We start from the raw sequence: 140,615 nt of genomic DNA on the forward strand, positions 1-140,615 counted from the left end.
GACTCTGTGCTTTCTTCTGCCGCATACCCTCGCCCCACCCCCTATCCGCCCACCCTCTGCCCCCATCCCCCATCCCACCCCACTCCACCCCCACCCCTTCCTCTTCCCCCCTCCCCTACCTCCCACCCCCAACCCTTTCTCCCCTCCCCAACACCCCCCACCCCCGCTCTGGAGTAGGAGCTGGAACATTTGCTGGGCAACTGATTTCTTAAGTTCTCGGAAAGGAGAAGGAAGGGAGGGCCCGGCTCCCGGGAAGCCTGCCCTGGGGACAGTAATCAGATCCTAGGAACGCTGTTGTTTGTTTCTGGCTCTGGAGGGGGTGTTTACAGATGTTTTTGTCTGGGAGTTGGGGAAGAAGGTGAGGACCCATCCCTTTATTGGGGGGCAGCGAGTAACCCAGCAGGGGCCTGAAGCAAGTTTGCTGTTGATTATTTAATGAACCTTCCCGATTGGCCAAGACCAGGCAAGCGAGGAAGTAGATTTTCCAGCGGCGCTGGGGTAGGGGAATAATTCCCCCTTGCTGCTGTATCAATATTCAACTTCTTGTTTAAATATTAAATTGGAATGTCCTCCATGTGAGAACAAAGATGAGGAGTAGCTTAGGACTACGTTCCTGGAAGTCTGGCTTCATGGTTCACTTGTTCCTAAATCTGTTTGTCCTAAAGTGGGCCAGCCAGTGTAAGGCATGCTGGGAAATCTGCCATGAGGTTGGGGGTCAGGACAGGACACTGCTTTGGACTCAGGTGAGATCTAGGCTACCGTGGTTGGGGGTGGGGGGTGGGGAGAGCATCCACTTCCTTGGGGCTGGGGACAGCAGCAGGAGGGAACCAAGGTGGTAGATGAGACTAAACTCAGTGGGGCCGGGGGAGGGGAGGGAACTCCCAAACAGGAGGACATCCCTCGCAGCCATGATCCATCACCAACAAAAATCAGAAACCCAGCCCCAGTCCCCACCAACTTCCAAGGAAAGAAAGATCAGAGAAGAGGCCCTGGCTGCTAGAAACAACTCAAGTGAGTGAAATCAGGAGGACTTTGATTATCCCACATGATATATTGGCTAAGGTACTCAGGAAGCTGCTATCACAAAAAGACCCCAAAAGAGAGTCACTTAATTAAGGTGGAAGACTGTTTCTCTCACACATCACAGCCCCAAGATGAGTGCTCCAAAGCCGATGGGGCCACTCAGCCATCCTCAGGATGGGGCTTCCTAAAGGCTCCAGCTGTTGCTACTTTCCAGCTAGTGGGAAGGAGGATAGAGAATGCCCAGGGCATTAAGGAAATAATCCAGAAGTTGAAGACATCACTTCTGCTCACATCCCATTACCCTGGACTTAGTCATATGGCCACACCCAGCTGCCAAGGATGCTGGCAAGTGTAGTCTACAGCTGGGGGAGCCAAATGTCCAGTCAAAACTCAGTAGGTTCTATTACTAAAAGGATGGCAGGAAGACTCGACACTAGAGGACAGCTCAGAGTTCCTGCCACAAGCAACAAAGAATCTGGTGATAGGATGCCTCCAGGGTCGCTTAATTCAGTAGCTCGCCAAAGTCTTCACATCTTCAAGGATCCAGCATGTTGACTTTTAGTCTCAAGCTTGTCCCCTCATAATCTCAAGGTGGCTGCCACTACTCCAAGCATCACACCCTTAGGCACTAATGCAAAAAAAGCAGAAAAGAGAATGTTCCTCCCCTGTGTCTATGAAAACTTTCCCAGAAGCCCCCTTCTCCAGCTGACTTTCCCTAACTCTCATTGGCCAGAATAGCATCACGTGACCATTCCAGCTCCAATCACTAGCAAAGGGAGTGGAATGACCAGGACTGGCTTAAACCAATTGAGAATCACCCCCAGGACTAGGAAGGGTCCAACTTCATCTACAGCAAAAGCCATCTGAGCACTGAAGAAAATCAGAGTTCCTTTAAGAAGGGAGGTAGGAATGGCTGTGGGTAAGAAGCCTCTATGGGAACTGGCACTTCCTGCCCTCCTGCTCTGCCCCAAGCCCAGCAGTAGACACTTTTCTACCCACGATTTCATTCACCTCACCCCTGTGAGGAGGACACTGTCCGCACTTTACATAAGAGGAAACTGAGGCTCAGATAAGTTAGGAGACTTGCCTAAGGCCACACAGCCAGTACCTGGCAATTCCAGCCCAGGTATGTCTAATTCTAAAGCCAGACCCCTTCACCAGCAGAAGTCCTGTGGTTTCTTAGTTCTCAGACCAACAAAATTAGACCTTAGGAAATATTTCACGATGGTATGAATGGTAGTGTATTTTCGTAGAAACACAAGTTTTATTCTGCATTCAAACTGCATGCACATTTCACAGTACCCTAAGGCTTTTTGCAAAATTGTCCTTTTATAACCTTTTTACTAGATTCAGTGCAGTTTTTACTGTTTTGGCCTCTTGCTCATCCCATGACTGGTTGGTGTTGACACCATTTGTTGTGGGGACACCAGCTGGGATTCATTTCAGTTGCAAATACCAACAACAAAATAAGAGTGGCTTAAACAAGACAGAAGTTAATTTATCACTTGTGAAGAAGCCCTCAAGGTAGGCAGCCCAGGGCTGGTGTGGCAGTTCCACAGCACTGGGGACTCAGTTTCCCATTAGCTTATGGCTCCACCACCCTCAGCACGTGGCTTATGGTCCAAGATGGCTGCTGAAGCACCAGCATCACGTTTGCATTCCAGCCAGAAGGAAGACAGGGTTGAAGTGGGGCAGTCTCTACACATTAGAGGGAGTTTCCAAAAGTGGTACGTGCTATTTCTACTTCGTATCATTTATAAGAAATTAGAGGATAACTTAGCTGTAGAGGAGGAGCTGAGCTGTGATGCAGTCCCTTTACAGGCCTCAGGCAACCCCAAGGTAGCTCTGGAGCTGAGATGGCCCTGCAGAGTTGTCCTGAGCTGAGGCAAGGAGCCGGGTCCTTATGGTCCGCATTGATCAGTCACTGGATACAGACTGTCCCTGGAAAAAGACATGACCTTGGACGAGGCAGTTTCTTCAGCCCAGGCAAATCTGCTCTCTTGGTGTTGCTGCCCCATGAGCTTGGAGAGAGGACCTGGCTGACCAGCCCAAGGCCTCGGAGGAAGGGTGCCAGTCAGCCAGTCCCAGGGACTCTGAGAAGGTGGGAGGCAGAGTGTGGAGAAAAATCTGAAACTGGAACTAAGTACCACTGCTGCCTGAAGGCCCAGAAATAAACCCTTATACTCACGGTCAATTTTTTTACAAGGGTGCCAAGACAATTCAGTGGGGGAAAAACAGTTTTTTCAACATATGGTTCTGGAAAACTAGATATCCACATGCAAAAGAATGAAGTTGAACCCCCTTCTCACACCATATATGAAAACCCATTCAAAATGTATCAAAGATTTTTTTTAAATGGAGGTACTAAGGATTGAACACAGGACTTCATGCGTGCTAATCATGTGCTCTACCATTGAGCTCTACCCCTCTCCTTAAACAATGGTTTCTTAAATATGATGCCAAAAGCATAAATGACAAAAAAAAAGCTTAAGTTGGACTACTTTAAAATTAATTTTTTTGTGTTTCAAACCATCAAGAAAGTGAAAAGAGAACCTACAGAATGAAATCAATTATTTGTCAATCATATAACTAACTGGTAAGGGACTTGTATCTGGACTATATAAAGAATTCTAACAACTAAAAAACAACAAAAAGTACAATCCAGTTAAAAAATGGGCAATGAATTTGGGCATTTCTCCAAGGAAGATATACAATGGCCAAAAAGCACATAAAAAAGATGCTCAACATCATTAATCATTAGGGAAATGTGAACCAAAGCCACAAGGAGATATCACTTCACTTCTACTAAGATATCTATAATCAAAAAGACAGACAATTACAAGCATCAGAGAGATGTCATATATTTCTGGGGGAGTGTCAAATGGTGCAGGCACTTTGGAAAACCATTTGGCAATTCCTCAAAAAGCTAAACATAGAGTTAATACATGACTCAGAAATTCCCTTCCCAGGTATATACCTAAGAGAATTGAAAACCTGTATCCCCACAAACACATGTACATGAATGTTCATAGCAGTATTTAATAATATAGCCAAAGTTGTTAACAGCCCAAATATCCATCAGCTGATGATGCATGGATATACCCTTGCAATGGAATATTACTTGGCAATAAAAAAGAATGAAGGACTGACACATGAGACAACCTGGGTGAACCTTAAAAAATGCTCAGTGAAAGAAGCCAGACATAAAAGGCCATGTATTGTATGATTCTATTTATATGGAATGTCCAGAATAGGCAAATCCATAGAGACAGAAAATAATTCATGATTCCCAGGGGTTAGAGGGTAGAGGGAAATAGGAGTGATTGCTAATAGGAACAGCATTTCTTTCGGGAATGATGAAATTGTTCTAAAGTTAGTGATGATGGTTGCCTAATTCTGTGACTATACTAAAAAAAACACTAGGCAAATGTTATGGTAATAATAATCATGTAATTATGTTTAAATAAATAAATATATTTAATATTTTATTTATTTATTTAATTTTGGTTCCATGGATAAGGAGCCTAATGTGGCCAGGTGGCAGTCCCAGCTTTGAATTCTTGACAGTTCTTCTGTCCCCTGTTGGAAACACTTCCCCCTGCAAGTTTCAGCAACAAGAAACAAAAATTCCGTGAGTGGTTATTGGGTATCGTCGTGGATCCTATGAGTTCTGTTATGGGATATGTTGGTCTCTGATTCAGCACACACACTGTATCCTCTAAGTCAGAACTCCATCTTTTCAGGTGTTGCCTCCCAAACGGAGACCTACTCTGAGTCTTCAGTAGGTCATGCCCCATTCTCTTGGACCAGCTATTTCTGGGTGGCGGGGCATCTTAGAGACAATAACTTAATAAAGGTCCACTCTGCTCTGGAAAAATCCCTGCCAGGTTGCAGATGAAGTGTGCTCAGCTGTGCTTTCCAACGTTGCCCAGCAGGGCCCGTGACGGGGGCACGGTGGTGGGGTGGCAGTTCCGACCCCAGCTTGGTCTAAAGTCACAAAATGTTACCACCTTCTTCCAAGCTGAAATATTCAGCAAGGGTTCATTCTACTGGGAACTGGGAGGAAACAACAAGGACTGATGATAGGGAAGGCTTCGAGAGTAAAAATAATTTACTTCTAAGATCCTATAAGATAATATTCAGAATAAAAATGATAATGAGCCAAAACATTGTGAATGGATCTATCTTTATGCTTAAAAATGGTTGCAAGCATACAGTTTATGTTATGTGTATTTTACCACAGTTATTTTTTTAAAATAATAGTACCAAGGAGATAAGTGTGAGGTGAGGTCAGAAAGCACTATGGCAAAGTTAGAGCTGAACTCGAAAGCAATCCAGTGGATACATGTCAATGTTGAGTGTGCTTGAAAGACAGAGATCCCAAACCTAAAGTTCCTCACATTTCAGGGAAATTGAAGCACCTCATTTGCCTTTAGCAACCCACTGTTTTAACAGCAGCATAAAACTTTCTTATGACATGAAGGACCACAGCCAACTCCAGTGAGCTAATTGTCTATTTAAATGGGGGGAAATGATGATCATGATGATGATTGACGATGACAGTGGCTGTGCCAACTATTATTTTCGCCCTCAGCCTCAGCCTCAGCCAGGTGCTCTCATAAGCCCTTTATACATGTTAATTCATGCAATCCTCACACTGACCCTTTGAGGAAGGGTATATATTGTGACTCAACTATCAAGATCTGGAAGCACCTTCCAAGTCAGGATCATTCATTTGTGGTCAGTGTCATTTTGACAACAGTCTTGAGCCAATTTCCACTTCTTCCATGTTTGGCCAATCTGACTCCTAACAAGGCATAACAGGCAAGCCCCCAGACAGGAGTGTCCCATCAGAAAGAGGCCAGTATGGGGACTGTGCCCCTGGAACCAGTTATCTGGCTTCCCTGCCCTCAGACCTCTGTCCTTAGCCAATGCTGCCCTGTCACCCTCTCCTCCATCTCTGCCTCTGCCTGAGCCTTGCGATGGCTGGGGCTCCAGGCTCCATCCCCGGGCAACCCCTCCTCCCCTCGCTTCTGCTTTTCTCTCCCCCAGCCTCTGAGCCTCCGGTCCCAGGAAAGTCCCTACATGTCCAGAGAAGCCAAATAAACCTGAATATTTCCTTACCAGGAAACTCCATATCCTAGCCATGCTGGAAAAACAAGTGTTATGGGGTTTTTCTTTTAATCAGAGTTCATAAACCCCCAATAACTCTGTGATATTTAGTAGAAGAAAAAACAAGCAAAAAGCAGCACGTCACAAAATGGATTCTGGCCATTGTAAAATGATCATAAATTGTCCCAACTTCCCAGAGAGACTGCAAGGAAAATTTATCTGCAAACAGCTTCTTCCTTTCCATTTGGGTATTTAATGCAGTCTAACCCCTAGTTTGATTACAGAAGGTCGGAACTGAGGTTGAGGGAAAATAGTTCACATGAAGAAAAAGAACACAAGATCAGCATCCAGAGCCTAGAAATTGCCGGAAGCCCTCAGCCCAGCCCCAACCCTTTCCCATCACAAAGCCACAGAATTTCAGGACTGGGAGGGACCATAGACATACTGGCCCAGCTGTTACATCCCTGGACAAGCACTTCCCCTTCCATTTGGATTCTCTGCAAGTTACTATACAATTTCAGATGCAGAAACAAACACTGAAATTAACAATGGCTTAAAGAAGGTAGAATTTTATTTCTCTCTCAGGTAAGAGGCCAGAGGTGGGCAGTGAGGGCTCAAGGATTTAGCTGCTCCCCAAAGTCACTCAAACACCCCAGGCTTCTGCTACCCTGTCTGTCCCTCCACACTCAGGTTTTATCTCATGGTCCAAAGCAGTTGCTCCAGCTCCTGCCATTGCACCCACACTCAGCCAGCAGACCTGACCCAGAGATCATTCTCATCACTTTGGTTCTTATCCTGCTGGCCAGACCTTACTCCTCTTAGTTGCAAGGGGAGCTAGGAAAAATAGTTAGGTGGGAAGCCAGGTGCCTAGCTAAAATGTCTACTGCTATATAAGACAGAGAAATGAGTATTAGGGAGAAACTGGCCATGTCTGCCACAGAGGGCTCCTGAGGGAAAATGCAAGTCATTCTATGGCACAAATTTCCAGACTGCATTATGCTGAAGCATGAAGAACGTCACATTTTGTTTTATTTGGAACTCGCTAGCCTCACGGACACAGTTCTACTTTATTGTTAATGCCAAATTACATCTCAAGAAAATATGTAATGGGTTTTGGACTTTGCTGCTGTTTCAGAGGGTGGACTCTGGAGCCAGACTGCTCAGGCTTGACTCTGGGCCCTCTTCCTACAAGCCAAATGGTTTTGGGCAAGTTACCTACCTCAGTTTCCTCATCAGTAAAATGGGGATACTACTTGTTCCTGTCTTATTTGATTGTCGTAAGATTGGACACATAGAAAAAGCTTGATAAATGCTATTTCTATAGCTACTCTACCCCTGGACCTCCAGTTCCATCTCTGAGTGTCAGTTCCCTCCTATGTAAAATCAGAGGTGGGGGAGCTAGTCTCCAGTAATGGCTCCAGACAATCCCTCTCCTCTCTGTACACACATGCCACTCCTCCTATCAAGGTGTGTAGCTTACATCTCACCCCTTGAGTCTGGGCTGGGACTAGGACTTGGCAGAAGTGATGGCATGCCACTTAGGGCCTGACCTTTAAGAGAAGGGGCAGCTTCCACTCCCTCCCTCTTTGGGTTCCTCTTGGCACCCAAACGCCACGCTGTGAGGAAGCCCAAGCGGCTGCATGGATAGGCCCACAGGGAGGATAAATAAGCTCCCAGCCATGTGAGTGGGCCATCTGGGAAGTCGGTCTTCCAGGCAGTCAGTTATCCCAGCTGATGCCATTTGGAGCTGAGAGATGATCCTGCCCAGCCTATGAAACTGCAAACTGTGAGCAAAGAAATGATTGGTGTTTTAAGCCACTAAATTTGGGGGTGGTGTGTTATGCAGTGATAGACGACCAGAAGGCAATTTGAGATGTAGAAGTAAGATGCTGTAGCAATCAAAACTTTAAACATGTGGTATTGGTTCAGGAACCAGATGGTAGGGAGGGCCTCGAGGAAACTCAGCAAAAACTTAAGAAATAGTAAGGAGATTGCTATTAGATGCTGAAGAAATTAGGACCCCAGTTATGTATCTGAAGTGGATCCAAGGAAACACTTGTTTTCATCTCCCCCATCCCCCTCTTTGGTAAGGGAGGGATCCCCCACCTGAGGGTTATGAGAAGGGCTGAAAACAAAACACCCAACGCTGGGCAGATGAGATGGCAGCAGTTTCTGAGTCACATAGACTCACAGCCCAGGGGAAGAGGACCCTGCACACCACGCTGACCCACAGCTGACCTGCACTCGGGAACAGTGTGAACAACCAGGGGTGGTGGGAGTCAGGCTTTGTCCTCTCAAGAGGGTGAGCCGCCTCTGGTTCCCATGGGCGGATGTGAGGGGCTCGTTTGTACAATTCCACATGCTGCCAGGGGACTGAAACCGGCTTCTCAGGGATAAGTGGGAACTGCACCTGGTGTATGTGATCAGGAGGGTTCTTTAGCTAGGGGACCTTATCCACAGGAGCAGAGTTGAGGTTCAGGGGGCTTGCTGTCAGGCTGTCTGAGGTCCTCCCAACTTCGCCGGAAGTCAAGGTACCTAATACTGGGCCTGCATTAGTCTTTGTAGCACCATACCCAGCAAAACTCAGGCTGTGGTGATGTGGAAGATAGGAAATGTGTCCAATGACCGTGTAGGTCTGGTTAAAGTGACTTTCAGGCAGAATGTTGAAAACACCAAGTATCTTCTGTGAGCTGCCTGTGATAAAATACGAGAGGAATGAGAAGCCTAAAAGGAACTGTGCGGATTTTAAGTAGAATTAAGAGGAAATACAAAGGAGCCAGGACATGCTGACTTTCAAACATAAACTACTATGTATTTCGCTTCTTTAAGAACGAGGTTAATTTCTTTTATAATAAATGAATCTCAGGATGAGTGTTTTTTAAAAAATCTTGGCTGTCTTTGTGCTGAGGACAGAGCCTGGCATGGTGCTTATTTGCGCTAATATTTGAACAAACACAGTCTGATGTCTCTGTGCTGCCACAGTCCTGCATCTGTTTGTTCTTTACCTGCAAACAGTCTGTTTCTGTGAACAGCTTAATTAAGCAGAGCAAGGGACCCAAGCAACAAACAGGGCACCTGGGGAGCTGAGATGACTAAAAGGTACCAAGATGGTAGTGTTTTCCAGGCAAAGTTAATTTTTTTCTGGTACTGCTTCAACCACCACAATATTGTTTCCCAGAGAAAATGGTCAGTGATGTCAAACGGGAATCCTGAGGGCTCAGGGGCTGGTTTCTCTGAGGTTCCTCTGGGTGTCAGTAGGCATGTAGGAAACTGACAGATCAATTCAGGCCACCACAGGCCCAGTCCACATTGCAGATTTTCTCACCCACGTTTTCTTGTGTAATTCACACAGCAACCTTACTAAATTGTCATTAAGATTCCCATTTTAGAGACGAGGCTCTTGAGGCTCAGAGAGGTCACCAAGATTTGAACTCTTGTCTCTCTGGGGATAAAACTCATGCTCTTTTAACCACATCAGGGAGTCCCAAGCTGTCCCCCAAAGACCCTACCCTGTGACTACCCAGAGGACCCATAAGATTCCCAGATCTCAGAGAGGGATGAAAATACACTACATGCTATCCCATCCTTCGCATATTACAATGCAAAAACCTGCAAAGTTCATCTGTGTCAATGAGCAAGGTTGCATGTGGACATCCCCAGGCCCCAGCCTGACTTGGGTATCAGAACAAGCTGGGCCAGACCTTCTCTCCACAGGGCACTTTTGCAGGGTCAATCACTACAAATCATGAACTACCATGCACCAGGCTCTGATGCAGTGGAATGTGTCCAGCCTGGGGCCAGGCAGCCTGGGTCTGAATCACACGCAGCTTTATGATACTGAGTGAGTTAGTGGCCTCAGTTTCTTCATCTGCGGGATGATGGTAATACAGACGTCTACCTCCCGGAGTGGTCAGAAGGAACAGATGAGTTAAGGCATGTGCATGGTGCCAGGCACATAGCAAGCACTTTCCTTCTATTACTGTTTGATGAATGGATGGATGGAATTTATTGCAAAACTGTGAGGTAGACTGGAAAGGCTATAATTAACCTCATTTACACATGAGAAAATTGAAACTCAGAGGCATTAAAAAGGTTGCCAGAGACAGAATGGGTATAATTAGTCTCATTTTACAGACAAGGAAACTGAGACTCAGGGAGTTAAGTAACAAGCTCAAGGTCAAAGGCAGTGTCAAAGCCAGGCCCAGGCCCAGACAGCTCTGGCCCAGGTTCCCCTTCTGCCCTCAGTAATATCCCCCTCTTTATAACTTTACACTAACACAGCAGGATTTCGCAGAGGGCACAGGTAGCCCTCTTCACCACTGGCCAGGAGGACCAGTGGCCTGAGATGGTGTAGGTCCTGCAGTAGCTTGTATCCTCCAGTCAAATCTGCCTGGCCTCACCTGTTCAGGTCTCACCTGTCCAGGCCTCACCTGCTCAGGTGCTGCAGGAAGTCCCCTGGGAACTGTTGGCTCAGGCACACTCTGCCGCCACTGGGCTCAGCACCTGTGCCTGCCTAGGTGGACGGAGTTGGGGGCTGGATCTGTAGACCCTCAGGGCCCCGCCCTCAGCTGGCTGGATTAGAGAGGCCTGGCTGTGCCTGAAATACCACCATTATTGCTCCCTTTGGGTTTAAGATGCTATGTAGCCAGAACTTTCTCATAAAACAGAAATTACCCTAAGGGGAGACTTAAATTAAGAGTTCTTAATGGGTAGGAGACAGAAAGGGAGGGGCTGGGTGTCTTTTTTGATTTTAGGAAAAGAAAGCAGTCTGTTTTGAAGGGAGGAAAGTAGCATTGGGTGGAAGAAAGTTCCAGAGTGTGGAAGTGGGAGGGGGAGTTGACTGGCACGTATGGGAGGTCTGGGGGAGACTTGGGCTAAGAAGCACCCACATTTGTTAAGCACATTCTTTGTGCCCAGCTCTGTCCTCAGCACCGGCCTGCATGACCTCACTGAACCCGACCTCACTGAACCCGTGAATGGGGACGCCTAGGGGATGTGCCCTCCACATGCCTCGGCCTGCGGATGCCAACTCGGCATCCATCCAGGAGCTCATCCCGCAGCCTCCGGAGCCTGTGGGCCGCCTGAGAACTATGGGCCACAGGGCTAGAGGTGCTGCGTGCAGCGGGGGAATAAACCAGAGGAAAAGCTGGAGAGGGCGAGAGGGAGGATTTTTATTTTGAGCGCTGGAGGCTCGGTGCTGCTGCCTTGAGGCTGTGCTGGGGACCCAGACCTAGGGCCGGGAGGCTCCAGGGGACATCCGCTGACTCCCGGGCAGTCTGCGGGCGCCCACGAGGGCAGCCGCGGGGGTCAGGGAGCAAGTCTCCGTAGTCGGACCCCTGGCACCTGACGAGGGCCCCAGAGGGCCTCTCTCACCCTGGGCTTTCAGGGCTCCCAGCACCGCCAGCGCCGCCCCAGGGCCCTTGCTTAAGATGCGCCCTCGGCCTAGCACACTTCCTCCACCCATTAAACTCCTCATCCTCCCAGGCCTTCCCAGGAAGCCTCCCCTGGTCGTGCACCCCGCCCCTGGGCAGAGTTTCAGCTCGGTCCTCCGATTTCCCTGAGTCCCACAGCCCGTGGGTACAGCATCATCCCCGCAGGATCCCCCCTGGGGTGGCGCAGGGGTCCGATGAACAGACGCCGAGCGAACTGGAACGTCTAGAGCCCCGGAGATGGGGGGCGTGGTGGATAAGCCTCTCACGGACTCACACGCCCGCCTCCCAGGGCGGCTTTGTGAGGCAAGAGCCAGTAGGACCTTTTTGGCTCGAGGGCGCCCCCTGGAGGCTAGAGCCTCCCAGCAGGCACGTTCCCCAAGGTGCCGCGAGCCCCACAGATCTGATCTCCGACCAGGGGCGTCTCCGAGACTCCCAGGCCGAGGTCCGCAGCTCCGCCTCCCCGCCCTCCCTAGCGTTGTGGTGGTCTGGGAGGGTCTGTGAGTCAGACTGTGAGCCTCCCTGATGAATACCCGGGGCTCAGAGGAGTCCACAGGAGGTCAGATCCGAATCCTCCACGGACCCGGCCTCTCGTCCCAGACTCCCCTTCCCCTCTCCACTCTGGGTGGCATGCGCACACTGTGGGCACACACGCACGTGCCAGGTGCACACACTTGACGCAAGGCCCCCCACACACATGCAAACAGGCACTCACTTGTGCACACAAACTGACACGCACGCGCGCGCTCACACTCCTACACGTGCATGTGCGCACGTATGCAGACACACCGCCCTTTCTGCAAGTGTGGTCAACCCTTCTGCCCACCTCACCTCACCTGGTTCATCACTGCTGCTCCCCAGGCCTTGGCCCCCAATCCCTCTTGCTGCTCATGTTAGTTGCAGGACAGGGATAGTGGTCCCCAGCTCCCCAGAATCCCCAGGTGGTGCCTGCTTTTCAGATCAGACCCTTCAACTTCCCACTTGTACATCACCCACTCATGTGCCAAGCCCTGGGGGAGCAGGAGACGGGATAAACTAGCACCGCTACGAGAGGGGGGTTGATACTAGCTAGCGTGACCATATCTTAACCCAGAATGAGAAGCTGTGCTGGTGGAATTTTAGATCATGTGACAGGCTGGGGGCGGGCTCTCAAGAACCCATTTATTGAGTAATTCATCTTCCCACCTCCCCAGTTTGAAATGCCACGTTTATACTTAGGTCTGTTTCTGGACTCTAAAACGTTCCATTGGAGTCTATTAGAGTAAGACTTTCTGTGGGGTTCCCCTTCTCATCCCCTGTTCCCCCTTTGTCTCCCTGTGTAGGGAAGGAAAACTTCCTGCTACCCTTGGGTTCTGTGGCTGAGAATTAACTGACATAAAACAGATTAACAGGAGAAACGCATATACATTTATTTAATATTTTTAGGTATACAACATGGGGTCTTCCGAAGAAAAATGAAGACTCAAAGAAACCACTGGGCCCAGAAGCTTATATACCATTTTTTTCTCTTTTTTAAAAATTGAAGTACAGTTGATTTACAATGTTGTGTTAGTTTCAGGTGTACAGAAAAGTGATTCATATATATATATATATATATATATATATATATCCTTTTTCATACTCTTTCCATTATAAATTATAACAAGATATTGAGTATAGTTCCCTGTGCTCTACAGTAGGACCTTGTTTTTTATCTTTTTTATATATAGTAGTGTGTATCTGTTAATCTTAAATGACTAATGTGTTTCTCCCCTCTCTTCCCCCTTTAGTAACCATAAATTTGTTTTCTATCTGTGAGTCTATTTCTCTTTTGTAAATAAGTTCATTTGTATTATTTTTTAGATTCCACATATAAGTGATATCATATATTTGTCTTTGACTTATTTCATGTAATATGATAACCTCTAGGTCCATCCATGTTACTGCAAATGGCATTATTTCATTCTTTTTATGGCTGAGTAGTGTTCCATTGTGTGTGAGTGTGTGTGCACGCGTGCACACACACACACACACATATATAAATATATACCACACCTTCTTTATCTTTGTACTTTTTTACATAAAGAATAACACATTGTGGGGATTTGACAGGATGAAGGGGCTGGGGCCGGGTTAGTAAGTTGTGGAACAGTAATCAGGAAATACGTAGGGGAAAATAATAGAAAAATAAGGGTTATTTGAGTAGGTTTGTTTGTACAGATCCATTTCAGCATCGAACCCCAGTCTCTGGTGATAAGAATGTTCTCTTCCTGGTGCAGGGAGGGCACCTTTCTCTTGGGAAATTTATGACCTTCTTTTAGGTAGAAGCGGGAGGGCAGAGAGCCCTCCCTGCAGCTCCTGTTTCTCAAGTACCTTCACCTCAGAGTAATCAGTATTCCAAAGCAGCATATTTTGAGGTGGAATGTTCTGAACCTCTTCACCTGGAAGGGATTTTTCCCAACACTTAGATCTCTGGCCCCTTATATTACCATTAGAGAGTTATATTTTTTTAATTTGATGAACTAATATTGATGTACTATTATTAACAAAGTCCATAATTTACATTAGAGTCACTCTTTGTGTTGTACATTCTGTGGGTTTGGACAAATGTAAAACCACTGTACAGTACCGCACAGAATAATTTCACTGCTCTGAAAATCTACTGTGCTCCACCTATTCCTCCTTCTCCCTACTCCCCGAGAACCCCAGGTGTTGATCTTTTTACTGTCTCTATAGTTTGCCTTTTCCAGAATGTCATAGAGTTGGAATCATACAGTATATAGCCTTTCCAGACCTGCCTCTTTGAGTAAACAATAGCATTTAAAGTTATTCCGTATCTTTTTGTGGCTTGATGGCTCATTTCTTTTTAGCACTGAATGACATTCTGTTGTATGAATGTATATTCCACTATCCACTCACCTATTGAAGGACATCTTGGTTGCTTCCAGGTTTAAACAATTATGAATAAAACTGCTATAAACATCAAGGTGCAGGTTCTTGTGCGGACATAAGTTTTCAAGTCAGTTGGGAAAATACCTAGGAGTGTGATTTCTAGATCATATGGTAAGGCTACGTTTTGCTTTGTGAGAAACCGTCAAACTGTCTTCCAAGGTGGCTGTTTTGCATTTCCACCAGCAATGAATGAGAGTTCCACCTCCATGTCAGCATTTGGGGTTTTGTTTGGGGTTTTTTTTCCCCTCAGTTTTTTATTTGGATTTTAGTAGGGATGTAGTGGCATCTCACTGTTGTTTTAATTTTGCAATTGCCTAATTACCTATGATACTGGCCATCTTTCCCCACACTTATTTGCCATCTGTGTATCTTTTTTGGTGAGGTGTCTGCTTAGATCTTTTGCCCATTTTAAATTGGGTCATTCATTCATTTTCTTACTGCTGAGTTAGAATAGCTTTTTGTATATTTTGGATACAGGTTCTTTATCAGATCTGTGCTTTTCCAATATTTTCTCCCAGTCTGTGACTTGTCTTTTCATTCTCTTGATGGAGTCTACTTTAAGAAGCCCGTTGTTGCCACCAACCACACTTTGACCTCTAACCCAGCTTCTGTCTGTAAAGAGGATATGTTGATCTCTGCATCCCTGGCCTTCCCGTCCTCCTCTCAATGGCTCTGAACTTGAGCAGGGGAAAGGGTCCATGTATTGAGCCTCTAAAACCTTAATGCCTGCTAGTGCAAGTGTTGGAATGAAGATCAAATGGTTTAGTCTTTATAAAGCCTTTGGAACAGGTCCTGGAAAATATTAAGTGCTCAATTACCTTAGATAATTATAATAACAGGTATTACATCTTTTACTAGCTAACAGAGTCAGTCCTTCCCCGTTACTCTTTCTTTCCAGAAGTTTCCTAGCTGTTTTCACACAGTTACTCTTTTAGATGAATCATTTGATTCATTTGTAAATATGCTGTTTGAATTTTTTTGGGGTGGGGGAAGTAATTAGGTTTATTTATTTAGTTTAATGGAGGTACTGGGGAATTGAACCCAGGACCTCGTGCATGCTAGGCATATGCTCTACCACTAGAGCTATACCCTCCCCCCTATCCTGTTTGGATTTTATTAAACAAGTAATTCATAAAAAATAGACATTTTGATTTCTCATCCAACATCATCACGCCCTTTTTCTTCACTCAGTCCTTGCTAAAGGATTTTTCTTAAATGCCATTATGAGTGAGGTCTTCAGAGATGTTCTAATCAATTACTATACATCAATATCTATAAATACACCATTGACTTTTTATAGACTATTTTTTGGGGAAGTTTTAGGTTCACAGAAAAAATTGAGTGGAAGGTACGGAGATTTCCCATGTACCCTTGCCCCTCACAAGCACAGCCTCCCCCACATCAACGTGCCCCACCGGAGAGGTGCACTTATCACCACTGATGAACCGGCACTGATACATCATTGTCACCCAAAGTCCATTAGAGTTCATTCTTGGTGCTGTATGTTCCACGGGTTTGGACAAGTGTCTAATGACATGTGTCCATCATTATCATATCATATAGACTGGTTTCACTTGATTTTTAAATACGAGTTTTTTCCTAATCCCCTTAAAGTTTCTAATAGTTCCTCTAATTTATTCTCTTAGCTTTTCCAGGTAATAATCTAAAAACAGTGGAATTTTGCTTCTGCATTCTCAAAACTTATTCCTCTTAATATGTGCCCTGCCTAATTTTATGGGCGAGTTCCCCCAAAGGAGCATCAAATAGTGGTGGTGACAGGAAGCCCCTGCCTTGTTCCATAAGTTAATGGAAATGCATCTACTGTTTCACCAGTGAGTATAATGCTGGCTTCTGGTGTCACATATTTATATATTTTTTATCACGCTAAAGCATAAAATCTGTTAATAAAGATATTAATAAAGTCTTTTTCTAAAATTAGGAATAGATGTTGGATTTTATCAAATTCCTCCTTAGCATCTACTGAGATACTCATTTGGTGTTTCTCCCACAATCAAAAAAATGTTTTTGTTGTTGTTGTTGTATTGGTTTTAGCCTCTTGATCTCCTAAAATGTTTGTCTCACGGAAATTAAAAGAATCAAAAAGTCTGATGTTTGATTTCACCTAATACATTTGGTGAAAGATAGGATTCTCTACAATTCAGCAGATGGGGCTCACAGGGTCAGGTCACCTGCCCAGGGTCACACAGTGGCGGGAGGCAGAGCTAGAGTCTTGTTTTTTGAGCCCATGCTCTTCACCCCTGCCAGCAATGCTGCCTGCTCTGAATGCCTGTGACCTTGCACCTCCTAGGACATCCCGCACCCCTGGTCCCCCGCCAGGCTTTCTGCAGCCCTTGCCACAGTCCACATGGCCCCTGTAGCCCCCACACCTCTGCTCTCCTGCAGGAGAAGCTGGCCCAGCTCAGCAGCCTTCCACGTCTCCCCTGTGAACACAGCTTAAAGCCACAGCAGACTGGCCTTGTGTGAATGGGGGATACTGAGCAGGCCCAGGGTCACAAAACATAGGAGGGTAGAAGAAAAAGATGTTTTCCTTCCTTCCACCAGGGGTGATAAAAGAGGGAGAAGCACATGGCTGCCTCCAGACAGAGGCATGACTTCACAGGGTAGATCTGAAGTGGGCAGAGAGAGCAGGTTCCGGGGGATGTCTGGGCTCAGACCAAGAGGTTCAGGCTTTGGTTCAGGTCCACCCTGATCATCCCAGTTCTCTGTCCCCACCTTACTGTGTGATCTGGACAGCGCCCCAGCCTCCGTGTGCTGACTGAGGCACAGAGACCCACAAGGAGGCTCCTCTGGGGTCTGGGCTAGGACACAAGGCAGGCGGCAGGGGAGAAGATGGCCCACTTTGCTTTCTGCTCTGGATGCCACCACCGGGCGCCGCCTGCCCGCCCCCACCTGGCACAGCTGAGCTTGGAGGTGTCTCAGAGCCCCAGCAGGTCCAGCATTTATTACAGACATTCTGCCCTAGGCCGTACATTTTTCAGGCATTGTCTCATGTGATTTAAATTAACTGATTATAATTAAATCCTCAGAATAATCCCACCAGGAAGAAGACAAGACCTTCTCAGTGTTGAGTGCTTTACATACCATCTCATTCACTTCATTTTACAGATAAGGAGACTGAGGCTCAGGGAGGGAAATTAACTTACCTGGGCTGTTCAGGGGGGTGGGGGCAGGGAGGTCAGTCAGAGCCAGGGCCCCTGCCCTTGACGGCAGTGTTAGTATTCCAGCCTTCTGTAAATTTTCTTGGCCATGAGGCTCTGTCACCCTGTCACCACTTGGCCACACCAGTGAAAACAGTGTAGGGGGTAGGGAGGGACTGCCAATTAGCTGAGGGCTTCCTGGGGTCAAACTCCACTTTACCAAAGACACAACTGGGAATTCCGGTGTTCCGCCTGAGGCCCCAGAGCAGGTAAGTGGTGGAGGCCGGGTTCACATGGGGTTGCCTGCTGCTTTTCCCCCTAGCAACTTGTCTCCACCTGGGAAGTGAGGGCGATGTCGGTTTCCTTTCTCCTTTTCCAGGGTTTTCTGCCATTCTCATATTGTCCACCTGGGGGCGCTGCATAACAAGGCTGCAACCAGAGCTTTGCAGAGACACCTGTGCCCCAGCTGGTCTAGGATGTCTCCTCTCTGGGCCCCACTGTTCCCTCCTGCTGCTGGCTCCCCTGTTCCTCCTCCAGGACCACCCAGGAGCCAGGAGAGACCCCCAGGTGCCCTCACTGGCTAGCCCGCCCCAGTCCTGAGTATGAGAGGCTAGGCCTATGCTGAGCAAAGTCCCACATCTGGCCCAGACCAGGATGTGGGCAGACTGGCCCCACCTCGCCGGCCTCTCACCTGGCCAGCCAGGCCCTGGGCCATGCCCCCTTGCCTCTCCCATTGCCAGAACTCCTTTCCCTTCTCTGTCTTTGCCCTCAAGCCAAGGGCCCAGACATGTCAGGGGTGACGGTGACCTCAGGGGTGACAGTGACCTCACAGGGCTGCTCACAGGCTCACTAGAGAAGCTTGGACTTCCCTCCTCCCCAGTGCCCACCCCTCATCTCCCTCTCTGTAAGCACCTATTTCTGGGCCTGTGTCCCATTCCTTCAGCTCTTCTAAGGCAGGCCCACAAAGGCCTCCATGCTGTGTGCTGAGTGCGCCAACAGCACTCAGAGAAGTGTATCCAGGCAGGACAGGGGCCTGGGGTCTGGCGTGGGTCCTCTGGCCCTGGAACTCCCAGCAGGAGGGGACTTGGCTTTCCGCTAACCAGACTCCAAGCAATTGACCAAAACCCCAGAGCAGCCAGGTCCTAGTTTACACGAGGGGCACACCTGTGGGTGACCCGCCCAGCTCACCTGAGGGCTGTGGGGGGCCTTAAGCCACAAGCCCAGCACCATTCTCTGAGACACTTCCAGGCCCTTTCTTGCTCCGCTTGCTGTGGGCACGTCCCACTGAGGTCAGGGGGTCCTCAGGTCATTTAGTGCAACGTGGATTTGGTGTTAACTAACTTGGACTCCCGTGGAGAGAAGGTTCCTACCTTTTCAAGTGTCTTCCCAGCCTTCTGACTAAGGAGGAGGAAACCTCAGTTCGGTGCTAGGATGCCTGGCCGCCTCCGAATCTCAGGCTGAGCGCTCTTTTTATCCAGAGGAGAGCAGGCCCCGCCCAGGCCCTGATATGGGCCTCAGTCATGGCCTCTGGGAAATGGGGTGTCAACCCTGCTTGTATCCCACCCTGGGCTGCTGTGTGGGTCCAAGGAGGTGGCCGGCAAGCTGAGATTGAAACCGGACGTTCACCGCTCTTCCCTCCTCTCCCCGACTCTGGGTGTCCCTCGTCTGTCTCTCCACACAGCCCCTGGAGCACAAGTTGTAGCCAAGCTCTCTCATCCTCCACAGTTGGTATATGGATGGTCAGTTATTGAAGAAGCTCATAGACTTAGAGGCACATGCGTGCCTTAAATAATTTGCTTTAACTGAAGTAAGTGGACGTCCCCTTGGAATCTGCTGATGAGGACCCCAGGCCTTACTGGAGACTGGGGCTGCTGCCTGGAGACAGAACCATGCTTTGGCCTACCCCACCCACCTCAGGCAGCATCTGGATTTCCAGGCTAGGCTTCCAAGTGGAGCTGGAACCTGCAGAGGCTTGAGAAGCCATCTGAGTGCAGAGCCCATCTGCACTTTTCAATGTTTAGCTATCATCTCATTTACATTCTTTGCAGAAAATTCGTAAGCAACTTGCCTAAATCTAACCTTTCCAGGGGATTCAAGTTTCTTTTCACAGAAACCCCCACAATTTTTCTGTTTGCCCTCAAGTTTCATCAGCTTACATAATAATTATGTTAGGGGTTACAATAGCCAGGATTCGACAGGCACAAACCAGTTTGGGGACAAACATCCTGGACCTCGTTCAGGTAGGGGTGGCCTGGGAAGGAGCCCAGGAGGACTCGGAGCACCCCGTGGGCAGGGAGGGACGGGGTACCAGGAAGGGAGCAGGCTCTGCCTCTGTCCTATGTCAGCTGTGCAGGGACAGGTGTTCGGACGGTCCTCACTCCGACTGGTCTCGGATGAAGCGTGTCCTCTGGCCCCTCCCCTCCTCACCTCAAAGCCCTTCCACCCAGAGTTAGGACTCCTCATCCTTGCGGCTGCCACAGTCTCACCCCACAGCTGGTCACCAGAAGCTCTGGGAACTGATGAGGCCCCCCCCTTACTGAGGCTCACAGCGCCCCATTCATTTCTTTCAAGTCAAGGTTGGGACTGGGTGAAGCCAGAGAGGTCTCCCCGGGCCCCAAATTGAGGGGGCGTCAAAAAGCAGTAATCAAGACAACCCAATCAACAGTGGGCATGGGGTCTGAGTGGACATTCTCTAAAGGAGACACACAGATGGCCAGCAAGTGAATTAAAAGCTGCTCTTGACATCACGAGCTTTAGGGAAATACAGACCAATGCCCCTTTACGCTCACTAGCACGGCTATAATCAAAAAGACAGACAACTAGTGTGGGCAAGGATGCAGAGAAGTGGGAGCCCTCATATCCTGCTGTTTCATCGAATGGTGCAGCCACTTTGGAAAACTCCTGGGTGGATCCTCAGTAACGTAAACATAGAGCTGTCATACGACCTAGTGGCTCCACTTTGATGAGTATCACTGGGAAAAATGAAAACCTACACCCCCCCCCAAAATTTGTACACAAATGTGTGCAATATTTGTACGAAAATTTATACACAAATGCTATTGATAGCAGCATTATTCATAGTAACTCAAAATTGGAAGCAACCTAACTATCCTTAAATAGATGAATGGATAAAGTTTATATCCGTACAATGTAATGTTATGCAGCTGATCCTGGTTTCTTTCCTTTTTTAAAAAAAGTATTTCTTTTGTTTTATTTTGTTTTTTGAGGGAGGATAATTAGGTTTGTTAGTTAGTAGTTTGTTTGTTTGTTTATTTAAGTGGAGGTACTGGGGATTGAACCCAGGACCTGTGCATGCTAAGCACGTGCTCTACCACTGAGCTACAACCATCCCCTCCATCTTGGTTTCTAATGTCATTCTCCAATAAAGGGAACCAAGGCTCCTCGGAGAAATGTCTGATTCTAGAACTAGGGCAGGAATTATACAAAACGAGCCTAGAGCATCTTGTAGTTGCAGAAACTAAGGAAGGGCTTAAACACACATACGCACATGCACACAAAGTTAAAGGGACATAGGCTAAATAAAAGAGCTTCCCTAGGCAAAGATGGAACAATCTGAGAGGAAGGACGGAAGGAAGGAAGGATGGGGGAAGAAGGGGAAGAATTGTATGATAATGCAAAGTAGAAGAAATAAAAAATATATATACCCATGAGTCCATACTAATAAATGACTGAATAAATAAATGAATAGAGGAGAAGAGACACAGCTCCCATGCAGAAGAATTAAAACTAACCAATGTAGGTGTGCCCCCCTCAAGGGGGTGGAGTACAGCTCCCCACACAACTGTGTGCATAGAAACTTCCTTCCAAAGAGTGGAGATTATCTGACCGGATCCTTTCCAGAACTCCACTAGGTGCACCATTATCATCTCCATGTTACAGATGAGGAAACTAAGCCTCAAGGAGGCCAAGCTCTAGGTCAATTGCTCTAGGTCACAAATAGGGAATTTTCAGCAGTGCTAGGGGTCCTAGGCTGTTCCCTGTCTGGCCTGTTCCCCACGGTATGCCCGAGGACCGCACAGGGTCTGAGGGGTATCATTGGCACTCAGTAAATTGTCAGATGAGTGAAAGAAGGAAAGAGTAGGGAAGAGAGGACAGAAGTGGGGAGAGAGAGAGATCGAATAAGAGATTGGGTGCTACCCGATGCCACTGCTGTGGGGCTGTGTGACTCTGGGCGGCTCCTTGACCTCTCTGAGTCTGTCTCACTTTCTTCATCTATATGTTGGGAATAGGATTTCCTGCCTCATAAGGTTGATGTGAGAATAAAACGAAGTCACTGGCTTGTACCAGATATGAATCCCACTCTATACACACAGTTGTGCAATAAACATTGTTTTCTGTTTTCTAAAAGGCAGTTTCAGTCTCTAAGCACCCCCTCTGCTGGGCGGGCAGGGTCTAGAGTCTTTGGAGTTTCACATGAGGGACTGGGTGGGGCTGGTCCTTGGTCACCGGTCCTCCCAGTTTCCACTGGGCGCCCATCTTCACAAGTCAGCATAGAGTGGCTGGAATTGAGCAGCTCCCTGCTGCCTCCTCACCCCTGTGGCGCCCGGGAGGCTTCCATGGGGAGACTGCCTGGGTCCCGGTGGCCCATATACACTAGGCAGGCTCCCACTCTCTGACAGTGCAGCCCACCTGGGAAGCAGGTGCAGTGAGAACCACCTTGTCCTGTTGTGCAAGAACCCAGCAGAGGTGGGAGTGACACCCAGCTTGACACCCAGCATGGCCCTTCACCAAACCCTGGATCCCAGCGTTGGGCAGAGGTGGGGGCACCTCCCAAAGGGGCCAGCAGTAGTGCTGGGGACAGGCCCCTTGGCTCCAGGATCGACACCGTCCTTCAGCCTCTCCCCATGTGCTCCAGCCCTGGGTCCACCTCTCCGGTCAGGGCTGGGAGGCTTTCCTCCTCCATGTGTCCTTAAGGAGCTCTGTCCATACTGGAAGCCTCACCCTGCTCCAGACAGGTTGCTGGCTTTCTGCTCCAACTTGCCCTCCCCCAGGGCAGTGAGCACAGGGAAAGGGAAAGAGGACAATATAGGAGAAAACAGAAAGAAAGCAGAGCCCAGATCCGTCTCTCTGATCCTGTCTCTTTACACAGGCATAGTGCCCAGCTCCGGCCGGAAGCACACTGCAGCTCATGGGCGTAGGGGCTCCCTTCCTCTGGTTTGCACAAAATCACACAGTGTTGAGATCCTCTGAGTGCCTTCCAATCCTCCCCTTACCCAAGCAAGTCAGAGAAGAAGGCCTTTCTAGCTCTAGTATCTAGTGGTGACTCCCACTGAGTGGCAGCCAGCTCTCTCCAACTCCCCCATGGTCACTGGCCCGCTGGCCCCTTATCCAAGGACCCTCCTGTGCCCACCATGCACGAGCCCTGTGAGCTCAATGGGAGTTACCAACTTCCCACCTGACGCCACCTCCCTCACCAGAGTGACTGGCTAGGGGGCAGGCACCTGACCCAAGCTGGGCCAGCTGAAGAGTGCCAGCCCTTTGGACTGGTCTACAGATAAGCACAGTGTATCCGCACAAAACAGACAGATCAGGCCCTTCCCTAGGATTTCTCTCCTCGGACCTAGCCGAGTGGCAGGAGGAACACCCGTTCAGAAGACGCCCATCGCTGGCAGAGAGAGGCAAAGAGGGGCGGAGGGGAGCCCTGGCAGGGACCCTCGGCAAGTTCCTTGCTGCGCAGCTGGTTTGAATCAGGTTTCTGTCTCAGGCAGTAGCACAACACATTAAGAACACGGACCCGAGGCAGCCAGCCTTGGCTTTGAGTCCCTTCCGGCACTCACCCGTGAGTCACCTTTGGTGAGTTACTGAATAGCGCGGTGGCTTGCCTTCCCCAGCTAACTGCGGGGATCGAATGAGTTATAGCAGCACCTGCAACACAGGAAGCCCTCAATGACGCCAGCTCTTCCACCAGGGGCACTCTGGGTCCTGTGCCTTCTGGGACCCTCGGCACCTCCCTCACGGTTGGCCAGCCTGTCCATCAGAGTGCCTGGGTGTGGTTCGCTTCCTCCTTGCTGAAGGCCGCCTCTGACTCTCCTCAGCGATCAGGCTGCCGCGGGCAGCGCTTCTCTCCCTGTCCTTCTCGGGCTCTTGTTTCCATGTGGGTAACGGCAAGATGGCAGGTAGCCCGGGCCCTAGGGATGGTCCAGGGACCAATGCCGGTGACCGACACTGAGATAGACTCACGATTGCCCCTCCCTCGGGGACTAACTTTGTTTTGGGGTCCAGCTCACTACATATGGCACCCAGGGCAGTGCCTGAACAGTGACGGAAAGTGCTCAGGAAATGTAGAGACGGTCATGTCCAGGTGCCCAGCTCCTGCTCCCAAGGATGGCTCCCCCCGCCCAGGAGGCTTGCTCAGCCCCTCACACAAACAGCCGTCAGCCAGGCTTGCACCATCGCCATCAGGGACTCCGGCCCAGATCCAGCCGGGTCTGCTCAGATCTGCCAAGCCCCAGCCTGGACCAGAGCTGGGAGTATCATCTCTACCCCAACAGCCAGGCCTTGGCAAGGAGCAGAGAAGGAGCAGCTCTGAACTGGGTGGTGGTGGGCTCCACCCAGAACCTCAGACCGTGACCTTATCTGGAAAAAGGTCTTTGCAGATGTAATTACTTAAAGATTTCGAGATTAAATCATCCTGGATTTAAGGTGGGCCTTAAATCTGATAGCTGGTAGTTCTTATAAGAAGACGCAGAGGAGAAGACACAGACACAGAGAGAAGGCCTATGAAACAGAGGCAGAGGCTGGAGTTATGCAGCCACAAGCCAAGGAACGCCAAGACTGCTGGCAACCCCCAGAAGCCAGGGGTGAGGCACAGGAAGATTTCTCCCTCAGGGCCTCCAGAGTGAACCAACCTTGATTTCAGACTTCTGGCCTCCTGAACCGTGAGAGAATAACTTTCTGTGTTTTGAAGCCAGCCAGTTTGTCGTCATCTGTCACAAGCAGCCTTAGAAAACTCAGACCCACTTAAATAATGTCCCCGTTGACAGTGTGGCTGTATTACTAGGAAACTTTAAAACTTGGCTCTCTCTTTGCCCCTGTAATTCCACATCTAAGCTTTTATTTTTAGGAAATAAGTGCAACAAGGCAGAGAAGTATGGGCAAGGTGTTCCCCACAGTGGTGTTCAAAATGGTGAAAATTTAGGAAAATCTGCATACCCATCAGTGGGGCTGGGTCAAATAAATGATAGTATTCCATGTAACGGCCCATCGGGCAGCTGTTAAACACTATTATGGGTTCAACATCAAAAGAGATTACATAGTCATAGGTGAAAAAAGAATTCCAAAACAGTATATCTGCATAAAACATATTAATCATGAAAAAGTGACACACTGGATTTCTAAATTAAGAACTTCTGTTAGCCAAAATATTAGGAGACTGATTTCAAATTGGCTGTGAAAACTGGGGTGAACTCTTCAACTCTCTGTACCTCAGTTTCTCATCTATAAAATGGGGAGAATTTCTTCACGAGTTTTGCACCAGTTAACAATTATCGTATAACCAACTGCTCTAAAACTTAATGGTATAAAACAATAACAGTCTTTTAATTTGTTTATAGATGTGAAATTTGAGCAGGGTTTGTGGGGGATGTGTCATCTGCTCCACAGGGTGTCCGTTGGGGTGACTCAGTCAGGGGCTGGAAGACCTACTTCCAAGATGTCAAGCTGGTGTCAACTGTTGGCTGGGGAGCTCAGCTAAGCTGAGGGTCAGAGACCTCAGTTCCTCTCCACGTGGGCCTCTCTATGGGCTGCTTGGGCTCCCTCACAGCATGTTGGCTGGATTTTAAGAGCAAGCATCCCGAGAGACAGGAAGTAGAAGCCACCAGTTTCTCAGGGCCTGGGGCCCACTGAAATTGCCGCGCACCTTGGTCAACAGGCTTTCTGTTGGTCAAGAAGTCACAGAACTCATATTCAAGGGGAGGGAACACAGACTCCCAAATCCCAGTAGGTGGAATGTCAAAGAATTTATTGACATGTGTTAAAACTGCCACAGTGTTGCTGTGAGGATTAAGGCAAACCATGTAATTACCATCTTAAAGGATGAGCCTGTGGATGACCTATTAAATACAAAGAAGGAAAACTCCTTTATAGGGAGAAGCCTGGCAGACTAGCCTCACAGTAATGGAACAAACTGACATCATTGCTGCTTCTTAAAGAAGCCAAGCATATTCATGCCTCAGGGCCTTTGCACTTGCTGTTCTCACTGCCTGGAATGCTCTTTCCCCAGATATCCTCAGGGCTTGCTCCTTGACTTCCTTCAAGTCTCTGCTTCAATAGCTTCACCGCAGGAAGGCCTCCCTGGCCCCTATAAAAAACAGCCACTCCCTTGACTACATGTTTCCCTCTGGCCCTGCTCTTTCTTTTTCCTCCTGAAGTTACAGGTCTATTTTTAAAAACTCTTTCTTATTTATTCCACCTCCCCTCACTAGAATATCAGCTCTTCAAAGACATTTTTGTCTGTCTTGCTCATTGCTATACTCCCAGCACCTAGAACAGTGCCTGGAACGGAGTAGGGGCTCGGAAAGGATATGACGAATAACTGAATGAATCTGGTGGTGGCAGCTCAGATGTCACTTCCTTGATGAGGTCTCCCTTGATTTCACTCACAAGTGAGGGGCCTGGATCTGAGTTCCTCCCTACTGTTTCCAGCTCTATGTTTCTGTGTTTCTCGGGTCTGAGCTATGTTCATCTCTGATTCCCCAGCCTAGGCCTCAGCATAACATAGACACTCAGGTAATGGTGCTTCTATTTCCACCTGTCCGGCTTTGTAAAGCAGGTTTACATCTGGCATCTCAGCTCATCCTCACCACAGCTTTCTGAAGTGGGTGTGGTCACCCTTGTTTACAGATGTGGCCAGGAGAGGGAAGATGACTACCTCATGGTCCAACAGCCAAATGGGGGCAGAGCCAAGTCTAGAACCCATCTCCTGTTTCTCAGGGAGCAAAGTGCATGAAAATTACACCCTGTGGGGGCACCTCAAGAGGATCTTAGCATCAGCTCCCGCAGACATTGCAAATCCAGCCCCTGCAGGGCCCCCTGCTGGGAGCCAGTACAGCAGCAGCCTCAGATTTGAACACTCTTCCACAGGCTGGATGCTGACCTCTGCCCAGCAGTTTGCAAATTTTGCTTTATTGGATTCTATCTAGATTCTAGATGATCCTCCATTTTAGAGCGAAGGAAACTGAGGCCCAGAAAGGGGAGTAATTTATCCAAGCAAAAGCCAAGATTTGAAAATCTCTGGTCTGGAGAAGGCAGGATTTTCGCGGAGCGGCACAGACCCCTCCACCTCCGAGTCAGTCCCGGTGTTCTCTGCAAGGTGGCTTAGGTCAACAAGGAAGAGGAAAACAGACACCTAATTCCAGGGGCAGGTGGCCATAAGGAGAGCTGAGTTTCAGAAGCAAAGAGACCTGAGTTCAAACTCCAGCTCTGACCTTCACTAGCTGTGTGACCTTGGACCAGGATCTTCCCTCTCTGAGCCACAGTCCCTCCTCTGTAAGATGGAGACAGAATGCCCTGGGTAAGCGATGACTCGCTCTCAGGATTGGCTGGTCCAGGGCTCCTTCACCCACCCCAGGGGTCCTGGCCAGACTCCACTGGCTCCCTGGGTTTTGGATCCTCCAGGCTGGGACTGTACTTTGAATACCTCTGGAGAACTCCTGATGCGGTTGCCACATAGAGTACACACGGCGCCAATTCCTGTTTCAGCAACCTCCCAGCTCTGCTCGCACAGAAATTGCACCAGAGCAGACTATGTGGCTTCTGAAAAGGCCTCTGCAGAACAGGTCTGGTGACACTGGAGCTGACCCCCCGTCCCAGTGCCCCTCAGCCTGAGCAGGTGCCTGATTCTACCATTATAACCCAGCCTCTGGCTAAGAAGCCTCCCCAGTCCCTGTTGCTTCTTTTTTCTTCCTTCCTCTTCCTTCTTTTCTTTCTTCTTCTTCTTTTTTTTTTTTTTTTTTTTTTAAAAAAAAAAAAAAACCTCCTGCTTCAAATTGCAAATGCCTGAGGGGATTGATACATTAGCTCCCTACAGATCATTTCACTAGCCTCTCTAGACACTCTGCTATGAGTAGGGGTGGGCAGGTGGGCTGGCTGGTTCTGGCTTCCCTGCTCCAGGAGTGGGGAGACCCAGCCCTCCTCTCCCGGGGCCCTGAGATACAGCCAGCTCCTCCTACAGCAAAAATGTGGTGAGGGAGTTGTTTCAGCAGAAAGACCTTTTAGGAGGTCACTGCACAGCCCATCACCCTGCCCTCATCCCTCCTTCCCCATCCCAGGGCCCCTTCTGAACCCCAGACGCTAGCCTCCACTACCTCTCAGGCTTTCCCTGCCCCCTCCCACAGAACTCCCCAGACTCGGCTCCTCCCATGCAGGGCTCCCTAGCTGGTGGGCCTCAGGCCCCATCAGTCCTGCCTCCTGAATGCTCTTTTCATGACCTGACCATTGGCCTGAGCCTCATGGCTTGCTCCCCTCTGCCCATGCTCCCCACCACCCCATACCCAGAGGGAGCTTTCTAGAACTGCCTGGTAGTGGCCCTCCAAGCTTCAGTCCCTTCTTTCAGAGATGTCAGCTACTTTCAGAAGGGCAGCTCATCCCAGCATTCAAGCCCCACCGACTTTATCTGCCTCATTACCTACATCTGATAACACGTGCCACACATTTTTAAATTCCCTACAAATGGGCAACAAGATTACCCATTATTTCCCTGGAATTAAAATTGAACTAGGTGCTCTGCATTTTACCTGGTAACCCTAATGTCAGTCCAAATAGTCCAGATGTTGCAAGGTTTTAGTATAATTTTTCAGGATGGATATGTTTAAGTGCAGTATTTAGGACATGCTTATACTAAAAAAAAAAAATTCATTGTTTATCTGAAATTCAAATTGAATTGGGCATCCTGTATTTTTATTTTCTAAATCTGGCAACCTAGGTCCTACATAGGTAATGGGGGCTAAGGGGACTGCCTACGAGGGGTCGGACAGCCCCAACCTGGACCCTGAAACTCTGTCCTGCAGTCGGCCCGAAAGCCTCCTTTCTAAACTCCTGTCCTGGTCCATGGAGAAGGCTGGAGCCCAGAGACTGACACCTTGGGAGGAGTTCATCCACAGCAGCCCACTTCTCTCCGCTCTCTGGGCCTCGTTTCCTCCTCTCTAAAATGAAACACATGGTTTCTGTCCCCTGTCCCCTAGCCTCTCACAAGGATCAAACACCTGAGTAGAGTGGGGGACTCTCAGCTGACAAGACAAACCGAGAAGGCAAACAAGCTTGTGGAAGTTTCTGTTCTTTGGTTCACCAAAGGACCTTGAAGAACCATTAGGACAAAGTTCTTCTCTTTTTTTTCCCAAAGTACCTTATAAACCAGTTAAACCACCTCAGTAATAATTGATTCAGACAAGGATCATCAACAGATGCTAAAACCACTGGATGAAACTTTGTTGAGAACTAGGACATTCATAGGGTACCAAAGTAAAAGTTATCTTTACAAGAGGGAGGCCTGGCAGGCACCAACAGGGCTTCGATCCATCACCTGCCCTCTGATCCAACCCATCTCTAGAATAAAGGAGACTAAAGATGCAGCCAAGTAAACACCATGCCTGACCTGGGTTAAGCCTGGATCAGAACAAATAATGGCTAGAAAGGACGTTATGGGGCAACTGGGACAAGTGGAGTGTGGACTGGGGATTAGATAGCTGTGTTGTTTCAATGTTAAATTTCCTGAATTGGATACTTGCACAGTGGTATGTAGGAGAATGGCCTTGTTCTTGGGAGATCTGTGGTGAAGTGTTTAGAGGTGAAGGGCCACATATCTGCAACTAACTCTCCAGGTTCAGCAAAAGCAAACAGATAGATAGAAAGAGAGAAACAGGTCAAATAATAACAGCTGGTGAATCTGACAGTATTCAGAATACTACCTAATACTATTTTTGCAACTTCTCTGTACATTGGACATTTTCCCCAATAAAAAGTCTAAGGGAACACCCACCCAGAATAAAATATCAGAAGTTGAAGGGGTCTGAGAGACCTTGTTCCCCCACCCTTTCCCGGAGAGGAGAAGGCCTTGGCCTATGGTCACAGAGTGAATGGCATTTGGACCTGCCTCACTTGGTCTGAGTCCCAAGAGCAGGAAAGGCCACCTAACCAATGTCATCCCCGATTCTTCTCCCTGCTTCCCCTCACCCAGCAATACTGTGGTGATACAGGACGGCCCCTGGGGTCGTCCTACACTCATGCAGATACCCATGGTGTCTGGGGAGAAATCTACCCTGTCCCTCTCCAAAGAAAATGGGCCACAAATCCCTCATGCAAGGCCAAGCCTGGCAGGCTGGTCACTTTCTAGGGAAGTTTCCAGATGTAATCACAAGTGAAATCTCCCTTTGTGCTTTACACACTGAAGTGTGTCAGTGGGGTGAGGTGTAAACACAAGATCTATTGTAGTGAGAGCAAAATGCTTTAATGATTTATGTTGATTGTTATGTTAATTTTATGTCCTGAAACAATTATGAAAAGGTTCAAACAGACAAATAAGAAATGAACAGTTAATATGAACTTAAGAGAAGCAACAATAACATGATAACTTGAGGAGGAAAGCTATTTGCTTTTTGAGTCTACAAATGCATATAATAATTTAAATGGCAATACAAGACAGAAAAATAGATCCAATCCTAATTCTGATTTTGTAGAATTGTTTGTTGGACTAGCATTTATAGCTTTAATCAAAACAGTATTTAAGTTTTATTTATTAAATGCCATTTTTTAGGTGATGAGACTTTTGAGGAAAAGCCCTGTGTGGGAATTCTTCATGGCTTGTGAGGATGATTAAAAGGAGAAAGCCAACTTAGTGCCTCCAAATCTCACAAGGAGAAGAAAATCCATCACACATCCATATTCGAGATAGCCATTATCAATCCAGGTGTAACAAAGAACACAAAGAAAATCAGAAGTGATTAGGGAAATGCAGAGGTTTGGGGTGATCTGCTCCCTGGGCCTCCCAGGAGGGTGTCTCTGAAGAGGACTTCTGTGCCGTGGGTGGCCTGGAAGCACCTAGCAATGGGAAGTTACTGGCTGCACCTGCTGAAGTCAAGCTTTCTGATTTACCTCCTTTGTAGTTTTAAAATTGTGATCACAAAAAACTGAAATAACACCAAACTGATCTGCTGTGACATTTACCCTTATATTCTACGATAATAGATCCCTCTCCCTGCCCAAAGCTGTTCCCAGTTTTCCCTTTTAAAACCAGCTGGTCACCTGCTTAACCAGCTTTAAAAACAGCTGGTCACCCTCCCTCCACCTGCCTAAATCCTCCAGGGCTCCTCACATTTCCCCACATCCCAGTTCCATCCACCCCGGGCCCCACACTGCCTCACTCTGACCTCACAGCACACTGCTGTGCCTCCAGGTTCAAATGTATCAGCCCCTCTGGCCTTGCTGACCCTGCACCTGTCCACCTTGTTCCCACTTCCAGGCTCTGCCCAGTTCCTTCTGTCTGGAAGACCCTGTTGTTCTCTGCCTGGCCAGCACCACACTACAGGAACATACCGCCCGCCACAGGCCACTAGTCAGACTACCAGGGGCTCACAACTGGGTCCAAGACCATTCCAGAAGAGCGAGGCCAGAGAGCCCCCTGGGGCCAGCATAGGCCTACAGAGAGCAGGTGCCTAATGTCTGTTGAATTTACTCATTCAACAAGTATTTATTGAGCACCTACTATATACTAGGCTCAGTTCTAGGCTCCAGGCATGCAGGGGACTTCAAAGCAGAGTCCTCAGGGAGCCCAAGGTCCACTGGGATGGGGTGGGTTAGGGGCAGACCATCCCTGAGGGAACACACAGGATGACTTCAGCTCAATATCAAGTGTTAGGAAGACCACAGGAGCTGCCTGGAGAGGGGGTCAGGGCAGGCCTTGCTGAGGACAGAATATTTGACCTGATACCCAAGCAAAAGGGCTGACCCTGAGGCAGTAGGGATAGTGTTCCAAGGAGAGGGGAAGTCCTGGAGGCGGGACCTAGCTGGGCAGTTTGAGGAACCAGAAGGCCTGCGAGGCCCAGCCACGTGTTCGGGCGCGATGTGAGGTCAGGCCACGCAGGGCCTGCTCCTCCAGGCCTCAGAGGCCGTGAAGGAGTTTCCGGATTTTATTTTAGATCCCATCGATGGGGCGGGGGGGTCGCCATCTTCTTCCCTTCGGGATGGCAAACGATGCCCAGAGACCGCCAGCGTCCCACCCGAGGCCACACAGAAGGCCAAGAGTCCCGCCGCCGCTTCCTGGGGAGACTACACCCGCCAGCCCGCAGTTCAACGCGATGGGGGCAGATGCGGCGGGGACCCCTCTCCCCTCCCCCCGCGGACGGAAGTGGGCGGGGCGGGGCTTCGAGCTCAGCCTCCAGCCCCCGCTCCCGGACTGGGCTCCGCTCGGCCCCGCCCCCTCTCCGAGCGTGACGCTACCGGGGGGCGGGCCCGGGGCGCGGCGGCTTGGGTGTCTAGGCGGCGGCGGCGGAGCGAGCGCAGAGCGGCGCCACCATGGGGGCCCAGCTGAGCACGGTAGGCGGGGACGGGGCGCCGGCCTCTGTGGGGCGGGGGCGCGGGCCCGGGGCACCGCTGCGGACCGGCGGGCTCCGGGGCCTCCGCCTCGGGCAGCGCCGACTGCGACCGGCCGCGAGGGGCGGCGTGGTGGGGCCGGGGCGCCGGACCTCACCCAACCCCGCCCCGCCCCTCCGCCCGGATGGCCGCGCCCCCGCGGTCCCCGTACGGCCGTGACTCACACTCGGGCCTCTGCCCCGGGACCCCAGCTCTCCTGGCCGAGGGGCGCACCCGAGGCCGGTGGCCGCGCATTCCAAGCGGCCCCGCCCGCCGCCGCCCTCGCCCCGGCCTGGCTCCGAGCGCGGAGCGGAGGCGGAGTGCGGCCGTGTGCGAGAGCGAGTGTGGGACTGGGTATGACTTGTGACCCAGAGTGTGAGTTAGTGTAAGTGACTGAGCAGGTGTGATGAGTGAATGCGCGAGCGCCTATATATGTGAGTCTGAGTTTGTGAGAGCGGGAGTGTGTGTGGCCAGGTGTGTGGGTATGAAGTGTGCGTGTGCATGAGTGTGCATGTGGGTTAGTGAGGCTGTGAGAGATTGGGTGAGCAAGTGTGTGTTGAGCTTGTGAGAGTACATGGGAGTGTGTGTGCATGTAGAGTGAAAGTGTGTGTGTGTCTGTGCGATGTTGCCGGGTCGCAGGGCTTTGACCAGGGACAACCACTGGGCTCTCTCTGTGGGCAGCAAGCTAAGCTGTGGCCCTCCCTTAACCCAACGAACTTGCTAGGCTAGCGATGTTGGCCCCATTTTACAGATGAACACATGCCACTCAGACTTGGCCACTGGCCTGCCTGGCAGAGCCTGAACTTGTGGGGCTGCAAAGTCCACTGTTGTGCTGTCACTTTGGGTCCGCCCAGGGCTGCCCTCCCTCCCCGAGGGCCACCTCCTTTCGGATTTCTCAAAAACCATAAGACTGCTGGGGGGCTTGTGTTCCATGTGAAGGCTTCCGCTAGAGGGCAGCCCCCAGCCCCCCCACTCTGGTCCCTGGGCGCTGGCTGGGCGCCTGGGGCAGGCTGCCTCTGGGAGGATTAGGCCTACAGCCTCTCGAGTGGCCTCCGCCTCCACCCCAGGCGCCTGCCTTCTCGCTCTGGCTCTGTGAGGCTTCCCCTTGGGAACTAGGCAGAAGGCCTCTTAGCCTGGGTGTTTGCTCCTGAATGTGTGGCCCAGCTCAGGACTCTGGGGGACATTCAGACCAAAGGACAGCCTTGTTCAGGGCAGACCTGTGGATATCATCCCAGCTCAGTATAATGTCCTGTGTTCCCAGAAATCGCCTTCGTCCTTCACTGCTCAGCCTCCTGACCCCAAACCAGACCCTCATCCCTGCTGTTTTCCCACAATTCTTCTCACCTCCTAGCCATGTTGTTGGAGTTGCCTCTGTGTCCCCAGCGTGTGGCTGCTCCAGATATTTTTGCCGAGTAGTCAAGGACCCCTCGATCCCCTCTGTGAGGGGCAGAGCCCTGTCTGGGCATCAGGAGACTTCTACCAGCTCCCCAGCCTCCTCTGTCCGAGGGGTGGGTGGGCTCACCCCTTCCTTCTGGGCCTTGCTGGAGTCCCTGCTTGGCCCAGAATACTCACAGCAGACAGACCCCAGCCATGCCTCCTGGCACAGAGGCTCCACACAGTCTGAGGGAGGCTGACTTGGGCTCTGGGCACCAGGCATCTTATCTGAGACAAGCAGGCTCTAAGAGAGGCCTCCTCCCACTCCCGGGAAGCGGGGTGGCTGAGGGCTTGGCACTTCAGTCTGCCAGCCACCTAGGGATACGTTGGAGGCTTGGCCTGCCATCCCCAACTCTGGAACCCCTGCCCCCAGCACATCTGTGAGTGCTCAGTGGACTGTGACAGCCCGCCACCACAGGTAGAGTCCAAGGTTTTCCCACTGCCCCTGACAGCTCTATGCCTAGTCCGTGGCCCAGGCCCCCAGCCCCTGGGAAGTTGGCTGTGTCTCCCTTACAGAGGGTGGTTCCCTTCCCCCACAGTTCTGAGGCAGGAGCCAGGAGCCCCTTGCTGCAAAACTTCCTCCACTCCCTGCCACTTCCGCCCACTTCCTGAGAAGGGGGCCATGAGGGAGGGAGACACTCAGATCCCAGCAGGACAGCTGGCGGGCAGGCAGAGTGCAGGTAAGCTTCAGCACACGGGGCTGGCACTTGAGGAATGGGCCTACCAGGTTAGGGGTCCTGGCAAGTCCATTTGCCCACCCAGACCTGTCCTGGGTAGAGTGGTTGCCAGGATCTCAGTGGGGAGCTCCAGGGGGTGAGCAGCTGGGCAGGGTGCCTTCTGTGGGTAGCAGGGCTAGCCAACCACTCAGCTATGGTAGGTGAGCTGGGGGCTCCCTGGAGACATCCTGGAGACATCCTGGGACTCTGGCACCCCATTTCTCTCTCCCCTTCCTGTGTTATTAGAGGCGGGGAAGGCAGGTGGTGGGTTCCCTGGTGGGGAAGAGCGTGGCCTGCAGAGCAGCAGGTCAAGACCTGGGAGGCAGCTGTCCCCTAGACACCACCCCCCCGGGTGGCTGGGGTGAGGTGGGGTGCGTGTGTGTGCATGTGTTAGCAGCACAGCTGAGGAGCTGGTGTGGGGCCTTGGCCTCGGCCATTTGCCTCCTGTTCACTCTGCCCACTACATGCAGGGGTGGGAGTGGCACCTTGGGCCAGACCAGATTATTCCAACCCCTTGTGAGTCTGGTAAAGCCTCCAGTTTTCCACAGGTGGAGCCTCACCTTTCCACTGCACCCTTTTCTCTGCCCATGTCTATCTCCCCCACTGGCTTGAGCTCCTCAGAGACGTGGGGTCCCCTGACCTGTGTCCCTGCATCCTGGATGGACCCTGGCAGCTGTGCCTACTGGGGTTTGTGGCCTGAAGGACTGACTGACAATGAGGGTGTGAGGGGGTGCCCACAGCTGCCTCCCCAGATAGGGATCTGTACATATACGAAGTCCCCCTCTGCTCTCTCAGTGGCCAGGCTGTCCTTGGGTGTGGTGCTCTGGCTCTGTGCTTGGACTCAAGCTGGACACCTGATCCATATCCAGGCCTTTGGGCCACTTCTCATACAAGCCTCAGTTTTCTCACCTGATCACGGCAGTTGTACCCAGGCTCTACTTGGCCCCATGGCCAGGGTGGGGACTGGAAGGAAGGCCACAAACATTTATTAACTGCTCAGGGAGCAACTCCTTTCAGCAGCGGCTCCAATCCCACCGCACCTCTGGGAGGTGGGTGGGCCCAACAGGTGAGGAGACACCAGGAAGGCAGGATCACAGCCTACCGGGCCTGTGCTCTGTGGAGGGCCAAGCCCCACCCTTGCCTGGGAGGGATCTGGCCTCTTGTCCTGGTTCCTGAAACTTCCAGACAAAGTAAGAAAAGTCAGAGAGAGACTGAGGGCCTTGTTGTCCCTTCATGAGTTTGTCCGCAAATATTTACTGAGTGTCCCTGCCCTGAGTGCTGGAATGCAGTGTTAATGAGATACACAGATCCCTCTGCCTTCCCGGAGCTTCTCTGGGGTCTGCCATGTCGTATTGTCTGTGACCTCACATGGGGAGCTGGCCCAGTCGTTCAAGCCCAGTGCCTGGGTTCTGAAAGTTCTGTGCAAGGGCGGAGGACTCACCTTCAGAGCTGTTGACATACGAGTCTTTTTCCCAGCCCAGCACTTACCACAGGCTGGCATTTGTGAGCTTGGGGATAGGTGAGAGGTTTGAAGTGAGCAACAGAAAATTGGGAACCAAAGCCCAGACTCCACCCTAGTCCTCCCTGAGTCTCAGTTTTCTTGTTTGCCAAATGAAGAATGCAGTAGGCCTGTCTCCCTCTGCTGTGGGTCAATGAGGAAATAAATTCAGGGAAGGTGCTTTGCAGACCATGAAGCAAGCTGCAGGCTTGGGGTGGGGGGCTTAGTTACTGAACTTGACCATGAACTTAAACAGCTGTACTGGGGGGAAGTAAAACTCCAGGGAGCACCAAACACAACTCTGCTTGGCTCTTAATGTCATTTCAGTTTATTTCCAGGGCTCCCAACAATGGTGATTTCCTGCAAATGTAACTTCACTCAACTTTTCCTAAACAATGTTCGCCATGGCTAGGGCTTCCCTGATTGACATGGGAGAGGCCTGTAGCAGAGGAATCATCAGAGTAGCCCTCACCCCAAGGAGTTTGCAAAGCAGGGCAGGAGCTCTAGAAGTCTGCTGAGGGCTTGAGGGACCAGTCAGGTAAGATTTGACATTTGAGCTGGGCTCTGTAAGATGAATAGGAGTTTGCTGGTTGGATGGGGAAAGAGATAGGGCATTCAGGGCAGAAGGGAGAGTGTGCAAAGGCCTAAGGCAAGAAAGGCTTGTGACTGTATAGTAGGGACCTTGAGTGGAGGCAGTGGGGAGCCATGGTGGGTGTTTGAGGGTGTGGGTGGGGAGGGAGCAGCCTGTTGATTTTGGCAGTTGGGGCCTCACTGTGGGAGGCAGGATATTGGACTGTGGTGGACAAGGTGGATGTGGGCTGTGGGCTCCATGACTGGGGCACAGACAGGATATCTGTCCTGGGAGGTGATTTGGGAAGAGCCTCGCTTTGGGCTAGACAGGCCTGGGTTGCATGGCATGGGCAAGTCATGTTAACCTCTGAGAAATGGGGACAACAGCATCTCTTGTTGTGAGTGTGGTCCTCTGAGGATTGACTTTGGTGTGACTTGGGGCAAGTGACTGACTCTCTCTGGGCCTCAGTCTCCTTATCTGTAACTTGGTGATAATCGCAGGACCCACAGCCCGGGGTTGCAGTGAGGATTATCCCAGAGGATTCCTAGCCTGCTCTTGGAGCAGGGCCAGCTTGGGGACATTGGCCACATTTGCTCTGTGCATGGCCTTTTCCAGCCTCAGCTTCTCCTCAGCCCTAGATGGGACCATACTCATGAACTTGAGGAAGGTGGAGGCTAGAGAGGTGAAGATTCTCTCCTGAACCTGAGCTGGGACTCAAACCTGGGTCTCCGACCCCAGAGTCCAGGGCTGCCAGTGGGCCTTAAATGAGACCCATGGTGGGTGAAATACCTTTGGTGGCTGGGACGTGGTAGGTGCTGGTTAAATGTACAGGTGGCCAGGGGCCCCTTGTGTGGCCTGTGGGGGTTGGGATGCTGGGACCAGCTCCCTCAGGCCTCCCTTTAGATCCATTGGTCACAGGCCAGGAGCCCCATGAGGCAAGGCCTTGGCTGTACCCAGCCTGGAGGCCCTGCCTGTGAGAGAGGCACAGTGTTCTGAGCCCAACAAAAGGCCTGTAACCAGATCTGCAGCTGGGCACCTTGAATCTGCCGGGCCAGTTTGGGGGGCGGGGCCAGGCCTTGTGTGGGATCTTGGTGCCTCTGTCCTTCATTCACTCGGGTAGTCGATCTCCTGGGGTGTAGAGGCCCCACAAGAGTGGTAAGGAAAACTCCTGTGTGTGTGCCCACATTCCCCAGGCTATAGACCCCTCCATGACCTAGGCCCCATCTCCTTTCCCCTGGGTGGTAGGCCAGACAGTGGCCCTCCTTCCTTCTTTAGATGAAAATATTGAGGCTCAGAGAGGCCTCAGATATAGAACCAGAGTGTCCTCCCCAGTTGATAGAGTGGAGGATCCTGGCAGGGCTTCCAGGAAGGGAGGGAGCAGTGGGGCTGGGCCTTGAGAGGTGAGGATCCTCTCACCTAACACTTAGTAGGGCAGGGGCCACTTTTGGTCTGTGCTCTGCAGAATATGCTCCCTCAGGAGGCCCGCAGAGGAAGCAGAGAGGCCTCCGTGCAAGCAAGGAGCTTGGCTCTGAGCTTCCTGGCAGCCGAGGCAAAAAAGGGAACTTGTCATGAAGAATGCACATGGTCATTTGCTGTGAGGACTTAAGTCAGGGAGGTCTACTAGGGTGGGTGAGTGAAACAGTGTTTTGTGAGAACTTTTGGTTCTCAGCCTCGCTATTCAAACTGCCAGTGTGGACTCCCCTCTCCTCTTTTTATTTTGAAGTAATTTCAAACTTACAGTAAGATTGCAAGAATGTATAAAGAGCCCTTATATACGCTTCACCCAGGTATGCCAGATATTAACATTTGTTATATTTACTTTATTATATGTGTGTGTATGTATATATATTTTTTAGATTATTTGAGAGTAAATGACAGATATAATGGTTCTTTGCCTCTAAATACTTCAGTGTCTGTCTCCTAAGAATAAAGACACGTTTTTGTGTAATCTCAGGGCAATGATCAAATCAGGAACACAACGTTGATACAATGCTGTTCTCTAATCCATGGGCTTTAATTCATATTCCACCAGTTGTCTCAGGATTGTCCTTCATAACTGCTTGTTTTTTTTTCCCTGGCCCAGAGTCAAATTCAAAACCACATACTGCATTCAGTTGCTCCGCCTCTTTGGCCTTTGTATTAATTTCCTAGGGCTCCATAAAAATTACCGCAGACTAGGTGGCATAAAACAACAGAAATTCATTCTCTCACAGTCTGGAGGCCAGAAGTCTGCAGTCAGGGTGTTGGCAGGGCCACTCTCTGGAGGTTGAGGGGAGGGTCCTCCCTGTCTCATCCTGCTTCTGGAGGCTTTGGCAATCTTTGGCTCCTTGGCTTGTCGCCTCATTGCTTCAGTCCCTGTCTTCACACGACCTTCTGCTCTGACTCTGTGCTCTCTTAGAAGGACACTTGTCATGGGACTTAGGGCCCACCTAGGTAATCCAAGATGATCTCATTTCTAGATCCTTAGTTTAATTATACCTGCAAAGACCCTTTTTCCATCCCCAGGCTCTGAGTGAACATATTTTGGGGGTGCCACCCTTCAGCCCACCAGAGCCTCCTTTAATCCAGACCCATTCCTCGGCCTGTCTATGTTTCTCGTGGCTTTGACATGTTTGAAGAGTCATGCTAGTTATCCTGGAGAGTGGTCCTCAGTGATTCCTCGTGGTTAGAGGCAGGTCGTGTGCTCCTGAAGGAAGACACAGGGCAGTGCTGGGCCCTTCTTGCGTCAGAGCGGAAGGTGCACAGTGTTGGCTGGCCCCTTTCCTGCACTGCTCACTGGTTGGGGTGGGGTCTGCCAAGTTCTCCACTGTAGGGTTGGTCTGAGGCCATTCTTGCTTTCTTCCTGCATCTGACTTGCGGTCCAGATCTCAAAGGCTGCCCAGGACTAGACTTCTGGATGGCCAAGGGTAGCTGCTGCACAGGAGATGCCCAGTAAGGTCAAGTGCCTGCTGGGGGGTGGCCTGGGTTTGCCGTTTTCCATGGCTTCAACAACGGGGGAGTATGGTTCTATGATCCCCATTTCACAAATGGGGAAACTGAGCTCAGGGAGGCTAAGTGATTTTCCCAGGGACAAAAACAGCCAGAATGAACAGTAGGCTAGTTGTCTTTCTTTGCAAAGGTATCCTCACCAGGTAAGCCTAAGCAGTTTTATCTGGCCATGGGATTTGGGTTTTGTCTGTTTTAAAAAAAAATCCAAACCACTTCTTGGAGTCTTTGTGAGGCTGAGATGTAGGGGGTTAGGGGCTGGCAAGGAAGAGCCTCTCAGAGCCTCACAGGAGTGTGAGCATGGGCCTGATATTTAAGAGTGTAATTGGGAGGCGGGTGACTCAGGTTTGAGTTGCAGCTTTCCACCTGTCAGCTGTGTGACTGTGGGTAAGTCACCTCACCTCTCTGAGCTGGTTCCTCATCTGTACAGTGGTGGTGATGGCAGTACCTACCTCCTAGGGTTGTCGTGAGGTTGATCAGTGCCTGTGTGAGGTTGATCTATGCTGAGCAGTAGACTCAGAGCTTTGGAGGACCTTGCAGGTCACCTGGTCAAGCTCAGTTCTGAGAGGGGAAGGGACTTGCCCAGGGTCACACAGCCAGCAAGGAGCAGAGCTTCCCAGTGTCCAGCTCAGTGCCTTGGCTGTTCCTAATACCTGAAGGCAGACCGCAGGGCTCAGGGGTTTGTTTGTTTAAATAGAAATAGCCCTTGACATCATTTAGTAACTAAATTAACCAAAGGAATAAAGGCAGGGAGGGAGCACAGATACACAGTGCTCAAGATTAAGCACAGATACTTGTGAACTTTATGCTGAGCTTCCTGGCAGCCAAAGTGAAAAGGGCTATATGATCAGTTAGATAGCTTTCTTTCTCCCTTTCCTCAGGGGAATTGGAGCTTTCCCAACAACTCAGGAATGCAGTGATGGGTTTCACAAGTCTGGTTTTTGTAACTTCTCCCAGCTGGCACCAGAATGGAACTGGGGTTCCCTGGATGAAGATGGTGGGGAGAGGATGTTCCTGGCAGAGGACTACATGACCAGAGGCCAAGAACCAACTGATATGTTTGGGGGATGTGCAGGTGGCAGGCCCCACTCCATTCCCGAGCTGACCTCAAGGGTCTGTCCTGTCATTTCAGTTGGGCCACGTGGTCCTCTCCCCAGTCTGGTTCCTGTACAGCCTGCTCATGAAGCTGTTCCAGCGTTCCACCCCGGCCATCACTCTCGAGAACCCGGATGTCAAGTACCCACTGCGGCTTATTGACAAGGAGGTCAGTGCAGGGTCCGAGGGGATCATGGGGCATGGCACCTCTCTCTCCTTGTCAGCATCACGGCATTTCTCGGGCACCTGCTGTGTGCTCAGGGAATGGCCCTCCCAAAGTAGGTCCCATTACCTGCCCACTTTACAGATGGGGAAAGCGAGGTGAGGTCCCTCTCTAAGGCTCCCAGTAAGTGACAGAGGGATCTGAACCCAGGTCTCTGACCACAGAGCACATTCTCTGATCCCCACTCACCATCCCACAGAATGTCAGAGTGGGAGGGACCATGTAAGGACCTTTGGGTCCAGGTGCCCCTGTAACAGGTGGGAAAACAGAGGGCGAGAGAGGTCACACTGTGAGTTAGAAGTAGGACCAGGACCCAGGCCTGGGCCTCGTGGCCGTCCCTGTCCCGTTCCTTAAGGACAAGCACTTCTCCCTCCCACCTCCACGGTCACCTGCTCAGGGCCCCTAGAGTCTTTTGTCTGTGCAGAGTCCCTGTGTGATCTTCTGATCTTGTGTGTGGCTCCATCTGCCCGGCGATGGGCTTGCTCCTGCCCTCTCTGTTTTATGCTTTTCCTTTTCGAACCTCTGATCAAGATTTAAAATGGTCCCCTCCCTCCTTTGCCCAGCCGCCCACCCTGTAAGGCTGCTTTCTGCCTTGCTCTCCCTCTCAAAGCCCCTCCCATGTGCTATTTCTGGCCCCCGCAGCTGCCTCAGGAGGGGTGGGACAGGGAAAACTGAGTCATGGGGCAGACAAAGTTAGCACCTGCTGGAGGCCCTGGGTCCCGGGCTCTTATCTGCGCCTGGGCTCCGTGCAAGAGCTGGGGCTCCTCTGACTGCTGAGATGTGTGTCCACAATTGTACTGGGAGTTCGGAGACAAAAACCGGAGAGAGACCAAAACAAGAAGAAAAATCACCACTTCCTAGATGAGACCACACTTAATCTTTTCACTGTGTTTTATACACAACTTTTTCTTACTGAAATGAAATCATAATGTTTTGAAACCTTTTCCTCTTATAAATTTCTTTTTCCTTGTCTTTTAATCCAAAAGTAATGTAGGATTTGTGTGTGCTGACTATAAACACTGTTCGTGAAGTGTGAATGTGCCCCCCCCGCCCGGTGCAGCGGGTCCCGTTCGCGGGTCAGCGTGAGTCTCTCCTGGCGTCGCCTGCCTGCGTGCCCTGCGTGTGGAGGCTCCGCTGTGTGTGTGCTTAGTTTCTCTTTTTTAACAACGTGATGTTATTACCCAGCTGTAAGGGACACGGACACCTTTTCATTCACGTCTAACCCAAAGCATTATTTTTGATGACTGGTATTTTGTCATCTGCTTGTCGTCCAATGGACCCTCCAGGACCCTTTGGTTGGGCAGGTGGCAAATGTCCTAGCAGTTACCCTCCCCCGTCGCAGCCTCATGGTGGCTTTGCAGGGTCAGCGGGTGGGCCTGTTCTTGATACTTTCGCTGCGGCACAGGGAGGGGCTCTGGCCCTGCCCTCCCTCGCTCTCAGCTGGACTGGACCAGGAGATCCACAAGGTCACCTGAAGCTCTGAGTCTGTTGTCAGGTCATTACAGCCAGCAGCCTCCAGAATGCCAGCCCCGTGCTGGGCCCTCAGACATCAGCCTTGTGACTTTTCTGTGCGGGGCTAGAGGTTGTCCAGCATAGTAAGCATCAGTATCTTTCCCTGATTTCTTTTCTTCCTCCAGAAATGCATGGCATGTTGGTTTCTGACCTTGAGCCCCAGGACCAGTTGATAATCTTGGAATCTACTCACAAGGGGCCTTGGGGCTCTGTTTCCAGCTTTAGGCCTGGGCTGTGGGGCAGAAAGGCCCACATGCTCCCATCAAGCCCTATGCCCCGAGTAGTGGCTGGGCACTGTCTTTCCTGAGATCCAGGCTACCTGCCTCTGCTCGTACACTTCAGTGACGCTCAGAGTGACACTCTGTCCCTTTGGAGAGATCTGTCATGCCCCCTCTGGGTGGTAATACTCTTGACCTTGCCTTGTGTGGGTGTGAGCATCTGTTGGACAGCTAGCTGCCCTCCTTCCAAATGCCCCCTCCACACCCACCCTCCTGCTGCCCCTGGTGCAGGGGAGACTGTACACGAGCCTTCTGGAGCCTAAGTTAGAGTCATGGCACCGGGTTCGGTCCCCAGCTCTGACCACAGCTTACTGTGGGACGCTCGCCTCCCCTGGCCCGTTAAGACCAGGCTCCTTCTGTGGCCCAGTCTGGCTCTTAAGTACCCTGGAGGGGAATGGCTGCCACCCATTCACTATGCCCTGGGTGCACACCTTGCACAGGGTGGAGGCCTGGCTTTGGGCTCTTGGCCACGGCCAGCCCCAGTGGCCTCCTGCCCTATGCAGCCCAGCCCCAGTCATTCTGTCTTGTTTCCCGGGGGCCTTTTAGTGTAGTGGCTTCTAGAGCCCCTCTCTTGAGTCCTAGGCCTGGGCAGATGGGGCCCTGTCTCAGCTCTGCCCCACTCTGCCAGCCCAGTCCCCGAGTTCTTCCTGCCACCCTAGGACACTTCTCCTGCTGTGGCAGAGGTGGAGCCTTCCCTCCTGCCCCTGGAATTTTCTGGGCCATCTGGCAGCCTCCCTTTAGGATGCTGAGCTTGCTCCCTGCTCTGACCACCTTGCTCTGTGGCCCTAGGCATGTCACTGCCCTCCTCTGAACCAGTGAGAGCAGAGGCACAGCCGGGGTAAGCCTGGCCTTCGTGCCGTCAAACACACGTGTGTAGGTTGTCCACATTTCGCGTCAGCATCACTTCTCTCAGTGACACTTGGGCTCTGGGGAGGGGTGGGGGCTCTGGTTCTGGTGGCCCCTCTGCCCTGGGCACCATCCAGCAGCTCAGGCTTCTTTGCAGGTCATCAGCCATGACACCCGGCGGTTCCGCTTCGCCCTGCCATCACCCCAGCACATCCTGGGCCTCCCTGTCGGTGAGTGCAGCCCCTACCCAGCCCACATGGAGCTGCTGCTAGATCAGAGAGGTAGGGGCTTTGCATTTCAGTTAGAGCAGCGAGGGCTTCAAGGAGGAGGTGACGCCATCCTGGGCATTCGAGGATGAGAGTCAGAATGAGGGGGGAAATGCCCCGATGTCCCTGGCAGTGGCACCAGCACGAGCAAAGGCAGAGAGCTGGGATGTAATGGGAATCCCTGGTAGGGTGGAAGGGGCAGTGGGAGCCGAGGTCAGGCCAGGCTTTGAATGCTGGGCAGGGCTCAGGGCAGTCGGTTGACAAGACCCAGGGGACAGCCCAGATTTGCCCCTCCCCATCCTGCAGGCCAGCACATCTACCTCTCGGCTCGAATCGACGGGAACCTGGTCATTCGGCCCTACACGCCCGTCTCCAGCGATGATGACAAGGGCTTTGTGGACCTGGTCATCAAGGTGAGGTCTCGGGGCCACAGCTGTAGTGGGGTGGGGGTGACCACATCACAGCCAAGGCCTCCAGGGACCCCCGTCCCCCACAGCCTGGCCTCTGAAGGCCATGTGCTCCCTTGTACCTGGTTTCTGAATGAACAGCAAGTCGCAGTTCACCAGCACAGCCCAAGCCTGGGGTCTTGGCAGAGGCCAGGGGCCATGTTCAGGCTGCATGTCTTCAGACAAAGACAGATTGTCCGCAGAAGAGGAACCAGGAAGGCCGAGCAGTTCGTGCGGGGCTCACTTTCCTACTCTGGGCCTGGCAGAGCCCAGGGAGCTGGGCGCCTGCTCATTTCCCTGAGAAGGATCCCACAGGCCTGCTGGGGGCGCAGTGTGAAGGCTCCTGGGCCTTGCCTGGGAGCTGGTGAGGGGCTTTCTGTGATCCATCACCGGTTGGGGGCTGGGTGCACACTGTAGGGAAGATGCAGCCATTAGAAACAACAGACCAGAGAGACACAGAATAACCAGCAGGGATCTTTAAAAACAAGATACTGAGTGGAAGGAAAGATGACAGCTAAGCCCAGAACATTTTTATGAAAATTAGAAGCACAAGCTTTACAGCCATGTTCTCTGAGTCCACGTTCTCTTGAGTACACATCCAAAAGATGTGAACCAGCCCAGGCCAGTGGGCATGGGGTGTTGGAGACTCTCCCCAGTCAAGGCCCAAACCCCCATGGTCACTTTGGGGACCCCTGGGGACCAGGCTTCCTGTCCCAGCTCCCCTGTGCAGGCCAGGGCCCCGCCCAGGACAAGGCCCCCAGTGCAGCCTCCCCAGCCCTGGAGCTCCTCTGTCTGCTTGTCTCTGTATGAGGGTTGTGGCACATCCATTTTTCCAAAGCTGAACTCCCAAAGGGCACAGAGAAGGAAGTTCCAAGAGTGACATTTTTATGGCAGCACAAAGTGGAAAGAATTGAACATCCACTGGGAGGGCATGGCTGAGCCGGCTTCTCTGAGCCTTTACTGTGCTGACAGTCATGGGAATCTGCTGTGGGGAGGGGGTCCCAGAGCTTGTTGTTGGCAGAACATTACCCATCAAGCCCTCAGGTCGGCTGCCTTGGATACCAGGCTGGCGCTTTGCCTTTCAAGGGGACACTAGGGGAAGGGCAGACTCCCGGAGCAACAGGACAGAGTATGTTTTGATGAGTGGAAGGGGCACTGCTGGAGAAGGCCACACATGGCTGCGGAAGACACCAGAAGAGGCACTTCCTCCATGCTGTGGCCCAGAGCTCCCCCAGCAACCCAGGGAACAGGGGGCTGAGGACTATGGGTGTGTCTTGCAGGTTTACTTCAAAGACACCCACCCCAAGTTTCCTGCTGGAGGGAAGATGTCCCAGTACCTGGAAAACATGAAGATTGGAGACACCATTGAGTTCCGGGGCCCAAATGGGCTGCTGGTCTACCAGGGAAAAGGTGATCTGGGTTGGAATCCCTGAGGACCTGGTGGGTGCAGTGGATGCTGGGTGCAGGTCCCGGCTCTGCTGCTGTCTGGAGGGGTCACTCTTGTTGAGAAAGCCACTCCTCTCTGGGGCCTCAGTTTCCCTGGTTCTTAGGGGATAAGTCAACCAGCACAGACGTTGTAGACTGGCTTCCCTTGGGGGCCAAATCTAGCCAACAGACCAGCTTTGGCTGAAAACAAACAAGGAGGGTTGAGCTGGAACACCTGTGGTTCTCAGCCTCCTCTGCTCCCCACACTGTCCACAGTGAAGAACTCATCCTTGTGCTCCTCTTGGCATTTGAGCTGGTGCTGGTCCCTCCTTCACTTCCTGCTCAGCCTGACTGACCAGGTGGTTGTCCCACCTGAACCCCTGAGGGACGGAGTCTGTCCCTCCCCCAAGTGTGGTGTGTTTGAGAGCCAGGCCTCACCCCTTCTCCTCTCCCCAGGAAAGTTTGCTATCCGTCCAGACAAGAAATCCAACCCCGTCATCAAGACAGCGAAGTGTGTGGGCATGATCGCAGGAGGAACAGGTATGTGGACCTGGAGCCCCTTGCTGAGTCCCCTGCAGGCAGGTGCCGCCGTTGGGATTGGGGTGGGACAGGGCATAGATTACGAGTGACCGGGAGCTGCCCAGGGTCAGGGACCCAGGCCCGCTTGTCCTGGCACCTCTCTGCCGGGCGTCTGCCTGGCACCAGGCCTGTGTGTATGCAGCAGGCACTCACTCGGCATGTTGGGGGGTGGCTGCTTTGCAGGCATTACCCCGATGCTGCAGGTGATCCGCGCCATCATGAAGGACCCGGACGACCACACAGTGTGTCACCTACTCTTCGCCAACCAGGTCAGTGGGTGCCCCTGAGATCTGCAAGCCTGACTCCCACTGAGAGGGGCGCCGGACCTAGCAGGCACTGCTCAGGTGGTGATCTGCGCAGCTCTGCAGAGATGCTCGGAGTGGCTGAAATATGAGGGGTGCTCGGAATGGTCTATGCACAGCAGCTTTCACAGGGGCTGGTGGGGTCAGGCCTTCAGTGCAGAGCCCAGAGTGTCTAACCCGAGTGGGGTTGCTTGGGGGGTGAAGAGGGGAGCACCTAGAGCACCCTCACCCCGAGATTTGCTCCCCTGGCTGTTTCCTCGGAACCTCGGAGCTCCCTTCACCACAAGCAGAGTTTGGAACCTGTCAGGGAAGTGGGAAGAATACTGGCCTGGGCTGGGAGCAGCCCGGAGCCCGAGGGGCTGTTGCCAAGGGCACGTCTGCATGAGGTGCTTGACCTAGGGCAGGTTAGAGCAGGTTTGGACCTGGGCTCTGACCCCTGAGTGCACGTCCTTCTCCCCACACCTGCTGCCTGCCTGGCCTGGCCTGCTGTGTGGCCTTGAACATGTCCCTTTCCCTCTCTGGGCCTTGTTCCTTCACTGTGGAATGAGCTGATGGAGCAAGGTCATCACAAGGGTCCTTCCAGTTTCCATGTTTCAGGAGGAGTATGTGGATTTTGTAAAGTAATGCCCCCTTTGTGGGAGGCGAAGAGGGGACACCTCCTGACTGTGGGGGCTGTGCTCAGATATGGTTCAGGTCAGCTTGCCCCAGGATCCATCTGGCCATCCATGCTGTCCATCTGTGAGGAAACCATGCCAGAGGGGGAGGGGCTTGCCTGAGGTCCCTGGACACCACCCCCCTCTCCACACAGCTGCAGAAAACCGCCCTGAGGCCAACCAGTAGCCTTGACGAGGCCTAGGGGGTGGATGGAAAGAGCCAGAAACTCCCAGCTGGCTGGTGGGGGGAGAGGGTGGGCGGCATTCAGCTTGGCGGTGCTGGGTCCGTCTCTGTGGAGGCCATCAGCCCTCTGTCGCCCGGACAGGCATCTTAGCCCCTATTAGCCCGTTCCCAGGGCGGTGGACTCCGTATCTCTTTCTGCATTTAGTCAGCGCAGTATTGCAATTCGTGTAGCCTCTGAAAATTCTAGTCCTCGCTCATAAGGGGGTGAGAGTGGAAGATGCAAATAAAGTCCTAGTATCACATGAAAATCGTTCAGGGTCGCCCTGAAGGGTCTCAGGGGCCCCAGGGACCCCAGAGGTCCGAAGGCCACACTCTGGAAATCACCACTTTCCTTCAGTTGGGTCGTTGCCTCACCCTTCCTCCTTCTTCCGTGACCTCAGTGCCCGGCTTTGACTGGGGGCCTCATCGGTGATGTAGGGAATCAGGGACCCACCTCACAGGACAGTTGTGAAGACTGAGAGGCACACCTTAGTCTCGGGTGGGAGTGCGTGACACTTATTTCCGAGTTGTGTGTTCTTCCCGGGGCTCCACTTCCTCAGGTTTATCCTGAGGAATTGATAGGGCAGTGGGGATGGTCAGAAAGGCATTGTTCACAAAGAGGGACGCTCAGAACAACTCCAGCATCCTTCGGTGGGGAACAGGAGGTCCCTTTGTCCAGTGCCAGCTGGGCAGCTGGTGAGGAAGGCATTGGCACTCAGTGGCCAGTGACATGTGGATGCTCTGTGGTGCGTGCTTACCTGAGAGAAGCAGGTGGCAAGGTACCTGATCCCATTTTTATGAAAAAAAGAAAAGTACATATAGCTATTTAGGGAAAGAGTCTAAAAGATGCACACTAAAATGCTAGCAGTTGTTCTCTCTGAAGTTTCAGGTGGTTTTTCTTTTCTTCCGTATTTTCTGCATTTTTCACCCAGAAATCAGCCAGCCCAAGGTCTGTCACTGTCCTCACCCTGTCAGGGCAGGAGGGACCCTCCCCCTGCCTTAGAAATGGGAAGAAACAGTGGACACTCTGTCCCTGGGACATGCAGAGGCTCATGCCTCCGCCTGCAGCCCATCTCCTGGAGGGGACACCCAGGACCCTGGCTGTTTCAGTCCCTCCCATTGTCCCCCCTGCGCCCGCCACACAGTGGGTACTCAGTGTGGATCGCTGTGGCCTCCAGCTGTCCGACCCTCCCTGCCACCTGCCTGCTGCGATTGGTGCCCCCTCTTGTCCCTTTTGCCACCCCGCACATGGAGCAGGGAAGATGCCTCTCCCATTGTCTGCCTCACCCAGCCTGGGTCTCCGTAAGCGTCTGTGAGCAGGTGACCTTTCCTGGTTGACAGAGCTTTGATCCCCAGTTTCACAACAGTCCTATGAGGTCAGTCACGCCGCCCACTGCCCTGAAGAGCCTGTCTGTCTGTGAGTGACCTGCAAACACACCAGGCAAAGTCTGGTTAGGAAAATGGAAAGAGGGACTGTTTCGGGAGCAGATCACTGACACCCCTTCGGGGTCTGGGAAGGCTTCCTGGAGGAGGTAACACAGGCTGAACTCTAAAGGTAGGGGCTGTGTGGTGCTGGCCAGGAGAAGTTAGTGGGGGCGGAGAGTGAGGAGCCATAGGCCAAGCAGAGGGATCAGCATGTGCGAGGCTGCGGAGGGGCAGGTGTGATTTGGGGCCATATTTCTTAAACTGTGGATGTACACCCTGAGGTTCCAGAACATAAAAAGACTTGGACTTTCCCCAGAAGCTTTGCCAAGTGTGTGGCCCTCGCATGGGCGGGCTGACGAGTGTCTCCAAGGACACTATCCGTCCACCGCCATCCCTCCTGACTGCTGGGCCCTGTCCCCCCGCAGACCGAGAAGGACATCCTGCTGCGGCCTGAGCTGGAGGAACTGAGGAACGAACATTCTGCGCGCTTCAAGCTCTGGTACACGGTGGACAGAGCCCCTGAAGGTGAGAGCGTGTGGGTGGAGGGGTGGCGGGGCTGGGGGGGGCGCTGGCCTGTGCTCACCTGTGCCGGGCCTCCCTCTGCCGTGTGGAGCCATCTGCTCTTGCGGTCTCCTTAGGTGCTCCCTGCGGCCCCGAGACGGGGGCTGGTGTGACCCCATCTCAGGTCAGAGGGAGGGACTAAGTGCCACACATGTCATGGCGAGAAAACACCAGAGCCCCAGGCCTGGTGCTCTGCCGCCGCTGGACGAAGAAGGCCCGGTTCTCCCCTCAGGCTGGTTCTCCGCGCCAGGCCTCCAGCGCCGGTGCCGGGGCGAGGGTGGTGGTTTCCGTGCTGCGGTTGGTATCCCGTAAGGTACTTTACATCCACCTCCTCTCCGGTCACCGGCCCCGCGGGGTGGACTGGGCTGATGTACAGTTACCCTTATTCTTCCTGCCCAGATGCTTAAGCTCTTTGCCAAGGTCATGTAGGATGCAGTGAATGAGGGCTGCCCCCAAAGCTTGAAATAGGGTTGCCCTCTGGGAGCTAAACTCTACTTTATTCTCCTGCCTCAGGGAGATGTGGGTACAAAAATATCTTAATTTCTTTGCTGTGAGAAAAGCAGCAGCTGAGGCTTCTTGGTAGATAATCCCCGTGATGTTTGGCTTCCAGGTCAGGAGTAATAGGGAGTGGTGGGGACTGTGGTAGATTGGAGAGCCTCTGCCTGTCCAAGGGGCAGCCCCTCCCCGCTGCAGGAGGTCCTGCTGTGCAGGAATTCCACCCTGGAGGCCAGCCTTTCCACCATTTGAGGGAAGCTGGGAGCCTGCATTTGGAGATTTCCAAACATTAGAAACCAGACATTTTCCGAGCACCTGTTGTGGGCTCCAGCTTGTGGTCTCATTCATGTCCTGCCAACCTGCCCTCTGCTCCTCACGCAGCCCCATGGTTCCCTGGGACTCACCATGGTGAGGGGGACACGCCACCCTCTGCTTCCCCCAGAAACCAGCAGATGGGCTCTGGGGGCACCCATCTCACGAGGGCCCATCCCTGAGAGAGGAGCCGCCCTCCTGGGTCAACCAAACCAAGTGCTGGGGCCCCTGGCAGCTCCATGGACCTGACAGTTGCGTTCCAAGGCCTCTGGCCTGAGCGGCCACCTGGACCCCCTGCTGTGTGTTCCCAAAACCAGCCTGGCCCCGTGAGCTGATGTTCTAGTCCGGGAGGATGGACAGGGAACAGATTTATTAGTAAATGAGAGAGCATAGTAGCAGGTGATTAGTGAGACCCAGGAAAGACAAAGTAGAATCGGGCAAGGGGGTGGGGAGTGGAGGTCGGGCGAGATGCTAGTTCTGGAGTTGGAGCTTCCCGGGAAGAAAGGAACATTGATTTTTGTACCCACATCCCATTCAAAAGAGGGGAAATGAAAGATGGCCTAGCTCCCTTCTGGTTGCAGCTCCCTTCTGCAGGTAGCAGTAGTGTGGTAGGGTTAGCTCATTGGTGGTGATGGGAACACCCTTGCCTGGCTGGGCCCCCTTTCCCTTTTTCTAGCACAAGGCCGGCCACAGGGGGAGGGGCAGACACTGCCCTCTGGTGGTGGCACCTGGCAATGCCAGGACCAGAGTGCTTCCTTGTAGGGACTGTTTTAAGAGTACCCAGTTACTGGCCAAGGAGAGGTACAATCGGGTAGTCTCCTAGTGTTTTACGCTTACATTTAGTATTACAATTCCGGAGCAGTCGAGGGATTGCTGTAACCTTAGGTATAGGCTGAAAAATGTATGTGCTGAAAAGGAAAATGGTTAACAGGCCAGCATGGCTGTCGTGGAGCTAAGCACAGGAACAGGGGAGGGGCCAGCTCACGCAGCAAATACAGCTGTTTCCCTCACGGAGTCACTTTTCAGTACACACGTTAAAAAAAAACACTATCTAAAAAAATCCTTGTAAAATTGAGATGTGTTTCACATACCTGTACATTTCATATACTACCAAATATTGTTTAGTTCCATGCAGTTTTTTACAAAGTACTTTCAGATCTGTTGCCCAGCTATAAAAATGTTATCTGCCCATCTATGCCCTGCCTTATTCCAGAAGGGATTTTAGGCAGACTCATAGAGTGAGTCAGAGTGGTACACATGGAAAGTGAGAGTGAAAGAAAAACAAGGGTGGGGCCACAAAATGAAATCAGGAATAAGGTTTGTACAGAAGCATGGACTGTGATGGCCATGCATATCTCTCTGAGCTTCCCAGCAGCCAAAGTGAAAAGAGAGATGTGGTTAGTTACTTAACTCAGTGTCTGTGAGATACAGAATACACCATTGCTCAGCACAGCAGACTCCTCATCCCAAGAGCAACTGGGGCTGTCTTGGCCCCTCCCAAGGGCCACCCTCCCCTCCACCCCGCAGAGTGTACAGGATGTGATGCAGTGAGTGTTGTCCGTCTAGGCAAGGTACCTCAGTGACCTCCTTCTGACCTTGGACTTCCACAGCTGCATTTCTGTGGTGTCAAGGGCTTTTGTGATGCTCTTTCAGATTGTGAAGAACAGAAACAAGCCAGATAATTGGGTGTTTGGAGCTGGAGGGACTCGGGATACAGGAAGCCATCCCCCAGACTCAGCCAGGCCTGGTGGGGCACTGGTCATCTTGGGTAGAGTCAGGGTTCCTCCGTCTTTTTTCCTGCCACTTCCATCTACTACCCACGCTGCTGCATGGCCCTCCCACTTGCCTCCAGAACTCAACCTGCTCCTCATCTCTTACCATCCCCACTGCCCCTCCGGAGCCAAGCCAGAGGAGCTGCCTGGGGAATCACCTCACCCACTGACATGCGCTCAGAGGCTGGTCTGGGGTTGGGCACCCACAGTGGGATCAGGAGGTGGCCAGTGGTGGCTCCTTAGAGGAGAGTGGGTGTGCGGTGGGTGGCAGGCATCTGGTGCTTCGGGACTAAGCTCCTGCTGAGCTGCTTGGCCCAGGGGTCATTTGAGAGGCCGGCATGTGCCCTTAGTCCCCGACTGACCACTGAAAAACTGCCAGGGAAGGTGAGCTTCAGACTAGGTCTCCCTCCTTGCTTGTGAACGAGGAGTCACATTGTTGGGCAGCACATCTGAAAGAGGCAGGGAGACCTCCTCTCGCTGGACTTCGTGCCCTGTGATGGGGCAGGATGGTCCTGAGCACAGATGTGGAGCTGGAGTTGGAGCCCCAGTGAGTGCCTGCCTCCCCCTATCCTCCACTCCCCCTCCCCCCCCAGTCGTCAGATCCCCGCTCTCGTGGCAGAGCCCTGCCAGCCTGTGGTCCCTGTCGGCCCACCTCTCTGAGCAGCCCCTGTCTGTCCCTGAGGGTCCCTGTTGGACTCAAGCCCTTGAGGCGCCAGGTTCTCACCGCGAGCACCGTCAGCCACTTAGAAGATTATGAGGTGGCCCTGGATCTCAGGAGAAACCTGGAGACACAGTGAGCATGCATGTGTGCACGGCAGGGAGGCAGGCAGGACATAGAGGAGCCCCTGCTGCCTCCAGGGTCCTGCATCTGGACCTTCAGTCTGTGTTCTGGACTTGCCATTCTCAGGCACATCGATTGCTTATTTGGGACACACTCCTTCATTCGTTATTTACCGAGCAAATACTGTGCGCCAGGCTGTCTTGGCACTGGGACGACAGCTGCGGACCAGACACGGCTCCTCACAGGCTGACACCCTGGTAGGGGGAAGAGGCAGACAGTGAGCACAGGCAGTGTGAAGGGCAGCGGGGGTAGAAAACGTCACCCTGACCAGCTTGGCGCAGGGCACTGGCTGGGGGACCTCTGAGACCTGGGGTTGATGTCCCAGCCCTGGGCATGCCTCGTTCTGTGACCTCGGACAGCTCTAATCTGGGTCCTCTGGGCCTCAGGTTCCACATCTGTAAAGTGGGGTCAGTAACCCCAGCCCTATCCACCCACAGGATGGTTCTCAGGGCCACACGAGAGGCCAGTGGAAGCTAACAGCTTTGCAAACTATAAAGTGTGGTGGGGGAACCATGAAGGGCTTGCCTTTGTGTCAGAGTGAGCCAGGCATGGGGGCAGGGAACGAGGGCGAGGGTTTGCTGGGCTCAACCTCTTCATTCTTCAGTGTTTGTCAAAAAAGGGAGGAATTCACATCACAGGAGGTTAGCCCCGCAGGCGGGGGTGTTGGGCAGGTGGGCGGTCGGCAGTTGGTCACAAGGCGCACTCAGGGCTCACTTGCTCTCCCACCCCGCAGCCTGGGACTACAGCCAGGGCTTCGTGAATGAGGAGATGATCCGGGACCACCTCCCACCCCCGGAGGAGGAGCCGCTGGTGCTGATGTGCGGACCCCCGCCCATGATCCAGTATGCCTGCCTGCCCAACCTGGAACGCGTGGGCCACCCCAAGGAGCGCTGCTTCACCTTCTGATGGCCGGGCCACCCGCCCGCCCGCGCTCCCTGTGCCCTGCCCGCACCTGGCCCTCCTGCGTGGTTCCTTAACGTCACTCTCCCCCACATCTCCTGCTGTGGCCGGGTTCAGCCTGGCCTGCCCGTGCCTGGGAGGTCACCCTGCTGGGCTGGCCCCTGAGGGGCCCCTCTGGGATCAGGGCTCTGTTATAGATGGGGCCGCCACTGGCCACCTTCAAGACAGATTCCTGTCTGGGTCTCACTGGTTCTTGTTGGAGATGCCCGGCCCCTGCCCCCACCCCCCGCCAGACACACACTACTGGGCCGAGGCTGCCAGCACCGTGCTCCCCACCCTTCCTGAAGTGCACCACACTCTGGAAATAAACCTGAGTGTATGGGCAGCCCATGGCTGCAGGTGCCAGGCCCCCAGCCACTGCCTCAGGACCCTTGCCTGCTGCCCGTGCCTGCTTCAAGGCCACAGCCAGTCCTCAGCACCTGACACTACATGACAGGTAACACCAGAAAGTCCTCCTGGCAAGGGCTGCTCTGGGTGAGAGGCTGTGCCCACCCCAGGGCCCAGCAGGCCCAGCCAGCAGGGAGTTGGGCTCTCCCTGGGGCTGGAGTAGGAGGAGTGGGCTGACCAAGGGCCCTTCCAGCTGGCACATGGGCCTCCTGAAGCCTCAGCATTTCCCCAGCACACCCAGACATTTGGGCAGCCTTAGGAAGTCCAAGCCGTCAACCTCTGATCCACCGCCTTGGGGTCCTGGGCCACCAGCCCTGATGGCAAAGCTAAGGGATGTCTGTTTATTCCTCTGTCCCAGACCCACCCACCCCTGCTGCTGCCCTCGCCCCAGCAGAGGGAGGTTTTGAGCAGAGCCTCTTGTCTGAGAGACATTCTTAGCAGCCTCGACATTGCCTTTAGACGACAGCGTGCCAGCCTCTTGCATATCGGCTTTTTCAGAGTCATTTATGAGCAGACAAAATATTGAAGTAAAACTTTGCTAATTTGAACCCTTCTGCAGTTCCTGGAGGCTCTGTGACCTGCGTCGTTGTAGGGGAGGGAGGGGAGCAGGAAGGGGCTGTGCAAGGCCTGGAATTTATTCTGATGTTTGTGTTGTAGAAAATTTGGAGAGTACAGAAAAGTCTACACAGGAAAAAAAAATACCGGGCATGCAGAGGCAAACACCGATAAATCTGATGAGACCACACGGTCCACCATGTGGCTGCTGCTTTTCCCCTATGGTCAGAAACCCACCGTGGGCCCAGATGGGTCATGATTTATTATGTAGCAAATCCCTCTCCTTGGGCAGTTGGGCTGTTTCCAATTTGTGGATTTTGTAACTAACAGTGGCCATCTTCTCTCTCCTTTCAGATGATTTCTTTCAGGATAGATTCCTGGAAATAGAAGGCTGGGCCAGGGACTGCGGGCACTGAGCTTTTAAACCTCCCCTCAGATCATCTCAGCCATGTTAAAACGTCCCCAGTCCTAACTTTGGACAACCCCAGGTGTTCCCAGTGTTTTCCTTGTTACTCTCTCCTCTGGACAGCCCTGAGAGAAATAGGGAGAAGTCAGTAGCCCCACCTTCCGATGGAGAGACTGAGGCTCAGGGCAGTGAACGGCTTGCAGGTTGCAGGTGGGGCCCAAGATGAGGTCGGGGTGTCCAGGTGGGGAACGGAGTTCCTGGTTCCTCACTGAGGCACTGCTCAGGTGCTGGGGACTGGGCTGTGGCTGTCCCAGATGCCCTCCCTGCTCCTGGGGTGCTCATGAGAAAGACACTAGACAGGTAACAAATGATGGGAAAATGCCAAGATGGAAATGAATGGTGGTTATGAGACACTGTGGGACTGAGAGCTATTCTTCAAGTTGGGCAGCAGGAAAGCCCTCTCTGAGGAAATGACGTTTGTGCTGGGATGTGATGGGAAGGAGCTGGCCCTGTGAGGGTGGGTGTTCAAGGTGGAACAGCAAGGACAAAGGCCTTGTGGTTGGACATGCTTGTGGAAGAAACTTACAGAAACAGGTCAAAGAAGGCTGGTGGCTGAGGGGACAGTGAGGACAAGGCTGGAGAGGGAGCCAGGACCAGAGAGGTGTTCCAGAGGCAGCAACTAGCAAGTGCAAAGGCCTTGGGGCAGAGACCCGGGGAATCCAGCGGAGACCAGTGTGGCTGGAGTGGAGTTGGGAAGAGGAGAGGATGTGGGAGTTCACAGGAAGCCTCGGGGTCGGGGAACTGCTTTCTCCTCATCTCTTACCTTCCTTTCTGTCCCTGGCTCTCACACATCCTGGGGCAGGGCTGGGACTCCCTTCACACCTACTGCGTGCCAAGGTCTCTGCTGAACACTCGACACACGTTAGGTTTCGTCATTCCTGTCCCCATCTGGAGGTTAAAAAATCAGGCCTGAGGGTTGGGGTTTGCCTCACACCTGCCTGAGCCCACAAGAAGCTCCCTCCTGGAGCCAGAAAGAAGGGCATGATTGGACCTGGTCCCTATCCTCTGGTGGTTTGTGTCCCCATCTGTAAAGTGGGTGAGTGAATAGATCAGTGATTCTCCACCCTCTCAGACCTGACACCATTTGAAAATAACATTTATAACAGCCCCTTTATTCTCCTGAAGGAAATTCACAGGTGATAATCATCTACCTATACAGAATTGTTAAAAATCAACACAAAGCTTCAACTACATTATAAAAGAGCAAGAAAACAAAGGAATTTACAAAATGATGCGCATTTCAGCATGTAAATGCTGAGCCCAAGCTCCCCCAGAAGTGGGGATCGGGAGTTTGCCCAGGTGCAGGATGGAGCATGGAGCCCGCCTCCTGGCTCTGCTGCCAGGGGTGCGGGTTTTCCCAGGCCGGGCACAATTGTTGGTTAGTTTCCAAGCAAGGCACGACCCAACTCCTTGGCTACAGTGCAGCTGCATTGCTAGCAATTCCATGTTTGTTCACACCGGGCAAAAAGTCCTGTGTGTTCATGCAATAAGTGGAGCGAAGATGATTCAGAGAATCGGGACGGGCCCCTCCCACCTGGGAAAGTCGCGGGCGTTGGAAGAACCAGCAGGACCGCCCCACCCAGTCCCATTCTCCACGTGACCGGATCCAGACAACCAAACGCGACCACACAGAGCTCCAAAGTGCCCCTGGTGGAGGGCCACCCCGCTGACAATCACAGAATTAAATGACGTCAGTTAATGAGCCTATTATTGTGGTAGTTTAAATTATTTAAATGACCTATTTACACTTCAGTTTTTTCGTGTGGAGGAGCCACAGGGCCTTAACTCCTGTGGTCCTGGCCCCTTCCTGGTTCCTCGGCACCTGCCCTCAGCTGTCCAGCTGGCGGGGCCCTCCCTTCCTTGTTGCTGGTCTCCGCGTTCCTGCCCGCACGTCTGGGAGGGAGGAGTTAGGTCTGGTTTTACAGCTGAGAAAAGGCAGGCCAGCCAGCATCCAATCACAGCCGCGCAGGGGGACCTGGATTCCCCTCCTGTCTGGTGCCCAATCCCAGAAGCTCTGGCTTTACCAGCTCGTTTCTCCACGGACCTTCTGACGCCAGATTTTTTTGTGTGTGCTGTGTTCTGTCAAGAGTACATAACTCCACTCGCGGTGCTAGACTTAGAAAATAGTAACAGTAGTAACTCATAGGGCACTTAGTCCATGCTTGGCACTGTTCTAAAGGCGTCGCTTGTATTTTTTGATTGATTCGACAAATATTTATTGAACACTTACCTCATGCCAGGGTCAAGTGCTGGAGGCTAGAACTGCATCAATGAAAAGGCAACCCCACGTATCCAACACTTGATTTAACCCTCGCAAAGGCTTTGTGTTATTTGCCCCGCTTTACAAATCAGGAAGACGTGTGACCCCCGGGACGTGAGCCAAGAGACCCTCCAGCTTCCCTCTCCCCTGCCCTCCGTGAGCACCAATTATAAGCCTTCTGTGTGCAGCCGGGAGCCGCATGTCTATTTCTCGCCTACAAACAAGCGGTTGGCATTTTACCCTAGCTGCAGAACTAAAATTAGGAGTAGTGGGGTAAGGTCGCCAACTCCAGGTTTGACACACTTTCCTACATAAAGGTACTCAGCAAAGTCAGCGGGCTCATATGCACAGAGCCGCGAGTTCTTGCAACTGCTCAGGGAACTCTACAGCCGCCAGCCGAATAACTGTATGACTCGTACCTCAGCTTTTCCAGCTTAGTCTAATAACGACCCACTACCTCCCGCCTACCCCCACCTGATCAGTCTACTTTTCAGTAGCAAAGGGACGGGCAGATCGCAACTCCCAGGCATCCCGCAAAGTAGGCGGGTCACCTTAGGGGCAACCTTTACCCGCTCAAAAATTCGTCTCACATTAGCAGTGAGGATTCGGGCGTCACCCCGAATCGTTATTTTCCTTACTCATAAGTTTAAGGCATAAACAGGTATTTCATGTTACTTCCTTGGTAATGAATCCCATTCTCGTTTCCCATACGGTGAGTATCAAAGTTGACCAGAGAACTGAGAACCTCGTTCCTTTGAAGTTTATCTTTCTCAGTAATTTTTTTATGTCGCTTTTCATTTTATGTGTTCATGGGGGAGCCTGGGGAACGGTAGGGCTACGACCCGCTGTATGCAGATAAGTAGCAGGCGTCGCAAGGGCTCACGGAGGGAACCCCGCCCCTTCCGGTCTTTGCTCGGTCGGATTTGTCGCGAGAGTTCGCGGAACGCCGGAAGCCGCTAGTTGCTCCGTAGCGGCCGAAGGGGCGGGCTCGAGGGCTGAGGGACCCCTAAGCTGCTCGCGGCTCCCTCAGCGGTGCAAGATGGCGGACATCTCCCTGGACGAGCTAATCCGGAAGCGTGGGGCTGCGGCGAAGGGGCGGTAAGCGGTCCTTTCTGCCTTCAGAGTTCAGGCTCCGAGTCCTAGCGGGGCTCGGGGCGGAGGAGGGAGCGGCCCGGGCTCGACGCGGAGGGCCGTCTGCGCCCGCCCCCTGCCGCAGCAGCGCTCCTCATTGGCCCGGCCGCCGCCTCCGCCGCGGGCCGGGCCGCCCGACCGCCCACTGGCTGCAGGCGCCGTCGTTCCAGCGGGCCAGGGGTGGCCGTGGGGCCGCTGCGGGCGGCCGGGCCGGGCTGCCGGGCTGGGCTGCCGGGCTTGAGGGAGCTGCCCGGGGGGCGCCCCACGGGGCCCGGAGCTGCCGCCGCGGAGGGGACGGACTGCCCCCACGGCCCGGCGTCCATAGGGTCTCCCCAGCGCAGCCCCTCGTCTGAGGAGACTCGCCACTGCTCCATGATCTCAGCGCAGCCCTAGAGTTAGAACGAATAAAGTTTCGTGGGGAAGTGACTTGCTCACGCTCTCCCGGTCTGTTTACTGCCTAAGCCAAGCCCCAAACCCAGACCTTTAGTTTCCAAATCCCGCACCCGGTTCCCCTCTCCGGGCTACCACTATTGACACTCGCCTCCCTTTGTGTGGCGTTTCGGGTTCTCTACGCGCTTTCCTGCACACGCTGCCTCATTTTCTCTTTTCGCAATCCCGTCGGCCGGCCGTTTTACAGATGAGGAGCTTGAGGCTGGGAGAGGTGGAGTGACTTGCCCGAAGCCACGGAGAGCTGATATCGGGGCTGATTGCACTTTTTGAGTTGGATAAGTTGGCCTCAGGCTTAGGCAGAAAAACAGGTGGGACGGGCTGGAGGTTGGCTGTTTCTTGATGGTTCTCAGAGAAGACTGGTCTGTATCTGGGTGAGGAACTGCAGAGATGATTTGCAGTTATATGCTCCAAACTTCCTCTGGACCCTCAAATATGGTTAGTCATTTCCAGCCTTTAGGCGCTCCAGTTCACCTGTATGAAAAAGTGGGGACTGTGACCAATAGTTTTCTAGCACACATTAAGATAGTTCAAATGTCCTTGTAAACAGCCAGACTGTAAGATGTTAAATACTGTTTTCTCAGACAGTTGTTCACTTAGCAGATGTTTATTAATACCTCCTGTGTGCCTGTGGCTAGAAAATAGATTCCCTTACTGTCTGAAATGTATCCCCCACACATCCACCACAACTGCCCCTGCCACCACATCGTGCACCAGTCGGCACTTCGCCTGGCTTCTGGTTTGTAATAGGCACGCAGTATTCATTTACTTTGCTATTATCTGTGAGTAGTTCTCCCCTAAGTCTTCTCTCTAGTAACTGATGTGGATGGAATTGGTGCTGGGTCCTCCTGTCACATCTAAGCCCGTCCAGGTTTCACAGGTTTCTGGACAGTTACTGAATGAGCCACCTTCCCAGGACATGCACATCCTGCAGCCACTCACTGCTCAGTTCCCGACTGCAGGCAGTCTGTACTGTCTGTTGAATCTGTACTTTTTTGACGTTGTGTGCAGAGTCTTTTGTTGGGCATTGGGTATAAATGTAGGGAAGGGAGGATATATGGATCCCTGGAAAGAGCAGGGACTGTACAGCCAGGCAGGCCTCATTGTTGGGTTCTGTACCTCCCTGGCTAGATGACTTCTGAGCTGGGCAGTTTCCTCATTTGTAAAAATGGTTCCTGGTAGGTGGTTGAGAGGATTAAATATGAGAGGAATAGAAGCCCAAATCCCTCCCCCTTGGGGACATAATAGGTAAGCATCAGGTCCTAGAGTCAGACTGCCAAGTTTCAATCCCTGCTTCTCCCATTTTCCATATGATCTTATGAAAGTTACTTAACAGTTCCCTGCCTCTTTTTCCTTATTTATAAAACATGAATCATATTTACTTCATTAGGCATTGTCAGGACTAAGTGGATTAAAGTATCTAAAGTACATTCAAAAAGCATCTGATGGGTACTAAGTGCTTAATAGATGTTAGCTATCATAATCATCATCATTATTGAAAGCTTTTAAGTAGAAAAGTAATGTCCAATCTTTAGTGTGAGAGTATTGCTTTGGTATCATGTGAAGATTGGATTGGGGGAAAGTGCAGGGAAGGAGACTAGTGTAGAAGAAACTGGATTGCATGCTGTGTTTGGGCTAAACCTGCTGGAAACTTGCATCGCCAACAAAGAGAAAAACTAAATTGGGGAGAGGGGTACCTGTCAAGAACTGTGAAAGGTCTGAACAAATTTCAGTGAACAAATGTCATTTCCTACATTAAATAAATGCATGCTTCCTAGAATAAATCTCCTTACAAGGAACTTTGCATGGGTGTCCCAGGAAGGACTTTGTGCTTAATAATTTAGGAGGAACCTGTGACCATCTCAGAAAACTTCTTTTTCTCCTCTTAGTGGAAATAGCAAAAGACTCAGCCTGTAGCGGTGTAAATAACCTCTTCCCACAGGTCATCGTGGAATGTGCTTGTTCTTCAGCGCAGCCATTCTGTTTTGTGTTCATCACACCATATCAGAAAGGTGTTATCATTATTGCCTGGCCCCCAATTATTCGTCAAAAGATTCCTTGAAAATTAGAAATCAGGAGAAAATTAGATAAGATGGGGATGATTTTATGATACTTCATATAGTTCATGGTAAGGTGCTTCCCTTCCCCACACATAGAACATTGCTAGTGACTTCAGTTGTTGAAGACCCACAGATGACTCTCCCCAGGGCAGCACTGGGTACCAGCTGCAGTATGGGCCTGCCCCATTTCTTCCTTTAGATGTGAAAGCATCACTGATTTGGCTAGTTGAGGCACCCCTTCTTTGGTTTGCTTAGTTTAACCTTCAGAGGATGACTGTCTGTCCACTGCTTCCTTGTAATTAGATGAAGGTGACAGGAAGCTTCAGTGAGAAAGTTGGGCCTTGAGTAGCTGGAGGTGAGCAGCTCTGGGCCAGATGCTTATCTGGAAAGTCCTTGGAGCCATGGGGAGAGGAGGTAAGGGGACTTTTCAGTTTAGGCCAGGGCTCTGGTCCTGGTACTCACTGCTGGTTTCTTTATTGAAATCAGGTACAGGAAATTAGTCCTGGAACAGAGAGGAGGGAAATGAGTTGTTACATTAGCTTGGAAGGAAGAATCACAATTTAAAATGAGGCATCTGCACAAGACTCTCTTGGAGGGCAAAGGAATAATGTCTTGTTTTTCCTTATGCCTCTGAAGCACCTAATTCAGAACTGACCCTCAATAATAGTTAGAACTAAACTATGTTTTCTCCCTATAGAGATAGCCTCAACATACACTTTCTAACCTAAAGACCCCATGGATTAAAATCCACTTTAGATAATCCGGGGCCTGCCTTGTGGGCCTGAATCCTTTGGACTGGACATCTGTCCAGAGCCAGCTGTCTCTCTGCCTTCCACAAGCAGATCCAAGAGAGTGAGGGATTCCTAGCCCTCCCTGGTCATCATGTGTATGCTAGGCTCCACTGGGCTGCTTGCCCTCTGGTCCACACTACTTACTTCCAGGACCTGCTGGAGTACCTGGTGAGGGTCTGAAAGCCGTGCACAGTTGTATTGTTTCAGGTGTGACGGGGCAGGGCAGTTAAGAGACTTGCTCAAAACCTCCCTCTCTCCCCCTCCCAAACATTTACTGAGGCCAAAAGTGCAGCATGTATTTCAGGAACATAAGAGAGTCTGTAGTGGGAGGGGAGGCTGCAAGCAGAGGGGGCCAGACTAGGGGTTGGACTTTGTTAGGGAGCCCTTAGCAGTTCTTGGAGCAGGAGGGTAACATAATTGGCTCTATGTTTTAAAGACCTGCCCCTAGCAGGAGTGTTTATTTGAAAAATTCCTGATGACTAATGCCTGCCTTATAACCAGTACTGCTGCCTGCTGGGATGAATAGCTGTCTTTTCATGCAAGGAGAAGGGCAATGATTATAAAAAGCCTGAACACTGAACCCCCTAAAGCTGCTCAGGAAAGGAAACTGGTGTAACCAGGGAGCTGAGTGTATGGAACTGAGGGAAAATAGCTTACCTGTGCTGCTGCATCCACAACTGTATCACCTCCCTCCCCAAAACGTACCTTTTGTGCTGTTCAAATAGATAAAAGTACCAGCACGAGGCATCTTGGTGGTCTTCCTTGCCAGATAAGCAGTGTGGTGTGTGAATACACTGTCTGCCGTCCTTGGTGTGTGTGCTCACCCTCTGGTCACTAGAGGGTGCACTATGTCCCTGGATATGACTGGAGTCCTAATTTTTTTCCTCACTCTGGGCACAGTACTCACCCTTCCTTAACTCTTGGAGTTCTCTTCTTTATTTTTGACCCATACTTGATTTATTGGTGTTTTAACCAGGTATAGGGAAGTTCGAATCCAGCCTTCACCATTACAGCTCTGAGATTTGAGATAGTTATTCTCCTTGAATAACTTAAATCTTAGTTTCTTTATAAAATGTGGGTAATAACCTAATTCTCTGAGTTGTGAGGGTTAAAGGAGGTGTGTCAGAGTTTATGGATCTATAGTAGGTGCTCAAAACTGTTAGTTGAGATCACCTTCTTTGTAAAATCTTTCATTAACCCCGATAGCCAGTTGTCCCTCATGTGGTCATGGTAGACTTCTGAAACTCTCAATACAACACTTCAGACAGCCATTACAGATTATCAGGAGGGAAATTGTTGAGAAATATGAACACATTAAGGTTGCAGAGGCATAATCTCCCCTGCCTCTCCTACAAACGTGTACTCTTCAGGCCCAGTTGGAATGAACCAGAAAACTTTTGAATTTTCCCGTTTCTCCAATCTCTGTTTGGAGATGTGAAATTTGTTTTCAAGAATCTCATTGTTCCTTTAGTTATTCAAACTAATTGCTTTCAATAGCTTTCTCTCCCCCTACCCACCCCTACCCCTTGGCAGTAATGTTCAGGTGCTTGAATGGCGATAAAAGAAATTGGGTAACTTAACTTTTTGAAAGCATAATTGATGCTGTGGAGTCTAGATTTGCCCAATTTTATGATTTTATAAAATTATGGTTTATCACATGGTAATATCATCCCACTTCCTTTAATTATAAATACTGGTAACCTTTGGTACCCTGGTGATGGGAGGAAGTAGGATTTGGAGAAGGCAGATGAAGATAGGAAGTCTTTGTTCAGGACAGGCTCAGGTTTAGATTAGGCTGTGTCTGACCTCTGCTGTGTGGTAGAAATGGTCGTCAATGAAGTCTTCCACTGTCAGTGTTTATGCAGCCTGGTTCCCTTTGTACCTGTTCCCTGGTTCCCTAGTGGTTTGATGACTAGAAAAGTTCCTTTAACATTTGTTGTAAAGCTGGTTTGATGGTGCTGAATTCTTTTAGCTTTTATTTATCTGTGAAGCTTTTGATTTCTCCATCAAATCTGAATGAGAGCCTTGCTGGTAGAGTATTCTTAGTTGTAAGTTTTTCCCTTTTATCACTTACCGTGTCACTCCCTTCTGTCCTGTAGAGTTTCTGCTGAAAAATTAGCTAATAACCTTATGGGAGTTCCCTTGTATGTTACTTGTTGCTTTTCTCTCGCTGATTTAAAATTTTTCTCCTTACTCTTAATTTTTGTCAATTTGATTAGTATATTCCTTGGTGTGTTCCTCTTTGGGGTGATCCTGTGTGGAATTCTGCACTTCCTGGACTTGGGTGACTGTTTCCTTTCTCAAGTTATGGAAGTTTTTGGTTATTATCTCTTCAAAATTTTTCTCAAGTCCTTTCCCTCTCTTTTCTCTTTCTGGGACCCCATAATGTGAATATTAGTGCTCTTCATGTTGTCCCAGAGGTCTCTTAAACTAGCCTCATTTCTTTTCATTCTTTTTTTCTTTTTTCTGTTCCTCAGTCGTGATTTCCACTAATCTGTCTTCTAGCTCACTGATCCATTCTTCTGCCTCATTTAGTGTGTTCTTGGTTCCTTCTAGTGTGTTATTCATTAAGTAATTTTATTCTTCAACTCTGTTTGGGTATTCTTTATATTTTCCAACTCTTTGCTAAAAGCTTCGCTCTGTGCATCTATACTCTTCTTGAGTTCTCTGAACATCTTCGCCATTATTTCTTTGAACTTCTTGGATGAATTGCCTATCTCCTCATCACTTATTTCTTCTTCTGGGATTTTATCTAGTGCCTTGGCCTGGGAGATATTCCTCTGCCATCTCATATTGTCTGTCTTTCTCTTTGTATTTTTAGATAGGTTAGTTATGTTTCTTGACCTTGGAGAGGTGGCCCTCTGTGGGAGATGTCCTATGTGTCCCAGCAGTACCCTCCTCTCTTGTCCCCCAAGGGCCAGGGTCCAGTATAGAGTCTGGCCTGTGTTTGTGGATTCCTTCCACAGGCTTTGGGATTGTTGTTTTCTTACTTCTGGTATCTGCTCCCTGGTGGATGAGGCTGGACTGGAGGCTTATGCAGGATTCCTGGCGTAAAGAGTCAGTGCCTGCCCACTGCTGGGCGAAGCTTGGTCCTGGCCCTCTGGTGGGTAGGGCCTTGTCTAGAGGTGTTTGTGGCTCAGGAAGTCTGCTGATGGGTGGGGCTGTGTTTCCACTCAGTATGTTGTTTAGCCTGAGGCTTCCCAGCCCTTAAGCCTGCAGGCTGTTGGGTGGGGTTATGTCTTGGTGCTAGTGATCCAGTCAAGATTTCAGCCTCCAGGAAATCTCCTGTAGATGAACACTTACGGAATGTCTGCCACCACCTTTTATGTCCCCTGGGTGAGCCGCAGCCGTCTCCTGCCTTCCCAGGAGAACTTCCAAAACCAGCAGGCAGGTGTGGCCCAGGTTCCTATGAAATCACTGCCTCTGTCCTTGGACCTGGTGCACATGTTTCTGTGTACGCTTTCCAAGAGACTGAAGTCTGTTTCCCACAGTCCCATGGGGTTGCTGGAGCTAAGCTCCACTGGCCTTCAAAACCAGATGTTCTGGGGTCTCCTCCTCCCAATGCCGGAACCCTGGGCTGAGGAGCCTGACGTGGGGCTCAGAGCTCTCATTCCTGTGTGAGGGCCTCTGTGACTTAATTATTCCTCAGCTTGTGGAACGCCCACTTGGGAGTATGGGGCCGAGCATGCCCCTCCAACAATCCCCCTGTAGTTCCCTGTTTATGTTTCCAGTTGAAGATCCTTTTTAGCTGGGTTCCAATCTTTTTTTTGATGGTTGTTTAGCAGTCAGTTATGGTTTTGTTGTAGTCGCAAGGAGAGGCATGCTCGTGGTCCTGCTACTCCGCCATCTTGACCAGAAAAATCCTGGTTCCCTTTGTAATGCCCACTCAGTCGGAGACCAGCTGCTTTCTCTTCTAGGAGACCTTTCCTAAAGTACCTGAAGCTCCTGCAGCTCGGGGCCAGCAAGATCCTTGTGGGTCCCTCTCTTAGGGTAAGGCCAGGGTGGCCCTGTGCCATGGCTGTGTGGGTGCCCCTCTCTCAGCTGGGAGAGTGATTGTTGGCCAGGATCCTAGCAGGGCACTGGGCCAGTTGATGAGGGCTGGGTGGTAGACTGCCCTTGCAGAGGCCATCTTCTCCAGAAGCCCTTCAAGGGCAGCCATCCCTTCTGTCTTACCTCCTGGGCCTGGAGTAGGAAGGAGGGAAGCTTGGGACCTGTTATAATGGACTCTGCAGTCTGGGATCCAGTCCCAGCCATGCCGCTAGCTCTTTGATTTGGTTTCTCCTCTCTAAGATGGAAGTGATGGCAGCTAATCTCAGAGATTGTGGGCCTAAAAGGAGAATGTTAGGAACCCTGCAGGGTCCCTGACATAGCTGGAGCCCAGGACCAGAAAGCTCTCTGAGCCTTTGTCATTCCCCTGGGGCAGTGTTGACTTGGGCGTGAAGAGGTAGGGTGTATCCCTGGGGAGCTCTTAGTCCAGTGGGAAGTGCTGGCTTGTAAACAAATCACTGTGTTGCTACATGGTAAGTGCCTTAATAGAAGTTTTGTCCAGTGTCCTCCCTCCAGGAGGGAGCCTTCAGCTGTGGAAGTGATAGGGGAGAAGTGAAGGAATGCTCTTGAGGGTGGGGAAATAGGGAAAGCTTAAGTGTCTCCCCCCTCCCCCACCCCCCACCCCAGCTGCAAGAGCAAAGAAGCTGCAAGCTGTGGGCTCTAGGGACACTTGCCACATTTCATCTGCTTGGGATGCCCTTTGACGTGGCTCTTTCCAGACACCCTGGGCCACCTCTCAGCTCTCCCACAGCCCCACAGACTTGGGCCCTTCCTCTCCTAGAGCAGGAGTATGCTGATTATTTGGTTATCTGTATGGCCCCTCCCCCGCACCCCACCGGTTGTTTCTAGGCCTGTTCCTCGCCATGCTCTTTTTGGTACCCATAGCCTCTGCCTTCAGAGGGTTCCAGTGCTTGATGAGTGAAGGATTTCATCTAGAATGCTTTCCATTAACTGGTTTTACCTGGATAAGGATGGTAAATGTTGATCAAAATCTTTTTCCCCATTTTATGAGTAGGCCGTCAATAGTAGCTCTTGGTCTGAACTGACAGCTTGTTGCTTTTCTTTGATGGGCATCATCGACATGTAGGGAGTGGAAACCAACAACAAAAAATAAACAGCGGGGGCACCTCACCTGCCAGTTGGTCCTGGGAGTAGAATTGTTATGAAGTTCATGTTATTCCATCCACCAATACCACAGCCTCTCAGTGTAGCTGCTGGTTTCTGTGGTCACCACAAAGTATAGCCTCATTATTGCCCATTGCTTTGCAGGCTACAAAGCCTAGGTTACCCCAGTTCAGGGAGGAATAGACACTGCAGCACACAGCTGTTTCCCTCTCCCTAATTGTGCTTACTGGCCTCCCTAAACACCTCCTTCCTTTTGGCCTTGCTTTTCTTAGCACCTCAGTCTCCCAGAGTCTCTGCATGAGAAAATAGAGTAGAGACAGACAAACAGTCCCATGGACCCACCCACCTACCTTAAACCTAATCTGATCAAGTCAGTAAATGACCCCTTACACCTTCCACTCTCTCTTCCACCTGTTTCTTGTATAAACACACTGGAAGATACTTAAATCCTAAGGTAATTTGCCATTTTTCAAAGAAAATGATTCTGCACATCACTGCCTTAGGTCTGGCTCTTGTGCAGTGTTTTTCCACTATGCTAAGGATAACAGGATGAATGAAGGTTCAGGTTTTCTTTTATTGATACCAGGCAGACTTACCTGTGGGTACCCTCTTGCTCTTAGCAGAGGTGCTGGTGGACAGTCTCACTCCATCTGGTTGAGGAAGAGAGGCAGTAGGAGAATGCAGTGGCTTGCCCACCATGAAGGATGCCTCCTGGGAGGCCTGGGTGGTGATGTGGGAAATGGCACAGGAACTTGCTTTTTCAGCAGTTTTACCTTCTAACTCCAGGCCAGAGATTCTTGACACTGCTGTTCTGCATGATCACCTGTGGAGTGAAAGACGCATATGCCCAGGCCTTCAGATTTTGGACTCAGTAGCTCTGGGTTGGGGTTTAGAGAGCTGTATTTTTAAGAAGCTCTTTAGGCATTTCTGATACTGAGCCAGGGCTCAGCAACACTTACAAAGCCCTGGGCCCCTCCCCTCCCAGTCCAGGGTGGTTAGAGAAGATAACCCAAGCAGATGTAATAATAGGCACAAAGGAGGGCTGTCCTAGAAGAATCAGAAAGGATTTCCCAAAGAAGAGAGACTGCCGTGGGAGCCTATGTCCCCAGGCAGTGCGCCTGCCGCGGGAGTAGTGTTTTTGTGGCAGCAGTGGAGAGGCCTTGTGATGAGCTGGGCAGGTGGGATGAGGTGGAAGCCCACAGACCCCAGGAGGGACTTCCAGAATTGTACTCAAAGGGGTCTTCTGTTCACTCTCAAGCCATGTAAGGGCCAACAGAAGAGAATGGGGCTTGTTCAATGGAGTTTCATTCCTTTCCAATCCTGAGTTTCTGATTTTGACATTTTTGTTGTTGCAGAGTGTGATAATATATATTTGGTCTTTTCCCCTGGCAGTTTCTGAAACCTTTGGAATTTCCTGAGTGATGAGGGTGACAGGAACATCTTTTGTTCTCATAAGATGGGCCCCTAGATAGCTTCAGGATGGGGCTGGTCGCCAGAAAGACCAGGTATGATTAGCCTGTTGAAACTTGCAGCTCCATCCTACCCCCTTGCACCCTGCACCTGCAGGGAGGGAGAGAGGGGCTAGAGACTGAGTTTATCAGTGGTCAGTGATTTAATCAATCATGCTTACATAATGGAACCTCCACAGAAACCCCTATACAATTGACTTTGGAGAAATTCTGAGTTGGTGAACACATCCATGTGCCAAGAGAGGGCATGGAAAAAACTCCACACCCCTTCCCCATACCTTGCTTTATGCATCTCTTTGGTTTGACTGTGCTTTAGTTGTATCCTTTTTTTTTTTTTTTAACATTTTTTATTGAGTTATAATCATTTTACAAAGTTGTGTCAGTAGCTGTATCCTTTATAATAACTGGTAGTAATTAAGTAAACTGTTTTCCTGAGTTCTGTGAGCTGTTCTAGCAAATTATCGAACTTGAAGAGGATCCTATGAACCCTCGATTTATAGCCTGTCAATCAGATGAGCAGGAAGCACAGGACTTGAAATTGGCATCTGAAATGAGGGCAGTCTCATAGGACTGAGCCTTCAACCTGTGGAGTCTGTGACAACTGTAGGTAGTTAGTGTCAGAATTGAGCTGTAGGACACTCAGTTGGTGTCTAGAGAGTTGGAGAATTGGTGTGAGAAAAAACCCTACACATTTCGAGTCAGAAGTATTGTGAATAGAAACTATTCAGACAGGATTTTTTTTTCTATTAAATCTTTATATCTTAGTCTGTTAGTCCTTTGGCTCCAATCTAGACCCATGTGTTGGCTTTCTTGGTCCCATCCCCCTGGGGGTGTCTGCATGCAGTGGAGGTATGAGGCTGCCAGAGGCCAGCTGGGCACTGTTGTTAATCATTTAACTCCTCTAAGCCTGTTTCCTCCACTGTAAAATGTGCATAATAATGCCGACTTCACAGGGTGCTGAGAGGGCTGATTGAGCGCATAGATGTGGAAGAACTTTAGAAACTGAAGTTGCTCTTCAGAGGTGTAGGTTATGATATTTGGGGGATATTCTTATTTTAAAGCAGTCTTACATAGTGATAGAAACCACCAGGCCTTCCTTCCTAATACTGTTCACAGTGCAAAGTTAAGGGTCATAAAAGAAGTCTCTGTAGATTTAATTATTTCCTCAGACAGGGAGCAGCTTTGTGGTTTCTCCAGGACTTCCTTTGTTCCCAGTGTTACCACATCTTTACTTCTACAGGCTCCTGTTAATATCCAGATCCTCTTAATACGGCAGTTTTCATTTGCAGGCTCAGTGCCCGACCAGGAGTTGGAGGTGTTCGATCTCGTGTTGGGATCCAACAGAGCCTTCTCAGCCAGCCAGCACGCACGGCCACTTTCCAGCAGAGATTTGATGCTCGGCAGAAAATTGGCCTCTCAGATGCCCGGCTCAAGCTGGGAGTCAAAGATGCCCGGGAAAAGCTTTTGCAGAAAGATGCCCGGTTCCGGATCAAAGGGAAAGTGCAAGATGCCAGAGAGATGCTGAACTCCCGCAAACAGCAGAGCACGGTGCCCCAGAAGCCTCGCCAGGTGGCCGACGCCCGGGAGAAGATCAGCTTGAAGCGGAATTCCCCTGCTGCCTTCATGAGCCCACCCATTGGGACGGTGACCCCTGCTCTGAAGCTCACTAAAACCATCCAGGTAGGTTGTGGCTCTTGTCATAAATTCCTGGAAACCAGTAACAACTGTAGATTCAGGTGGGGACCAGGGACCAGGAGTGTCGAGGCAAAATGTCAGTTCCCCCAAGTGTTTGTATAGTAACCGTATGAGGAAGGCAAGGTGTCATCTCAGTTTTATGTAAAAGAAAAGGGGCAGGGGGTGGTCCAGAGAAATTAAGTACCTTTCCAAGTGAGATGGTGGTAGAGGGGAGAGAAAGGAGGGGACAAAACATTTGTTGAGCACATGCTATGTGGCAGGCACTTGACATTTGTTCCTTGCTGCAACCCTGGATTATTACCCCAGTTTTATAAAAGAAGAGTCTAAATCTCAGAGATGTGAGTAATTGTGCCCTGAGCTATACAGCCAGTCAGTGGGAGGACCTGGATAGGACCCCAGTCAGACCTGGCTCTTAGTGCAGTGTCCTGGCCACCTGTATAGCCGCTGCCCCAAAGGGAATGGAAGCATTATTTAATCTTCACAGCAACTTTGGTGACAGGAATAGCAGCGACAGTGAACATTTATTAAGCCAGGTTCCTTGAGCACTGCACGTGCAGTGTCACGTGATCTCCAGGATGGCAAGTCTTCCTGTCACTCTCCTGCTCTGGGCATGAGGCAGTCTGTAGGGCCTTTTACCATAGACAAGAACTGAATGCCCACCATAATTTAGGTTTAGTGACCTCCTCTTCATAGGGAACGCATATGGGCCCTGTGGGGTGAGTTGTGACCACTGGGTGTTTCTAGGTTCCACAGCAGAAGACCATGGCACCAATTCATGCTCATCCTGCTGGAATGAGGATCAACGTCGTCAATAACCACCAAGCCAAACAGGTGGAGTGTGTGTGTGTACACTTAATGTGTTTTGATGTGGCCTAACAGGTGAATTAATAAGCCTGGCCCAGGGAGGGATTACAACTGACTTTTTGCAGTTTATGAGTTTTAAGAAGAAACTCCTTGACTGTATAGGGGCAGAGAGGCAAACTGAAAATCTTTTTTTCCCCCCAAGTGAAAGTAGTATGTGCTTATTTAATACAGAAAATTTTCAAAACAGAGAAAGATTAAGAAGGCAGAAAAAAGGGTCCTCGTGCTCTGGCTGTCCACAGCCAACCCCCATTGAAATTCTGCCCTGAATCCTTCCTGTATTTTGGGGGATTTGTGTGAGTGTGTGTGTGTGTGAGAGAGAGACATTTATTTAATGCATAGTTGTGGTTGTGATTATGTTATTATCTAGTTTTGTTCTGTTTTCACTTAGTAAACTCAAGCATTTTTCTGTGATTCACATTCACCATAAACATTTTTAATAACTGCATAGTTCATTGAGTTGATGTTCTAGTTTATTTCAACCATTTTCCTGTAATTTTCGTTGTTAGCAATCCTTCTGTGAACATCTTTGTAGATAAAGCTCTTTCTAGGGTTTGGGTATATTTCTATAGGCCAGATTGCCTGCGACAGACTTTGTGAGCCAAAGGATATAAACAGACATTTTAGGGACCCTTGATAGGTACTGTCCGCTTGTAGAAGAGTACTGAGGTACCTGGAGTTGTAGCACTTTCACTGGGTCCTTGTGGGCAGGGTGGCAGTCTCCCAGACCAGTCTCCCTAAACACTCCCCCTGCACCCACTTCTCCCTCTTCCTCACTACTCTAGCCCTCATCTCCTCTCCTTGCTGCAAATGTCTGTTGAGAGCTTACATGCCACGTTAGTTTGTATTTTCTATTTCTTTTTTCCAGAATTTATATGACCTAGATGAAGATGATGATGTTGTAGCTCCTATTCCTAGTAAACAGATGAAATTTGCAGCCTCAGGCAGCTTCCTCCACCATGTGGTATGACTTTTATGTTTTTCCCTACATTCTGTGGGTGTCTGATCAGGTGCAGGGGAGAGGTGGTGGAGAGTCAGGCCTTTCAGTTCAGAAATATTTCATTTGGGTCGTAAGATTATCAGAACCAGAACTAGTCTAACCCCTGGTTTTTATAAATGCTGAGACCAGGATGTCCACTGATCGTGAAGTGCAGGGCTACAGCTCCCAGTTGCTGTGTTTGAGACACTTCAGAGAAAATGTGAGTGATCCCAGAGGATGGAATCACATTTTATTTCCTTTATGGCAGGACATTCTGCCGGTTCCCCTTCCTTCCATGGCCAGCAGTTCTGGCCCTTTCTGAAGTCTGGGCCTTCTTAAGAGTGGATTCCCTGCTTGGTGTGTTAGCAAGAATATACTGAACCCTACCTGAAGGCTTCAGGTACAGCCTGCATGTGGGCTTGATGGACTAGGATGCTGAGATTACCACACAGAGAAGGAAAGAGAATGATATCTGGGAACCTCAGGGAGGTCTGCCCTGCTTCGCTCAGTGGATATGGCCAAATTAAACATAGGGAAGTGAGTGGGCGCCCAAGCTAAATGCTTTTGTTTGGCTTTCAGAGGCCCAAAGACTCAGTTTTGGTCATGGCACTGAATGTGTGGACCAATTTCCTGGTTACCACTGAAGCTCTTAAAGTCCAATGGTAACCAGTAGTAATGTGTGAAACTGAATGATGCCAGTTTGTTACAAAGGGGCTTGGCCTTTTCAATAATTAGAGTGCTTGGGTCTGCTACCAAGGGGGCTGTCGGCTCGCTCAGTTAGTGGCTAACCCTATTTGGAAAAAACCCAGTGTTATATGAACTCATTTAAGGCTTCCCTTCCTTCCTACCCTGTGAGAAGAGTACTCTTATTACCCCTATTTTACAGATGAGGAATTAGGCACGGAGAGGTTAAATAAATCTGCTCAGCTTGTAAGTAGTGGATCTAGGATTTAGGCCTAAGCAGTCTGGCTCCCAGGCTAACTATTTAACCACTGCAGTATACTGGCTCTCGAGACTCAGAAAACAGCTTCAGAAATGTGGGATCCAGCATGAATCTAGATTCATCTAGATTCGGATAATCTGGTAAATTGACCCTATCCCGTAATCTGCCTGTCTGGCTGCTGAATTCCTCCTTTCTCCCTGAGTCAGTGTGTGGTAGACACTGTCCTAAATTAGCAAGACCATCTGCCACTTCTGCCTCGTGCATCTTTTTCCTCAGACACATTAAAATCAGAGAGTTCGCTGCTTTTTATTTCCAAGGGGCCACATCCCCAGTTAGAAAGCAGGAGAGGGAGGGAACTGCTTCTACTTAATCTGCACATGCTGACTCTGCCAGCATGTCCCTGACAGTCTGGGAGCTGAGGAGACAGGACTACACGTGGTACCTCTGTAAGGCCAGAATAGGGACCAGAAAGCCAGGAGTCTGCACCTTTTTAAGAAAGTTCCTATTCCCAGCCAGCCTAGAGCTAACGATCTGCCCATTGTGGTAGAAGCATATCTGGGAATGAACTTGACCCTAAGCTTTTGGCCTCTGACTGGCCCCCAGTTTTTTGTTTTAATAAAGTCTAAATGGGTTTTAATAGTCTAAATGGTGTGGGTGAGCTTGTGACTCCTATTCAGAACTAGGTGGAAGATTTTTGCCGAGGGTTTCCAACACTGGAAATTCTGTGAGCACATGTGCAGACTGTTTTTTTCTCTCTTCCTGCCTCTTCCCTGGCAGCTGGCACCTTTCTGGCTTTAGACTCCTGATGGAATTAGGGAGGTGGGAGGCCTTGGGGTTGGGGTTGTCAGCCCCCCAAGGCATCCAAGTCTCTAGCTTCTCAGATTCCTGTCTGCCTCTTTATTTAGGCCGGGCTGAGCAGTTCCAAGCTTTCTGTATCCAAGGCCCTTCCTCTCACCAAAGTGGTTCAGAATGATGCATACACAGCTCCTGCTCTCCCCTCCTCTGTTCGAACAAAAGCCTTGACCAACATGTCCCGGACACTAGTGAACAAGGAGGAGCCCCCCAAAGAGCTGCCGCCTGCTGAGGTGAGGTGAAGGTGAAGGAGAGAAGGGGACTGCACCAGCTGAGAGTTAGCCTGTGCTGGGTGGGAAGTGTGCCTTGTGTACCCTATTGGTCCTCATAGTGCCTCTCTGAGGTCGGTGTTGCCACCTCCATTTTACAAATGAGTAAACCAAGGCCCAGTGGCCCCTGCTTTCAGGGAGCTCACAGGCAGAAAGGGAAAACAGAGCTGCAGACAGAGCACTGTGCCTCGTGATAAAGCAGAGGGATGCCCAGAAGAGGACTGCCCAGTGTGCTGAGGAAAGAACGTCTGATTCCACTAGACAGATCTGGGAAGGCTTTAAGGAGAATGAGCCATCTGAGCTGGGTGGGTCTTGAAACATGAGTGGCATTCCAGGCAGAGGCTCAGGTCTCAAAGAGCCTGGCATATTTGGGAAATGTTGAGAGGTTCCATCCCTTAGCATAAGGTGTTGGGGCATGATTAGAGGGGCCCAGTTGTAACCAGCTCTCCGTGAGAGTTTCTTCTGGGCCTTCCTGGGCCTTGCCTCAAGTGAGTTCTGCTGTTTGAGCACATAGCTGTTCTCTGACTTCCAGTAACTCTCTTTTGTCTATGACAGCCTGTCCTCAGCCCTTTGGAAGGCACCAAGATGACCGTGAATAATCTGCACCCTCGAGTCACTGAGGAGGACATTGTTGTGAGTACTGTGGCCTGCCAGAATTTTAAATCTCAAGCCAGTTCTGTGTCAAGGGTCCCCAGGACCCCCAGGTTAACTGATTCTCTAAGAGGACTCAGGACTAAGCATAGAGTTTCATATCAGGGCTAAGATTCATTACAGAATACAAAGCAGAATCAGCAGAAGGAAAAGTCTCTTGGGACAAAGGCTGGAGGAAACCAGGTGCAAACTTCTGGAGTCCTCTCCCAGTGGAGTTACACAGGATGCACTTTATCCCCCTCACAATTGGTTGTGACGACATGTGTGAAACCAGGGAAGCTCATTGGAGACTCAGTGCCCAGGGTTTTTATCAGGGACTGATCACATAGGCACCCCTGCCTAGCATAAACCAAAATTCCAGACTCCAGAAGGAAAGCACATATTTAGCATGAACCACATTGTTCACATGGTTTAGGCATAGTGAGCCACTCTTACCAGTTAGGGTGGAAAACTTCCCAGAATCCAAGTTCCCAGATGCCAGCCAAGGGCCAACCTTGGAAGCAGGCCTTCCAAAGGATAGCAGTCAGACCAGCTATGTTACCCCTTTTCCTCACAGCTTCTAAACCAGGGCAAGGTGCCCAGCCTGAATCTCAGGGCCAGAGGATGATACTGGACTGTCTTGCATAGGATCCATTAGTCCCACTGTGCAAAATCCAGTGGTTCATGTTTTCCTGAGAGTCTTTGGAATTTCTGCCTCCTTTAGGGGTTTTCATGATGACTCCAAAGTAAAAGGAATGAGATGGATTGGTATTATCTGGTGGTTGATCTTCCTGGATTGCCCTTCTGGTCCTTCCTGTCACCCCTGTGGCAGTTATCGGCAAAACCTAATCCAGGTATCTGGTGAAGAGTGGCCCAGATGATGCCAGGACTTCTTTTCAACCTCGTTTTCATTCAGGCACTAAAAAAACTGTTAAAGAATCCAGGTATCCTTTTAACTCAACTGTTAGGTCACAGAATGAATGCAACTGGACTCCAGCCTCTCCCTGCAACTGAGCCATAGGTTTTGTAACAGCCCACACTGGCCACCATGTTTGTTAATGGTTTTAATTGTGAAACATGAGTGCTGTGTGATTGCTTTGTGAACTGTGCACACAAGAATGCAAATTGTAGCCTACTTTGTGTAATACTTGACAAATTATAAAAATTAAAACAATTTTTTCTCAACTATAAAAGTAATAATAGCTATTATTTATTGAGTAATAGTAGCTATTATTATTTATATACTTACTATTGGAAGGCACTTTGTATGCAGGATCTTAGAAACTACAGAAGAGTGAAAAACTAATCACCTGTGATGATCACTACTCATAGTAAACTGTCAGTAATAGTTGCCCTCACCTCTTTTCTACCCATATAGGTAATTTTAAGAGAACAACAGTAATGAAATTGGGATGACACTTAGTATTCTGTTCTGTATCTTGGTTTTGATATATAGCTTTTTCCTTTTTATCATTAGGAACAAATTATTTCAGCAACCTTCTCATAAATCTTCTCTTTATCCTCATAACAACCTTGTGAAAGGCACTTGCAGGTGAAGAAATAGTTTGGGTGATAATCAGCCTTTGCAGTCCATCTCTGCATTGTGTTCCCTCTCTTTCAGTCTCCTGGTCTGTGCATTGAGGAGGGATTGGAGTAAATGATGATGTGGCACATGTGTACAAAGCACTGTCTTAGAAATGGTTTCAGTTGAGCTTTCAGCATCCCTAGGAGTTAGGCTAGACCAGTCCTTTTCTTAAGAGAACACTCACCCTCAGAGAAGTTAAATAACCTGCTTGAGGTCACACAGCTGACTTGAGGCAGCACCCCAGGGATCAAACCTAGGTCTGTCTGACTTAGGGTAACCTGTCATCCTGGGGCCTCTAGGGCCTCTCTTCTTGGATAGCACTGAAAGTCCCATATCCTGAGAAACTCCTCAATCCAGCCAGACCAGGATGGTTGGTCACCCTGCATAGAACTCCAGAATTTGTATTTCTGATTCCTAGGTGATACATGGGTGAATCTACATGTGCATTCTCATGACAGAGCACTCTCATGACAGAGCACTCTTGAGAGAATTTCCATATTCCATAACTAGGACCATTGTTGAAGCGGGCACTGAGGCAGGAGGACTGTGATGGGGTGATTTGGAGTGATAGGGACTCCAAGGCTTGTAAGGCCAAGTCCGTTTCTCACTGCCAGCACAGCTCTTCCCCTCCTCTGGTCCCATGTTGAAGCCTGTTGGAAGGCCCAGGAATGCCACCTAAAATGGAGCTTCCCTGAAACCTGGGGTACTGGGCTGTTCATTCAGAGCACAGCCTCCAGTCAACCCAGAGCCCTCTCTGGAGTGTGTGAATGGCAGATAGGGAGGATGACTGCCCAGAATTCTCTCCCAACCCTAACCCCTCTTGTTCTTTGCAGGAGCTTTTCTGTGTGTGTGGAGCCCTGAAGCGGGCTCGGCTGGTCCATCCTGGGGTAGCAGAGGTGGTCTTTGTGAAGAAGGATGATGCCATCACCGCATATAAGAAGTATAACAACCGGTGTCTGGACGGTAAGTCAGGGAGAAAGAAGCCACCTCACCTCCCTGCTCCTCACTGCTCAGAGAAGGCCTTCCTCTGAGATGGGTGGTTGGACGTCTCAGTGCGTTAAACCCTCCGGGGCCTCCTGTGTACCAAGAACAGGCAGGGATGTAGTCTCTAGGTGGTGCTAAGCTTCCCTGTTTAACAGGGCCCTGGGTTTTCACCCAGCCTTAGTACTTAGTTTAGCTAACATAGAAACACCACTTTTCCATGGATGGTTCTCATAAGAGACCTTGCCAGGAAAGCCAACAGCTGTAGCCTCCACCTTCCAGTTGTTGACCTGCTTACCACTAGGACACGGGTGCCTCAAAGTCCTGAAGTTGTCTAAATGTTGGTACCCGGGTGAGCCCTGCTCCTCGTGAGTGAACTATTTTAGTGAATTCAGGTTTATATTATTCATCTCGGGATAGCCTGTAGAGAGAAACTCTGTCTGCCGTGCCCTTCTGCCTACTGATTTATTCTTTCTCTGTTTAGTGCATACACTATGGGCCAGGGCCCTGTGCTGGAAATGGAGATGCAGAGACTAATAAAACACACTGGGTGGGGTTTTGATGTACACTTCCCTAATGGCTAACGATGTTGTGTTGAGCTTATTGGCTATTTGTATTTCTTGGAGAAATGTCTGTTCAGACACTTTTTAATAGAGTTTAAAATAATTATATTTTAAAAATATGTGTCAGATAACTGATTTGCCAATATTTCCTTCCATTCTATAGGTTGTCTTTTCACTCTTTTTAATTTACAGCTATATATTTCCCTCTAAGCACTGCTTTAGCTGCATTTGTAAGTTTAGGTATGTTGTCTTTATTCATTCATCTCTAAGTATTTTTTAATTTCCTTTGTGATTTCTTCTTTGACCCATTGGTTATTTAGGATTGTTTTGTTTGATTTCTATAACTGTGAATTTACCAAATTTCCTTTCTGTTTCATGAGTGTTTAAGGAGAGGATTTTGCTGCTTTTGGGTAGATGTCAGGTCTAGTTGGTTTATAATGCTGTTTAAGTCTTCTCTTTTTGATCTGCCTGGTTGTTCTCTCCATTACTTTAGAAAGTGAAGTATTGAAATCTTCAACTATTATTGTTTGTTTACTTCTTTCAATTCTGTTCGTTTTTGCTTTGTATATTTGGGGCTCTGTTGTTAGTTGCATATATATAATAGTTTTCTTCCTGATGGATTGACCCTTTTATCATTATAAAATGTCCCTCTTTCTCTGTAGTTAACATTTTTGTTTTGAAGTCAATTTTGTCTTGTATTAGTATAGCCACTCCAGCTTTCTTAGAGTTGTTGTTTGGGTAGTATATCTTTTTCCATCCCTTTACTTTCAGCCTTTTTATATCTTTGAATCTAAAGTGTGTCCTCTATAGATAGCATATAGTTGGATTTTTTTTTTTTTAAATCCAGTCAGACAACTTCTGCCTTTTGGCTGGATTATTTAATCCATTTATATTTTATGTGGCTTTCTTTTGCATTATGTGAATATTTTCTAATACAACATTTTAATTCCTTTATTTTTTCCACTATGTGTTTTGATTCACTCTCTTACTGGCTCATCAAGTGTTTACAGTATATGTGTAGCTTATCAGAATGTGTTTCAGATTGACTTAATTGCTGTGAGATACAGAAATATTACTCTTCTAGGGCTCTGTTCTCTCTTTCCCTTTTTTTATGCTGTTACTGTTATACTTATCACATATTACATAAAGTGGGAGTCCAGAACTTTTAAGGTTAATCCTTCATGGACAAAGTAGAAATCTGAACATACACTTTTTTTTTAAATTTATTTATCTTTTGTGGGGAGGTAATTAGATTTACTTACTTATTTATTTTTAGAGGAGATACCGGGATTGAACCCAGGACCTTGTGTATGCTAAGCTAAACACTTGAGCTATACCCTCCCCCAAACATTCACTTTTGACTCTTTTCACTTAATTTCATACCGTAGACGTTTTCCTTTAATGCTTGCTTCACAAACAAGTTTGGATTGCTTTATGCTGAGGCTACTTTCTTGCTTACTTTGACTCTGATCTTTTCCTGCATGAAGCCGGGTCTGTAGCCACTTTGCTTCTTGGTGCTGTCATTGCCAGGGTTTCATGGACCTCACACCCTGGGGTTGCTTTGCTGAAACCTGACAGCCCCATCCCTAACTGTGAAGCCAGGGCTGCCAGTTGTGGGTGCTTTGACCCTTGGTAATGCAAGTGGCAGTCTTTGTCCTTTTGTGTAAGGAGCTGAGGTCTCATGGCAGAGCCTTTTCTTTTTTGTTTTTTTAGGGCAACCAATGAAGTGCAACCTTCACATGAATGGGAACGTTATCACCTCAGACCAGCCCATCCTGCTGTAAGTTCCAAAGGCAGGGGACCGGGTGGAGCTCTTCTGCTTGTTTACTCTCCATGATCATCTCTATTCTGAGGGGTAAATTGCCTGCATCACAGCTCCATCCCTCTGCTCTGATAGCAAGCAGACAGGCAATCGGGAAGCTTAAATTTTACAAAGTGACTTGTCACATCATTTCTGCAGGGGATTGACCCCACAGGGACTAACATTAAGACCCCATTCCCACCCTTATAATTTAGAAACACCTGAGAAGAAAGTGGAGAGCAGACCAGTTGTGTCTCTTTTTGCACATCTATGTGTCCATTGTCCAAGTGAATGGAAAACTCACCTCACGATTGCCTCTGATGGGGAGAGTGCTGGGTGCTACCCCTTGTTTTGTTACACACACCCAGGCTACACTCCTGGCCTGGGATTGAGGACTTTTTTGGAGCCTGAGATGCAGAAAAATGTCTAGACTGACATGCAAAAGAAAATCCTTTCGTAGACAAGGAGACAGAGATCCAGGGAGAATATTAGGTGCCAAAGTAGGTGGGATAGTGTGGGGCAGGCTTTGAAATAGACTTTGAAATTTAGAAATAGCAGGATTTGAACCCTTCATATTGGATTCTGTGATTTAAATAAGTTTCTTAAACTGTGTTCCAAGGTAAGATATATTCTGAAAAATGGGTTTTATGACCTAGTAAGTTGGGAACCACTGGCTAAACCCAATGAAGTCTGTAAGACTTCTGAGAATGTATAATATGCTGATTTGTGTTTGGCTGTCCCCAAGGGACATGCAGTGTTTCCTAAACTTAAAACTCTAGATCATAGCAGGCTGCATCTCAGTTTTCTCATCAGCAAATTTTTTAAAATGATAGGGTTGCTATAATACAAAACAAGGTAAAGGGGTACAGAAAGCATTATGTTTGGTGGCCAGCTTATAGCAGATCCTCAGGAGATGGTGGTTCCACTCCACCTCAGGGAAAACCGACAAGGGTTTTGCTTCTCCTCTGCTCTCTACAGACGGCTGAGTGACAGCCCCTCAGTGAAAAAGGAAAGTGAGATGCCTCGCAGGGTGAATTCTGCCACCTCACCCAACCCTCCTGCTGAAGTGGACCCTGACACCATCCTGAAGGCACTCTTCAAGTCCTCAGGGGCCTCTGTGACCACGCAGCCCACAGAATTCAAGATCAAACTTTGAGTGGGGGAGTGAGACAGCCAGGGGGCAGAGGAGGGTGGCTCTGTTTCCCAAAGCAAAGATTGTGACCAATGGGCCGTTGGACTGGGGGCCCCTGAGCATGAAGGGTCGCTGAGGGGTAGAGAGCTTCCTCACTGGACGGTACCCGCCTTTCTGTGTTGTGTTCTACTCTGTGCTCTTCTCTACGTTAACATTTCCTGTAGTATGTTTCTTCTCTCTCCGCCTTGTCACCAAGGTAGGCTTCTGTTGCTCACAGTGTCTCCCCCTAACCTCAGCCCCAAATTGATTTTTTAAAATCTGGAAATGGTGCCCTAAATTCTCTGGATAGCTTTCTTGTGGCCTCGTGGAATGCAGGGCAGGGGCTGTTTGAAGGACAGTGCTTTCTCCAGCTGTGAGAGGTTGACTCCCCCATTCTCTTTTTTAAACTTTTCAAACAAAGTGGGGATTGGAAGCCCCTGCCATCCTAATAGGAACCAGCTGCCATCCTAATAGGAACCCAGTCAGCCCAAGAGCTGTGTTGCACACTCTCCTGGTCAATAGAGATGGCCCAGATGGAGATCAGGTCACAGGCCTCTTGTCCTCTCACTGCGATTGACTCCAGGCCAATCTGCTAGGCACAAGCCTGGAAAGTATACAGGGGACCTGAGACACTAAGAGCCTCTTATGAGCTGCTTGGGGCCAGCCCAGTGAAGAAAAACTTGGAAACTCAGGTTTCCACAGAGTTCAGTCTGTCAAGCACGAAGGACCCAGGGTTGAACCAGCGTAGTCCTTTAGCTCTGAGGTTGCCCAGGCCTGGGTAGTGCAAGGAATGTGCCTGATGGTGCTCCACTCTCCAGTTATTTAAAGAATGCTGCTTTTGTTCCCTTCTACCCCTTTGAATAGGTGCAGACTTAGTTCTCTTCAGCAGCTGGAAGACATTCCTTCTACACTTTCCCCTTCTTGGCCCCAGAGAGCACCCACAAGACAATAGGACCTGGTTTCTCAGGTGCTGGGGACAGTCAGATCACTGCTTGGACTCTGCTTCCAGTAGGGATGGTAAATATCCTGCCTGCATGGCTTTACCCTCCCGTCTCCCCTCCAGTCCCGTGCCAGGCTGCTCTGGTTATCACAGGGCTTCACTGAGCCTAGCCGCAGCCACCTGGCCATCAGGACCCTGTCCTCTGGGTAGCCACATGGTACATTGTGGGATAGAGCCTGTTCGCATACCCTATTCTACAGGATGTCATCGTGGGAAATAGAAGGTGGTGGGCCAATCCTGTGTCCCTCTCCACCTCCCACTCCCTTGCATTCCCCACCTGTGTCTCATTTGTTCAAAAGGAGAGGAAGAGGCATTAAGGGATGGAGGAGACTATGTGTTACTTACCCATTTCTGAATAAACATTTGTTATTCCTACTATTGGGCTGTCATTTCTTAAAAGATTCTGCTAAGAGGCTTCATGGAACTTGTCACCAGGAAACAGGGATTTGCCTCTGTTTTACTGTTCACCAGCTATGACTTTAGGACAGTTCCTCACAGGACTCACTGAACTTCAGTCTCCCCGGCTGGGAGAATGTGAGCATTAATGTCTGTGGAAGCACCTGGCACAGTAACTCAGTACCTCCTTGGGCCTAAAGTGCCTCACTGGGTATTAAGCTGGTCAGTTACAACAGAGTTGGGTCTGTTCATAGGAAACAAGGGAGACTAGCAGGTGGCGTTTGCCTTGAAGAAGTTACACTGACGGGTGAAATTTACCTTTTAGACCAACTATGCATTAGGAAGGAAGTAACTAGTTGTTGATAGGTTTTTTTTGTTTTTGTGGTAAAATATACATTAAATTTATCATCTTAACCATCTTTAAGTATCCAGTTCAGTGGTATTAATATTAAATACGTTCACTTTGTGCAACCATCACCAGCATCCATGTTTCATCTTGTAGAGCTTAAACTCTGTTCCTATTAAACACTAACTCCCTGTTCTACCATTCTGCTTTCTGTTTTTATGATTTTGACTACTCATGTTAAGTGGAATCATAGTATTTGTCTTTTTGTGACTGGTTTATTTCACATAGCGTTATGTCCTTAGGGTTCATGCGTGTTGTAGCAAGTGTCAGAATTTCCCTTTTAAAGCTGAATAATATTCCACTGTATGTGTATACCATATTTTGCTTATCCATTCATCTGTTGTTGGCACTTGGGTTGTTTCTATGTTTTAGCTGTTGTGGGTGATGCTGTGAACATGGGTGTGTAAACATCTCTTCAAAACCCTGCTCTCAGTTATTTTGGGTATATATCCAGAACTGGAATTGCTGGATCGTGTGGCATTTCTAGTTTTAATTTTTTGAAGAATCACTATTCTGATTTTCACAGTGGCTGTACCACTTTACATTCCCATATGGTTTGTTTATTGTGATATTAAAAGTGGAATACTTCCACTTCTGGGAAGATGGAATAGAAATACTTATCCTTATTCTTTCCGCTAAATACAACCCTAGATGTTTTATATAAAATCAACAGACTGGAAGGTGGAGAGAAGGAAGACTGGCTGGGGACCTTGGGACCCAATGAATGGCATTGAGTTATCTGGGTTTTCTTTTTGCTTCATATATGTCAAGCTGGGTGCTGGAGAAGCAGACCAACAAACAAACCAAAAAACCCACGTGAGGGCCAGAAAAGGAATAACTTAACAAGACTGAAAACTAGTGAAACACTGCAAGAAAAACTGCATCCCCACCTTCACCAGTAAATGCCATGTTAAGTCCTTCCATCCTCGGTAGGCTGTACTGGGGATACCCCAAAATCTCTGCTGGGGAAGTGTCAGAAGGCCAGGTAGGGAGCTGGGACTAAGTTGGTATCGGTGGAGGTCACATGAGGAGGTGAAATGGGACGCCCCAGTCCCTCCTAGCCAGGGTATTAGCAGAGGTGTAGTGGGTTGATGGAACTCAGCGCCACCTAGCAGTAACAGGAGACATTTCCATCCACAGGTGGCAGTAATGAAATAGTGCCTTTTCATGCCCATCAGAGGAGGTGTGCTATAACAAGATTAAAATAAGATCCAGAGTCTTCATAACATAATACCAAAATATCCATGTTTCAGTCAAATATCACTCATACCAAAGATAAAAAAGATCTTGACGTCAAGGAAAAAAGACAGTAGACATCAACACCAAGACAACAGAGATGTTAGAATTATTGACAAGGATTTAAAAGCAGCCATTATAAAAAATGTGTCAGTGAGCAATTATGAACACACATGAAACAATTTAAAAAATGTATGAAGTCTTAGCAAAGAAATAGAAATATAAAGGACCATTTAGAGCAGAAAAATACAATTACCCCCTCCCCCCCAAAAAAAGCAGCAGAAGAGAAAGAATCAGTGAACGTGAAGATAAAGCAATAGAAACTACCCAATCTGAACAACAGAGAAAGTAGGCTTAAAAAAATAAGAACTTTGGGGACCGGTAGTACTATAACAAAAAATGTAAAATCTCTGTCATCAGAGTTCCAGAAAGAGAAAAATAACTGGGGCTAAAAAGTAGTTGAAGAAATAATGGCTATAAACTCCCCAGAAATGATAAAACATATGAACCTGCAAATTCAGAAAACCCTAAAGAAGATAAACCTAAAGAAATCGACAGCAAGACTCATCACAGCTAAACTTCTGAAAACTAAAGACCAAAAAAAAAAAAACAAACAAAACAATCTCAAAGGCAGCAAAAGAGAAGGGGTATCTTACCTTTAAGGGACAGGAGATTCCTCATCACAAACTATGAGGCCAGAAGGAAGTGGCATACTTTTCAAGTTGTGAAAAGTATTGTCACCTGGGAATTCTATATCAAGTGAAAAATACCCTTCAGAACATAGATTTAGACATTCTCAGATGAAGGAAAACTAGGGTTTGTTGCCAGCAGATCTACCCTAAAAGAATGTCTAAACATCTCTAAACATAAAGGAAAAAATAAAAGAAGACTTGGAACATCAAAAAGGAAAGAAGAAACAACAGAAGTAGTGAAACTTGGTAAATATTTTCCTTCCTTTGAGTTTTGGTTGAAGCAGAAATTACTGATGTTCTCAATGTATGTAGAGGAAATACTTAAAAAAATTACTTTATAAATGGGAGAGGGCTAAGGAATATAAAGAGAAGGAAGGTTTCTACACTTAGAAATGTCAATAACATTGACACAATGTTAACAGTGTATTATGGTTAGCCGGGAAGGTATAGCTCAAGTGGTAGAGTGCATGCTTAGCATGCAGGAGGTTCTGGGTTCAGTTCCCCGGTACCTCCTCTAAGAATAAATAAATCTAATTGCCTCCCTTCCCCCCCCCCCAAATTAAATAAATAAAAACAGTATACTGTGGTTAATGTGTATGTGCGTGTATAGTAACATATATATAGTAATTCTTAGAGCAACTGCTAAAAAAAGATAATATACCCTGTAACACTATAGATAAACCAAAATGCTTAAAAAAATAAAGTTCAAGTAACCTACAGGAAGGCATAATAAAGAAAACAAATAGAACAGAAAACGAACAATAAAATGGGAGGCTCAAGCCTTAACATCACTAAGTATGCTAAATGTAAGTGGTCTAAATATATTAATTGGAAGACAGATTGGCAAAGTGAATATAATGAAAAAAGTGTCAACCCACCAGGAAGGCACTATCCTAAATATGTGGTTACCAAACAAGAGAGCTGCAAAACTGATGCAAAAACTGATAAAATTGAAAGAAAAGCAAATCCACATTTACATTAGAGACTTAAACACCTCTCTCTTAACAATAGAACAGCTAGACAGAAAACCAACAAGGATCCAATCAACCTAGAATACTTCACGCAAAAGAAGACACATTGTTTTCAGAAATCCATGGAATGTACACCAAAACAGGCCATATTCTAGCCAATAAAACAAAACTCAGCAAATGTAAGAGGATTGAGGCTACACAAGCCCTTTGGTCACAGTGGAATCAATAATCCCTGGTTAAAGATGGCCTCCAAGATCAAAGGCAAGACAAGGATGGCCAGTTTCACCACTTCTGTTTAACTTTGTACTGGATGTTCTAACCAGAGGGGTTGGGGTGGGTTGGCGTTGGGGGAACATCAGATTGAGAAGAAAGAAGTAAGCTCATCTCTATTTGTAGATGGCATGGTCTTGTATGTAGAAAATGCTAAGTAGTCCACTCAAAGACTCCTAGAACTAAAACACTGTAAGTTGCAGGATATCGATTGGTATACTTACAATTAAAAAAATCACATTAAGAAAATAAACAAGTCCACTTAGCATAGAGTCAAAAAGAATAAAGACACTTATATATAAATTTAACAAATATTTAAACTCATTCTGAAAACTACAAAGTATTGTTGGAAGAATTTAAAGGGACCCTGAGCAGCCAAAACAGTCTTGAAAAACAAGAGTTGAAGGACTCACACTTCCTGCTTGCAAATTTTACCTACAAAGCTATAGTCATCGAGACAGTATGGTACAAGCATAAGGATAGACATAGACCAAGGGAATAGAATGGAGAGTCCAAAAGTAAGCCTCATATACCTGGTCAATTAATTTTTGACAAGGGTGCCATGACAATTAAGTGGGAAGAAAAAAACAGTCTTTTCAACAAATGGTGCAGACAACTGGATATCCACAACAAAGTAAATTTCATCAAAATTAAACATTTTTGTGCTTTAAAGGAAACCTTTAACAAATTGAAGAGACAACCCACAGGAGGTAGGAGAAAGTGTTTGAAAATCATACATCTGATGAGGGAATTGTATCCAGAAGAGAAGAACTCTTAAAATTCAACAATAAAAAGACAACCCCCCAAAATGGGCAAAGGATTTGAATAGACATTTCTCAAAAAGAAAAACACAGACACACACGGCCAATAAGCACGTGAAAGGATGCTCAACATCATTAGTCATTAGGGAAATGTAAGTCAAACCCCAATAAAACCCACTTCGCATCCACCAGAATGGATATAATCAAAGGTAGACAACAAGTAATGGCAAGGATGTGGAGAATTTGGAAACTTCATACATTGCTGGTGGGATTTTAAAATGGTGCAGCCACTTTGGAGAACAGTTTGGCAGTTCCTCAAAAAGTTAAACATAGAGTTACCATACGACCAAGAAATTCCACTCGTAGATTCATAACCAAGAGAAATTAAAACATGTCTGCACAAAACTTGTACACGAATATTTGTAGCAGCATTATTCATAATAGCCATAAGTAGGAACACTCAAATATCCATTGACAGATGAGTGGATAAACAAAAGATGGTATATACATAGAAGGAAATATTATTCAGCCTTAAAAAGGAAGGAAATTCTGATACATGCTACAACATGGATTAACGCTGAAAACATAGTAAGTGAAATAAATGAGACACAAAAGGACCTTTGTGGTACATAGTATAGTCAAACTCATAGAAAGAGAAACAACAGTGGTTACCAGGGGCTGGGGGAAGGGGGAAGCAGCTACCAAGTTTCAATTTGGGACGATGTAAAAGTTCTGAAGATGGGTAATGGGTGGTTGCACAACGATGTGAATGTGCTTAATGCCACTCAGTTGTACAGTTAAAATAGTTAAAATGCTAAGTTTTATGTTTATTTTAACCACAGTTTTTTAAAAAGGAAGCACTGTTACATGCTACAACATGATGAATCTTGAAAAAATTATGCTAAGCAAGGGAAGCCAGTCACAAAAGGCCACATATTATATGATTTCATATATATATGAAATGTCCAGAATAAACAAATCCATAAGACAGAAAGTTAGGCTGGTTACCAGGGGCTGAAGGCAGAAGGAGGAGACTGAGAGTGACTGGTAATGGATAAGGGGTTTCTTTTTAGGATTCAAAAAATGCTCTAGGATTACGTAGTGGCGATGGTGACAACCTTGTAAATATACTAACAACCACTGAATTGTATACTTTAAAACAGTGAATTATAAGTTATGTGAATTATATCTCAATAAATCAGTTATAAAAAACTTAACGACTTAAAACAACTAGGGTAATTTATTTTCTCAGTGTTCTGCCGTTTGGGCAGGGATTGGCAGAGATGGCTCATGTCCCCTCCACATGGTGCCAGCGTGGCTCACTCCTGCTGCTTCATGCCATCAGTTCAGCTGGGGCTACAACATCTTATGCCACTTAACTCACAGGACTGCCGTCTCACCTGGCAGCCTCTCTCCATGTGCACTCTCTCTCTCTCAGAAGTCTAAGTCAAGTTTCTTTAGGTGGCTGGATCCCAAGAGGATGGAAGCTATCAGCTTAAGTCCTGGGCTTGAAAACTTCAGTCTATGACTTCTGTCATACTCTGTTGGTCGAAGCAAGTCACAAAACTGGCCAGATTCAAGAGGGGACATAGACTCCACTTCTTGATGAAAAGAGTAGCATGTATGTATAGAGATAGGAGGAATCTCCCAAAGACCATTTGAAGCTGAAATAATAGGACCTTTACTTCCAGCAATAAACAGAACTAAGTAATACGGAAAACGCTCTTCTTACAAAATACCTGGAAACTCTTCATATAACAAATAACCTTTCATTGCTGTGCACCCGTGAAAGTAAAGATTATCTCCAGGTACAAAAATGAAGAATCTAGAGACTGGAATGTTAAGTTAGCAGTGAAGCTATAGCTACCCTAAAAGTATTTGTTGATACAAGGACTTAAATGCTGGATTTCAAAGGCTGAAAAGGGAAGAGGAGACAAAGCTATCAGCCCACACAAGAGCCACATACTAAATTCCCTAGTGGTGCCTCCTGGGATCATCTATCAAATAAGCTACTTGCACCTGGATCCTTGTCCCAAGGTCTGCTTCTAGGAAAGCCCACTCTAGAACAATTGGTACCAGGAGGAGGCCTAAGAAGTAGATCCTCAGAATTGGATTCCGGAATTGGAAGACTCATCAGCTAGATGGCAACAAAAACAGTTAGTGATGTTAACTGGGGTAGGTAGTATGGTGGATTAAAGATAGCACATTACTTGCCACTCTTCCCTTCAAGAGGTGGGGTCTGCATCCCTTCTGAATCTGAGTGGGCTCTGTTACTATTTTGATCGGACATGACTCAGCCAGCTTCCAGGCCCAGACTTTGAAAGAATTACACTTTCCCCATTTCCTACCCCTGGAGTACTCTCTGGAGGTCTTGAGCCACTACATATGAAGATTGACCACTGAGACTACACACTGGATAAGCCATGCGTAGGTGTTCTAGCTGACAGTCCCACATGAGCCCAACCTTCCAGCATTCCCTGCTAAGATGCCAGAGATGTGAATGAAGCTGACTTGGACCCTTCAGACCAGACCATGTGCAAACTAAGTACCACAGAGTAACCTCAGTTAATGCCATGTGGAGCAAAGGAATCATCCTGCCCAAATACCTAACCCGCCAAGTCATAAGAGATAATAAAAGAGCTATTGTTTTAAGCAGTTGAGTTCTGAGAAAATTTGTTATGCAGCAGCAGCTAGCTGGAACATGGTGGTAACACTTGGCATGCTGAGTCTCATCATTACTGAGACTAATCACTTCTGCCCTGGGATGGGGCACATTGGTGAAAGGGGTGCCTTGGCTTAGGCAACATCTCTAATATTTGAGATACATGGGGCAATGGTCATTTATAAGGAAAGTGAAGTTGATTGTTACTAAGTGGCAACGATGTGCTGAGGATGAAAATAATAGGCTCAGGACAGCCTTTTATCTACTCATGGCCCAGTTTGAAAATCAGGAGGCTTAAACAACAGTGTTTGAAGACTCGTCTACTGCAGCCAGAGGGCAGACTGCCGGGGAAGGCCCAGACCCTGCCCTCACCAGCAGGGTGGAGCTCTGTAGCAGGCCAAACAGATGACTCTCCTAGAGTCTGTGCTCCTGTCAAGGTCCCAGAAGGGAAGGATCGGGACACTGAGAACTAGCACAGAGCATCCGAGTAGATGGGCTTGAGAATCCCTAACCCCAGATTCCCATTAACCCCCTGGGCCAGCAGAAGTGAGCCAGTCCCTCTTGCTTGAGAATGGCAGCCTTTTACCTGGAGACCATGCAGAGTCCCTGCTGTGATGGTTAATTCTGTGTCAACTTGACTGGGATAAGGGAGCCCAGATAACTGGTAAAACATTATTTTTGGGTGTGTCTGGGAGGGTGTGTCCAGTGGAGATTAGCATTTGCATTGTAGACTGGCTAAGAAGATGTCCCTCACCAGTGTTGGTGGGCATCGTCTAATCTGTTGAGGGCCCAAATAGAACAAAAAGGCAGAGGAAGGATAAATTTGCTCCTTCTGCTTGAGCAGGGAAGTCCATCTTCTTCTGCTGTCAGACATCAGGACAGGGGCAAGGCCAACTGGCAGCCAGGGAGCCTGGGCCTGCAGGGCTCTGTGCTGATGGCTAGTAGACCATGGTATTCCCAGGGACTATGGCAACCATGATATTTTTAATCATCAAAAAAGATGGAAAACAGTAAACAGAAAGCTAGTGCCACCTGCTAATGGAAAAATCTCAACCCCTCACCCAGTTTCCAGGCCCAAGTCAGTCCTCAGACTCAGAGGTCACTGAAAGGGAGGCTGGGTCCTCTTACGAAGAATGCTGTAATGCTACAGCGAACGTTTGCAGTGGTAATTCCCCCAGGCATTCCCCAAAGGGACCCATGGCCATTTCCAAGAAGTAACTGTAAACCGGGAAAAGGGGAATACTAGAAGTTTCAAGGGCAGTTGAGTATGTGATCTGAGTGGGCCTTTGGTCACCAGATAGATGGAGTCCTTGGACTTATCTGTCTACATTCACTCCCTGGCTGATGACACCTTCTCTCATAGCTTTTAATGATGTGTGTACATCGCCAGTTCCCACATGTATTTCCCCCAGTCAGACCTCTCCTCTGATCATCAGTCTCCTACCTCTCTTCCCACCTGACATTCCCCGGGGATGTCTAAGGGCATCTCAGTGTGGTTTGCAGTCAAGTCCAGATCTGACCGCACCCCCTCCTGCTCCAAGTCCACCTCTCCTATCGTCTTCCCATCTCATTACATGAAAACACCATTCTTCTTAGTTGCTCAGACACCGAAACCTGGCAGTAGTCCTGGATTTCTCTTTTTTCTCACACTGCATATCCAACCTGTCAGCAAATCCGAATTGGAATTATGCAGAACATACCCAGAATCCGACTCCTTCTCATCACCTCTACTGCCACTTCCTTGGTGACCAAGCCATCATCTTTCTCTTAGGTTATTTTGATAGTGTTCTAAAGGCCCCCGTGGCTGCCCTAGCCCTCCCACGGTCTAACTGCAATACAGCAGCCAAAGTGACTGTTTACATATCACTCCTCTCTGCTCAAAATCCCACAGTGACCCCCATCACTCTCAGAGTAACAGTTCAAGTGCTTCCAGTGGTCTACCTGATCCTACCTGACCGGCCAAGCCCCCCGCCCCCTCCCTGATTGTTCCTCTGGCTCGCTGTGCTCTGGCCACCCTGCTCTCCCTGCTGTTTCTCTACCACACCAGGTAGAGCCCCAGCGCCTCTTGCCAGTTCCCTCTGCCCAGAATACTCTTCACTGAATGCCTTGCTCCCTTACTTCCTTCAGTATTTGTTCAAATGTCACTTCAATGAGGTCTTCACCTTATTTAAAATTACACCTCTCCTCACCACGCTCCCCATCCTCCTTCAGTTTCTCTTCAGGACTTTGCACTGACGCATATAGTTTGTATTTTGCTTCTTCATGTGTTTATTGTTTCTTTCCCTCGTTAGAATATAAACTCCGAGAAGGCTATATTTTATTTCACCCCTGTATCCCTATCTCTTAGGACAGTGCCAGGCACATTCACTGCTATTTGTGGAATGAAAATGAATGAATGAATGAATGAATGAATGAATAGAAAGTTGAGCTCGCCCCCGTGAACTGCTCAGGTCTACGCCATTTACTCCTACATTCATTCGCTGACTTTATTCCGAGCAAATAAAGTGGGGCCCTAGGAAGACGGGGCGGGAGGGAGTGGGGCGGGGCATGTGAGGGGAAAAAGAGGGCTCGGAGAGGCCAGCCTGGAACCGAGAGGGCGGCGCCCCAACGCGGCGCCATCGTCACGGAAACGCTCTGCCCGCACCTAGCGCCGAACTACAACTCCCGGCGGCCCCTGCGGCTTCCGGTCGGCAAGATGGTGGCGCGCAGGAGGAAGCGTGCGGCTGGGACCTCTGAGACGGAGATTCTGAGCCCGCCGGGCTACTCAGGTGAGGGGCTGTAGGACGCAGGGACGTGGGACGGCCAGGCTTCGTCGGAAGGAGGCTCGGGGTCCCCAGGAGCAGCCGCACGGTTGGGCTTGAGCCCCGGGTCCCTCAAGACACACACGGCGCCCTGTTCCTGTCTGGTTCCACTCGCCCGGGACGAGCCTAGTTTGGCCAACGCTTCCCTTGAGTGAACCCACCTATGTCCGTCTACACTCTCCCCCTAAGGTGTGCCCATCCACTTAGCACCTCTTGGCAATTCGTAGTCCAGCCTTCTTCAGCTCTCACCTGAGCTGTTGTGTGCCCTCCTCACTGGTTCTCCTGCTTCTGTTCCTATCCCTGCCTTCTATTCTCCACCCAGGTGCCAGAATGTTCTTTCTAAAGTCAAATTTAAATAAGATCTTGCCTCACACGTCCACCTATGTCCCCCTCAATACCCACTGAGCTCCCTCCAGTGGCCAAAGTTAGCACATAAACAAAATCCAAACTGACCTGCGGGGCCCCACATATTCTGGCTTCTGCTAATCTATAGTTCTGTCTTTCTGTTTCTCGGAGACAACAAGCTCTTTACACCCTCGGGATTTTTGTCTTCTTCCTTAGAGTTTGTCAGACAGCACTACCCTGTTACATGGCTTCATGTCATTCTCGTCTAAGCTTTAATGTTACTTCCTCAAAGAGGTGGTCCCGATGGCCTATCTAAAAGCCTCTGCCACCCATCACCCATCACCACTACTCTGTGTTTCCTTCCTAGCTGATACAACTTTGTTACCTGCTTACTTCTTGTTGTCTTCTCCCTTTACCATGTGGGCTTCCTGAGGGCAGGAGTTGCAACTATATCCTCACTGTGCCCTGAAGAAAGTGGTGAGAAAACCCGAGAATAGTCCTTAGCTTTGTTAGGGTTAAAATTGATGGGAATGCCACCGATTATCCAAGTAATCACACAAATGGAGACTTAGAGACCGTGAGAGAAGTTAAGAAGGGGGATCTAACCTGGCAAGTAAGGCTCTCCGGAGGGAGTGAAGTTAAAACTTGAAGAATGGGTGGAGGAACAAGGATTGATGTTTCAGGCTAAGGGAACAGTATGTGTGAGGCCCTGGCTTATTGGGGGAACAGAGAAGGCCAGCGGGGCCAGTGTGTGGCGTGGTGTGGGGAGAACGGTGTGAGAAGTTGCAGAGGGGGTCAGGGTCGCACGGGCCCCTGGCCATGGTAAAGGTTTGAGTGTTCACCCCAAAAGCAGCAGAGGTTGAACTTCTCTCCTTTCGTTCCTCACTTACATTCTCTCTCCCACCAGCTTGAGAGCCTCTCCTGGGCAGATTAGCTCTTCATTCACTCTCACAGCCTGCACAGCGCCCTGCACAGGCATTGCCCATGGGAAGGGCTCAGTGAAGGATGGATGGATGGACACACAGGACCAGAAAGGGACAGCCTGAACCTGACTTTCATGCCATCTCTCCCCACCCCGATTTTCCTTCCAGCCATTCCAGTCAAGTTCTCTGAAAAGCAGCAGTCTTCTCATTACCTCTACATAAGACAGCACAGAGTTCGAGAAGATACTAAGTCTTCCTGGCCTCAGAAGCGGACCCTTTTTGTCCTCAATGTGCCTCCATACTGCACAGAGGTAAGCTGGTGTCTGGGAGGGAAACTGAGGCTTGGGTGGGGGCTCCAGGCAGAGCTGGGCTCCAACGGGACCCCCCTACCAAATCCTTAGTAGTGAGATGGAAGCAGCTAACTGAAGGCCTGTGGTATCTAGAAGGCTGCCTCTCTTGTGACAGGAAATTGTTTGTGTTGAAGAATTTTTTAATTTGATTTATTTTTTTGTTAATGGAAGTTCTGGGGAATTGAACCCAGGACCTCGTGCATGCTAAGCACGAGCTTTACCACTGAGCTCTACCCCACTTCAACCCAGGAAATAGGCTTTTTAAAGATGTGTTTTAAAAAATGAAATTCTATGGAGCCCAGAGCTTTTTATATATTATCCATAATTGTTTGAATTACATGTTTTTCCCCTTGATTAGTAACCGTTAAAATACAGCTTAAGTGTCCTATTGCTTAAAGCAGTTGATGCGTAATTGTCTCTGTCTAGTGTAATTCCATACTAAGACGGAGACAGTTGGTCTCAGCCATTTTTTCTTGAGTATTGTGAGTTGTGCTAACGACTTGTGTGATGTGTGACAACATAATCATTGTCTTAAAAATTGATCCATGTTTATAGTAGAAGATAGGAAAAGTAGAAGAAAATAAAATTACCTCTGAATTTACTATCCAGGCATGTCTGTTAATTTTTTTTTCCACAAAACTGTTAAATTTAGTATTTCATTAATTTACAGAAGAGAAACTAAGGGCCTTATTTAGATGAATTTTTTTTTCAAGAAAAGAAATCATTTCTAAGAGAGTCCTCTAACATTAAAGAGAGAAAGAAACAGAGAAGAGGGTGTCATTTTTTAATCATTATTGAAGACTAGTGTATACAGAGAAGGGCCCGGGCCGAAGTGCAGAGCTCACGGCATTTCACAAACTGAACGAACCTGTGAATCAGCACCCAGATCAAGACGCAGAGCATCACCCGTGCCCTAGAAATCCCCTTGTGCCCCTGCACCTACCAAGGATAACCACCATCCTCATTCCAACAGGGTAGATTTTACTCTTTAAATGGCTGATTCAGGTAGTAAAACTTAGTTGGTTGTCTCATAAAATCAGAATACTCAGAAGAAAAGCAAAAATGTCCCCACCTATTCTTGCAATGATTTTTTTAAAAGCTTACAACCCACCCCTACTTTAGGGATCATTCACTCTGAGAAACTGATAGGGAAAGACAGATCTTTCAGCAAGATGGCCTTTCACAGGGAGAAATCCCTTTCAAGAACAAACCAAGCACACCTAGGCATATGCCTCCAGCCAGGTCCTCGGTCGTAAAGCCAAAAAGCTTCTTCCTGAATTCCATGTCACGTTCCGTCTCCTCCCTCCCGTGTGGCCTGGCCACTGGTCCCCTGGCAGCTCCAGAGGGCAGCTCCAGAGGGCCCTGTAGCCGCTCGGGCTGCACTGCTCACGCTGTGCCTCTTTCCGGCCATGCAGGAGTGCCTGTCCCGCCTCCTCTCCCCCTGCGGCCCTGTGCAGTCTGTGGAGTTACAGGAGAAGCCGGACCTTGCTGAGAGCCCAAAGGAGCCAAAGTCAAGGTTTTTTTACCCCAAGCCAGTTCCGGTAAGCCTCCAGTACTGGGGTCTGCTCGAATGAGGGTGTGGGGTGGGGCTAGGACAATGTCCCCTGTGTGTGAGGGGAAGGTGGCATCAGGGGTGGCAGTGGACTTTCGAGCACTCCCTGTGGTTAGACCAGTCCTGGCCGTGTGTGGTCTAGGAGGGCTGTCATGTAAAAGGCCTCCACTCCTTTCCCAGGTTTGTTAGCTTCCTGTCCGGCTCACTGTTGTCCTGGGTGAAAGCTCAGAGAGATCTCTGCCCTGAGGGGCCTCCCTGAGCTCCCCTTCTGCTTCCCACACTGAAGTCGATTCTTCTTTAGGCTCAGTGGCCCTGGTCTCATTTCCTTGTGTCCCTTGAGCCCACACCCCCTCCTGTTTAGTGGAGTTTAAACTAGTGTGCACCTCATCTGTCCATCTACTCCTGGCCCAGGGAGAGCAGGCTCTGCACTGAGTCCTTCCCACAACCTGAAGAAAGGCCCCAAGTGTCTCACCTCTCCCTGGTGAAGAAGTGGGATAACTGGGAGGGTGGCCGCCTCACCCCTGGACTCGGGCAACCTCCTGGTTGTCTTCACGTCCAGGAGCAGCCCAGCGTCTCCCCTGTCTGGTGACAAGTTGGGCTGGGGATAGGTGGGAGCCCTTGGGCCAGGCTAGGGGAGGCTCCGGGAACTGACGTCTCTCCTTCCCCCCAGGGGTTCCAGGTGGCCTATGTGGTGTTCCAGAAGCCAGGTGGGGTGTCAGCTGCCCTGGCACTGAAGGGCCCTTTGCTGGTCTCGACAGAGAGTCACCCTGTGAAGAGTGGCATTCACAGTCAGTACCGCGGGCGCCTCCCCGCTGGGTTGGGGAGGGGACCTTTGTGGGGCAGTGTCTGCCGCGTCTACTTGCCCTGAGAACTGCTTGTGGGAGGCCTGAGCGTGGTGCCCGGGGTGAGCAGAGGTGAGGGCCCAGCTTGCCACCACTAGGATCTTCCTCACCACCTGGGCCCTGGCCCACAAGTCTCACCCCTGCAGCCCGTGTGAGAAGAGCCTGGCTGGCCTGCCAGGTCCTGGGCTGGGGCCCTGACAGTCGGGCCTGAGGAATCCCCGTTTCCCTTGCTCCCTTCTCCCTCAGAGTGGATCAGAGACTACGCAGACTCGGTGCCGGACCCCGAGGCCCTGAGGGTGGAAGTGGACACGTTCATGGAGACGTACGACAAGAAGATAGCTGAGGTGGGGCCTTGGCACGGACGTCACCTGTGTGGCCATGGGACAGTGCTGCTATAGGTGTCCTGGTGGCTCCAAGGGGACCCTTCCAGGGGCAGCCTGTTCTGGTCATCATGTAGAGCCCGGATTCCCTCTTCCTCTGCTGAGTCCTGGACCTCCTGTCTGGGTGACACCTAGTCTCTAAATGGCCTGAAGGAACGGACGGTGGAGGGTGGAGGAGGAGGCAGCGTTGGCACATCACCCCTGCCCCACCTCGGCTGCTAACACCGCGCGGAGGGAGCAGCAGTGCTGGGTGTCCTGGGTGTGGAGGGGAGAGAGGGGCGGCTAGAGGGTTCCAGGGGCGGCAGGGAGGGCCCCAGGTGCCTGCCCATCCCAGGGTCCTGTTCCTTGCAGGAGGAAGCTAAGGCCAAGGAAGAGGAAGGGGTCCCCGATGAGGAGGGCTGGGTGAAGGTGACCCGCCGCGGCCGGCGGCCTGTGCTCCCGCGGACCGAGGCGGCCAGCCTGCGGGTGCTGGAGAAGGAGAGGCGGAAGCGGGCTCGCAAGGAACTGCTCAACTTCTACGCCTGGCAGCACCGCGAGACCAAGATGGAGCGTAAGGGCGCGCCCCAAGACCCTGCCCTGGGTGGCCAGGCCATGGATGAGGCCTGTGGCCGCTGCTGACGCATCACCCAGTCTCACTGCTCTCGTCTGCCTCACTGCTCCTCCCCACACCCTGCCCATCCCTCCTTTCGCGCCTTCACTCTGCTCGCCTCTCCTCTACATTCACCCGACACTGGGCCTCCATCAGCCTTCTCTCCCTCAGGCTCAAGACCCCACACACCTCCCTGACCTGGTCAGAGCCACCATCTGAATTCTGTGGCTCTCTGGGGTCGAGGCCCTTTGCTTCTTCCCAGCATCCTCTCTGGTCTGACAGCTGCAGTGGGAGGGGCTGGGAGAGGTGTCTCTGGGGGTCTCCCAGCCTCCTCACACCCTTCATCCTTCACCCTGGGGTGTGTGTTGGGAGCGGTGAGGGAGCAAGTGCCTTTTTGCTTTCTCTGTGCCTTTCCTTTGACCTAGTGCATTTTCTGTCTGAAAACTAAGGCAGGCCGGCCTCTCCACTTCAGCCTCCGTCCTTTGACGGGGCTGCAGTCCACACCCGTTTCCCACAGTGGAGGCAAGTGGGGAGGCCGTGCTGAGCTTCCCCAGCGGGGAGTGGGACTGCGGGGAGGGGCGGCGGGGGGCAGCTCCCACAGAGCCAGGTTGTCTGATTGGCCTGTTTCCTGTCCCCCTCCTGCCCCAGATCTAGCGCAGCTGCGCAAGAAGTTTGAGGAGGACAAGCAGAGGATTGAGCTGATGCGGGCCCAGCGCAAATTCCGACCCTACTGAGCCTTACTGGCCGAGGGCGCTGGGGAGAGGGCTGGTGAGCAGGTGGCAGCGTGCGGCCAGCGAGGACACGAGGATCTGAAACTCTCATCACAGAGGCTATGCCCGGGCCGATGGGCCACCGTGTCAAACAGCCCCAGAGATCTGAGCCTGGGCAGGGTTGGGTGAAAGGCAGTGTCCCCCCCTCGGTTCCTGTACTCGAGCAGTCCTGGGGCCCAGCACCGGCGCGGCCTGCCCAGCACAAGGACTTGGCCTCAGGAAGCCACTGGCCCAGGAAGTGGCTCCTTCCCTCCCCTGAGCTCTGTTCCCAGCCGGTCTCTGGACTTCCCTCTCAGGGCTAAGTGTCTGCTATATTCTCCCCTTTCCCCAGTGGAGAAGCCCCTGCAGGCAGTGAGAATACAAGGGCATTTTATTTTTCATTCAGTTGGGCAGCAAGTAAAGGCCACAAAAGCTGGGTGGGACTGTCCTAGCCCCCCCCCCCAACCCGCTCACAAAACAGATAACCCCCCAAATCCAGACACCGTCTTCCCCTTGCAGTCACAGGTATTAAAGTCAGAATCCTGGCATGTCCTCCTCAACTCTGCCACAAGCTTCTGTGCCAGCCATGCTGGTCTTCAGGATCAGGAAGGCCTGTCCCCACCACGCCTGGCCTGGGCTCAGGAGCTGGGAGTCCCGTGCTAAGCAGGAGGTCTCGTAGCCCCGGGGCTACAGCTGAGCTGGGATCCTCTCCTTGCTCTGTAAGAAGGAGTTGATGACACTGGCCACGAGCTGGGGTTGGTTCATGTGGACGTAGTGATTGCCTGTGACTTCCACAAACTGGAACCGCTGGGGGAGGGAGGGGATGTGTGGTGAGGTGACAGAGGAGGGGGCCGAGGGCATGTTGGTGCTTTCCCGTGCCTACTGCCTCCCGAGATTCCAAGTGTCCCACACCAGGAGCCTTAGCAGTGACTGACCCACAGCTCTGCAGGCCCCAGCCAGTCACTGCACCCTCTGGGTGATTCAGGGCCTGGCCAGTGAGAAAGGCCTGCTGGAGGGGGGAAAGCCTAAAGCCTGGGGTTCTAGGCCGTTCGGAGCTGAGGTAATAGAGCTAGATTGGGGAGGGGGCCAGTATTCAGGGCTCCTGGTTCTGATCATCATATAAGGTCCGCTTGGAAAAAGCAGAATGAGCAGCCTTTCAGACTTGCTCCTGCCCAGGAGAGAGGCCGACAAGACAGGAAGGCACGGCCCTCTGGCCAGCCAGCCACAGGGGCTTCCCTTTTGTGACAATGCCAAGTTATCTGCACAGGCCGCAGGGAAGGGTCAAAGTCACATGTCCCAGCCCTCCAACTTGGAGGCCAGCACCTACTGATGGGACTGGTCATCTGTTCCCATTTGGGGCCCTAGGAAATTATGGGGCTGCTGAGTTGGGCTTGGCCTGGGGATATATGAGGACAATGAAACTGGAAGATTCTGCCAATGAAAAATCTGTTGATTTACAATTGGCCCCAGGTCTCGGACTGACCATAGCAGGGAGTGAGGCCTGGTAGCTCCTGGGGGTCACCTGTTAGACCAGGGCAGGAAAAGGGGTGGGTGAGGTGTGGAGCCCAGAGCAGCCTGGCACCGCCCCAGGCCCCAGCCACCCGAGCCCTGCGCACCCACCTCTTTCAGGACAGCTCTCAGCATACCGATCTTGAACAGCATGGGTTCTGTGTTGGCATCATTCTCTCTCCTCACATCATGATATCCTTGGGTTGCCCTGGAAAACGGAGGAGGAAGGTTCATCTCGGACCATCTTGCATTCTGCCCCCTCCCTTGGGCTCCAGGCTTTAAGAAAACAGGCCTGGGCTCCCTCTGATTTTCCCACAGCTGGGTCCCTCTGAACCAGATTTAATTCACGTTTGAGTCGTCCATTCCCCACTGGCACTCAGAGCTCACCGCGGCCCCCACAAGCAAAGTGTTTCAGGCTTGTCTCAACAGTCCTGCCCACGGGCACAGCCACCAAATGGCAGAGCCGGGATCTTTTTAACAGCTTTATTGGGATCATTTCAGCCATTTAAAGTGTACAATCCCATGGATTTTTGTACACTCAAGGTTGTGTAACCATCAATCATCAGTTTTAGAACATTTATCACCTCAAAAAAAATCCCAAACCTGTAGTTTTCAGACACACCACACACACAGCTCCCAGTCTTGCATAACCACTGCTCAGCTTTGCCTCTAGAGGTCCCTCTTTGGACTTAAATGTGAATAGAATCACACACTAAGTGGACTTTTGTGAATGGCTTTTTTCAATTAGCATAGTGTTTCCACAGTTCATCCATGTGTGTATCACTGCCTCACTGCACTGTATTGCTGAAAAACAGTCCATTGTGCGGATAAGGCACGTTTTGCTAATCTGTCCGTTGATGGACATTTGGGTTGCCTCCAGCACTATGCACTCTGTTTTGAAGGCTGCTGTATGAGCTGTCAGTACAAGCTGTTGTGTGGACAGGTGCTGGATTCATACCTAGGAGTGGAACTGTGGAGTCATATGGTCACCTGGTAATTTAATGGCTCGAGGAGCTGCCAGACTATTTTCCAAAGTGACTGCATCATTTTACAATCCCACAGCAAAGTGAGGGTTCTGGTTCTCCACATCCTTGCCACACTTCTTATCTCACTTTTAGAGTCTAGCCATCCTAGAGGGTGTGCAGTGTATCTCACTGTGGTTTGGATTTGCACCTCAAGTCCATGCCTTCTAAACCCCTGTGCTCGACACCTGAGACACAGATGTGTCCCTGGGAGTGACAGTTCCTGCCTCGAGCATGCCATGGTCCAGCGTGGCTGTGGTGGAGTTGGGGGTGGCATCTAAGCTGTGGATGTGGGATCTCGCTGTGCTGTGGGACCCAGGGGCAGTGGATGGCTTCTGGCTGGGGGGTGGGGGAGGGGAGGAAGGCAGATGGAGGAAGTGTAGGCCTGGGGATGCGAGGGGTGCAGGGGCTGGAGGATTTGGTACAGCGAAGGCTAGACTGTAGTGTCTGCCAGCCTCTGCCTTACCCGGGTGTCCCCTCCACGGACACCTGCTGAAGGTGTGGTGTAGTCCTTGCCATTCCCTGCTGCCCAAGCCCTCCCATCGCCCTGCCTTCCACACACCAGCTGCGGGGGTGCTAACCAAGAAAGACGGCAGCGTGACACTGGAGATGCTGGCACTCCCGTCTGTCTGGGGCACTAGGTTCAGACTTACTTGATGAGCAGGACGCGGGCCTGCAGCTTCCTGATGTAGTGCTCAAACAGCTCCTTGCTGACGAAATCTAAGCAATGCTCTATCTGCAGAGACAAAACCATAGAATTCTCACCACAAGGCACCAGCACTGCTGTGGGTGTGAAGCCTCATCCTCTTTTAGGGAAAGAGGGGACTCCTTTGGCCATTTAACCCAGGAGCACGCCCCGTGCCCAGGCACATCACCTCCTCAGCAGAGGGCTCTTTAACTCCCTCAGGCCGAAGAGTCGTCCTCCCCCTGCATCTGTCCTTGCTGGGCTCGTGGCTGCCCAGCCAGAGGGCACTTCCCAGAATCCCCTCAGCCAAGGGTCGCCGTACAACTAAGCACAGAGAAGTGACCTGGGCTACTCCTGGGCTTTGATTTTAGGGCTGAGGTGTGGCCCCTCCACACCTCCTGTCCTGTCTCACGCGCTGCCTTGCAGTGCTGCCCAGCCACCCTGGGCCCTGGACTCTGCAAGCAGGGCTCACCCACCTCCACTGACCGTTCCAATGAGGAAGAAATTTGCTAAGCCACCGTGCAGAAAGAGTACACCTTGATGTCCCCACAGCCCCCGCTGGCCTCCATCACAGCCCTGACCTCCCTGTCCTGGGACCACTGAAGAGGTCTGAGTCTGCTGTCCACACGGTAATAACCGTCAGTCACACGTGGCTACTGAGTGCTTGAGAAGGGGCTAGCCCGGCCTGAGATGTGCTGTGGGTATAAACTGCACACTGGATTTTGAAGACTTAGTATGAAAAAGTCACGTCAAACATCTCAGTAATTTTTATGTTGATTACGTGCTGCAATGGTAACATCTGGGATACACGGAGCGAGAAAATATTACTAAGGTTGATCTCACTCGCTGCTTTTCGCTCTTTTCAGATGGACTCTGGCCTGCGCTGCTGTAGTCCGAGAAGTCCCCGAGGGCAGGCGCCCCCTACGGACGGGCTCTGTCACATCATGCGCGGTACTCCTGTCCCATTGCGATGCATGGACCGTTCCTGGGAGAGCGCACCCCACAGCTATCTGGTCACAGCCCTGAACACTCACTGTCCTTGTTCTGCCCTGATCCCTCCCAGCCGCTTGCTGCTCCTCAGGCTACAATAACCTCGGGTGCTTTGTCCAGAAACAGGTTCCCTTATCATCCACCAGGCACGTCTGAGGACCCAGACATGCACGTGTGATCTCCCTGGGAGGATCCGAGAGGCCAAGTGCTTGCGCTGCCGCCAGCAGCTCCCGGGAGGTGGCGCCAGGACTCAGGTGGCGCGGACTCCCGGACCGGACTGCCCTCCACCCGACCCGAGCCTTGCTTAACAGGCGTCTCCCGCCAGGACGGGGGCTCTGTGGCTTGCAGGCTCGGTCAGGCCCTCAACTCAATTATATGCTGGTCCCCACGGCAGAGATTGAGGGATGTCACCTCCACTCATGTCTCCAGACATGAAAATGTCACACAAGCCTGGCTGTGTGCAGTTTCCTCAAAAGCGACAACACAAGGGCATTTCTCCAAGAAAGCCTTTGAGGACGGCTGCTGGGTGCGTACTTTCTCTTTCTGGCTTCTTTTTTCTCATCCTCTCCACCCCTCCTGGGACCTTCTTTTCCTTGTCCACTTTCAGTCCTTGATCTGTATTTCTCCTTTGTAGTTCACACGTAACTGACAGCCAAGTCCACAGACCTGAGTGTCTGCTGCTCGTGGCCTTGGACAGTGAGTGCAGCCGGGCCGCCGTGACCCCAAGGAGGCCTGGAGCTCCGCTGCGCCCGCAGGCTCCCCGGGGCTTCTCTCCGAGCACACCACCTATTCTGACTTCCAGCCCCACAGATCCATCTTGCTTCTTTCTGAACTTCATATACAAAGAATCACACCAGGTGTTGTTCTCTTTTGGTTTTGGCTGCTTTCACTCTGTAAATGTGTGTGGTTTGTTTTCATGCCTGTGTTCCACTGTGTGAATGTATAACATGTGCTCCACTCTACTGCTGAGGGACATTTGGGTGATTCCACTTCGGGGCTACTGAGTAAAGCTGCCAGGAGCATTCCCGTTACATCGTCTGGAGCGCACAGCGCAGACTGTTGCTGGGCGTTTATCTGGGAGCGGGATTACTGGGCAGGGAATTTGCATGTTTTGCTTTAGTGGTTCCTGCCAAACAGTTTTCCAAAATGGTTGCGTCAAGGGATACTTGCTCCTGCAGTGTGGGAGAGCCTGGTTGCTCTACCTCTGCATTAAGACTTGGCATTTACTGTCAGGCCTCCCAGTTTCAGCTGTTCTGGACAGGGCGCGGAGGTATCTCACTGGGGCTTTGATTTGCATTGTCCTAATAACTTACGACGTTGAGCACCATTCATGGGCTTACTGACCATCTGGGTGGCTTCTTTCAAGATGTGCGGGGGTGGGCATAGCTCAGTGGTAGAGGGCATGCTTAGCATGCATGAGGTCCTGGGTTCAATTCCCAGTACCTCTATGAAAATAAATAAATAAACCTAATTATGCTCCCCTCACTGAAAAAAATAAAATAGAGAAAGAACAATCTTTTAAAAAACCATTAATACAAAAAAAGAAGTGCCTGTTCACATCTTGTCAGTTGTTAAAAATGAGGTTGTCAGTCTTTAATCTTACTGGTTTGTAGGGGTTCCTTCTACATGCTGGACGTGAGTCCTTTAGCAGACCTATGCATTTAAATGTCTTCTCCTAGTCTGTGGCTTGCCCTTTCCCTCTCTTAAAATTGTCTTTTGATGAATAGAAATTCTAAATTTTAATAAAGCCCTATTTATCAATATTTTCATTAATTCATGATATGTGTGTGTGCTGTTCTACTTAAAATGTATTTGTCTACCTCAAGGTCACAAGGCCATTTCCTCTATTTTCTTCTAGAACATTCACTGTAGTACCTTTCATATTTTATCCATGATCCATCTTGAGTTAATTTTTTGTGCATAGTGTGAGGCAGGGATCTAGGGTCAAACTTCTCCCTCTGGATAACCCACTGCCCAGTCCCCACGGAATTGGGGTGGTGTCTTTACTGTAAGCCAGGTGATCCTTATTCATAATTTTTATAATAACTGAATTCGCAAAGTACTCTACAAATTCCATGCCATCCCAATATAATTTTTAACAGAAGTTTATCATTCTAAACTTCATTTGGAAGTGAAATACACAAGAAGAGCCAAGAAAATGCTTAAAAGAACAAGGAGAACGGACTTGTTCTACTATCAAATCACATCAGTTCCTACCTCCAGGGCCACGGTGAGGATTCCAGGAGCACACATACATGAGGCACTTGGGAGAAGAGTAGGGGCCCCTGCTGTGAGCCCCAGACGCTTCTGACCCGCTCTGACACCTCTCCCAGGGGCAGAGCAAACCCTGGTGCAGCCCTACTCCTGCCGGCGCCATTTGGGACACATGGTAACTTCAGGATCCGCTCCCTTGCCCCAGCCCTTGCCATTAGGAGACTGATGATTCTAAAGAGACAGGATGCCACTTCACACCCACTAGGATGGCTGCAATTTAAAAAACAGAAAATAACAAGTGTTGGTGAGGACGTGGAGAAATTGGAGCCCTCACACTTTGCTGGTGGGATTGTGAAGTGGTGCAGCCACTATGGAAAGCAGGTTGACGGTTTCTCAAAAGGTTAAACATTGGCCTCACACGTGACACAAAAGTCCCACTCTTATGTGTACATCCAAAAGAACTGCAGGCAGGGACTCAAATGGATATCAGTACACCATCGTTCACAGCAGCGTTACTCCCAACAGCCAAGAAGGTGGAAACAACCCAGGTGACCATCCGTGGATGAATGGTACATCCACAGTATTCAGCCATAAAAGGAATGAAATTCTGACACACGCTCTCAAGTGGATGAGCCTTGAAAACAGTATCTAAGTGAAAGAAGCCAGACACAAAAAGCCACATACTGCACGATTCCACCTATATGAGGTCCCTAGAGGAGTCAATTGACAGAGACAGAAAACAGAATGGCGGTTGCCAGGGGCTGGGGGAGGGTGCCTTGGTGTCTAGTGAGTATGGAGGTTTTATTTTGGGGATGATAAAAAATTTGGGGGTGGTGGGCACAACATCGTGAATGTATGTATTCAATGCCACTAAGAGGCACACTTATGAATGGTTTTACAATGATAAATATTATGCTATATTTATGTTACTACAATAAAAGAAGAAAAAGAAAGAGGCTGACAGGCAAACTGTGAAGGGGCAGGAAGACGGCGGTACTCACCTTGGCGATCCTCCGGTCTCTGTTCAGCACCAGACCTGGAAGGAAGCACAGAGACGGGGCCTCAGCTCGGCTTCCCCGGGGACCCCAGGCCCTTTCAGCCAGGGCTCATTTCTTCAGCCTGGACCTGCGGGGACCACCCCCAACGTCCTCTTGGGGTTCAGCCAGGGCCACCCCAGAGGGCAGCACAGGATGATGGTGGTGGGAACAGGACCCACCTGGCATTGCAGTCTCGTCTCTGAGAACCTTACAATGTTCATTCAGATCTTTACGCACCAGGAGGTACCCAACAGCTAAGAATCGCATCATCACTTGTTGAAGAGAAATTGAGCCAAAAAAGAAAGGTGGGAGGGGTCGAGGCCTGGGTGGTCCCATCTCCACTTGACAGTTCCAACGGGGGCAACCTGGCCTCACCCAGGAGGATGGACACCTGGCAATTCCTGCCTGGACAGTGTCCCTCAGGAAGTGGCCACAGGGCGTCAGGGAGGCACAGACCCTCAGACCCGGCCCAATGCCAGCAGCGCGGAGAGTAGGGGGTCAACCCCACAAACGTGCTGCCCGAGAGAAGTAAGGCGGCCCCCTCCTTCCTACACGTCTTTGCTCAAACACCCCCGTCCCAGCCAGTCCTCTTTGATGACCCCTTTAAACTCACAAACATCTCGCCCGAGCCCCTCCGCCCCCTCTGATTACTTTTCTCCATGACTCCCGCACTTTCTAACAAGCTCTAGTGTCTACCTTCTGCTGCTTCTTTCTTCCGAGAAGCCTTAAGCTTCCCTGAGGACAAGGAGTTTGGTCCGTTATTCACAGCTCAGTCCCCAGGCCCGAGAACAAGAATGGAGCCTGCCACACGGCAGGTGCTCAGAAAGCACTTGGTGAGCGAGTGAGTAGATGTTTTCCTCGGGTGTCAGAGAGGGAGTGGCATCAGGGGTGGCCAGGGCTCAGAGGAACAGGTGCTGTTCTCTTCTCTGGCTGGGTGATGGGCACATTACTGCTACTGTGATTACTATTATTAATAATATTATTATTAGTTAAATGTACACATATGCACCAACAGGATTTTGGAGGGGAACTAAACTACTTGGTTCTAGAGTTCATATGGAAAAATAAATCAGAAAAAACAATGTAGCAAGAAAACTGAAAAAGAGCCAGGAAAGGAGACTGCCCTATAGACATTAAGCCCACCGTGGGGCCTCAGTAATCTACCCCATGCAGTGCTGGCAAGTGACAGACAGCCAGACTCACAGAAAGACAGAAACAAGGCCCAGAGATGAGCCAGGACAGACGGGCAGCCAGGGTAGGATGTGGCTGCCCCTTATGCCGGTGAGGGTGCAGACAGGCAGACTTTTATAAAGTGGAATTACAACTGAGGAGCCATCTGGAAAAAGACAAAGGTAGATCCAAACCTCACCCTGTCCTCTAGATCAATCCCCAATGTGTCCAATGTTTAAATGCCAACCGCCCCGAACAGTATCAGAATCAAACACGAGCTTTTAACTATGACTCAACCTGCAAAAGCCATAAAAAAGACCTAATTCAATTACACCAAAAACAATTCTGCATTGCAAGGGGAAATAAATAAAAAACAACAACAAAAAAAAACTCTAAGCAAAACCAAATGACAACCTGGGAAAAAGTATTTGTAATTCAATCTCTCCAACATATGAAAATTTCCTAAAAACTGAGAAAAGACCAGTAACCCATTAGACAGATGGACAAGAGGACAGGAATGTACAGTTCTCAGGAAAGAACCAACCAACTAAACAAACAAACAAAAAAACGAGAAATGAAAATTATCGTAAAAAGAAAATACAAATTAAAACCACATTGAGATATAACTTCTCACCCATAAAGTGGACAGAATTCCAACCTAGTGACAGCCGGGCACATAGGCCTTTCATCCAACAAACACAGGCCAGAGTGCTAAGGGACAGCCATGGAGGGCACCTGGCAATGCCTTTGAAACCTAGGACCTCTTGCCAGGGGAGAAATGATATCTCAATGTAGTTTTAATCTGTGTGTGTGTCCACGAACTATATAGGTTGTTAACACTTCCGCAAAGCCAAGAACATGACTATGCAGTGTGGCCTTGCTTGTAACAGCGAAAACTGGAAACACTTAGCGTCCTCTGTAGGGAACTGGTTAAATTGGTGATGACAGTCATACAGGGAACGTTCTGCATCTGTGAAGAAGATGTGACCTAATCTCCAAGATCTATGGTAAGTACAGGTAGCAAGGAGGCTGCAGAACCAGCTCTGCAGCGAGGCCCGGTTGTAAGAGGGAGATGAAGGCATATATTTGCAAGTGTTTGCATTTATCTAAGAAAATACAGGAAGGACGTGAACAAACTTAAACAGGAGGGTATGGAATTTTTAAACCATATGACCTAGCACCTGTTCAAAAAAAGTAATAGTAAATTAAAAAACAAAAATAAATGACAACCAGGCTGGCATCTCTGCCCAGCACTTTGGAAGACCATCAATCCCACGGGGGAGAGGGTTTAAGGGGAGGGGTCCATCAGGGGAGGGACGTTAGGTCTCCCTGCCGGAAAACTGATGTTTGCATACAAAGTGGCTTTCCGAGAAAGAAACAATTATGGAAACATTAAGAGAGCTATTTTCCATAAATAAGTTTCCCCCTTTAATTAGAGATTATGGAACTTTTAGATGATAAATTTAGATGATTAATTGTTGACAGAGGTTCTTAGCCAGGCATTTATGACTCAGATGCTTAGAAGGACCATGCAACTGGAAGACTCTCTGGTTGCCGCACTACTAGATCCTCTCAGCCTCACGAAGCCAAGGCCGAGGCCTCTGGGCCACCTCCGGCTCCTGCCATGACCTCCCTGCACAGATGACTGGATCCGCTGTGTGTGCAGGACTGGGGGTGACCCCTGGGTCCCCTGCCCCAGGCTCACTGCCCTCCTTCTTCCCAGCCTGGGCTTCAGCTGCTCAGAAGACGTGAAAAGACTTAAAAAGAGGTTATCTGGTGGGGGGGTGACCCCCAAGGTATTGGGGTTCCCCCATCATGCTGTTTTCTCTGCCCTGAGGCTTGCTCCTCCCCTCAGCCAAGTCCTCCAGCTCTTCTAAGGCTCCTTCCACCTGACACATCCTGACCTGCTGTGGCCTTCCCACAGCTGGCTGCTTCTGCCTGCCTCCCCTGTGACAACGATCATTGTGAGGGCAGGAACTGTGTTTCTCAGCCCAGTGGGCCAGCACAGATGTCACTTAAATAATGAGTCCAAATATCAAGTGGCCCTGGCATTTCTGGACTTGAAAGAGACTGGTGTTCAGTACTTTCCTCAGTTAGATTCCAACCCCACAGTCACCAAGCGCCAAAAGCCAGGGGAACAGGGCTTTCGCACCAATTTATCTCATTGAATTCCCTTAACAACCATACAGAGGCAGATGTCAGCATCTCAGCTTTACTGGGAAGGAAGCAAGGAGGGATGAGGCTGGGTCCAGCCCGGGGAGGAGAGGCCTGGCACAGCCTGGAGGGGTGGACTCTGCACCAGCGCCTGGGGCTCCCCCGCGACCTGTGAGTGATGCCCTCTCCAAGGGTTTCAGTCCCGCCCACCTGGAAAAGTTGCATGAAACGCACATTTTATAAGACAATCGTTTTGAATGCAGGACGTATTATCAGAACCCTAGACTCCCTCCTTTCCTGCCATAGCCAATAACTAGAGGCTATAATATTGTGATATTGAGGCTGTGATATTGTGAAACATATTTTTTCATCCTGGTCCTTGGCTCCTGGCCAGAGTTTGTAAAAATGTGTCATCTTCTAAAGTGGTAAAAGTGCTCAGAGCATCTTTTAACCTAACAGTTGGTCACTAACGCAGGTTCCTGACACAGAGCTCCTAAATTCCTTGGAATTTCCTGGGTGATAGGAGCATCTTTTGTTCTAATGAGGGGACCCTTGGTGGGCTCTGGGATGTCTTCAGGATGGGGGCTGGTCACCAGAAAGATCAAGCCGTGATTAGAAGCTTAGAACTTTCAGCCCTGCCCCCGATCGTTCAGGAAGAGCAGAGGAGCTAGAGATTCAGTCAATAATCAATCATGGAACGTGACTGAGTCCCCATAAACATCCTTGAACCTGAGAGTTTGGGGAGCTTCTGTGTTGGTGAACACACAGAGCTATTGGGAAGCTGGTGCACCACCCGTCTTCTTCTGCTGGGACCTGCCAAGGTCATGGACTCAAATGCCAACAGAGGCAGGGCAGAGAGGGTACACCACCTGCTCACATGGCCACCGGCTCTCTGCCCAGCTGCTGGTGCCCATGGGGAATGCAGAATGTGTTGCCATTTGTCAAAAGAAACTGGAAATCTCCATTTTTACATAAAACCTTTCTATGCTAAATACAACCAACCTATTGAAAAATCCCCCTCATGCCAAATTTTTGTGTTTAAACTGCACAAGTCAAAACAAATCATGCTTGCAGCCCCAGAACAGCCCAGCTTGTGAAGTGTCTGAGCATCCTCCATGGTAGGCTGGCTGCAAGGGCTGGACACTGACAGAGGGCTGTCCTTGGTCATTTTTCAATTTTAATATATTTTTTTAAATGGAGGTACTGGGGATTGAACCCAGGACCTCATGCATGCTAAGCATGCACTCTACCACTGAACTGTACCCACTCATCCACCCCTATCCTTGGTCATTAACCCCAACCGTAGTTGGACTCTCCCTCCCTTATGCCAACACCTCGAGCTTGTTCCCAGGAGGCCTGGGCCAGGGCTGTGATGGGAACGCGGATACGAGGTGGGTCATACAAGAGCTGGCCTCCCTCCTCGCCCTGGCTCACTGCCTCCTGTTTCTCCCACAAGCCGGATGAAGCTCATGCCTCGAAGCCTTTCTTGGAAGCTCACCTGAGTCACTGGGTTCAGAAGTCACCTTCTCCGCGAGGCCAACCCAGACCCTTCTATTTCGAAGAGCAAAGTACAAACTCGGCCCCGCATCCTGACTCCTTCACCGCTGTTTCTGTCAGTGCGCTCTCACCCAACACTTTGCGAAATGCAGGGAGAGGGCCGCACATGAGCCAAGGTGAGCCTGAGGCCACCAGAAGCTGGGCGAGGCAGGGCAGCCTGTCACAGTCCCTCAGTGCTTTGGTCTCGGGCTTCTAGCCTCAAAACTGGGAGAGAATAAATGTCTGCTGTTTAAGCTGCCCTGTCTGTGGGACTTTTTAACAGAAGCCCTAGGAAAGGAATACAGATTTTGGGGGGTCACTGGATGATGGAGGTGTCCTGCTCCAGAATGGAATGGGGGCTGTGAGGGGGTCTGGGGCCTGAGGGAAAGGGCTCAGGAGGAGCCTGGAGCACCGGCTCCCTCACTGTCCCCCGGCTCGGCTGGGTCTGGGAGCCTGCTTAGTGTCCTTTTAGGTTAACCCCAGGCCTCAAAGGGCCACACTACTGCAGAGGGGCTGGTCGGGACACAAAGACGCAGCCACCTGCCCACTGCCCCAGTACCCTTCCCACCCTCCTCCCTCTTCTCCCCACCCTCTTGACAACTGGCTCAGCGTCTGTGCTCACCGTTTCACGTGACCCCAGCCTGGCCTGATCGGCTTCCCCAGCTTGGTCAGGGACGTGTCTTACTCCAGATTAGCCCACTTCTGCGCCCGGGGCCCCTCAGGCCAGCCATCTGTGCCAGCACATCCAGGACATCAGACAACCTCCCTTCCCCCCGACAGATCTGCAGGGAGGGGCAAAGGCTCAGAGGCGATAACTAAGGTAGTCCCCCACAGCAGCTCACAAAACCTCCTTAGGCATAGTCCATCTGACCTCACGGTGCACTGGCAATTTCTGGGGGGAAATTACAACACAGCAGATCTCTGACTTCTTCTGAGCAACTGGGAATTCTGGCCATGCTGGACTCGAGTCCCCCACATGATAACCACTGGGAGCGCCGTCTCCGTGCCCAGGCCCCATCACTTCCTGCGGCCTCACCACAGCAGGTGGAGTGATTCCACAACTTGCTCAGTCCCACAGGCACTTGAGTCTTTGATCTTTGCCTCATTTGGCTCCTTATAAACTGAACTCATCCAGAAGACCAGGGAGTCTGGTGCCGGGGAGGGGCTCGCCCACGACGCCTGAGGCAGCAGAGCCTCCTCCCTGCGCAACTCCTGGGGGAGACATTGCCAGCGAGGGCACTTGTGGGCGGCCGCCCCATGGAGCTATGCCAGCAGGTACTGCGCCACCAGGATACGGCGGGCGTCTGTTCTTGCCCACCAAGACTCCTACAGCCTCGCTTGGGGATGGGCACAGAGCAGACTTGGGTTTCCTGAATGAAACAAAGTGTAGAAAACACAGGCCTGATGCTGCCCTGAAGCCAAGGTACCACCAACTCCAATTCTCCCTTCTGAAAAACCTCTTCAAAGTCACTAGCCCCATAGGAGTTCTCAAAGCCTAGTCTTGGACTGGGCACCCACCGCACAAGATCAGCAGAGCAGTATTCAGTCCCAAGACCCCTGATCAAGGTCCCCACAGGACGTGGCTCTCCGGGATGTGCAGTTGCCGTCTGACCCGGCACCTAAGCCTGCTTCTCCTGCTCTAAATAGGATGAGTATAGGGCAGTGGGAGCATTAAATGAACTACTTTTTGCAAAGCACTTAGTATGTCTGGTCCAGAGCAAGCAGTGAAAAAGCTTAGCGATCATCACTTCTCATTAAGAAGTGCCAATAGCAATGGGCTCGGGAAGCGAGTCCCTTACCTGTGGCCACCTGCGTGGTCCCTCTCTGCAGGAGGAGAGCCCCGCACTCCTCTCCCACGTGACTGTTATTCTTCAGGAACCTGAGGGAGACAGAAGGACGCTGGGTGCCTTGGGGCAGGAGATGAAAGGAGAGGAGGGCAGGGAAGGGGAAGCCGCCCCTCAAAGGACACGGGCCAGTATAGATGGGGATATTCACATCAGTGGTGTGTATGTGTGTGTGTGTGTAGCAGGGCAGAGAGCATGTGGAGGGATGGGGTGAAGGGCGTGGCTCCAGAGAGGGAAGAATGAAGGCAGGTAAAGTCCCAGCTGGGGCATCTGAGGAGCCCCAGGAGGCCTGCCGCCCGGGGAGCACAGAGAGAAACAGGCTTGGTGTGGATTTGTAAGTAGGAGACGGAAGCTTCCTCCGTGGGGATTTCCCCCCTCAGTGTCCCCAGCTCCCCCAGGCCTCCGACCCCACCCGTCTCACCCGCCAGCACCCACCCCTGCAGCATCGCCTCCTGGCTGACCACTTTCGAGGGCTTCTTGGAGGCCTCCACCTGCAGCATGTGCTCTGTGTTTCTCCGCTTGTAGGTCAGCAAGTTCTCTATTTCCTGAGGATTCGTGGGTTCTGCTGGGTGCGCAGGGCTCCTGGCTGCAAAGGGGCCCAGTCCCACCCCCAGCCCCACCCTCCACCCTCAGCTGCACCCCTCTTAGCCCGCGATGCATTCTGACCCAGTGAGGGATCAGGCCCTGCTAGCTAGCCCTGTGATCCGGAGCAAGTTGTCTGCCTCAGCCACACCCAGCCCAGTCCGGTCTGTGGCCAGAGACAGCTGGAGGGATCAGGCTGGATGACGGAGGGGAAAGGAAATCTCCGTCAACTGCCCAGCGCTTGGCCAAGGTGCACTATTGGGGTCCGTAAGTCACGGACCATTCAGGGCTGGCAATGCCACCTGTTTTAATTAACGCTATTACTCCACGTGGTGGAGAGGAGATGGCAGAGGGGGAACAGTTCCAGGGTTCCAGTGCACCCATTTTCACCCCAGCTCACTCTGGGAACGACCTGGCCCTATCCACAGCCCACTGCCTGGAGCAGCAATGTGAAGTCACGCTCCCACCCATCCTCCAGGGAACGCAGGACACGGAGGACCACTCACCAGAGCCCCCAGGAGGAAGCCCCCAGGAGCACTGTGTCTATGCATTCAGTGGATGACACTGATAAAGAAGGGAGACCGTGGCCACCACAGTCTCAGATCACCGCAGTAACCCACGACTCTCCATTCACACAGTGTGCATTTATTGAGCACTTACTATGTGCCAGGACTGGGCACGTGGTGGTAAAGAGACAGCCATGGTTCTTGCCTATATGGAATTTGTGGTCATTTTATGGACAAGAAAACTGAAACTGATGAAGGAGCTGTGAGAGACCGAGCCCTTGGGAACAGAATGATGGGCTGGCAGAGCTGGAAGGCACTTCCTGAGTCCTCCAGTCCAACCTCCTACATTTACAGGTGAGCAAACTGAGGCCCAGAGAGGAGAGGTGACCTGCCTAGGGTCACACAGCAGATAAACAGCAGAGCCAGGACTCAGATGCAGAGACAGCACTGGTGGTTGTCATGGGTGGTGGTGGAGGGAGGGGTCAGCACTCCTCCCACTAGACCACACTCAGGCCTACTGTGTGCAGTTGTGCAGTGTGTGCACAGCTCAAAGGCACTTGTCTGAGAATAAGTGCGGTGCCTATCAAACTGTGCTCCCCAGAGCTTCCTCAGCCCACTGCTCCTACCCTCTCCCATCCCTGCCACTTCATGATCAAAGCCAGGGCACTCTGCAGATCCCAGGCCACACACAGGGTTTCCAAGGATAACAAAGGTCCCTGCACCCCTTTGCTGCCCACTACTAGGGTACAAACAGCATAATCCTGTCCTCTGTGGGGGGCCCCGAACCCCCTTATCTAACCTCTGCCACCTCCTCCCGCCTCCCTGGTATCCACTACCTGGGACCTGGGTCTCCCCTAGTGACAGTATGCATGGAAGCCCCCTTCTTACATTAGTGTCCAGAAAAAATGGTGTGGCGTCCAGCAAGATAAGTTTATCCACCATCTCGGGGAAGACACAGGAAAACTATGATGTGGCACAAGAAGGGAAGAATGACTAGAAGGGGAAGAAGGAAAAGGAGTGCAGACTTTTCCCTGGGGACACTAGTGTTTCAGGCTGGGGGGAGGGTACTGGCCGGTAAGAATCTCCTATCCCTTTAGGGCACCTTCCTCTCCCCTCCCCTGACAGTCCACACCCAGCACCAATTTATGCATGATGGCTGGACTCCAGGACTCTCTGTGACAGAAGGGATGGACAATGTCGAAACACTTCCCCAACAGGAACCTCCCTGCAATAATGGTTATCATGGGATCCACAAAGCACGCTGGCACCAGCCCCGAAAACGCTGGCCTGAAACTCCTGCTATGAGGAGGCACTTCTCTTTCCAGGTAACCTCCCCTTCCTCGTCCTACTCTCCCCACCCCACCGGGAGCAGTGGCCAGAGGTGTCACTGCAAAACAATCTACTTACCATTCCACCCACAAGGCCACCTGGGGGACAAAAGAATAGTCAGTTGATATTCCCCAACTCTCAAAACCCTACTAAAACTCCTTCCCAGGGGGCTGACCCACCCCCAAGTCCAGGGCCTGGCTCCTGTCCCCACCATTACACTTGAGGCTCCCTCCCTAGGGCCAGGTGGCCCCTGGATCAGACCTGACCATTCAAAAGGCCATGTTTTCCTTGTCACATTGGGAGAAGGCCTAAGGCGAAAGGGCCCAAAGGTCAGTGTCTAGTGGACCCCCTCATCTCTCCTTGCGGTGCAAGGGAAAGGCACCTGTGTACCCACTCCTTTCCCTTCCTTGCAGCCCCACCACCTGGGACCAGTTTGGTCCTGGACAAAGTGTACTCACCAAAACTGTGGCCGATGAGGGAAAAACGGCTCCATTTCAGGGCTGAAAGCACAGGGAGCCAGGTCTTGATGGGCCTAGACTCCCTCTGCCCTCCGTTCTGCAGTCCCTGTGCTCTGGAAATCCCTCCCCAGCATCTGGGATGCCCCACTCAGGACACCAGTTTAGTGGGGCCCCAGCTCCACTGCCCCGGTAGAACCCACAGGAGGAAGCGAGCTCTTCTTGGCAGCTTTCTCCAGCTTTCCCAAAGTCACCCAAGAATTGCTGGCAAAACTGGGGCCAGACCCCAAGTCACTCCTAAGCCAGCATTGCCTCCTGGCCACCACACCCCACTCCAAGGATGAGCGGACATCCCAGGGCACCCTACCCCTGGCCCCTGGCGTGCACTTGCACACACATACACAAAAACATACACACTCCATCTCTTACTCACCTGCTGCAACCCTTCGGACCTCACTCACAAAGTTTTGGTGGTAATACGGGAGACCTGGGCTGTAATGGGACGAGAGCCCATGACCCCCGAAATCCATGGCAACATAATGAAAGTCTGAGACAGAAGTAAAGGGTAGAGGAAGGCGTCTAGGTCAGCCGTCTCCCCCTCCTCATTCTCCTGCAGTCCCGCTGCCTCACCCCTTGGCTTCCCTTCAGCCCCGGGCCCACCTTTCGAAAGAAGAGGGATGAGTCTGTCAAAGGAGTTGGCATTGTCCAGCCAGCCGTGCAGGCAGAGAACTGGGGGGCCCTGCTGGGAGCCCCAGGCTTTGGCGGCGATATGGCCCCAAGGCACAGCTAGCTTCAGCTCTGAGAACTGACCTGAAATAAAAAGTGACCATTCACCAAGCCGAAGACAGCACTTCCTGAGCCCCTCCTCTGTGCCCCAATGTGTCCAGGGCATCAGCAGTACCCAGGGGGCTCAGATTCCCATGCTACCCCCAGGGGGTTATGGGGAGAAAGCCATATGTGGGTGTGGGGATATTTGGAGAGAAAGGTAAATTGGTCCACTGGGTGAGGAAAACCTTGGGAAGGCTTTGTGGCAGAATTTTCTAGAATAGGTTGGGGGTTGGCTGGGCCTGGGCTCTACCACTTGCTGGCTGTGTGACCTTGAGCAAGTTAGTAAAACAAGTTCTCAGCCTCAGTTTCCTTTTCCGTAAAACTGCAGTAAACAGAGTAATAACAATGGCCAACACCGTCTAAGCCTTCACTGAGGGCCAGATGGGGTGGTCCGACACCCCACACCCTCAGTAAGATGGATCACTATCGCCCTCCCTCCGCAAACCCAGACGCTGAGGCACAGGGAGGTGCAGTCCGTGCCCAAGGTCACACAGGGAGAACAGGCAAAGCAAGGATTCAGCACAGGCGGAAGGACCCCAGGCCGCGGCCCTGACCACCTAGCACTACTTGTCCCTGTCCTGCTCGGGTCAGGGCTGCTTCCTCCACCGCTCAGTGCTAAACTTTCCACCCTGCGTGCCCTCCCGCTGGGCCTGAGACCTGCGTGCCCCCAAACTCCCGGAGCTTGCTCCTCTAACTTGGGGCTCCCGGAATCCTGCGAGGCCACATGCAGCAGGTTCTCGGAGACCGCACCCTCCAGCCGGCCAGTGAGGCTCGGCATGGTCCCCGGGATGCTGAAGGACTTGCTACAGCCAGGAGAGCGGCGCACCCCCCTCCACCCACTTCCCCTCCGCGGTCCCAAGTAGGGAGCTGGGCGGGTGGAAGCGCACGCAAGGCCTCCCCATCCCACTAGGTCTAAGGGGCCCGGGACCAGGAATCTTCACCCATCGCTCGCCTCCGCAGTCTCCCGGCGGTGGTCACTCCAGCCCGGTTAATCTCTCCAGGTCCCGCCCCATCTCCCCAGGTCCCGCCCCTCGCCCGCCGGCCCCGCCCCCTGCCTCTCCGCGCGCCGCCAAAGTCTTCCGGGCAGCAGGCTGGGTCTCAGCGGCAGTGGAATCCGGTCCTCAGTTCTGGCCGAAAGGGACCTTCCGCTCTGGAGACTTGCGCTAGGAAACCCCAGTACCCTCCCGGCGCAGGCTGTGAGCAGAACGCCCGGCGGCTGTGGCCAAAGGACCTCCCAAATCCCGGGCTACACAGGGGGCGGTGACACGTGGGCGGCGGTACCCTGACGTTTGGACAGTCCCCATGGCCACCCTTGCCCCTGTGGGGGACCAGGAGCTGGTGAAGGCCCAGGGAGCAGCCACAGCGGGCAGGGCACCTGGTGAGTGTGGGATCCCCAGACATCTGGCAGATTCCTGCTCCAAGTTCCCTCAGGCACCTGGCTGCTGCCCTTTGAATATAACAAAGAACATTCCTTTCGCGATAGGAAGGAAGCGGGCAGAGCACAGCCATTCAAGAAACAACAGCAATTAACATCAAGGCCCAAGATGGTCGGAGATTTGACTTCCAGACCTTGAGAACTTGAGCTTCCTTATAGGCTCATTGTAATCTATTAACATGGTAAGTGGCTCTCCCACAGGTGCCGAGATAGTTCCAAAGCTGAACATAAAAGGTCAAAAAGTGGGCAGTGGCCCAGTTCCTGGGAATCCAATCCCCTTCCCCAGAGTAGTTGGAATAATCCTCCCACTTGTAAGCATATAAAGTTACTGAGCCCATAAAAACTAACAACCCCCCACACCTTGTGGCCACTCTCCCTTCTAAGACAGATCGCACTCTGACTATGGGGTGTGTAACTACTTTTACTGTAAACTAAGCACCCAACCCTCACACCTTTCTTTCCTTTCTCTTGCTGTCTGAAACAGCCTGTACTCTATAGACTATGTACCTCTCTGTGGCTCGCTCTTGAATTCTTTCCTGCAAGAAGCCAAGGACCCACACTTGGTGGGGCACGTCCCAGGGACTCAATTGAGGCCTGAGGCACAGCCTCACATTCATTTTCCTGCATCACTTTCCTAATACATATCTGCCTCAGCTGAGATCATGATCGTCTATACAAATGCCTTGGAAGCCTGACCACCAGAACCCATCACAACCCCCTACCAAAATCCCTAGCCCTGCCCTTTCATGTCCCCCTCCCTTTCCTGTTACCTTGACATCAACCAATCAGAGAATTGTGCAGGAGCTGGTTATACACCCTGTGGCCCCCTTTGTGCCCAATGTCATGCCCTCCCCTATGAAAGACCTCAGCAACCAACCCTTGGGGCTCACACAGGCACCTCTCATCTCTGTGGCCCACTGTTTTCTATGGAGCGTACCTAATAAACTCCTTTTCTATTTTCATCCTTTGTTTTTGGTAAATTCTTTTACCACCCAAGCACTGGCCTGCCGAATCTCACAACAGTGAGTCCTCACTGACCCTCACTGTAGGGCTACAGGTGGGGTGACTGTTTAGTGGTTTAACGTCCTTCTGGAAGGCTGGGCTGCATCCACCATGTTCCTACCTTGTCCTGAGGTCCTCAGCAGGGCCTGGCACTGTGAAGGAAAAGCCGGGCTGGTCTAACAAGATAACTCACAAGTCTAGGCATGCGAAGGACAGGCTGGGCTGGTTTAACAAGATAACTCACAAATCTAAATATTGGAATGCTGATCTGAGTTCTGCTGGACTAACTTGTAAATCTAGGTTAATTAGTGTTGGTTTGCTGTTCATGTTTTTTGCTAGCCAGCTGGATTTTCAAAGATACATATCTGGCTTTGGAATGTTGATTTGCTGCCTCCCCGCCTCCACTTTTGTGATGACAATGCTGCTAAAGCTGTTCCATGCCTATTGGCCGAATACCCCAAGCTTGTACTTTACCCAATAAAACCTCATGCGCACATCTTGGAGGTGCTCAGAGCTTTGGAGCAGAAGCCCCTCTGAGCCCGCCGGCGTAATACATCTGAGTATTCCAACCCTCCAAGTGGTGCTTGTTTCTTGGCTGGCCTGTCGTTTCCGTAACAGCACAAGAGGTCTTAATATTTATTGTACAAGTGAACAAGTGAATGTGTAAATTGGGAACATGGACGACCTCCCCCAGGGAGGATTATAGATAACGACACTGAGCCTGGAAAGGATCAAGAACCCCAAGTCATGAAGGCGATGCGTGGGGCACTACATCCTATAATAAGGACACTAAAGTGCATCCTCTGAGTCTCAGAAAGTGGCAAGTCTAAGACAAACAAGGGAAAGTACTTCCTGTTCATTCGCCACTATCCACTGAAGAAAAATGCACAACCTAAAAGTTGAAAAGTATGTTTTGTTTGGCAGACAAAACTGAGCACTTAAGCCTGGAAGACAGCCTCTCAGATAGCTCTGAGGGACTGCTCCAAAGAGGTAAAGGCAGAGTCAGGATATATAGGAGTTTTACAACAAAAACCAGACAGTTGGAACATCAAAAGATTCCTATTAATTAAAGAAAACCAGGTATCTCAAGTTGATGAACTTAGCACTTTTCGACGGGAGATGCTCACTGCAATCATTCCTTTGATGCTTGCTGCAATCACGCTTTTGACGTGCATCTTAATTGTCTAGGGCCAGCAGCCTGCTCTTCCCCATCCCGAATCGCTTCAGGGTGCCCAGTGGGGTCAGGTGGAGGGGTGGCTGCAGTGGCTGATGGCTTGATGGCCACAACATCCTTTGTTTACTGAAATGGCAGGCAACATTTTTCATTCACACCACCATTTGCTAGTTGGAAGGTCTAGGAGTGAATCCACGTGGTCCCTGAGGGGGTCACAGTCTAGCAGAGCCCCTAACTGGTGAACCGGAATCCAGCAGGCTGAGGGCTGGAAAGAGAGCTGTACACTGAATTCTCCCTGGGGGGCTGGGGGGGTACTGACCAGAGACCCAGGCCCTAAAGACAGTGTGTTGGGGGATGCGCTGGGGGAGTCACAATGCAGGGAAAGTTGTCAGTGGCTGGAAAATGTGGACAAGGGTGAGTGATGGGGCTGAGTGTGGAGCTGGCTGAGTTTGGACCTTACTCGGGTGGGGGGTCTGGGGAGGCTGGGAGCTGGGGCTGACCAGACCATCTCTAGATGAGTACTGCACAGTGACATCCATTAGTTCCAGAAATGCTCTGGCTTCCTTGACAAGTTATGCAGGGGGTCACAGATCCTGAGGTGACAGAGCAATGAGGGCATGGCCCCTGTGAAGAGACTGCTTCCTGCTCTGCCCTGGGGCACCACTGCCACCTCTTCTTCATGGATGATGCCACATTTACATCTGGCACCTGACCTCTGACTGGGGACTTCTAGCACATCTGACTTCAAGTTCCCCCAGCTCAACAACACAGACCATATCTGCTCCCCACTCTGTCCCTCAGGCTCACCTCAGTCACCCCACCCCCACATCCTCAACTGTTTTCCCCCATAGCAGCTACCAGAGTACCTTGCACACAGCAGAAGCTCAATCAACTTCTGCCAATTGAATTAGCTGAGAATTGCAAAGAACGTTCCTCCCCTAGTCTGTCCCTCCGGGATCACAAAAGCAGCTCCATGTAACAGAGGAAGTCAGGGGGTGATTCTTAAATTCTTATGTCCTTACTACCTTGGCTATATTCCCCAGACTAAAATAGTACCCACATCCAGAGAGGTGGGAAGGTATTAACAAGTGAGAGATAGAAACGTTCCCAGGAGTTCCTCCTCCGTCAGCAAAAGGAAAGTCCCTTGGTTAAGTTTATGAAATAAAAGCAATCTCTAACATTAAATGCAGTGTGGTATTCTGGATTGGATCCTGGAACCGGAAAGGGACATTCTTAGAAAAATTGGAAAAATCTAAAGTCTGGAGTTTAGTTCATAGTAACGTACCAATGTCAGTTTCTAGCTTTGTATCATGGTTGTGTGAGATGCTAACATCACATAAACAAGGCAAAGGGCCTCAGGGAAGTTCTGTCCTACCTTTGCAACTTCTTCTGTAAGTTAAAATTATACCAAAACTTAAAGAGTTTCATTAAAAAAAAAAACCCTCACAAGAACACTTGATGTATAATTTAATTTGATTAAATACATGTGGGACTGGTGTGTATGTTGCACTGCGAAATGTCGTACAGCCATTAACAAGTCTGTTTTGTTCCGTTCCAACTTGCTTTAACTTAAAATTTTTTTCTTGTATTCTAATCAATGTATTTAACGATTTAAATGTCTAAAGATGATTTTAAGCTGTGTCCCATATAATCCGACCTGATGTGTTTTCTTTCTTAATGAGTTACGTGTATCTCATTTTTTTTGGAAGAGGTAATACAGTCATATGGTTCCAAGAAGACACAGACATAAGAAGGTGTGCAGTGGGGTATCTCATTTTCACTGCATCCCTGGCCAACCCACTCTCACCACTCACTTCAGGAAACTTCTATTAATTTCTTAGTATTCGTCAGTTTTTTTTTAACGTACATATGGGCAAATCTTTCCACTCTTCTGACACCAGAAGTAGCTTGCTATACCCACCACTTGGTGCCTTAGTAATAGGTCCCTGAGCTTTGCCCATATTCATTAAAAACACATTTCCTCTTGCTTTTTTATACTTGTGTGGTCTTGTACGGTGTGAATACGCTGCGCTTTCATCTGTCCCTCTAAACAGGGAGAGTTGTGCTGTGTCCCGTTTTTTGCTTTACAACAATGCTTCAACGTACACTGCGGTCAGGGATCACTGTCAGACAGACTCCCAGAGGAGGGCGAGCTGGCGCAAAGGCTGAACATTTTGGTAATGTTGCTGGATGTTTCCACATCGCCAGACTGTCCCATTCTGCGCCCCATTTGTGCTGGACGAGCCTGCCTACTCTCTGCTGGCCTTGAAAGAGAAGGCCAGTATCCAGCTTTTGAATCTGTGTCAGTCTGATAGATGAGAAACTGCATTGCAGGGTAATTATAATTAGAATTTCTCTTTTTGGATTAAGTGGGCTTGATCTTTTTTATGAACCTAAGGGCCATCTGTGTTTTTCAAATGTCCTTGCTTTATTTTTTTCCCTGATTTCTTAGAACTTTTAATTATTAGAGAGATTAGTTCTTTCTCTGTGATTTGAGTTGCATATTTTTTCCCAAATGCTTGTCATTTGACTTTTGAATTTATTTATTGCCACACCGAAGTTTTTAAAAAAAATTTTATGTAGTCCAATCAGTCAATATTTTCTGATTTCACTTCTAGATTTGAGTCCCCAGAAAAGCCACTGTCATTAAGTTTTGGGGTAGATGGTTATACAGCAATAGGTTACTGCAACAGCTATAGCATATGAAAGGTGTTTGGAAAAGAATTTTTAATGAATTAATAAATGAAAGAATATATAATGATATACAACCTGGGGAAAGCCAGTGCACCTCAAAAACTGTATTTTTCTTTTTAGTTCCTCAGAGTGCCCACGAGGGCTCTTTAAAATGTTTTGAGGCCCCTGGTCTCCAGTTTTAGAGGTCCGTCTCTGTGTGAGACATTGATGAAATTTCATTTTCAATCCCTTGTGGGTTGAAACAGTTAGTTTCACACTGTTAGAGAAAACTGTTAGAGAGGTCCCCACTCTACACAAATACACACCCTGGATCACACCAGGGTCACAGGGGTCCTGACAGAGGGTGACCTGCTTTGACTCAGCCTCAGGACAGTCCCCGCCCTCCACCCACCACAGACTAGGTTCTGCACGGAGGGCCAGAGTGAGTGGCCACGTGCTCCTGAGGCTTTGAGACAGCAGATCCTCTTTGGTTTGGGCACGGATTCAGGAGTGCTGGTGGTGAGTCAGGGGACACGGTACAGCCAGAGCCAACTGAAACAGTGGCCGGCTTCAGCCCAGCCTGGTAGACTGAGGGTCCGGTAAGCCGGGGGTCTCACCAGCTGAGGGTACAGATGTGGGGATGGACAGAAATTCTGGATCCCTGTGGTGTGCCCAGCCTGGGCATGTAGCTTCAGAGTAAGTGACATAGGCCACGGCAGCTTGGCAAACTCTGGAGCTATTAAAACCCTTTGTTGACACTCCAGCCCAGGGCTGGGTACGCACTCTGGTGCCCCACCAGGCATAGTCTTAAGAGCTGTCTGTGCTCTGCTGTCATCAGGCTGAGCTGGCTGCCAGCCTGCCTGGTCCTACTGGCCTGAACCACAGTGGCCTAAGCATCCTGGCCGTTCCCTCCTCCCCTCCCCTTCCTGCTTGGGGGAGGGGCCTGATCTGTTTCCTTAGAGCCCTAAGGTGACTGATGTGGGGGAGGGAGATGACTCTGCTCTGTTTCTTCTCCACAGTCCAAGCCCCTTCTTGGAGGGGCTGAATAGGGGGGCCCTTCCTGAGAATATCCACAGCTTCATTTTCAGTTCTTTTGCCCAGAAGCTCTGGGGTTTCACTTCATTGCAATTAGACCTTAAAAGTCACAAAATAGAGTTCACCCAAACCGACAGATCCTGACTCAGTGAAACTTACTCTCCTCCCAAACTCACCCTTCCGTGTGATAGTCAAGGTGTGCAGCCACTTCAGGCTGGGGTCCACCTTAACCCCTTGTTGTTGGAGAGGCCCGCAGGGAATCCCTGGGAGGCACTCGAAGAGGCTTCTCCCCATCAGGTGTGAGAACATCTCAGTAGTTCAACAACTGGTACAGCCTCATGGTCAGCGTGGCCACCGCTGTCCTCCAGTTGCCTTGGGTTAGAAGGGGAAGCCACTTTCTCTCATTATCTTAGAATGTTTAACTGGAGGGGATCATACGGTTCATCTGTCCCCAAGGCTTCTGTTGTCAGATTCATTAAAGAAGCATTTCCCAAACAAGTGTTTTGTGCAAGACTTGCGTGCGGGGAGCTGGAGTAGAGAGACGTGTCAGGTGTCCCTGCCGTTGGGCAGTCTGTGATGACAAGAGGGAGAAGAGAGCGGATTAGAGAGATTCAGGAGGTAGGACAGACAGGGTTTGGGTGGCTGAGGAGTGGGGAGGAGTCTGGAAGAGGGCATCAGGCAACTCCAAGGGTTCTGACCAGGGTGACTGGGTGTGTACTGGTACTGAGCCATGGGCTACAAAGAGGTACTCTCAGAAGCCACAGTAAATGTACTAGAAATAGTGAATGTCCCTCCAGAATTGTAGGAACAGCGCCGAGAGAGGAGCCCCTTTTGTGTTCCTATAGAATGTCAAGTGCACCTCCACCCGCTCAGCAGCCAGCGTTGGAGGACACGTCGATCTACTGCTCTTTTGTTGTGTCAGCTCCAGGCACTGTGACAGCTTCTGGCAATTACTAATCTTGCAATCTTTCTTAGTTTGCCCTTCCTTCTGTATCAACATTTTTGTAAACAAATTCCCTTATTAAAGTCCCTCTGTTGAAATACATAGAGTTTTTCTGTTTACTTAACTAGACACTGGTTGATATGATTACATACCCACCAGCTTGGCAAAAGTTTAAAAGTCTGATCACACCAAGTACTGGGTAGGTTGTGGAGCAACTGAAATTGTTGGTGGGGGGTGTGAATTGAGGCACTTCGAAAAACAGTTTGGCTTCAACTAGTAAAGTTGAAGATTGATACTCTCTGACCCAACAGTTTCACTTTTAGGTATAAAATCCAGAGAAACTGGTGCACACGTGCATCAAGATATATATGCAAATAGTATTGCTTGTCAAGGCCAAGAGCTGAATGATCTAAATGTCCAAAAACAAAGATGAATAAATAAAGTGTGGTATATGAATCTGATGGACTACAATACAGCAATGACAGAAAAAGAGTGAGTGCTACGCATATTACCATAGATGAATGTTACAAACATAATGCTGAGTGAAAGGAGCAAGACACAAAAGAGAAGGGGATGACAGGGTAATATACTTTATAAGGTGTTCAAAAAGAAGAAAAACTATAAAGTACATTGGAGTAGGCAAAAAAAAGTCTCCCAAAGATGTTCACATCCTAATACCTGGAACCTATGAATGTCTTACTTTACATGGTAAAAGAGACCTTGCAGATGCGATTAATATGAGGACCTTGAGATGGGGAGATTAATGTGGATTATCCAGGTGGGCTCAAGGTAACCATCAAGGTCCTTAAAAGCAGAAGAGGGAGGCAGAAGTGAAGAGTCAGAAAGGAACATGTGATTACAGTAGAAAGGCACAGAGATGGGCAGTGTTGCTGGCTTAGAAGATGAAGGAATGGGTCATGAGCCAAGGAACATGGGCGGCTTCTAGAAGCTGGAAAGGCCAAGAAGTGCATTCTCTAGGGCCTCCAGAAACACAGCTCTGTGGACACACTGATTTTTTAGCTCAGTAAGATCTGTCAGGTTTCTGACCTACAGAACTGTGAGATAATACATTTGTGGTTTTAAGCCACTAAGTTTGTTTCAGCAATGACAGAAAACTAATGCATATATATTGTTCAGTCTTTTTTTCTGTTTTTCAGATTGGATAATTTTTTATTGATCTGTCTTCAGGTTCTTTGATTCTTTCTTCTATCAGCATTCTATATTAGCCACTATCATTATCCTCAAGCCCCAGGGGAGGGCTTGGGGAGAGGGACAGGAGTGTGGAGGGCCGACATTTGTCAATGTAATTATTGCCAGAGTCAGACAGATGAGCCCAGGACCCGGATCTTCCCTGAGTCATGAGAAGAGCACAGAACAGGGAGTCCAACTGCGTTGAGTTCTTCTGACTCCAAGTCATGTGTGGGACACGTTTTCCCGCTGTAAAATGAAGCAGTGTATGTTCTCGGAGGCTTCTCATAGTTCTCATGTGTTAGCACCCCCCAGTCAGGTTCAGGGTACGTATATCCTTAGCCTGAATCTTGCATCCTGCCCCTCAGGGTCTCCACAGTAAAATGGGTTGAGTTCTTCGTAGTTTGTTAAGCAACTGGAGCAACACAGATTAGAGCCCAGCAACTCCTGCCATGTAAAAAGAAGTGGGGTTTTTCCTTTCTTTTTGCTCAGTGACTGTGATAAGGGTCAATTCGGCCTACGCTACTTTATTTACTCAACTTCTCACCAAAACGTCTTCTCAGGGAATTATTATGGTACTACATTCAGCACCACTGGGAAATGCTCTGGGGCCGGCTGCTTAACATCTCTGTTGTCAGTTTCCAGTTTCTTCACAGTTGTATTTCTAGCCTGAAACTACATCTGGTACATAGCAGGTGCTCAGTAAATGTTTGTCAAATGAATAAATGCATGAAATCTCTGAAATGTCATTCTTTTCACTCTCCCATGCCTTGGCATATGTTATTACTTCAGTCTAGAAGCTCCTGCTCATTGCAGTGGTTACCTTTGGATGTGTGCCTAACTCGCAATAGTTCTCCTTTAGGGAGATCTGTCCCCCTCCCATCCATATAGTCACCAGGGAGGGTCCTGGGCAGCCATGTTCATATCCTGGACTCTGTCCCTAGGCCATAACCAATTAGTGGGGTGGGGACCTGATCCAAGTTGGGCCAAGGTCTCTGCCCTGAAAATTTGGAATTGGGTTTGATATTCCAGCCTTACTCTGGGCTTGTCTTCAGAATGGAACACATATAAATTTTTAAATTAGGAACTGAATGACCATTATCTACCTCTGCAACCTAAGTGGCAGGAAAAAAAAAAAATCAGATGTGCAGAGAGCAAAGGCGAATGAAACAGGGTGCCCTCAAGGAATGGAGTGAGTGCTGTGGTGTGCCACTCAGGATCCTCGTAGGTCTGAGGTGCCATTCCTCCAGCCACTGGTGAATGTTGGCAGTGACGGCTCACAGCTGAGTTCTTCCCCGAGACTTGCCCTTTACTGAAGGGACCTGCCATACTCAAGGATATGACCTCCCCAGGGCAGTCCACCATCAATGACCAGTCCATGCAGGGGTACAAAGGGCCGGCACCCCCTGCCTTGATTCAGAACAACTCTGAAGGACCATCCCAGTTCCTGAGCTCCCTCTGGAATTGGATAAGAGTTCTAGCTGCATCCAAGTTCAACTTCTGCCCAGTGCAGCTTCTCTGATTTGCTCAAAGGCTGGTTCCTGAGAGGCTCTGCTCAATAAGCTTTCTGCAGGCACAAATAAGAGATTCCAGCTCTGTTTTCCCAGGCACCCAGCCTAAGGCAAAAGGCTTACAGTTCAAAGGGACTGTTGGCATAACAACTGATGGTTGCTATGACAACGCAGTAGTTCCTCCCAATAAGCATCTCCGCTTCCTTGCTGGCCCTAGAGCTGGACCTCCCTAAATTAATGTTTACTACAGGAAACGTGGTTTTCGGGAGGTTGGGGTGGTAATCATTTTGGCCTCCAACATAGCAGGGCAGGCACGAGGCAAGTTGGCGAGGGAGGTTAAAGTCTGGCCTTTGCACGTCGTCCTTTTTCTGAATTTCCTTCACAAAGCCCATCAGGTTCCCCTCACTGGCCTAGGGCGGAGATGTGAGGTGCCCCACTCAGCCTCGCCATCACAGTGCCGGGTCCTATCTCCGATACCCGCGGTAAGCGCCGCACATGCGCATTAACTCCCACCACGTGCGTTTTTACCACTGCGCTTCCCCTTTGCTCCAGTTCCCGGTCTCAAGGAATTTCCTCCGGTGAGACAGCAGCTCAGTCCCCATTTAGAATCTGGAAAAGTCTCCAGACCGAAGGCGGCATAGACGCTCGAGGCCCTCAAATGGGCTCCAGAAATAATTTTCATCCAAGCCCCTCGTGTCGCAACTGAAGAAACAAGGGAGTATGTTAACCAATCCCGCGGCCCGGGACCGCCGGGTGCGGAAATGTTGTCCACAGACTGAGGTTCGATTCAATTTGATTCTTCCACCGCCCACCACCAGCCGCGTCCCGCCCGCTGGATGGTTTCCAGGCGCGAATTTGCTCCCAGGTGCGCAAGGGGTGCGGGGTAGGCGGGGTGCCTGCGGTTACGGCGGGGAGGGGAGCCCGGCGCGCGGGGGGCCGAGAATCTGCTCGGGGCTGGGGCGGGCGCGGGGGAGAGGGAGCGGGGGGAGACAGAGACCGAGTGTGTGTGCGGGGCTTCTCAACGCGTCCCCCAATCCCGCTCTCCCTCCTTCTACAGCCCCTTCGGGGGGCGGGGCGCGTCTCCATCCTGGCCGCGACTTGTGCGACTCTTTTTTGGCGAAACAGAGAGCTTCCTGAATTGAGGGCAGTGGGGCGGCAAGACCAAGGGAAGGCCGGGGCCGGCGTCTGTCGGAGCTTTTTATCCTTACCTGGGTGTTGAGTTCGGGGAAGACCCGCCGTCTGCAGACCCCGAATTCGGCGCCTCGAGAGCGACTCGGGCCGCGCAGGCAGCCGCCGGATGAGAGGGCGCAGGTGGGCGCTGCGGTGTTTAGTGTGAACGTGAGCGGGAAGCGGGAAGACGCGGAGACCACCCGCGCGGCGGCGGGACCCCCAGCACGCAGCCCGCGAGCTCCTCGAGCTCCGGTCCGCCCCCAGGAAGCCCTGGCGCGCCCCCTGCCGGCGCCCCGCCTTACTGCAGCGCCTGCCCGCCGTCCCGGAGCGTCCAGGGGCTTCCTCCCAAGGTCCGCCGGTTCGCACTTTGGCTGCTGCTGTTTTAGCCGTAATTTAAAGAGAAAGGGGAAGAAGGGCCTTTTTCCCTCGCTGTGTGGGAAAATGGAGAGGCATACACGTACACTTCGGTGGGATTCTCTAAGCGTTTCTGGTTCAACGACCGCTTCGGGGTCAAAGATTTCAAAGAACCTCTCCAGCCTTAAGGAGCTTTTTGTTGAACAGTCACTGAAAAGTTAGGTTTGGCACTTTGGAATAGGGCTTCAGGTATGTACAGAAAACAGAATAGTGTTTTTGTTTGCTTTTACAAATTGTTGGTTCGTTTGTGGTTTGATTCTTTGAACCTCTGCTTCTTACACTGCGGGGAAGACCTTCCGGGGTCAACTCAGGACCCGTGTTGGAGATACTTTTGATTCACCAGGCAGGAATTGTAAGGATGGTCAGTTTGTTTTAGGCTGAATTGATGGCACCAGGATCATCCTAGGATCTCTGACTATTTTAGAATTATTTCCAGTTTGGATGAACTGTTGATGAGTAAAGTTTATCAAAGTAATGTTGGATGGAAAGGGACTTCTGAATGTAATCCATTTAGGGATAAGACCCACTTTATTCACATCATTTAGAAGAAGGTACTTACTGGTTGATCGATACAGGGCTAGAAAGAAATATATTTTACTTTCTTCTTTGGTCTCATAATGTTTAGTCTTAAATTCTCACTTAAACCCTTTCTGTTACACTTTTAGAACACCATCGCTTGTTGCTTTTGGAAATGGAAGACAATTTGTCATCAACTTCTACATGATAAATTTTCAAATAATTGAAGACAATTATGAATTAAATCTGTTTCAACCTTTCCTCTAGGTTAAATAATAAAAATCTTTAGCCTATCTTCATATGATGTATTTTCTGTCTCTTCTCTCTCTATTTAGCTTTTTTCATCCATCTTCAAACATGAAACTGAGAATACAATAATATATAATAATTATTATGATAATAATGCTGATAAAGAATATGTAACTTAAGCATCCCAAATGCTGTCTTTATACAGAGCAACTGTCTTCACATCCTTGGATACAGTAGGAGACCAGCCTATATCTGAGGCATTCACAGTCCTAAGTTTTAGACCAAGTATATGTGAAAATATTCACCCCAACTACTCCCACCACCCACTACTCTAACCCCCATCTTCAACCGGAAAATAGATTGGATATTGTTTATATAGCTGTGTCCCAAAACTGTTTTCATCTCAACATCTTCAGTTGAAATAAAACTTTACTTCCTAACTTAGGATTTTACTAGGACAGTGAGGCAAATACTGTTGGCTTTACCCAAAGAAGTCTTAGCTTTATGCTTTAGGTACGTAGTTGGAGAGTAACTGACGTTTATAAAACACACACACACACACACACATCATGCCCTTTCATCTGTTTGGCTCACCCTGGTGGGTTTTTAGTTTACTACTAATTCATAGGGGAACACACACCTACCTACTCAGTGTCTTAAATTTGCCTTGAGCGCTTTGCACTTCCCTTTGCCTCTAATCAATTGCTGTGGGTGGAGACAGCACCAAAGAAGAACGTCTGGACATCTACCCTTTACCCTAGAAAGCCTTGCAGTTGGGGAATCCTGGAAACAAACATGAAAAAAAAAAAAAGTCAAAGTATATAATCCAGCAAATGCCACCTCCCCCTCTCCTACCTTATTCTAGATGTTTCATTGTCAAGGCACATAAGAAACTTTCTTGATACGCTGGTGCTTGTCACCCAAGGGTAAAATTTTGTCCTATGCAGTCAAAAACAGAAAGCAAATCCATCCAGTTTACCGTTATGGAAAGTGCCAGGTGGATAGGAAAGAAAAACAGTTTCTCTTGCCCATAGTATTTGATGACAAAACATTTAGATAGGAAAATAGAAAAAGCATAAGAAACTGCTTCCTGAACATCTGAAGCTGTAACCCTGTCCCTAACTCGGCACCCTGGTTGTTTTCATCACCTATCCCAGTTTGCAGCTATTTTCTCTTTGTCTCTGGTCTGCTTTGCCCCCAGTCTGTTTGCTCCCCAGGGCAGTCAGTGCCGCAGCTTCAGTCCTGAGCCTGGTACAGAGCTGGTTCCCAGCAAACGTGTGTCGAAGGCAGTGCCCTCTCAGAAGCTGTGTGCAGGGCAGGATCAGTTCTCATTTGGTTTTCTGGCAGTCTCTGCACCGTGGGTTCCCTCTTCCACGGATTTCCTCCAATTCCCATAGGGATTGAGTCAGTAGTCTCCAGTCCACATGGACTCTACATTATGTCGTGTATCTGAACTGTATTTTTTTGAAAGCCACCAAATCCCTCCCAAGAATGTTCCTACGTCAAGTATGAAGTGAGAAGTGGCAGCAATAAGGGACAAACCGGACCTCAGCTGGGCTCTGCCACGTACTAGATGGGTCACTCTGGACTGAGCACCATGTCCTGATTTATGGTGGGGCAGAATAGTCCTTCCCTCATCAGGAATGATGAGACATGTGGAGATTAAGTGCGATCATAATGGCCAACATTTATTGAGCACTTGCTATGCCCAACACGGGTCTTAGAACTTTGTGTATTGCATCATTTAATCCATGAGATAATACCAGTAGGGTGCCTGGCTCAGAGGCCTGCACCAGATAACGGTAGCTAAAAATAGCTTTAAAAATTATTCAATGAGAAAAGAGACTATAGATAGAAAACTTCTTAATGCCACTTTAGCCTATTGGAAATGCAATTTATCTGCACAGTCAAAATGCTCCTGTTTTACTACATGGGAGAAAACTGATTGAAATGTTCAAAGGTTGCATTTTAACTGCTTCTTAAGCTTCTTGGTGTGATGTATTTTAAGTTTAAGAATATGTCAACTTTTTATTGTAAGCTGCATACATTTCATTTGAATATTTATATTTTGGCATTATTGATTTATAGTGTATAAGTATTTTTAAAATTCAGTTAAGTGCTCAAAACTTATTGTAGGATTAAAGAAAATAATTAAATTTATTTATTTATTTTCATATAAAATAATTTTATAATATTTACAATATTTAGTGCAGTTTTGATAGAGTATGTGCTCAGTGACAGCTTAGCTGGACTCCTAAAATAAATAGTCAAAATAGAAATGTCCATGAGACAGAAATTAACACAACATTGTAAACTGACTATTTACTTTAATATAGATGAATAAATAAATACTTCCATTAAAAAAAATCCATAAGAGATAGAACTTATTTTTAAATATCCTTGAATTAACTAGGACCATTAAGTACAAAGGTGAAACATGAAATGAGGGACACCAGCTTGCTTGTTCCATAGAATGTTCTGAAAGAAGTTGTGTCTGATGGCTTCTAAAGGTGGAACTGTACACCTGCACAGCTGGGAAGAAATCTGCTGCCTCTGTGGCCACCAGACTCCAGATGCAAGCCTCCTTCTTGGGAAAGTTTGTGTATTTAGTCTTGGTATCTTCCAGGCTTTTTTTGTTTTTACGTACACTTTGAAATGAGTAATCAGAAGTGCTTTGAAATGTATGCTCCTCATAAGAACAGAGGGTGAGGATTGCAAGATTATAAATTTTGCAAAGGCAAGAAGTCTCATGTCTATAACATAAATGTTAGTTTCTTTTGGGGGCTGGAGTGAGTTGGTTTTATGGGTGCTTTAATTCTGCTAATTAGGAAATTCCATAATTAAAGATAAACCTAATTATGAGAAAAGACAACATGTTTCTTAAATGCCAAGTGTATCCAGTTTCCATGAATTTGGGTTTTTGTTTTCCTCTCTTTTGGTAGAAAGATAAACCATGGGAATCTTAAATGAGAAGCACATGAGAAAACCTTTGTGCGTGTCACTCACTAGCTCCGTGATCTTGAGCCAGCTACTCTACCTTTCTGTGCCTCTGGTTCTCATCTGTAAAATGGGTCCAATAAAAGTAACACTCTGCAGGGGCCATGAGGATGGGATGAGTTAATCACACAAAGTGGGGAGAATCATGCTGGGCATTCAATGAATGTTACCTAAAATTATTCTGGTATTTATGCCTTGACTTTGAAAATCATGGCCAAGCATGTGTCCTCTACAACTGGCAGGCATGGAAGGGCACCTGGCCAGGCATGGTCCCGCCCACCTGCCCCGGGCCTCCCAGCCCACACCTTGCAGTCTACACTCAACAGTGTATCTTGGTGATCACACGTCAAAGATAAAGCTGGACATTCAGTATCCACTGTGTCGAGGAAAGAGCTGAGCTCCACTCTGACTTGTGCACAAGTGAGTGAACAGGGAGAGGGAGCAAGTCAGAGGGTGGGTCAGTGTCAGTGCCATCAGGCCAGCCAGCTGGAAGTCATGGAAGTTAGGCTCCTGCCCTCCCACAGAGGCTGGGAACAGGGGCCCTATCTCTCCTGAAGATGCTACTTCAAAGGAATGGCCTTCAGGTCCCTGAGAATGATACTCCTGGGTGTGTCTCAAAGGGACACAGAAAGAACTTACAATTGTGAACTTTCTAACATAACTGCTCTAAGAGGAAGTTCACATGCTGGCTGGAGCAAATGGTGCATTCTCTTGGCAGCCTGAGTTTTCTCAGGCACTTTAAGGGGACTAGGGTCCTCATCCTAGGGACAGCCTTGAGCTGCTAGAAACCATGCTAATGTTTGTTCAAGTCTCTGTGTGTGTGTGTGTGAGCGCGCGTGCCCGGGCGTGGCAGGGGGATAGTGGTGGCTGAAACCGATTGTGCCAAAAGCTGCAATTCGTATAGGTCAACGTTGAGGTCTAGTGGAGAATAGGGCTCAGAGGAGCCTGACTAGAGTTTGGTGAAGGACACAGTCTTTGCCACGTTCAGTCATGCAGAGCTGCCTCTGTCCTTTTCACGGTGATGTTCCCTATTGATGGACATTTGAGTACAGTATAGTGGAGGTTTTAGAAACCCAAGCTATTTTCAAGAAAACAAATATTAGATGGAAATTGCTTTTTCAAAAATGACTAATGCAGCATATAAAGAAATATATAATAATCAATCTGAGCTTGAGGTTTTTGGGGGTTTTTTTTTGTTGGTTTTTTTTGTTTTTTTGGAATTCTGAGCTAATATCCCTCTCCTAGGACTAGCCTCGTAAAAATGTATGGAGTGGACTGATTTTTACCCAAATGCTGTGCCCTGCCGCTTGGGTTTAAACCTTGGTTCCAACTATAATAATTTAATCACACTGTCTTTTTTAAATGTTTCTTATTCTTTTAAAGCATCTAGAATTTTAAAAATGTATACTGTTTACTTACAGAAATAAATGTAATTTTGATCTTAAAAAAATCCTAGTTCTGACACTGATAACCTGTGTGGTTGTGACAAGTTACTTTTACCCTCTCTGTGCCTCAATGTCTGCATCTATAAAATGGGATAATAACCTCATGGGTTGTTGTGAAAATTAATGAATTCATGTAAAACCCTTAATAATTGCTAAATATTTAATCCAACTTTTCCCCACCTCCCACACCCAGGTCTAGAGGAGTCTTAGGAAGGACCAAGGATGACTACGTTGTGCTTTTGTACCTTCAGTCTGCAATATCTCTCCTATTTCTATATCTTAGAAGCCTCTCCAACGTTCAGTGAGGATTTCCCATGTACCTGTTCCCTAAACCTCTTGCTGATTCCACTGACTTGCTGTTAGCGTCCCATGTATGTTTCCATTATAGAATTTACTTTCGTTCTCCGTGCATGACAGTTTTGGGGTTCTTGTCTGATCTTGGCTACTATGTTTTTAACACCCCCCCCCCAGCTCAATAAACCTTAAGGCATTCACTAAGGGTCTCATACACAAACAGGATGAGGTGAGGTTTTCCTTCACAGAGAATATACAGTTCCATTGTGGCCACCAGGTTTCCAAACTCTGTCAACTGCCGAAAGGTCTAGCACAGGTAATTGCTTTGTTTTTCAAGCACATCCTGGAAACCCAGAGGAGTCAGACTCTTCAAGGGAAGAGGAGTGGGTTAGAGGCAGGTCTTCAAGGATGCATCAAGTCTGATAGGTGGCCTTGGCAGGAGGTGGGTGCCTGGGGAGACCGTAGCACCCAGCTTGCTCGTTGGAGAGAATTCCTATCTGGGGTTGGAGGGGTAGGGTGGGACCAAGTTAAGGGGGACTTTGGAAACTAATCAGCTCTTCAGATGTGATGAGAGGAAATGGAGAGGCCCTTTGTATCTTAAGCAAAGTCTTAGATGATGACAGCTCGGACTGAAAGAGCCTGTGTTAGGGTAACAGCATCAGCGGAATAGAGCCTGGGAAGTTTCACGGAAAGCAACTTTTAAGTGTTTATCTGTATCTTAATTTTTGTCCTCATTAATCAGGAGGAATAGTGAGTGGAATTGAGATTGTGACATGCTTTATTCTCTCTCCACTTCATGCAAAAAAATGCTAACCTCCCTACCCCAGTGGCACCTGGCATTGACCTTTGTTTTGTGTGACATTTCCTCCGTGAATCAGGACCCAGCACATTCTCCCTTCCAAGGACACACAGCTGTGAACTGAACAGCTAGGTGTTTGTTCAGTAAATACTGAAGTTCTGCCACGTGCTGGATACAGTATTAAGGGCTACAGGTAAATGGGGAATTACAATATATTCTTGTTTTTGTGGGTTTACTGTCTTATTGAAAACTGGCATGTAAGTACATAAATAGAGTTGCCCAGGGGTTGGCAAACTTTTTCTCTAAAAAGCCAGATAGCAAATATTTTAGGCTTTGTGGTCATATGGTCGATTCAACTCTGTCACTGTAGCGCGAAAAGCCGTCAAGGCCCATGGGTAACCAGGTAGGTCAGTGTGGCTGTGTTCTCATCAAGTTTATTTATGAATGCTGAAATTTACATTTCATATAATTTTCATGTGTCATGAAATATTCTCCTTTTGATTTCTGTTCACCATTTAACAATGTAAAGAACATACTTAGCTCACAGGCCATACAAAAACCAGTGGCGGGCCAGATTTGGCCCATGGGCCACAGTTTGTTGACTCCTGGAGTGGGCTGTGATGGACCTCACGTGTACGAAATGCTACAAAACACAGAGCGGGCAGAGGTTAACTGCTTCTGCAGGACTGAGGCAGGTTCCAAGAATGCTTCCAGGAGGAAGGGAATTTTACACAAGCTTTGACAGTTTAGTGTTTGTTTGCCAGGTGTCAGTTGAAGAGAGTGGAGGATAAGGACCGATGAGGAGTTGATCCCAGGCTCCTTGAGCAAAGTGATAAAGACAAGTCCACAGGGTGTGGCACACTTGGAACACGGACCCGTCAGGTGTGACTTGAGCTTGGGTAACAGGAAACAGGGGAATGGCCCAGAGAGGGCAGGGAAATTGGGCCAAGTTCTGCAAAGGGCCTTTGCCACCATGCCAGAGAGTCCGGATTTTATTTCATAGGCAGTAGAGAACTTGGAAGTTTCCCAGCAGAGGGGTGATTGAACGAGTATCTGTGTTTTACACAGACAGGGCCAGGGGCCGGGGCCAGGTTAGAGAAGAGGGCACGGGGAGCAGTTAGGGGCCAGGATGGGCTGGCGGGGGAGGAACCAGGCGGGAGGGCCGTCCTCAGGTGGTGGGTTGTGGGCTTTGGCAGACAGGAAAGAGGCTTTAATGGAGTCCAGGGAGGGAAGCCAAAAACTGAGAGCCAGAAACAGCCTGGCAGGATGAGGGGAGCAAGGCATAGAGATGGAGGGTGTGTGAAGGGGCAGAGATGGCCACCCAGTGCCTGCAAGAACCGGACAGGGCCTTTGGGGAAAAGATGTCATTTTTTATTATAAAAACAACACTTCATAATTGTAAAAAAGTAAAACAGGACAGAGATATATGTGGTCCTCCCTCTCGCCCTTTGCCCCCTCAACACCTAGAGGGAGTTACTGCTCACAATTTGGGGTTTGTCCTCCCCAGCTCTCTGTTCTACGCTCACATTTTTTAAAATAAAAATGGAAAGCATATGTATTTTTATGCAATTTACTCTTTTACTGAAAATATCTGTCTTGCAGACATCTTTCCTGTCAGCACATAGAGATCTACCTCGTTCTTTTTAAACAGGTTTGTCATTTTTCAGAGTCCAGGTGTCCCACGATTTACCTGTGGTTGAGCATTCACATTGTTGCCATCAATCTAGTCTCCCAGGTGAGGCTGCAGCCCACACAGTGAAGGCGTGGGAACCCTCGCAGTGGAATCGCAGCCTCAAGTCGGCTTGTGCAGTTTGCTTAGTGCTGCCTCGTTAGGGCAGGAGCCCAGCGCAGCCACCAGGGTGAGAGGCCACAAGGGGCCGCCCTGGCCACTTCCATCTTGGCAGAAAAAGAAGGCTTGACTTGAGTGATGCAGATGGAGTAGAATCAGCAGGACCTGGCACGGTAGATAAAATACTAGCAGGAATTAAAAAAAAAAAAAAGATGTTCTAGTTCATCAGCAAATCCCACTGGCTTTATCTTCAGAATAAATCCAGAGCCGGTCCATTTCTTCCTCCACCCACCGCCGCCCATTCTAATCCAAGCCACAGTCTCGCCCGTGCACTAGGGAGATTGTCCCCAGAGCAAATGAGATACTCCTTTTAAAATATGAGTGAGACCAGGCTATGCCTTCACTCCAGAATCCTTCACCAGCGTCCCAACCACTCAGAATTAAGTGCAGATTCTCTCCGAGGCCTCCAGGGCCCTGAGGGCTCCAGACAATCCCACCTAAACAGCTCCCCCATCCGTCTCCCCTCCCACCACTTACCGCAGGCAAGGGCCTTTCCTGTTTGCTCCTGGGTTTACCGTCTGTGTCCCTGCTGGCATGGAAGCTTCCTTCACGGCTGCATCCTCAGGGCCCAGCTCTGTGCCTGGCACAGATGGGCGCTCAGTAAATATCCATTTCCTGGATTGATACTGACTGGGTTGCTCTGATTCAGACTGAGAGCTGGGGGAAGATGCCCAGCAGACGGAGATAGATCTTTGCCCCTAAAGAATCATGAATGCTGATGTTGTATCATCTTGCTAAATCTGTGGACTTTAAAATACTCTGTTGTGTTCATTAACACGTTCATTCCCACAACAAAAACTTACTAATGATCTGCTGCTTTTGGGGGAGCAGACCCAAGCCAGACAGCCCAGGCTGAATCCTGCCTCTGCTACTACCAGGGATGTGACGTGCCTTCAGACCAGCCCTCACCATGCTGTCCCTCGTCTGTAAAGTGGGCACATTAGTCATATTTCCTTCGTATATTTGTTGTGAGGATTAAATAAATTAACGTATATGTAGAACCATGCCGGGCACACGAAGTTGCTAGCGTTGCTCTTACTGCTGTTCCTACCCTGTGCTGGGCACCGCTCCAGGTGGTGGACGAACAGAGGTGAGCACAGAGGAGCTCACCATCCAGAGGGGGAGCAGGGCAGCCAACCCTGACAATTCAGAGTAATTCCCTTCCTGCAGGTGTGCCCGGGAGCCTGGGCAGCATCCCTCCCTGGAGGACTTGGCTCCCTGGTGAGTAAAGATCCGAGGGGCCCCCACAGCTGCGCGTCTCTGCCCCTCCCACCCAGGCCAGGCGCTGTCTGTAACAGAGCTCCTGCACCAGAGTCCCAGCGGCCCCCAGTTCATCACCACCCCTTCCAGCACACACCCCCCCACCCATCCTGGCCCTCCTCTTGCGCTGGTCCTCTCTAGGCTTACCGCCATGCAGTTTCACGGGAGCTGCATGTTGAGGTGTTTTGCTTTCTTTAATCAGGCGTGTAAAGAACTGCCGGCCTCCGTGCTGGGCAGGTGGCTGCTTCCTGTCCTTGGAGAGGCCTTCCCTTCCCGTCAACATCTGCTCTCGGCACTAGACATTTCCTGATTACTAATTTATCTTTTTGCTTGTTGTCACTTCCACTAAACCAGCAGTTCCCGAGCATTTTGGTCTCAGGACTCCTTCACACTCGTAAAAATTGAGGACTCCAAAGAGCTTTGGTTTATGTGGGTTACATCTGTCTATAATAAAGCCGAGAAATTGAAAAAATAGGTATTAATGCATTCGAAAAAAACAGTAATAAGCCCACCATTAAATGTTCACATAAACAGCATTTTTTCATTCTTTTTTTAAATTGAAGTATAGTCAGTTTCCAATGTTGTGTCCGTTTCTGGTGTACAGCATAATGTTTCAGCCATACATATATATTCATTTTCATATTCTTTTTCATTATAGGTTACTACAAGATATTGAATGTAGTTCCCAGTGCTATACAGTAGAAACTTGTTGTTTATGTCATGAATAGCATTTTTTTATGAAAAATAACTATTTCCAAAACCAAAAAAAAACCACATAGTGAGTCGAGTGGCATTATTTTACATTTTTATAAATCTCTTTAATGTCTGATTTTAGAGACACAAAGTTGATAAGACATTATTTACCCATCAAATACCTTTGCTTGTAGTTTTTTTTAATAATGAAAAAATACACATTTCATAAAGTTTACCATTCCTAACCATTTTAAGTGTACAGTTTTGTGGCATTAAGTACATTCACATTATTGTGCAACCATCACCACCATCCATCTCTGGGACTTTTTCATCTTCCCAAATGGAAACTTTGTCCCCACCACCAAACACTAGCTCCTTACCTCCTATTCCTCTTTTTCTTATAACTGTCCAAGTAACAGAGATGGCTATCCACTTTCTGGAATAACTTTTTCTTCTCCTTAATTTAGATTTTCAAAATATCTACTGTTGGCATCACCAAAGGTAAATATTTTGAATGCTTTCTACATGTGGCTTTGTTCCGACATACAGGAAGCATGGGACATATGCTCTATCTTTAGGTAGCTTAGTTTTAGCTAGACAGGAACATAAGATAAAGTGAAATTTATGTGAAAGTGTGAATTTACTCAGAAACTATTTATTGAAAGTCTGTATTTCATTGATTGTAAAATGCCCATTTTTTTTCACATTTTAGCATCTCTTAAATTGGGATGAATTTTACTGTTGTTAGATATCAAGAGTTTAATCCTCAGAGTTTTTTTCTAGTGGTACATAAAATAATGGTTCATTTTATAATTGAAGTCATCTTAGATACGATGGGAAAGAAAAGTGTCAGGTACCTTTCAAAGTGCTGGGGATATAGCAGGGATCAAAACAGACAGAATGGATCGTGGAAAAACACAGCAGGCACTCATGAAATACTGGTTCCTTCCTTCTCTTAAAAACTGGCAAGTACGCACCTGAAGTCCGACATAGGACTTTGCTCATAGCTATTCCCCCCTCCGCTGACAGCTCAGAGGGTATTCGAGATTGTGGATACCAACAGAACAAAATGTTCATTGCCTTTTGCTGAAAAGTAACAGTATCTTTCATTGGTAGGCACTTTACAATTTACACAACATTTCCACATGCGTGATTTACCGAATATTTACTGAATGAATGTTCTCATTGGATCACAGCATCCCTTTGAGACCGGCCAGCAAAACTGCATCACCCTCTTATGGGGTCTTCTTCAAGGTCACCCTGCTAATAAAGGGCAGGCTAGTTAACATTTACAAATCTCAAACTCCTAATTTATCCCTTCCCATCCTCTTTCCCCTTGGTAACCATAAGTTTGTTTTCTATGTCTGTGAGTCTGTTTCTGTTTTGTAAATAAGTTCATTTGCATCATATTTTAGATTCCACATTTAAGGGATATCATATGGGATTTTCTCTCTCTTTCTCACTTCACTTAGAATGACGATCTCTAGGTCCATTCATGTTGCTGCAAATGGTATTATTTCATTCTTTTTTATGGCTGAGTAGTATTCCATTGTATAAATATACCACAGCTTGTTTATCCAATCATCTGTGGATGGACATTTAAGTTGCTTCCGTGTCTTGGCCATTGTAAACAGTGTGGCTATGAACACTGAGATTCCATGCACCTTGGATGATCCCGTGGACTGTGTGAAGTTTTGTGCGCATGTACCCATGCGCATGTTTGTGGAGAGTGTTCCAGAGCCCTCATTGCAGTCTTAGAGGCCCCATGACCCACACAAGACTAGGAGCCTCTGACTCAGGACAGCCCCGAACGTGTCTGCTGTGTGCTGCTGACTGCCTGCCACCTTGGCACCCAAGAGAGTTGCTGTTGGCTCTTCCTGCCTCTGACTCCCCACTTTAAAAGATGTAGTAACTTTCTCGAGAGCTACTTGGTAAGGAGTTGCAGCAAAGGACATGAGCTCAGGCTCAGGAACCTGATGGCCCGGGTTTGAATATTGGTCCAGCAAGTGCCTGCTATGTGACTCTGGATGGTTACTTCACCTCTCTGAGCCTCAGTTCCTTCATCAGAGAATGGGGATAAGTTGTGCTGAACAGGTTAATTCCCATAAAGGCTTACATTGTCCTGTGGCTCATGTACATGTAAATACACAATAGGGCCACCATCACTAATAATATGATACTGGGCCAAAATATCCTGTAGAGGGATTTGTATTTCAACTTGAAACGTGATTGAATATTGTGTTATAGCACGAGGTGTGAAGGGCCTGCTCGACACAGGTGGGCCTCAGTTCTGGAAACTTTAGCGGCACAGAGGACTGCACTGCGCCAGCGCTGTAACTCTAGGATTTAGACTTCAGTGAAGATCTGACTCAAAAGATTTGGTTCCTGGAAGATTTTTTAAATTTAGGTAGAAATATGTATAAAATATGAAGTACAACAACAAAATACTTTTCCTCAGTG

At 49.6% G+C, this 140,615-nt stretch overlaps 4 protein-coding genes, 1 long non-coding RNA gene and 1 other non-coding gene across 9 annotated transcripts; 3 read left to right on the top strand and 3 right to left on the bottom strand.

Annotated features, from left to right (window-relative positions):
- The first annotated feature begins 32,098 nt into the window (after nt 1-32,098).
- Nucleotides 32,099-54,589, top strand: LOC105091873 (NADH-cytochrome b5 reductase 3). Of its 2 annotated transcripts, XM_031463379.2 has the most exons (9): nt 32,099-32,200; nt 40,573-40,704; nt 43,552-43,624; nt 43,967-44,073; nt 45,387-45,516; nt 45,988-46,071; nt 46,294-46,379; nt 49,139-49,238; nt 53,428-54,589. In XM_031463379.2, the coding sequence occupies exons 1-9, from the start codon at nt 32,180-32,182 to the stop codon at nt 53,598-53,600; spliced, it is 906 nt and encodes a 301-aa protein (XP_031319239.1). In that variant the 5' UTR covers nt 32,099-32,179; the 3' UTR covers nt 53,601-54,589. The 2 variants fall into 2 exon arrangements, with proteins under 2 accessions (XP_031319239.1, XP_031319240.1); XM_031463380.2 differs by lacking the exon at nt 40,573-40,704 and having other exon boundaries at nt 32,117-32,200.
- A 3,238-nt stretch (nt 54,590-57,827) lies between these two features.
- On the bottom strand, nt 57,828-57,977 carry LOC116156603 (U12 minor spliceosomal RNA). The gene has a single exon (XR_004140450.1). It is a non-coding gene; the product is annotated as a U12 minor spliceosomal RNA (small nuclear RNA).
- Nucleotides 57,978-58,258: 281 nt separating this feature from the next.
- Nucleotides 58,259-82,097, top strand: POLDIP3 (DNA polymerase delta interacting protein 3). Its single transcript, XM_010983475.3, has 9 exons — nt 58,259-58,420; nt 69,682-70,072; nt 70,832-70,918; nt 71,817-71,912; nt 73,776-73,955; nt 74,547-74,624; nt 77,040-77,169; nt 79,464-79,530; nt 80,530-82,097. The coding sequence occupies exons 1-9, from the start codon at nt 58,362-58,364 to the stop codon at nt 80,705-80,707; spliced, it is 1,266 nt and encodes a 421-aa protein (XP_010981777.2). The 5' UTR covers nt 58,259-58,361; the 3' UTR covers nt 80,708-82,097.
- A 9,675-nt stretch (nt 82,098-91,772) lies between these two features.
- Nucleotides 91,773-98,052, top strand: RRP7A (ribosomal RNA processing 7 homolog A). The gene is made up of 7 exons (XM_010983480.3): nt 91,773-91,884; nt 93,354-93,496; nt 94,951-95,076; nt 95,758-95,875; nt 96,176-96,273; nt 96,661-96,859; nt 97,547-98,052. Exons 1-7 carry the CDS (start codon nt 91,812-91,814, stop codon nt 97,630-97,632), a joined length of 843 nt encoding a protein of 280 aa, XP_010981782.1. The 5' UTR covers nt 91,773-91,811; the 3' UTR covers nt 97,633-98,052.
- A 107-nt stretch (nt 98,053-98,159) lies between these two features.
- On the bottom strand, nt 98,160-116,504 carry SERHL2 (serine hydrolase like 2). 3 transcript variants are annotated; one of them, XM_064491398.1, is made up of 12 exons: nt 116,450-116,504; nt 115,341-115,490; nt 115,114-115,227; nt 114,684-114,725; nt 114,304-114,323; nt 113,785-113,838; nt 112,244-112,353; nt 111,764-111,843; nt 105,069-105,103; nt 100,832-100,914; nt 99,268-99,364; nt 98,160-98,454 (listed from the first exon to the last, which is right to left on the bottom strand). In XM_064491398.1, exons 1-12 carry the CDS (start codon nt 116,451-116,453, stop codon nt 98,335-98,337), a joined length of 909 nt encoding a protein of 302 aa, XP_064347468.1. In that variant the 5' UTR covers nt 116,454-116,504; the 3' UTR covers nt 98,160-98,334. The 3 variants fall into 3 exon arrangements, with proteins under 3 accessions (XP_064347468.1, XP_010981779.1, XP_064347469.1); XM_010983477.3 differs by having other exon boundaries at nt 113,785-113,859; XM_064491399.1 differs by lacking the exon at nt 113,785-113,838.
- A 19,288-nt stretch (nt 116,505-135,792) lies between these two features.
- On the bottom strand, nt 135,793-137,674 carry LOC116156525 (uncharacterized). The gene is made up of 3 exons (XR_010383031.1): nt 137,610-137,674; nt 136,680-136,900; nt 135,793-136,327 (listed from the first exon to the last, which is right to left on the bottom strand). It is a non-coding gene; the product is annotated as an uncharacterized LOC116156525 (long non-coding RNA).
- Between the last annotated feature and the right edge of the window lie 2,941 nt (nt 137,675-140,615).

The sequence above is a fragment of the Camelus dromedarius genome, chromosome 11 (genome assembly GCF_036321535.1).
Source record: "Camelus dromedarius isolate mCamDro1 chromosome 11, mCamDro1.pat, whole genome shotgun sequence".
Taxonomy (NCBI): Eukaryota; Metazoa; Chordata; class Mammalia; order Artiodactyla; family Camelidae; genus Camelus; species Camelus dromedarius.

Excerpts from the sequence above, each read along its gene's own strand:
- LOC105091873 (XM_031463379.2), top strand. The coding sequence starts at position 32,180 with ATGGGGGCCCAGCTGAGCACG. Across the intron at positions 40,705-43,551 it reads TGCGGCTTATTGACAAGGAG|GTCATCAGCCATGACACCCG; the intron begins GTCAGTGCAGGG and ends GCTTCTTTGCAG. Across the intron at positions 44,074-45,386 it reads TTGTGGACCTGGTCATCAAG|GTTTACTTCAAAGACACCCA; the intron begins GTGAGGTCTCGG and ends TGTGTCTTGCAG.
- POLDIP3 (XM_010983475.3), top strand. The coding sequence starts at position 58,362 with ATGGCGGACATCTCCCTGGACGAGCTAATCCGGAAGCGTGGGGCTGCG. Across the intron at positions 73,956-74,546 it reads AAGAGCTGCCGCCTGCTGAG|CCTGTCCTCAGCCCTTTGGA; the intron begins GTGAGGTGAAGG and ends TGTCTATGACAG. Across the intron at positions 74,625-77,039 it reads TCACTGAGGAGGACATTGTT|GAGCTTTTCTGTGTGTGTGG; the intron begins GTGAGTACTGTG and ends TGTTCTTTGCAG.
- RRP7A (XM_010983480.3), top strand. The coding sequence starts at position 91,812 with ATGGTGGCGCGCAGGAGGAAGCGTGCGGCTGGGACCTCTGAGACGGAG. Across the intron at positions 91,885-93,353 it reads GAGCCCGCCGGGCTACTCAG|CCATTCCAGTCAAGTTCTCT; the intron begins GTGAGGGGCTGT and ends TTTTCCTTCCAG. Across the intron at positions 96,860-97,546 it reads CCGCGAGACCAAGATGGAGC|ATCTAGCGCAGCTGCGCAAG; the intron begins GTAAGGGCGCGC and ends CTCCTGCCCCAG.
- SERHL2 (XM_010983477.3), bottom strand. Across the intron at positions 113,860-114,303 it reads GTGGCCTTGTGGGTGGAATG|TTTTCCTGTGTCTTCCCCGA; the intron begins GTAAGTAGATTG and ends GCCACATCATAG. Across the intron at positions 111,844-112,243 it reads CAGGAGGCGATGCTGCAGGG|GTTCCTGAAGAATAACAGTC; the intron begins GTGGGTGCTGGC and ends TGTCTCCCTCAG.